The 144,179-nt window shown below is 41.6% G+C and overlaps 1 protein-coding gene and 1 long non-coding RNA gene across 5 annotated transcripts; both read right to left on the reverse strand.

Moving 5' to 3' along the window:
• Positions 1–27,264: 27,264 nt before the first annotated feature.
• LOC142657352 (uncharacterized) lies at positions 27,265–28,539 on the reverse strand. Its single transcript, XR_012849906.1, has 3 exons — positions 28,460–28,539; positions 28,139–28,246; positions 27,265–27,380 (listed from the first exon to the last, which is right to left on the reverse strand). It is a non-coding gene; the product is annotated as an uncharacterized LOC142657352 (long non-coding RNA).
• A 26,393-nt stretch (positions 28,540–54,932) lies between these two features.
• Positions 54,933–113,821, reverse strand: SUSD3 (sushi domain containing 3). Of its 4 annotated transcripts, XM_075833879.1 has the most exons (7): positions 113,495–113,821; positions 79,935–80,123; positions 75,468–75,615; positions 63,342–63,499; positions 59,487–59,902; positions 56,537–56,607; positions 54,933–55,315 (listed from the first exon to the last, which is right to left on the reverse strand). In XM_075833879.1, the coding sequence occupies exons 1-5, from the start codon at positions 113,577–113,579 to the stop codon at positions 59,685–59,687; spliced, it is 798 nt and encodes a 265-aa protein (XP_075689994.1). In that variant the 5' UTR covers positions 113,580–113,821; the 3' UTR covers positions 54,933–55,315; positions 56,537–56,607; positions 59,487–59,684. The 4 variants fall into 4 exon arrangements, with proteins under 4 accessions (XP_075689994.1, XP_075689993.1, XP_075689996.1 ...); XM_075833878.1 differs by having other exon boundaries at positions 54,933–56,607; XM_075833881.1 differs by having other exon boundaries at positions 54,933–56,607; positions 63,338–63,499.
• Positions 113,822–144,179: the final 30,358 nt, after the last annotated feature.

The following is a 144,179-nucleotide window of genomic DNA, read 5'->3' on the forward strand; positions in this document are numbered from 1 at the left end:
CCATGGCCATTCGGGTATCCTTGATGTGAAAGAAATTAATGCGGATTAATACATCCCCTGGCAATGTATCAGGAAGGTGGCTAGGGCAAGTTACTTTGTGAGCCCTATCAACCACAATGTCTTGGCTGGAGCATATCAGCATTAAAGCCATCAAAAGGCCTTGAATATATTGTTTGAGGCTGAATATCTTCCGATATGCCCCAGAATTTCACATTGTTCTGTCGGGAACGGTCTTCAAGGTCGATAACTTTGGCTTTTAAAATATCAATCTCTTCAGATATATCATTTTGAGCATCAGCCAGATAATTATGGGAATTAGCACCCATCTTGTTTTCCATATGATTCACTCTATTGCCCAGGTCTCATAGTGTAGCGTGTATAGGGGCTAAAAACGTGGTGATCTCTTTGTGCATATGTTATGTTGGGTGCGTCAACCCACTGGGCCGTACCGCCTAAACGGTATGGCAGCTGGCCAACAGGACACAGGTCAAAGTCTATAGTTCAAATAGGTGTACTTGTGGCAACTTCGGACAGCAGCAAGACAGGCTCGGATGAGACTTTGGCAGCAGTTAGACACCAGGCGTGGTGTAACAGGACATGCGTAGTACTTGGCGCAGCTCGACTCCAACTCTATACGGCACTTGATTCTGGATAGCACGGGACACAGGATACAGGTAGCAGGAACGGGAACACTGGGAACCAGGAAACACTAAGGGACCATTTGCAGAGACAAACATAGGTAAACGATAACAACGCTCAGGCAATACAGGAAGAGGCTGGGCCCCTCTTATAGTCCAGGGTGCTCATGGGCTAATTTGGTCTTGAATTCAGGTGCGCATGCTGGCCCTATAAGAGGGGGCACGAGCGTGCGCACGCACCCTAAGGGACACAGCAGAGTGAAGCGAAAGTGAGCAGTTGCGTCTCCGGAGGAGGAGATGGGGACCAGCGCCCACTGATCCATTGCTGTGGCGGTCAGGAGGTAAGTAAACCTGGGGGACCGCGGCCATGGGCATTACAGCATAGATAAACAGAATGCCATCAACATTTTTTTTAATAAAGTCCCTGAGGCTGGTTTGTCAGTAGTCGGTATATTGTCAAAAGCTGTTGCGACCGACGTTGGTATAGTGGGAACATCAAAGTCTCCTGCCTCCAGCTCCGGAAGATGTTGATTTTGCAAATGGAGCCTTTGCTTTGCCGGGCTCACTGATGGAGAAGATGGCGTAGACGACGCGATGTGTTTGGTGCCAGAAGTTTTTGGTGCAGACGACGCGATGTGTTTGGTGCAGATGAAGTACCTTGTTGAGAGGTAAAAGCGGTAGTAGGAGAAGGGGTTATGCTGGATATCTACTGTAGCTGCTGTGGTTCCGGAGCTCAAAGATTAAGCGGCCATTTCCCTCGGCTGTCAAGCCACGCCTCCTGGGGCCTTCTTTTTATTATATTATATTGTAGGCGCATGTCAGGTTTGAAGAGGTCTTGTTGGGCCAAAACTTAGAAAACACCCCCAGAAAGACACCATTTTGGAAACTACAGCCCCCAAGGAATTCATCTAGAGTACAGTGAGCATTTTGACCCCACAATTTATTTTACTGAAATCATTGGAATTAGGCTGTGAAAATGAAAATCTGCATTTTTTTCTCATTAGAGTGAGAAAAAGCACACTAACCTTTGCAAAGCAATTTTTACCGAGTACGGCACTGATTTAGGCAATTAACCCCTTGAATGCCGCAATCGATTGCAATTGCCGCATTTAAGTGGTTTATAGCATTTTGGCAGCACACACAATGCGATCATGGGGGGGTGACGATGGTCTTCATGGCAACCGGAGGCCGGACAATGGCCTCCGGGTCTGCCATGTACGGAAGCCTATCAGGACCAGCCTTCGCTTGGTCCTCATAGGCTTCCTATAACGTCACTGTCAGCGTCACACTGATAGTTAGAATACATTACACTATGTAGGAAAAGTGGGACGAAAAGAAAAGGAAAAAAGTTAATTAAAATGTTTTTTAAAAGTGTAAAAATACAATTTATCAGTTAAAAAATTAAAACATTAAAAAAAAGTACACACATTTGGTTTCACTGCGTTTGTAACGACCCAAATGGTAAAACTACAATGTTATTTTTCCCTCACGGCGAACACCACATAAAAAGTAAGTAAAAAACAATGCTAGAATTGCTATTTTTTTGGTCACAACCCCCCCAAAATATTAAATAAAAGGTGATCAAAAATTTGCATGTACCCCAAAATTGTACCAATAGTAGCAAAAAACCTATGGAGTCAAAATGCTAACTATACCCCTAGATAAATTGGGTGTAGTTTCCAAAATGGGGTCACTTTTGTGGGGTTTCCACTGTTTTAGCATCACAAGACCTCTTCAAACCGGACATGGTGCCTAAAATATATTCTAAAAAAGAAAACAGACCCTAGAATCCACTAGGTGCTTCTTTGCTACTGAGGTCTGTGCTTTGGTCCATTACCACACCAGGGCCACATATGAGATATTTGTAAAAGATGCAGAATCTGGTAAATAAATATTGAGTTGTGTTTCTCTGGTAAAACCTTCTGTGTTACAGATTTTTTTTTATTACAAATGAATTTTTGAAAAAAAAAAAAAAAAGTTTGTCAATTTCACCTCTACATTGCTTTATTTCCTGTTAAGAAGGGTTAAGAAACTTTCTGAATGCTGTTTTGAAACTTTGAGGGGTGCAGTTTTTGAAATGGGGTTATTTATGGGGACTTACTAATATATGCGTAAGGCCCTCTAAGCCACTTCAGATCTGAAATGGTCCCTACAAAAATCCTTTTGAAATTTTCTTGAAAATTTTAGAAATTGCTTCTAAAGTTCTAAGCCTTGTCATGTCTAACAAAAATAAAAGGACGTTCAAAAAATGATGCAAACTTCTGTAATTCTGTACTAATGATGTACCTCATTATCCTTTGGATTAAGGGTGTGAGGATTGTTGTAAACGCTCATGTTTTTTTTTTTTCTCTCAAAAAATAAAAACTTTAATTGGAAAAAAAAAATGATGCAAACATAAAGTAGATATATTGGAAATGTAAACTAGTAACTATTGCTATCTCTTTTACAAGCAGATACATATAAATTTAGAAAAATGCAAATTTTTGCAAAATTTTGTTTTTTTTCCAATTAAATATTAATTCTATCGACCACATTTTTTCACTAACATAAAGCACAGTATGTCACCAGAAACTAATCTCAGAATCACTTGGATAAGTAAAAGCATGACAAAATTATTACCACATAAAGTAACACATGTCAGATTTAAAAAAAGAGTCATGAAGGACATAACAGGCTGTGTCCTGGAGGGGTTAACTCAGGGGTGGCATCCGGCCGGTTTATTCCGGTTCTCCCGAACCGGTTGTTAAAATTACAGCCAGTTTGCAGAACCGGGGTGAATCAGGAAACTGGAATTGGTCCCCTGCACTCAATTTTATCTGCGTCCTTAGGACACGGATACAATTGAGTTGCCTAGAACTGCCTTGGCGAGGAACAGGATGCCTCACCATTCGGCGCTTTAGCGATGATGCAGTTGACGCGAGTTGTTTTTTTTCCTTTTACTGTGGGGGCCTTATCTATAGGGGACACTAACTACAGGGAACTATACAGGGGGCACTAACTACAGGGGACTATATAGGGGGTCCTAACTACAGGGGACTATATAGTGGGCACTATCTACAGGGAATGCCACAGGGGGCACTATCTACAGGGAACGGCACAGGGGGCACTATCTACAAGGAATGTCACTGCGGGCACTACCTACAGGGAATGCCACAGGGCGCCCTATCTACAGGGAAAGCCACAGGGGGCACTATCTACAGGGAACGCCACAGGGGGCACTATCTACAGGGAGTGAAACAGAGGGCCCTATCTACAGGGAATGCCACAGGGGAACCTATCTAGAGGGAATGCCACAGGGGTCCCTATCTACAGGGAATGTCACAGGGGGCCCTATCTACATGGAATGCCACAGGGGGCCCTATCTACGAGGAACGCTACAGGGGGCCCTATACAGGGAATGCTACAGGGTTCACTATATACAGGGAACACTACAGGGTACACTACCGGGAACGCCACAGGGGGCCCTATCTACAGAGAATGCTACAGGGGGCCCTATCTACAGGGGACGCTACAGGGGGCCCTATCTACAGGGGGACCTATCTACAGGAAATGCTACTATCTGCAGAGGGCTCCATTGGGAGTACTATCTACAGAGGGCTCTATGGAGAGCACTATCTACAGATCACTCTATGAGGGGCACTATCTGCAGGAGGCTCTATGAGGGGCACTATCTACAGGGGGCGCTTTGTGTGTATGGTGCATTACTTTACAGTGTTTAACACAATTTTATTCATGGGCACAGTGTATGGTACTATTATATTCAGGGGAACAGTGTATGGTACTATCATATTCAGGGGCACAGTGTGTAGCACTATTATATTCAGGGGTACAGTGTATGATACTATTATATTTAGGTGCATGAAGTGTGGCACTATGAGAATTTTATCTAAATTTATAGGTGTTGATATTTTGGAAAAGTGAGCTTCCAAAGCGTCAAACTCTGCAGAAATGGGTTGTGGCCAGGAGGCGTTATCATAGAGGTCTGGACCAGATGGAAAAGAAAAGAGAAAAAGAACGACTACAATCTGAGAAGACGTCACAGGTGAGTCACTAAATGGAAATGTTTATTCTCCCTGTGACTGCTCAGTGCAGTAGATCTGTATGATCTGCAGCGAGCTGATGGGTGTATCATGCTTTTTTGTGAAATAGCAACTCCTAACATATTCTTACAATCGTTCTGGCTTTACTGGGAGCTGTAGTTCTAGGCCTTATAAATGTATATGGCAGGGGTTAAACTGAATTTTCAAATAATCTCTGTACTGAGCTGTATTTGTGCTTGTGCTGTATTTATGTACTGAGCTTGGTTTTGGTGCTGTATATATATACTAAACTTTGTTCTGGTGCTGTATATATGTACTGTGCTGAGTTATGGTGCTGTATGTATATGCTGAGTTTGGTTCTGGAGTTGTATATATGTACTGAGCTTGATTCTGGTGTTGTATTTATGTACTGAGCTTTGTTCTGGCACTGTATATATGTACCGAGCTTTGTTCTGGTGCTGTATTTATGTACTGAGCTTGGTTCTGTTTCTGTATTTATGTACTGAGCTTTGTTCTGGCACTGTATATATGTACTGAGCGTGGTTCTGGTGCTGTATATATGTACTGAGCTTCGTTCCGGCACTGTATATATGTACTGAGCTTGGTTCTGGAGTTATATATATGTACTGAGCTTGGTTCTAGTGCTGTATATACGTACTGAGCTTGGTTCTGGTGTTGTATATATGTACTGAACTTGGTTCCGGCACTGTATTTATGTACTGAGCTTGTTCTGGTGCTGTATATATGTACTGAGCTTTGTTCTGGTGTTGCATTTATGTACTGAGCTTAGTTCTGGTGTTGTATATATGTATTGAACTTGGTTCTGGCACTGTATTTATGTACTGAGTTTTGTTCTGGTACTGTATATATGTACTGAGCTGTATTTGTACTCTTGCTGTGTTTATGTACTGACCTTGGTTTTGGTGCTGTATATATGTACTAAACTTTGTTCTGGTGCTATATATATGTACTGAGCTGAGTTATGGTGCTGTATTTATATGCTGAGCTTGGTTCTGGAGTTGTATATATGTACTGAGCTTGATTCTGGTGTTGTATTTATGTACTGAGCTTGGTTCTGGCACTATATATATGTACTGAGCTTGGTTCTGGTGCTATATTTATGTACTGAGCTTCGTTCTGTTGCTGTATTTATGTACTGAGCTTTGTTCTGGCACTGTATATATGTACTGAGCATTGTTCTGGTGCTGTATATATGTACTGAGCTTTGTTCCGGCACTGTATATATGTACTGAGCTTGGTTCTGGAGTTCTATATATGTACTGAGCTTGGTTCTAGTGCTGTATATATGTAATGAGCTTGGTTCTAGTGCTGTATATATGTACTGAGCTTGGTTCTGGTGTTGTATATATGTACTGAGCTTAGTTCTGGTGTTGTATATATGTACTAAACTTTGTTCCGGCACTGTATTCATGTACTGAGCTTTGTTCTGGTGCTGTATATATGTACTGAGCTTGGTTCTGGTGTTATATTCATGTACTGAGCTTAGCTCTGGTGTTGTATATATGTATTGAACTTGGTTCTGGCACTGTATTTATGTACTGAGTTTTGTTCTGGTAGTGTATATATGTACTGAGTGTGGTTCTGGTGCTGTATGTATGTACTGAGCTTTGTTCTGGTGTTGTATATATGTACTGAGCTTGGTTCCGGAGTTGTATATATGTACTGAGCTTGGTTTTGCAGTTGTATATACGTACTGAGCTTGGTTCTAGTGCTGTATATATGTACAGAGCTTGGTTCTGGAGTTGTTTATATGTACTGAGGTTTGTTCTGGTGTTGTATATATGTACTGAGCATGGTTCTGGTGCTGTATATATGTACTGAGCTTCATTCCGGCACTGTATATATGTACTGTGCTTGGTTCTGGAGTTGTATATATGTACTGAGCTTGGTTCTAGTGCTGTATATATGTACTGAGCTTGGTTCTGGTGTTGTATATATGTACTGAGCTTTGTTCTGGTGTTGTATATATGTGCTGAGTTTGTATCTGGTAGTGTATATATGTACTGAGCTTTGTTCTGGTGTTGTATATATGTACTGAGCTTAGTTCTGGTGTTGTATATATGTACTGAACTTGGTCTCGGCACTGTATTTATGTACTGAGCTTTGTTCCCGGTGCTGTATATATGTACCTAGCTTGGTTCTGGTGCTGTATATATGTATTGGGCTTTGTTCTGGTGGTGTATATATGTACTGAGTTTTGTTCTGGTATTGTATATATGTTCTGAGCTTTGTTCTGGTGCAGTATATATGTACTGAGCTTGGTTTTGGTGGTGTATACACGTACTGAGCTTTGTTCTGGCACTGCATATATGTACTGAGCTTGATTCTGGTGCTGTATTTATGTACTGAGCTTTCTTTTGGTGCTGTATATATATACTGAGCATTGTTCTGGTGCTGTATTTATGTACTGAGCTTTGTTCTGTTGCTGTATTTACGTACTCAGCTTGGTTATGTTGCTGTATTTATGTACTTAGCTTTGTTCTGTTGCCGTATATATGTACAGAGCTTGGTTCTGGTACTGTATTTATGTACTGAGCTTGGTTCTGCTGCTGTATTTATATACTGAGCTTTGTTCTGTTGCTGTATTTACGTACTCAGCTTGGTTATGTTGCTGTATATATGTACTGAGCTTGGTTCTGGAGTTGTATATATGTACTGAGCTTGATTCTGGTGTTGTATTTATGTACTGAGCTTGGTTCTGGCACTATATATATGTACTGAGCTTGGTTTTGTTGCTGTATTTATGTACTGAGCTTGGTTCTGGCACTGTATATATGTACTGAGCACGGTTCTGGTGCTGTATATATGTACTGAGCTTCATTCTGGCACTGTATATATGTACTGAGCTTGGTTTTGGAGTTGTATATATGTACTGAGCTTTGTTCTAGTGCTGTATATATGTACTGAGCTTTGTTCTAGTGCTGCATATATGTACTGAGCTTTGTTCTGGTGTTGTATATATGTACTGAGCTTAGTTCTGGTGTTGCATATATGTACTGAACTTTGTTCCGGCACTGTATTCATGTACTGAGCTTTGTTCTGGTGCTGTATATATGTAATGAGCTTGGTTCTGGTGTTGTATTCATGTACTGAGCTTAGCTCTGGTGTTGTATATATGTATTGAACTTGGTTCTGGCACTGTATTTATGTACTGAGTTTTGTTCTGGTAGTGTATATATGTACTGAGTGTGGTTCTGGTGCTGTATGTATGTACTGAGCTTTGTTCTGGTGTTGTATATATGTACTGAGCTTAGTTCTGGTGCTGTATATTGGCACTGAACTTGGTTCCGGCACTGTATTTATTTACTGAGCTTTGTTCTGGTGCTGTACATATGTACTGAGCTTTGTTCTGGTGGTGTATATATGTACTGAGTTTGGTTCTGGTATTGTATATATGTACTGAGCTTTGTTCTGGTGCAGTATATATCTACTGAGCACTTGGTTCTGGTGGTGTATATACGTACTGAGCTTTGTTCTGGCACTGTATATATGTACTGAGCTTTGTTCTGGTGTTGTATTTATGTACTGAGCTTTCTTCTGGTGCTGTATATATGTACTTAGTTTGGTTCAGGCACTGTATATATGTACTGAGCTTGGTTCCGGAGTTGTATATATGTACTGAACTTGGTTTTTCAGTTGTATATACGTACTGAGCTTTGTTCTAGTGCTGTATATATGTACTGAGCTTGGTTCTGGAGTTGTATATATGTACTGAGCTTTGTTCTGGTGTTGTATATATGTTCTGAGTTTGTATCTGGTAGTGTATATATGTACTGAGCTTTGTTCTGGTGTTGTATATATGTACTGAGCTTAGTTCTGGTGTTGTATATATGTACTGAACTTGGTCTCGGCACTGTATTTATGTACTGAGCTTGGTTCCCGGTGCTGTATATATGTACCGAGCTTGGTTCTGGTGCTGTATATATGTACCGGGCTTTGTTCTGGTGGTGTATATATGTACCGAGCTTTGTTCTGGTGCAGTATATATGTACCGAGCTTGGTTTTGGTGGTGTATACACGTACTGAGCTTGGTTTTGGTGGTGTATACACGTACTGAGCTTTGTTCTGGCACTGCATATATGTACTGAGCTTGATTCTGGTGCTGTATTTATGTACTGAGCTTTCTTTTGGTGCTGTATATATATACTGAGCATTGTTCTGGTGCTGTATTTATGTACTGAGCTTTGTTCTGTTGCTGTATTTACGTACTCAGCTTGGTTATGTTGCTGTATTTATGTACTTAGCTTTGTTCTGTTGCCGTATATATGTACAGAGCTTGGTTCTGGTACTGTATTTATATACTGACCTTGGTTCTGTTGCTGTATATATGTACTGAGCTTGGTTCTATTGCTGTATATATGTACTGAGCTTTGTTCTGGTGTTGTATTTATGTACTGAGCTTGGTTCTGGTGTTGTATATATGTGCTGAACTTGGTTGCTGGCACTATATTTATGTACTGAGCTTTGTTCTGGTGCTGTATATATGTACTGAGCATGGTTCTGGTGTTGTATTTATGTACTGAGCTTGGTTCTGGTGCAGTATATATGTACTAACTTTTGTTCTGGTACTGTATATATCTACTGAGCTTGGTTCTGGTGCTGTATTTATGTACTGAGCTTTGTTCTGGTGTTATAGTTATGCACTGAGCTTTGTTCTGGCACTGTATCCGTGAGATTTGACGCGGCTTACTGCCTACGCCGCACTGTCCTCCACATTTCTCACAGAGCGCAGTGTAACTAAATGAGCTGAGCATGCTTAGTATATTGAATATGCGCATCTAGGTCTTTATGTAATGGGTGAGTTTAATATAATGTGTGGGTAGGTAGGTATGTATGCTCATGCAATTATATACATCGTGTGGCAATCCAGTTAAACATTCTGGACAGAAAATACTTTAACATAGGGCGTATTTGGAATATCTTAATTGTTTTAATTTATTATTAGAATACATTTCCATGGTAACATAGCAAAACCCTGTGAGCCCCCCCCCCCCCACCTACAGCACTCTGTAACTTTACATGGTTTGCCACATCTCGGTTGAGTTGCTGTGCTTACTAAACTCTTCCAATTTACAATATTATCACTCACAGTTGATCGTGGAATATTCAGGAGGTATGACATTTTATGGACTGACTTGTTACAACGATGGCGTCCTATTCAAGTACTGCGCTGGAATTCAGTGAGCTCTTTATATCGACCCGTTCTTTCACAAATGTTTGTAAAGGCAACCTAGCGGAACGGAGGCAACCAACTGAAAGAATAAAATAACCATTGAAATCAATGGTGATGCAAACGGAAGCAATAGTTTCCGTTTAGCTTTCTGTTCATCTATTCCTCTGATGGAAAGGTTGAATGGAACAGATAAGTGGAAGCCAGCGCTGATGTGAACAGGCCCTAAAGTTATGTTCACATTTGCATTGTGACATTCCGTTGTTCTGCTTCGTCAGAGGAGCAGAGCAACGAAAATACCGGAAGCAACGGTTTCGTTGCGCGACAGACACGTGACTTTAATGGGTACCGTCAGCTTTCCGTCAGGGTGTCTGGTGTTTTAACGGAGACAAACAATATCGCAGCATACTGCGCTATTGTCTCCGGTAATCTCGGTCGAATCTGTGACAGAGGCCCCTAACAGAACCTTCGATGCAGATGTGAACGAGGCCTAACACTGACTAAATTTCTGATTTTTTTTTGGGCTGCCCTCCTCTTTTTAATGGTTTAAATGTTGCTGTGGTTGTTGACTGCGGCATCCAAATGGTTAAAACAGGTGGAATTGCAGTGATCTCCGAATCCGCCCATACAGCCAACACCCGCTCAGTGTGGAGCACGCTCGGCCTGTGAGCCCGCTTTATATTACCATTTGTCACATACATGTATGTTGTAATGGTGGGGGGGGGGGGTAGGGAAACGGACAAGTGAGCCCTAATCTACCCGCCACTCTGTCCCTGCCTACTTGCAACGACCCGCCCTAGACGACGGGGTACAACTGGGCGGCGGTCCCTGCGCTCAGTAAGTGCATGACAAACACGACAAACAAACAAGGGAACACAAGCAAGGGAAATGGGCAGTTGCTCGCGGAAACACCGTGAGCAACAGAGTAGTGAACGAGCCGAGTCAAGCCAGGAGAGTGCGAGGTACAAAGCGAAAAGCAGAAGAGTAGTCGGTAAGCCGGGGTCTGTATGGAGCAGGATCAAAAAGTAGCAGGAGCTGTAGCTGGGCCAGGAAACCTCAGGGAAAGAATTCACAAGCACAGATGGACAGGAAGAGCAGGCTTAAATAGACCGAGGGCGGGAGCTAGCTGAGTCTGGCCAGGTTGCGATAGGCTCTCCCACTCCTAAGCCTGCCAGCCTGAGTGGAGGAAGCTGGTGTCTGTCTCAGGGATGTACACTCAGGTGTTGACTGATTAATTCTGGGAGTTAACCCTGAAGCAGTGCCTGGCAGATCCTTTACATATGTGATATGTCACCAAGGGGTAAAAGACCTAGTAAGCCACCAGGGAAAAACAGGTCAACATAATACCCTTTACACATTTAAAATGCCTGTCTTTTAATGTGTAATACGGTATTTCTATGTTTCACTTTTACTTTGCTTCTTACATTGGAAATATGTTTTGTTACATATTTAAGAGAGTGGCGAGGAATGTGAACAAATACAGCAAAGTTATGCAGTGCACATTTTTGCACACTCCCGTATTTTACAATTCTGGATCAGCTATAGGGGCATTATACTGTATGGAGGGCAGCTATGGGGGCAATATACTGTATGGAGGGCAGCTATGGGGGTATTATACTGTATGGAGGGCAGCTATGGGGGCATTATTCTGTGGGGAAGGCACTATAGGGGCATTATACTGTGTGGGGCAGCTATAAGGGCATTATATTGTGAGGGGGCCACTAAGGGGTCATTATACTATGTGGGGGCACTAAGATGTCATTATACTATGTGGGCGGAGCTATGGGAGCATTAGTCTATGTTGGGGCAACCATAGGGGCATTATCCTGTGGGGGCAGCTATAGGGACATTATACTATGTAGGGGCCACTAAAGGGTCATTATACTGTGTGTGGGGCCCGCTAGGTTGGGGCCCACTCAGATTTGTTTCGCCCCCCTCCCATGCGCTAAACCCCTAGCTACGCCTCTGGTAAATAGGAAACCCAAAAGAAAATGGAGGAATCACAATTCTACCCAACATAAAAAATTTGAAGTGAAGGGACTTCTCCTGGAGCGGAAACACCGGCCACAGAGCGAGCGACTGAAGACGCGGCCATCACTCGGAACACATTCAAGTGATGCCCGTGTATTACCCAGCCCCATAGACTTCTATGGGAGCCGGCCGAAAATAGGGCCGAACCGTCAAAAAATTGGTCGTGTGAATAGCTCCATTAGGGGTCTATTGTTCCTACTGAGGACGTGTGATGGCCGTTTTTTGAACGGCCGTCACACGGCTTGGAAACCCTGTCGTGTGAATAGGGCCTTCGTTTATCGATGATTTCTTAGACTGGATACAATTGTAGTATATTCTCATCTGTGAGAAGTAATTGTTTTTTTAGTTCTTTTAATGCACTTACAGCAAAATGGTGAGAAGCAGAAAGGATATTTGAAAGTTGCATAGTATTTTTTATTTTACAGTGATAAAGGTTTATTTGAAGAAAAAACCTTTAACCTCTTAATGACCGGGCTGGTTTGTCAGTTAAAGGGAACCTGTCATCAAAATTTCACCTATTAAACCAGCAACACCTGGTGGTAGTGGGTGAAAAATAATTTCTATATAACCTATAATTGTCTTCTTAGTCGGCGTCTGTAGGTTTAGTATTCAGCTTTTTAGTGTTCCTACACCGTATGCTAATGAGCAGAAAAGAGTAAAATCTTCGTTTGAAAAGAGTCAAATCTTCGTTTAAAAAGAGTCATATCTTCATTCCTCAAGTCTTTCCGAGTTTACCCCGCCTCCTTACTTTTGATTGACAGCTCCTCGCCTTCCCCCAGCACACAAAATCCCGCGCATGTGCAATGATATCCTATTCTGGTGTGTGCACACAAAGGGACACCGGATTATTACGATAAAAGGCGCAAAATGTTTGCAGACCGTTATTTACAGTCGGAGGAGGAGTTTAGGAGAGGGGATAACGGCAATAGACTTTTGATAGCTGAGGCCAGTGAGGGATAAGTAAAGTTCAATAGGTGAAATGCTGGTGACAGGTTCCCTTTAATGACAAAGCCAGATTTTGAAAATCTGGTATGTCTGACTTTATCAGAGAATAACTCTGCAATAATTTTGCATGCCCAATTCTGACATAGTTTTTTCATCACAAGTTGTACTTTATTTTAGTGGTAAAAGTAAACTGATACGATTTGCGTAAATTAATAAAAAAAATAAAAAATGTATGACATTTTGTAAAAATTCAATTTTTTTCCTATTTTGAACTGCAATATTTTACATATGTACATACATACAATTTTTAAAAAAATAAATATATATTTCCATCTCTTTACTCTATTTTGGCAGCACTTTTGAAAAAACAACCATTTTTGAGCAATTTAGAAGACTTACAAATTTAATAATAATTTTATAAATTTTGAACTACATTTTGTTTTCCTGCACCAAGCCAAGTTTTCAGAGTCTCATAGGTGTCAGAATGATGGAAACCCCCATAAATGACCCCATTTTGAAAACGACTTCCCTTAAGGTATTTATTAAGGGGTGTTGTAAGTATTTGACCCTACGGTTTTTTTGTAAGAATTCATGCAATGTAGGTGTAGAAAAATATAATTTACATTTTTTCACAAATGTATAATTTTAAAGGCAGATTTCTTTGTAAAGCAAACATAAGAATGAAAAAACACACCTTAAAATCTATCCCCCTGTTTCTCCTGTGTTCAAAAATGCCCCCATTGTGGCCCTAATGCGCTGCCTGGACACACGGCAGGGCCCAAAAGGAAGGGAGCACCCTTTGGTTTTCAGGACACATGTTTTGTTTGAAAATGTTTTAGGACCCACTGCACATTTGGAGAGGCATTGAGCTGCCAGAATGATAGAAACTCCCCATAAATGACCTCATTTACACTACCGTTCAAAAGTTTGGGGTCACCCAGACAATTTTGTGTTTTCCATGAAAACTCACACTCATATTTATCAAATGAGTTGCAAAATGACTAGAAAATATAGTCAAGACATTGACAAGGTTAGAAATAATGATTTTTATTTGAAATAATAATTTTCTCCTTCAAACTTTGCTTTCGTCAAAGAATTCTCCATTTGCATCAATTACAGCATTGCAGACCTTTGGCATTCTAGCTGTTAATTTGCTGAGGAAATCGGCAGAAATTTCACCCCATGCTTCCAGAAGCCCCTCTCACAAGTTGGATTGACTTGATGGGCACTTCTTGCGTACCATACGGTCAAGCTGCTCCCACAACAGCTCTATGGGGTTGAGATCTGGTGACTGCGCTGGCCACTCCATTACAGATAGAATACCAGCTGCCTGCTTCTTCCCTAAATAGTTCTTGCATAATTTGGAGGTGTGCTTTGGGTCATTGTCCTGTTGTAGGATGAAATTGGCTCCAATCAAGCACTGTCTACAGGGTATGGCATGTGTGGTGGCCCGTGGGTGGCGGGGGATGCAGGAACCCAAAATGGTGGATACTGGGCTCTCTCTGTCTTGTGTCACGGTGGTATTTTGCCTTGCAGGCCTTCCCACCTCCCAGGGACACACACACAGTGATGAGGGGGCTGCACAAGATGATGATGATGACTGTTGTTTCCCCCGGGGCACTCCCTTGGTGGCTGACTCCTGTCTGGTGTTATTTGGGGTGCCCTTGGTGTAGAGTGCAAATAGAAGACAGGAGACGGTGGTGGCAGTTAATCAGGAGAGCTTGCATGCACACTTTTACTTTTCAAGATGGAGATTGTACAATACAAATATGTCATCCAAATTCAGCTCAATCAGTGTAGCCCAATGCTAAATGCAGGAGTGCTATTATCTCTCTACTCACAGTCTCTCTTTCTGGACTCTTCTGGCTCCTTGAGCTGTTATTCCAATAAATCTCTTTAGGCCTGTCTTTCTCTGTAATCCGAAAATGGCTGAACTCAGGAGCACCTTCACTGTTATTCCTGCTGCATCCACTCCTAGCTCACCACTCCCCTCACTCACTCTAACCACTCCCTAATTAACTCCTCCCAGCTTCTGTTACATTATAGAAAACCACTCCGCATAGGCTGAAACACAATGTCATAACATTTCTGGACCTGTAGATGGCAGCATAACACAACACATGAAGACAAACATAGTTTTCATAGTAGTGCTCCTGTGGGACACTACATACACCCCCTCTTTAAATAAAGCCGTCCTCGGCGTCCGACTCTCCAGGCGGCAGATTAACCTAAAACAAAGGTTAATCACAATTGCAATAATAAACTAAGAGTCCATACAGTCTCTGAGGAATGTGAGGATATAATGCTGAACAGGGAAAATGTCCAAGAGTCCTTGTCATATGAACTGGGGAAAATGAAGGGCTTGTTACCCAATTGGGATGCAAACAATACACTGTCTCTGGTGAAGGATAATCCAAAAATTAAGTCTCAGATTCAACAGTTCAATCTTGATATCGAGCTGGCATCTTACCTCGGGTAGCTCTATCAGATCTCCTCAGGGGCTCCTCTATAGCAATTTCAGGGTCCCTGGATTCCTCTGGACCAGGCCGGAACTCGGATGACGAGGTCACTTGGTCCTCGCCGGGATCAAGAACAGTTCTTGGAACAAAAATAGACAGCCAAGGTTGGAACAGCCAATCAAGAGGGGACATACTAGTTGTTGGCGGTAGCGGTTCAGCTGCAGGAGATTTCTCAGTTGTCTGTGGTTCTGCTGGTACCTCTTCCTTTAGGCAGAGCTTGAGACGATTACGGTGGACGACTTGGGAATCTCGGCCTTCGCGCACAATCTCATAGACATCAGTCCCAGGGTGCGGGATGGACTTAATTGTGTATGGTTCTTTCTGCCACTTGCTGTCCAACTTACTTGAACGATGGTTGTTTTTCAGCCACACACGGTCTCCAATTTGGAAGGGTTCTGCTTCGGCCTTTTGATCAAAACCTGCTTGTTGCCTTTGACGAGCATCTTCCATCCTTCTTTCCACAATCTCGTTGGCTTCAGCCAGGCGACGCTGGTGATCACTCACCCACTCTGTGTTTGGCAGGGGGTTGATAGTATCTGGAACTTCGACATCCATGGCCAAGTCCGAAGGCAATTTGCCCTGACGGCCAAACAGGAGATAGTAAGGAGTGTACCCTGTGGAGCAGTGCACAGTGTTGTTATACAGGTACACCAATTCTGGCAGGAGAGTCGGCCAATCAGCCCTCTTCTGGGCCGGAACAGTTCTTAACATCCCAATAAGAGTCTGGTTCATCTTTTCACATAAGCCATTACCTTGTGGATGATAAGCGGTAGTTCTCAGCTTCTGACAGCCATAGAGGGAACACAACTCGTGGAACAGTTGAGACTCAAATGCGGAACCACGATCAGTCAGGATCTTGTCCGGACAGCCATAGGGGAGTACGAAATTCTTCCAAAAGATGGCAGCGGTGGTCTTGGCAGTCAGGTCTTTCACTGGCATAGCTACCACGAACTTCGTATAGTGGTCAATTATAGTTATAGCATAAGTATACCCAGTGCGGCTTGGTTCAAACTTGACATGGTCAATGGCTACCAGTTCCAGCGGTCTATGACTGATGATGGGGTGAAGTGGGGCTCTCTGGTCATGACGCTCTCCTCGGCTCTGAGCACAGTTGGGACATTCTCGGCACCACTTCTCTATGTCGTCTCTCATGCCAATCCAGTAAAATCGTCGGCGTATGGTATCTTCCGTTTTATGAACCCCAAAGTGTCCCGATCTGTCATGGTAGGCTTCCAAGATGGATTTGGAATCTCGCCGGGGTACCACAATTTGATGTAGACGCTCACCCGTTACTGGATCCAGGGCAGTCCTCTGTAGTAGACCTCTGGACACGAAAAGTCGATTCCTCAGTCTCCATAGACAAATTAATTCCTGATCAGCTTGACCTCTACGTATTCGGTCCGGAGTCCTCTTCTGAAGAAGGGAAGTCTGCAATTCCTGTAGGTTTCTACTCTCCCGTTGGAATCTAGCCCACTGTCTGGAATCTTGGGAGCAGTCAGGAACATTTGGTTGCGGATGTTCGTTTCGCTTCCTCTGAGCGATCACCGAATTCTGGGTTGCAAACTGGGCATAGAATGTAGGCATCTCTACCTCTTCCCATTCATCATTACATCGGACCGGTTCTTCACCCACAGGCAAACGGGATAAGGCATCGGCATTCACGTTGGACGCACCAGTCCGGTACTTGATCACAAACTGATAATTCGCCAGTCTGGATGCCCATCGCTGTTCAAGAGCTCCCAGTCGCGCTGTATCCAAGTGGGCCAGCGGATTATTATCCGTGAAGACGATGAAGGGTGTTGCAGCCAGGTAATCTTTAAATTTTTCGGTCACTGCCCACACAAGGGCCAGGAATTCCAGCTTAAAGGAACTATAATTCTGGTCGTTCCGTTCAGCGCCTCGAAGACCTCTGCTGGCATAAGCGATGACTCTCTCTTTCTGGTCCTGTACCTGCGACAGGACGGCCCCCAATCCCTTCTGGCTGGCATCAGTATACAGCCTAAAGGGTTGGTTGTAGTCAGGATATCCCAGGATAGGTGGTTCGGTTAACAGCTGCTTCAGCTTCTGGAAAGCGGCTTCATGGGCTTCAGCCCACTCAATCGGGATCCTTCTCTTCATAGCTTCCTTGGAGTGACCTCTCAACAATCCCTGGAGGGGTTCTGCAATCTGGGCAAAGTGTGGGATGAACCGTCTATAATACCCTGCAAATCCCAAGAAACTTCTCACCTCCTTGACTGTGGTAGGGGCTGGCCAGCTCTTTACTGCTGCTACTTTGCCTGGATCAGGAACCACTCCTTCTGCACTCACGACATGGCCTAAGTAATGGACTTCCGGCTTCAGGAGATGACACTTGGAGGGTTTCACTTTCAGGCCATATTTGATGAGGGTTTTGAGGACTTCTGCCAGGTGCTGTAGGTGTTCCTCATAAGTCTTTGAGTAGATGATTACGTCGTCCAGGTACAAGAGGACGGTCTCGAAGTTTTGGTGACCCAGGCAGCGTTCCATCAGCCTCTGGAAGGTTCCTGGGGCATTGCATAGCCCAAAGGGCATACAATTAAACTCGAACAACCCCATGGGAGTAGTGAAAGCAGTCTTTTCCCTATCTTCGGGAGCCATAGGTACCTGCCAATACCCGCTGGTCAAATCCAGAGTTGAGAAGTAGGCAGCAGACCCCAAAGCAGTCAGGGATTCTTCAATGCGTGGCAGGGGATACGCATCCTTGTGAGTGATATTATTGATTTTGCGGTAGTCCACGCAGAATCTAATGTTGCCATCCTTCTTTTTCACCAGGACTAGGGGTGCAGCCCATGGACTGTAGCTCTCCCGAATCACATCTGCGTCCTTCATTTCCCGAATCATTTTCTTCACTGGCTGGTACATGGCTGGTGGAAGGGGACGGTACCTTTCTTTGATGGGTGGATGGACGCCTGTAGGGATGGTGTGCTCAATGATAGTAGCCTTCCCAAAATCCATAGGATGTTTACTGAAGGCTTGTTGATTGTCTTTGGCCACCATCAGGGCTCCTTCGATCTCCTCTTCGGTAGTATTAGCATCGCCAACATGGATCTCGGTCCACCAGGGTTTTGTTGTCATCTCAGGGGTAACTTGATTCTGGGTAGCTTGCTGGAACACTGTAGTCTCAGGGCTCCAGACATCTTGGAAGAAGACCTGTGAGAGCTTAGCAACTGGACGGTATTTACTCAGTACCACAGCCGTATCACCAATGTTCAGGAGGCGAATAGGTACCCTCCCATTAGAAACAGTCACTAGACTTCTGGCTGCTAGCACGGTCGGATGATCTTCCAGAAGAAGAGGTTCCACAAGGGCCTGGTAATCTTGACCTTGCAAACCTGGACGAGCTCGACACCACAGAATGGTTTCCGTCTCTCGTTCCAGAGTCACTGGTTGTGAGTCCATGATGCGGGCACGGCAGATCTCACCCTTTTCATTCGTGAACCTCTGTTGGGCATTCAAGAGACGGATAGCATGCTGAATTGCATTTTGATTGGAGACAGGGACTGTAGAAAGTGCTCGGTGTAGGGCATCTAGCATCTCTTCATAGCAATTCCTAAGAACATTCATGCCCAGCACCACTGGTGGAAAGTCATCATCCCAGACGTTCACTACAATTACGCCTTGCTGGGGCAGTTCAGTTTCTCCCATCTGGATCGTGGGTTCCCAGTAGCCCCGATGGGGTATCGATTGTCCATTACTGGCTACAATGTTAAGCCACGTGTCTGGGGGTTGTATCAGCTGGTCGAGGTCCCAGTACTTCTCAAACCAACTTCTCTGCAGAGTGGTGACTTGAGAGCCAGTGTCCAGTAAGGCCGACAGTGGGATCCCATTTAGGTGGATCGTAATCACTGGACACTGCCCAATGTACCGGGGAATCCATTCTGGTGTTGTGGGACCTATTGGTCTTCCTCCCGAGGGGCGGTCCTCTGCCTCGGGGGATTGTCGTTTAACTGACGACATTCTCTTTCAATATGGCCAGCTCTTTGACACCTACGACAAATGGGTCTTCCGGTGGTATCAAATCTGTCAGAAGAGCGTCTACCCCAATTCCGGTAACTTCCCCCTTCTGATCGGTTACTGAACCTGTTGCTGGAGTAGCGGCGGCTTTCGTTCTGGCGTTGCTCCATATCTTCCATTTTCTGGCACATTTTACTGAGGCTCTTGGTGAGGACAGCAATTTGGTCCCTCAGTTCACCAACTGGATCTTGAGCTTGCATGTGAGCACACTGAGCTAGTGCAACTTGACTTCCCGCTGCTGTAGGATGATCTACTTGCGACTCCGTAGGAGTCTCTATGGAATAGGGGAAAACTTTGGCTTGAACCGCTGCGGCTTCAGTCCCCAGGATTCTAATTGCGAGCTCTTTAAAGTCCAAGAAGATACAGCTTGGGTTCTGGGAGGCCAACATTCTGAGCTGACTTTTAAGAGCTTCAGATGCAGCTCCTTCAACAAACTGCTCCCTTAAGGCCTTGTCAGCCTCTGCAGCCTCTAAGGGTTCTACTTGCATAATTGCCCGCTGGGCCTCCTGCAGGGATAAAGCAAAGTCTCTCAATGACTCACCGGGCTGCTGCTTCTTTCCAAAGAACCTCATCTTGAGCTCTGCCACAGTCCTTACTTCAAATGTGGCACGCAATCGGTCCAGTATCTGTTCCACTGTTTTTTTCTCTGTTCTGGGCCAGGATTTCACTTCTCTTAATGCTGCGCCCTCTAGTTGTCCTATCAATATCTCAACCCTCTGGTCTGTTGAGACAGGATACAAACGGAACATGGACAGCATCTTCTCTTTGAATTCCCTCAGGGAATGAACTTCGCCTTTGTAGCGAGGAAACCATGGTGCTCCAAAGTAATAGGGCATAGTGAGTGGCATCACTTGTGCTGTTGGAGGTGACCCACTGGGGCTTGGAGAGCCGTTATCTCCGTCATCAGACATTTTCTGCAATAAGTCCTACAGTAACCCCTAGCAACGGGTGTTCAATTTCAGGCTATGCACTAAGCCTCTTTTCCGGATATCTTTTCCGGTGTCTCTACACTGTTAACTGCCACTTTTTACTTTAAATCTCATTTACTGGCCTATTCAGGCACTCACCAGCTTTCTCTTAGCTGCTCCGCTGTTTTCGCGGGTTCTGTTGCGCAGTTCCTTGCCACTTCCAATATGGCGGCGACTTGGCGGGAAACTTTTATTACGGCTGTAGCGAAATGTCTGTAACTCTGCTCCGGCTGTGGCGCATCAGCGCTGACTTAGTTCATAAGGCACAGAGGCCATAGAGATCCTGTTCGTGACGCCAAAATTATATGTGGTGGCCCGTGGGTGGCGGGGGATGCAGGAACCCAAAATGGTGGATACTGGGCTCTCTCTGTCTTGTGTCACGGTGGTATTTTGCCTTGCAGGCCTTCCCACCTCCCAGGGACACACACACAGTGATGAGGGGGCTGCACAAGATGATGATGATGACTGTTGTTTCCCCCGGGGCACTCCCTTGGTGGCTGACTCCTGTCTGGTGTTATTTGGGGTGCCCTTGGTGTAGAGTGCAAATAGAAGACAGGAGACGGTGGTGGCAGTTAATCAGGAGAGCTTGCATGCACACTTTTACTTTTCAAGATGGAGATTGTACAATACAAATATGTCATCCAAATTCAGCTCAATCAGTGTAGCCCAATGCTAAATGCAGGAGTGCTATTATCTCTCTACTCACAGTCTCTCTTTCTGGACTCTTCTGGCTCCTTGAGCTGTTATTCCAATAAATCTCTTTAGGCCTGTCTTTCTCTGTAATCCGAAAATGGCTGAACTCAGGAGCACCTTCACTGTGCTTCCTGCTGCATCCACTCCTAGCTCACCACTCCCCTCACTCACTCTAACCACTCCCTAATTAACTCCTCCCAGCTTCTGTTACATTATAGAAAACCACTCCGCATAGGCTGAAACACAATGTCATAACATTTCTGGACCTGTAGATGGCAGCATAACACAACACATGAAGACAAACATAGTTTTCATAGTAGTGCTCCTGTGGGACACTACACATGGCGTTGCAAAATGGAGTGATAGCCTTCCTTATTCAAAATCCCTTTTACCTTGTACAAATCTCCCACTTTAACAACACCAAAGCAACCCCAGACCATCACATTACCACCACCATGCTTGACAGATGGCGTCAGGCACTCTTCCAGCATCTTTTCAGTTGTCGTGCGTCTCACAAATGTTCTTCTGTGTGAACCAAACACCTCAAACTTCGATTCGTCTGTCCATAACACTTTTTTCCAATCTTCCTCTGTCCAATGTCTTTGTGCTTTTGCCCATATTAATCTTTTCCTTTTATTAGCCAGTCTCAGATATGGCTTTTTCTTTGCCACTCTGCCCTGAAGGCCAGCATCCCGGAGTCCTCTTCACTGTAGACGTTGACACTGGCATTTTGTGGGTACTATTTAATGAAGCTGCCAGTTGAGGAACTGTGAGGCGTCTATTTTTCAAACTAGAGACTCTAATGTACTTGTCTTGTTGCTCAGTTGTGCAGCGGGGCCTCCCACTTCTCTTTCTACTCTGGTTAGAGCCTGTTTGTGCTGTCCTCTGAAGGGAGTAGTACACACCGTTGTAGGAAATCTTCAGTTTCTTCACAATTTCTCGCAAGGAATAGCCTTCATTTCTAAGAACAAGAATAGACTGTCGAGTTTCACATGAAAGCTCTCTTTTTCTAGCCATTTGGAGAGTTTAATCGAACCCACAAATGTAATGCTCCAGATTCTCAAATAGCTCAAAGGAAGGTCAGTTTTATAGCGCCTCTAAACAGCAAAACTGTTTACAGCGGTGCTAACATAATTGCACAAGGGTTTTCAAGTGTTTTCTAATCATCCATTAGCCTTCTAACACAGTTAGCAAACACAATGTACCATTAGAACACTGGAGTGATGGTTGCTGGAAATGGGCCTCTATACACCTATGTAGATATTGCATTAAAAACCAGACGTTTGCAGCTAGAATAGTCGTTTACCACATTAGCAATGTATAGAGTGTATTTCTGATTAATTTAATGTTATCTTCATTGAAAAAAATTTCTTTCAAAAATAAGGACATTTCTAAGTGACCCTAAAGTTTTGAACGGCAGTGTAGATATCTAGACCCCTTAAGGTAATAATCTAGGTGTGTAGTGAGTATTTTGACTCCACAGATTTTTGCTGAATTTAATGCAAAGCGGTTGAAAAAAAAATCCACTTTTTCCACAAATGTATAATTTTAAAGACAGATTTCTTTGTAAAGCGAACATGAGTGTCACGTTGGGTTCATGGACACACTGGGCCATACTATCTTGGCGGTATGGCAGCTGGCCAACAGGGCGCAGGTCTAGGTCTACAGTTTGTATAGGGTACCTGTGGCAGCTCGGACATTAGCAAGGCAGGCTTGGCTGGGACTAGGCAGCGGGTAGACGTCAGGCGTGGGGTAGCAGGATAGGCATAGAATACAGCACAGCACAACTACAGCACAGCACGGCACTTGACCAGGATAGCACGGGATACAGGATACAGGAAACACTGGGAACTGGAAAACATTGGGAGATCATTTGTATAGACAAACTAGGAAATGACAAACAACGCTCAGGCATTGAAGCAAGGGGTTGGGCCCCTCTTATAGTCCAGGCCACTCATGGGCTGATTAAAACATTAAAGTCCGGTGCGCGCGCTGCCCCTTTAAGAGCGGGCACGAGTGTGCGCGCGCTCCCTACGGGACCTGGCCGCGGTGAGTGCTGGCGTCTCCTGAGGAGGAGACTGGGGCCAGCGATCACAGACCCATGGCTGCGGCCATCAGGGGGAGAGTGAACCTGACGGCCCGTAGCCACGGACATGACAGTATCCCCCCTCTTACGCCCCCTTTTCTTGGGGCCAGAAGGATAGGTGCATTGAGGTTCTCCTCTGGCTCCCAGGACCTCTCTTTAGGACCAAACCCCCTCCAATCCACCAAATTAAAAGTCTTTCCTCTCACTCTCTTGGTGTCTAAGATCTCCTTAACTTTGAAGGTGTCTGAAGGGCCGCTGGAGGCAACCGCAGGGCTAGGAGTCTTGGTAAAGTAGTTCAGAAGCACTGGTTTCAGGAGAGAGACATGTAAGGAGCTGGGGATCCTGAGGGTAGGAGGCAGCTGAAGCTTGTAGGCGACAGGGTTGACCTGCTGCAGGATCTCGAAGGGTCCAAGTAACCTGGGGGCACCCTCAGTCGAATATTCTTGGAGGACAGCCAGACCTTTGTGCCAGGAAGAAACTGAGGAGGTTCTCTTCTCCTTGTGCCCGCCTTCTGTTTTATGAGGTCGACCGCCAGCAGGATGGAGGATCGAGTCTGCTACCAGATCTGCAGAAAATTCCTAAAAGCCATGTCAGCAGCTGGTACCTCGGACGTATCAGACACCGGGAGAGGAATTTGTGGGTGTTGGCCGTAGACAATGTAGAACGGTGTCTTCTGTGTGGACTCGCTGGTGGGATTGTTGTATGACAATTCAGCCCACGGAAGCAACTGCACCCAGTCATCATGCTGCTTGGAGATGAAGTGGCGTAAGTAGTTCTCCAAGATCTTATTGATCCTCTCAACCTGGCCATTGGACTCAGGATGGTAGGCCGAAGAAAAGTCCAACTTTACACCGAGTCCGCAGAGGGCTCTCCAGAACTTCGAGGTGAACTGAACTCCCCGATCAGACACAGTATGCTGCGGCAAGCCGTACAGGCGTAAGATGTGTTGGATGAACAGCTTGGCCAGTAGAGGAGCAGAAGGAAGACCGGTCAGAGGAACGAAGTCCACACCACCCAGACAGCACTGCATCCAGCAGAGAGAGGCAGGTCAGTAAATAAAGGTCATAGGGCACAGGCAATGGCTGGAGCAGGCCAGCAGGTCTGGAGTGAGCAACCTTGTTATCTGGACATACTGAGCAGAAAGAAACAAAGTCCAAAATGTCCTTGGGCGGCGTGGGCCACCAGAAATGACGGGCAATCAGATCTCGGGTCTTACGGGTCCCCGCGTGACCTGCCAGTCTAGAGGAGTGTCCCCAGTGAAGGATTGTCCCTTGGTCAGCCAGGGTAGACGGCAGGTCTCGAGCCGCAAGTTCATCTTTAATTTTTAGCAGACAGTCCATGCCAGAATGTAGCCACCAGGGCCACATAATTCCACAACAGTTCTCCCGCCAGGGTGCGGAAGTGGATGGCGTACTCGCCCACAGAGATATCTCCTTGGCGTTGGTTCAGCAAGGAAGCCGCTGCAGAGGAGACTCATCCAGGCTCCTTAAAAACCATGCGAAATGTCCGGAGGAACCCCTGGAAGTCACGGACTGGGGAGGAGACTGGGGCCAGCGCTCGCAGACCCATGGCTGCAGCCATCAGGGGGAGAGTGAACCTGACGGCCCGCAGCCACGGACATGACAATGAGAATGAAGAAACACACCCCAAAATCTATCACCCTGTTTCTCCTGTGTTCAAAAATGCCCCCACTTAGGACGTAATCCATTGCCTGGCTGCATGGTGGGGCACTAAATGACGGGAACCACCTCTATGGTTTTCAGGACATGGTTTTAGCTTGAATGACTCATAGGCCCCACTCCTTCTTTACAAAGGATTTGAGCTGGCAGAACGATGTAACACCCCCAAAAGTGACCCAATTTTGAAAACTACATTCCCTAAGGTATTCATCTAGGGGTGTAGTGAGAATTTTTTTTGGTGGGGGATCTTTCCCTAATGGTATTCATCTAGGGGTATAGTGCAAATTAATTTTTTGTGATTTTGGCGTTTTTCTTGCCTTCCAATTTATATGTGGGCTATAGTATAATAAAAAGTGAAGTGAAAAAAAATCGATGGATTGGATAATAAAATGGTAACGAAAATGAATAAAAGGGCTAAAAATTTTTTTTAAAATCTAATTATTAATTTAGGGATGTATGGTACACACGGAAACATTCCCTAGCACATGCGCAACATTTCTTTTCGGATCAGCTTTTTTTTGGCAGTAGGGGGCACTTCGGATGGGAAATGTTGTCCTGGAACAATTCTGCTGGCTTGACTAGATGTTGCCATCCCTCCCCTCCCCTGGGTCTGGTCTCCAAATATAAGATTTTGAATCACTTTTTCTTGGTAAGTAATATAGGATCCCTGGTTTCCTGCCTTTCTAAAAATGACAAACGAGTTATATAGGGACACTTGGATGAGGTGAACGGACAGTTTTTGTACCCTATCCGGGATTTCCGGACAGCATTGCTGGGCTGCAGCATTTGGTCTGCAAGGTCCACCCCACCCATGAATTTATTGTAGTCCTGTATGCAAACAGGCTTACAGACGGTACGTCTTGTCCTGCTGCTGTCTGGGTGAATCTATATAGTTTTTTTTGCAGACAGGCACCTGAGAGGGGTACGCTAATGTAGAAATTAGCCACATACAAAATGTACCCCTTATTCAAAGGAGGGTGCAAAAGGTCCCAGACAATTTTTCCACTGCTGTTAAGTGAAGGAGGGCATTCTGGAGGGACAATTTGGGAGTCTTTCCCTTCATACACTCTGAATTTGTGAGTGTAACCTGAGTCACTTTCACACAGCTTATAAATTTTTAACCCAAATCAGGCCCTCTTGTTTGGCCAAAATGATTGCCTGAATGGTATACGGCCTTTGAAAAGGACCAGAGACTACACGGCAATATTTTTTTCTGGGGTATATGTCTCCGCAAACTTCCCATTTACAAAATGTAAAAGTGGCCTAATTTTAAAAAGCTGGTCATGGCTGGGGTCACTGCAGGTAGGGCAAATAGTTCATATAGTTAATTCATATAATCACCAAGAGATGAAACCAACACAAGTGTAGTTCAAGTCCAAGAGCACAATGACATCTTTTCTATGGAGATGCAGCATGTTTCCTGTGATGAGCTGGTAGGAGATCTGTGGGGATTGTATCACCATAGTGGCTTCCCTGCTTAATGTGATTGTCACCGCTTAGAAAGAGAGTCCAACATTACATTTTAGGGAACTGAAGTTTAAGCAACTATCAAATATATCAATGTTTTACATGTCCTGTCACTTTTTTCCAACACAGGATCTAATCCAGTACATATGGCGGCACGTTCCTTACACTCTGTATTGTGTACATATTATACAATGTCCTGTCACCTACCACTGGATTAAACGCGATGTCACACAAATAGCGCTGTGAAGGGTCGGATAAGTGAATTGTATACACTGTGGTAAGTTGCAGCCACGCACTGAACACACTAATAAATACCAGTCACACTTATGGATTGATGTTAAAGATTTATTTATGGTTTTTGTGGATCAAAATATATGATGGTAAAGATGATGTTATACAAGATCCAGCAAAAACAATGGAAGATGTCACAGTATATACTGTAGTATCAGTAAGTGGTGGGAAATCTGTATTCTAGAGACACAGGAAGAGATGACATGTTCTTCTGTTCTGAGCCTGGTCTTCTGGGTGACATTGATGCCCTGGTGACCACATTGATGTCTCTTCTGTGACCGATGTTGTAGAAATGTTAAGTCTCGCCATTGTAATACTTGTAAAATGGCGGAATCTGCCCTTGGTTGTTATTGGCATTGATGTTGATGTTCTGTTGATATCTGCTGACTTGTTCTGGGGGAGAAGCACACAACCCTAAGAAATATTCATCATTCAGGCTGCTTACCAAATATAGAGGGGACACGTCTAGAGGAACTTACCTTTCTATCAGCAACGATGGCGTCTCCTCCGGTCACACGGAGCACAGTTCTCGCCAGATATATTGCGGAATTTATGTTTATGCTGCAAGAGAAATATTTGCTATTAATGCTCTACTAATGTGTTTCTTGGCAGGCACAAAATATAGAAGATGTTTTATTGTGGATTTTCCTATTTGATCCTGGCGGTTACACTACAAACCTTGAAGATGGTTGATCCAAGCGGTGGGTTTGATCTAAAGCTTCGCTGTTCAGGATGTTACAGGAACTTTCTGATGTTCTAAAGTTTTATACACCTGAGATGGTAAATGTTCCTTAGGAGTCCTGCAAGATGCCAAGTAATGTCTTACATCAATAACAATGTTCCTTGTATCTATCATGTTTGCTTAGAAGCTAATGCACCATAAAATATTTTTGCCATCTATATTTCTATCCAGGTGGCAGGTTCCTTTAAGAAACTACTATTGGGACAATTTATTAACTTTTCTATGCCAGTTTTTTAGCGTAGGAAAGTTACAAACAGCACAAAAGTCACAAATTGCAGTAAAAATTGGGACTTTTGCCGTTTCTACTGCTCACGGCACTTTTCTAAATAACTAAGCAGCACGTAGGAAAGGGGGAGAGCCACCAGTGGCCTGAGAAATTGATCAAAATTTATGGCAGAAACTGGCGTAAAATATGATGCAAATCTATGCATCTCATAACTACCGTAGAGTTCTCTTTCTTGCGCACAGACGATCAGAGTTGCGCCTAATTTATTAAGGAGTGCGCTTGTTAATTAATTAAGCACATTTGACTCCAATTTTGTATTCTATTAAGACTGGTGTATGAAACACCAGTCTAAATAAATTCCCCCCAATCTATTTTACTATGTACATTCATACAGCCTTCACCTAAAACCCACAACCTTCATTCAGAAATGAAAAAAGTGTCTGAATACAAGTTGATTGAAGTAGAATTAAATTACTTATTTACACATTATTTATGTTAGTTGATAAAATAAATTACAGATTCAGAGAAAAACTTAAGAGATGGAAGAACATTCTCACAGCAAACATAATAGACAAGTACAATGCTCTCACCTTATGTGCTGTAAGGACATGAACAGACGCAGCTACTTTTTTTGTCCTTTCCTACAAATGCCCTTCAAATAGATCTTGCGGTCAAAGGGTCCACCAGCCAATGGGATGCTGGAATGAGAAATATATTGATGTAAGACATATGATAATGTTAGCAGGTAACCGCACAATAATTGTTTTGTTTCACATCCTAGATTACTCCAGTACTGTCACCCAGGTATACAGCCACCTACCCCAAAGTGTGAGCTCTGGCTATAAGGCCCATATAGTAATGGCGGCTACTGAAAGGATCATACCAACAACATGGAGGAAATCATGACTTACTTATCTGAACCAGGTCTGAGCTTTACTTCAAAGATGCCAAAAACGGGTCGGTGGTCTGTGGTCTTCAAAACAGGTCAAGAATTGTATCTCAGGACTGGCACATCTCCCTCGTATTGGCTTTTAAACAACACCCTGTCCTGTAGAGGTCATAAAAATAACAAATATCATCAGTGAAATCCTATTATAATTTATTTATAAACTGGACAGCATCATAGACTGAAATATTGGTCCTCTTTTTGTAAAATTCCCAAATATTGATACTTCCTTGCAAAGATTCAATAAACTAAATATCCTTGAGCTATGCTGGTCGAGGACATATTACACTGGGACATTGTGATGACAAACTCACTACATGAAAGTAAAATGGACTGGATGCGTTTTTCATAAGAAATTACTCTTCCATCTATAATAACAATTCATTACATTGAGGGGGAGGGGTCATTATATGATGGGTTAATGATGGGTTGCTGCTGTATTGTCCTTTCAGACAGAATTTTCCTTGCACTGGATCAACGCAACTACAATTCACAGAACCTGACTCTACTCCATGGAATCTATTGTTTCTTTAGCTCTGTAGACCTGGAAATAAGATATCTTACTGTATATGATGGAATTCTCTGCTTTTCTGATGTATCGTAAGTGTCTGTGCCAATGTCGAACTTATATGTAGGAAGGAATTCAATGGTGTGCTTTTTAAACCCTAGAAATATGGACCCTTAAGTTGAAAGAAAATAAATTGTCAGTATTAAAAACATGTGCAAGAGATGTACACTACCGTTCAAAAGTTTGGGGTCACCCAGACAATTTTGTGTTTTCCATGAAAACTCACACTTATATTTATCAAATGAGTTGCAAAATGACTAGAAAATATAGTCAAGACATTGACAAGGTTAGAAATAATGATTTTTATTTGAAATAATAATTTTCTCCTTCAAACTTTGCTTTCGTCAAAGAATGCTCCATTTGCAGCAATTACAGCATTGCAGACATTTGGCATTCTAGCTGTTAATTTGCTGAGGAAATCGGCAGAAATTTCACCCCATGCTTCCAGAAGTCCCTCCCACAAGTTGGATTGGCTTGATGGGCACTTCTTGCGTACCATACGGTCAAGCTGCTCCCACAACAGCTCTATGGGGTTGAGATCTGGTGACTGCGCTGGCCACTCCATTACAGATAGAATACCAGCTGCCTGCTTCTTCCCTAAATAGTTCTTGCATAATTTGGAGGTGTGCTTTGGGTCATTGTCCTGTTGTAGGATGAAATTGGCTCCAATCAAGCGCTGTCCACAGGGTATGGCATGGCATTGCAAAATGGAGTGATAGCCTTCCTTATTCAAAATCCCTTTTACCTTCTACAAATCTCCCACTTTACCAGCACCAAAGCAACCCCAGACCATCACATTACCTCCACCATGCTTGACAGATGGCGTCAGGCACTCTTCCAGCATCTTTTCAGTTGTTCTGCCTCTCACAAATGTTCTTCTGTGTGATCCAAACACCTCAAACTTCGATTCGTCTGTCCATAACACTTTTTTCCAATCTTCCTCTGTCCAATGTCTGTGTGTTTTTGCCCATATTAATCTTTTCCTTTTATTAGCCAGTCTCAGATATGGCTTTTTCTTTGCCACTCTGCCCTGAAGGCCAGCATCCCGGAGTCGCCTCTTCACTGTAGACGTTGACACTGGCGTTTTGCGGGTACTATTTAATGAAGCTGCCAGTTGAGGGCCTGTGAGGCATCTATTTCTCAAACTAGAGAGAGATATGTGGTACCAGAAATGCACCATATACCATGGCGGTCACAGCGGTCACAACACATATGATCACTGGGCTGCCTCCTCTGCTGCCTGACACAGCGTGGTGTGCGGCAGCATGTGTATCCTAACTTGGACTCCTCTCCTGTCTCCTCTCTGGCGCCTCAGAGTGCAGCATACATAAAGATCCAGAGCCGGTGTCTGGAAAACAAATAAGATGTTTAGGTGCCATTATGCACTCCGCAATGGCTCAGGACTCCACGGTGATAATACTGTCATTATTGCATCTAATATAAAGACAAAAAATTATGAAATTGACCAAAATAACAGCAAACATGTGGAGGAGTCTCAGGAGTGATGAGTTATAATCTGTCCATAAATTGAAATCTGAAATGGATTTATGAGATATCGATGCAGCTGTTCAAACAACAGGAGCAGGAATACAGGGAATTTAATGATGTTTCTGCAGCATAAGAGGCAGCTCTATTAGTTGGCCGTGTAGAGGAGCAATGATATATTATGCTAATTGAATAATTATGTAATCATACCAGACATCATATAAATGAATATTGTAAAACGCTGCATCATGTTCTATGGTGACATGTCTCCTCACAAGCAGTTTGCTATTGCAATGGGATTCGTAAGCCTCAGGTTACCACAATGTACTCGCCTCTTGAAAAGTGATAGTATTGGTATTGTTTTGTTTTTTTTGTTTTTTTTTTGCAGGTTCGTCGTGGCAGCAGTGCAACAGGATGGCATGCAATGTTAACATGAAAATATGACGCATTGACAGTGCAGTCATGATTTTTGTTTCTTTGGTCTATTTCAATATTTAAAAAGTTTTTTTTAAAGTGGTCATAAAGTTATGACATATCATTAAGATATGCCATCACTTTCGTATCAGTGGAGGTCCAACTGTCAGGATCACAAAAAATTAAGGTGCAGCAGTGCTGGTGAAGCACTGTGGCCTCTTCACTTTTTTTCCTTCACAGCTGGTGGCTAAGAGCGCTGCCGTACAGAGAAAACTTTAAAGGGTACATAGCGCTGCAGCCCCTTCATTGTTAGGTCAGGATTGGTGGGGGTCCTGGCAGTCAGTCAGCTTCCAACCGTTCAGAAAGTAATGGCATTTCCTTGTGATATTCCATTACTTTATGAGATGGAAAAACCACTTTCAGGACAACCCCAGCAATGTGCTAACTACAGGGGGGCCTTCTGTCGAGCTTCCCCCACAATCAGTGGTTTTCAATGGGGAAATCAGATGGCAAATGGGCCATCCGTATAAGGCACCAACATGACAAGTCCTCCAATGGGAAAGTCACTCCAATGGGAAAGTCACTCCTTAAAGTGGGTCTCTGTTCTGGCAAATTGAGGGATCTAGTAAAGGGGTTGTCTAAAAGTCTATTCACACTGCATTTGCAGTGTACATTCGGCATATGCACAGGTAAATGCTCACGTCACATACCCAAAACTTGTCTATAAGCCCCTATGGACCAACGGACTGCTATATGTTGGTATACTTTTTTTTTTTGCTTTATAAGAAAGCACAGCATCTACAGCCGGCACCGCAAAAACTATACCACATGGTATACATTGAATTTTTTACAATGGCAGTCTATGTGCGCCATATTCAACTCTATGACCTACAGTTGCATATAATGGTAGCAACCGTTGGGGCGGAACTGAAATATTAAACACAACCCATGGACACGTTTCTGGAAAAAAGGTAACTTTAAAAAAAAAAATCCGGGACAATCCCTTAAAATATTCTGCTACATTTGAAAAAAGAAGATAATGGCTCCATAAGGTTCCATGTCTTTGGAGTTTGGTGATTGACGGGGGTTCAGGGTTCATTAGTTATATCTCAGTCATGTGACCAGGGTGAGATTGCAGACATTGCTGGATGTAAGAGTGAACAAGTTGTAAGGTAAGATATAGTGTTCAACATGAAGCTTTCAGGGAAGGATGATGCTGAATTGTATCTGTAGTTTAATAACATAATAATATGGTAATTAGATAAATTTCATTCAGTTCACACTTGATCATCTTAATGAATTCCTAAATGACATTATTCTATTTCCTCAGAAGTATTTCATTTCCTGGCTTTTCGGGATTATTCATAATATTATGTATATTTTGTAAGACTGTAAAACTATGCTCAATTTATTATTCGAGGTCTCACCTATTATCACATTTGGTTATTAATCCGCAGTCTTATATTTCATATTTTATTAGTGTGAAGTTTCAATAATAAGTTCTAGTTAATTAGACCGTTTCACAAGACTCATAATTAATATAGATATTTATGTCTTATTATCTTCTTAATGAACTTATTAAGAGTACTAATTCACTCACAATATGCTATAGTGAGACAGAGCTCTTCACAGCGTGATATAGCTGGATATTTGTTGCACCCTCATGCTACAAGCAATTGAAATAGTGCTACATGTTGTAGCTTAATGTTACAGTAGATCTTCAGTCATTGCTATGTAGCTTCATATGAAGACGTCCACCAGAATACCATATTGAAACGTTATGGTTATCTAAGAAAGAACTGCTATAGGACAGGCAGTGCATTGATTTTTAGAGGAGAGGGGAAGGAAAGGTGAGAGTAGGGTGCATGATCTTTTAAAAACTATGATGATCAGTGACTTCGTGACCAGTGGCGTAGCTATAGGGGTTGCAGCGGTCGCAGTTGCGACCGGGCCCCCGTTGCCATACAGCATGCTTGTTAAATACATTTTCTGTGCCGTGAAGCCGGCACTTCCTGGTTACGGTCACATGGTACTCTTAGTGTACCATGTGACCGTGTTGTCACGTGACACGTCTTCCAGCCAGTGCAGTGGAAGAGTCAGTGCGGAGGACTCCAGCTGAGCTGCAGGGTCTGTATTGTATTGTACTGTGTTGTGTTGTATTGTGTCGTCTTGTAATGTAATGTATTGTAATGTAATGTATTGTGTTGCCTTGTAAGGTATTGTGTAGTGTTGCCTTGTAATGTGTTGTATTGTGTTGTTTGCGGAGGAGAGGGGGGCCCGTTAAATTACAGCCCCCCCTCCTCTCTCCACCGCAAACTGCACAATACAACACAATACATTACAAACTGTGGGTCGCGTCCCCCTGGGGGGTCGTGTGGTGTGAAGACCTCCGGGGGGTCACGAGTCACTCACCGAGGTCCCGGTTCCATTCAATGCTGAAGCAAGGAGCTGACGTTTCCCTGCTCCAGCATTCACTGTGCCCTGAGCGGCTCGACGCAGGCAGGTTGGATGTAGCGACATCATCGCGCTTGTCTGCGCCGAGTCACTCATAGCACACACTGGAGGAGGCAAAGGAACGGGGATAGGTAAGTAATTATGCTATTTTTCTATTATGCACATATGGGGGCATTATACTGCATGGGGGGCTGATATGGCATGGGGGCTGATAAGATGGGGGGGCATTATACTGCATGGGGGCTGATATGGGGGAATTATACTGTATGTGGGGGCTGATATGGGGGCATTATACTGTATGGGGAGCTCATATGGGGGGCATTATACTGTATGGGGAGCTCGTATGGTGGGCATTATATTGTATGGGAAGCTGGTATGGGGGGTATTTTACTGTATAGGGGCAGCTATGAGGGGCATTATACTGTGGGGGCTATGGGGAGCATTATGCGGTATGGGGCTGTTATGGGGGGCAATATACTGTATGGGGCATTATACTGTATGGGGGCAGCTATGGGAGCATTATACTGTGTGGGGGCATTATACTATGGGGGCTGTTGGGCAAGGCGTCTGGGCATAGGCGCGCGCAGGGGTCTGATTATGGTGGTGTTGGGGAGGGTTAGGGGGGCCCAAGCTGAATTCTTGCACCCTGGCCCATGAGCCTTTAGCTACGTCCCTGCCCGTGACACAATTATTGCTCCATAGCTGCTAAACATGACTGTTGTAATTTAGCTTCTTCTTGGACCCTACAAGAGGTCAGGATTTTAGCTGGCTGACAGAGGAAGAAAGCACAGCACACATTGGTAGATCAGGAAGGATTTTAAGTACACATTTCTGTCGGCTCTACTCTGCTTCTTATAGGCGGCAGCATGGTTGATCGTTCACTATATCAGCCTACCATGTTTCCATCCAGAAAAAGCAGAAGTGGCACCGCTAGCACTGCTACCACTTTAATCTAGTGATTGAGAACAGAGGTTGGACCCCCACCGATTGGACATATGTCTTTCAATGTCTATGATGAGACAACATTTTTAATGCTTTCCTAGCTGGAAGACAGGTAACATAATAAAAAAAGAGTGGGAGAAGAGAGAACCTCCCAAAAATGTAGGGACAGTTTGGGGGTGCAATGACGTAGCTTGCAGAGATGCTTACACAAAGCTAATTAAACTGGGCTTCCTTCTGGTGTTGTTTCACGCCACAAAGCCTCTCCATCCTGAGACAGCACATTCACCTTCCTATCCCAGAGCAATGTGATCCTCTGGCTGGTACTTTATGGCCGGTACTTTGTTTGTAAAATTGTAGTTAGAGATAAGCAAATCTAAACAATCTGACCATTATTAGTATACATGAATTTGCTTTGAGTGACTCCACTTAAGGAAACGCCCAACCTTTGTTTTTTCATTTTTTGCGATTATGCCATTTTTTTGGGGGGGTTTTGTTTTCATGCCATCCATCAGGCGGTAAAAACTACATGTTCACCTTATTCTACGGGTGTATACGACTACGGCGATACCAAATTTCGATGGTTTTTTTTGTTTTACCATTTTTTTATTATTTTTTTAAATACTTGTTAAAAAAAATTGTTTTCTGTTGCCATACTCTGAAAGCCATAACTTTTACATTTTTCCGTTGATTCAGCAATGTGAGGGCTTATTTTTTACTATATTTGTGACCCTATGGGACTTAAACCAGCGGTTGACCGCGGCATTTAAGAGGTTAAATGGGCAGAATTAAAGTGATCTTTGATTCCGCTTGTTACGGTGAGGTGTCGTCTGTATAACACAGCCGTCACACGCTAAGTTTGGAGTGAGCTCAGCCGTGAGCCCGCTCCATACTTCCTCTTAACGATATGCCACGTAAATGTACGTGGCAGATCGTTAAGGGGTTAATCCACTGTATTTATTATATTCTGTTCATAGTATTTATCTATTCTGCTTATTGCAGTGACATTAAATGGGGCCAACAAGAGCCTCCTTCCAGGGACCCTTAGCAACTGTTGACTGTATGGAACATACACCGTTCAGCCATAACATTTAAAGAGGCTCTGTCACCAGATTTTGCAACCCCTATCTGCTATTGCAGCAGATCGGCGCTGCAATGTAGATTACAGTAACGTTTTTATTTTTAAAAAACGAGCATTTTTGGCCAAGTTATGACCATTTTTGTAATTATGCAAATGAGGCTTGCAAAAGTCCAAGTGGGTGTGTTTAAAAGTAAAAGTCCAAGTGGGTGTGTATTATGTGTGTACATCGGGGCGTTTTTAATACTTTTACTAGCTGGGCGCTGTGAAGAGAAGTAACATCCTCTTCTCTTCAGAACGCCCAGCTTGTGACAGTGCAGATCTGTGACGTCACTCACAGGTCCTGCATCGTGACGGCCACATCGGCACCAGAGGCTACAGTTGATTCTGCAGCAGCATCAGCGTTTGCAGGTAAGATCGACTTACCTGCAAACGCTGATGCTGCTGCAGAATCAACTGTAGCCTCTGGTGCCGATGTGGCCGTCACGATGCAGGACCTGTGAGTGACGTCACAGATCTGCACTGTCACAAGCTGGGCGTTCTGAAGAGAAGAGGATGTTACTTCTCTTCAGAGCGCCCAGCTAGTAAAAGTATTAAAAACGCCCCGATGTACGCACATAATACACGCCCACTTGGACTTTTACTTTTAAACACACCCACTTGGACTTTTGCAAGCCTCATTTGCATAACTACAAAAATGGTCATAACTTGGCCAAAAATGCTCGTTTTTTTAAAATAAAAACGTTACTGTAATCTACATTGCAGCGCCGATCTGCTGCAATAGCAGATAGGGGTTGCAAAATCTGGTGACAGAGCCTCTTTAAACCACTGGTAGGTGAAGTGAATAACATTAATTGTCCCGTTACAATGGCGCCTGTCAAGGAGTGGGATATTGGAGTTGATGTGTTAAAAGCAGAAAAAATGCACAAGCGTGAGGATCTGAGCGACTTTGACAAGGGATACATTTTGATGGCTAGACGACTGTGTCAGAGCATCTCCAATATAGTAGCACTTGTGGGGTGTTGCTGTTATGCAGTGGTTAGTACCTACAATACCAAAAGTGGTCCAAGAAAGTACAATTGTTGAACTAGCGACAGGGTCATGGGCGCCCAAGACATTCATGTACGTAGGGAGCGAAGGCTAGCCCATCTGCTTCAATCCAATATTAGAGCTACTGTAGCACAAATGACCCCAAAAAATTACTGCTGCTATGATAGAAAGGTGATAGAACATGCAGTGCATTGCAGCTGTCTGTGTTTGGGGCTGCAAATTCTGTTTCATCCTTTCCCTTTTTCCCATCGCTTGGTTGAACTTGATGGACATGTGTCTTTTTTCAACCGTACTATGTAACTATGTAACTGCAGACTGGTCAGAGTGCGCATACTGACCCCTGTCCACTGCTGAATGCGCCTACAATGGGCGCGTAAGCATGAAAACTGGACCATAGAGCAATGGAAGAATGTACCCTGGTCTGATGAATAATTTTTTCTGTCACATCATGTGGAGAGCTGGGTGCGTGTGCGTCACTTACCTGGGGAAGAGATGGCACCAGGATGCACTAGGGGAAGAAGACAAGTCGGCGGAGGCAGTGTGAAGCTCTGGGCAATGTTCTTGTTGGAAACTATCGATCCTGGCATTCTTGTATATGTTAATTTGACACATACCACCTACCGAAACATTGCTGCAGACCAAGTACACCCCTTCATGGCAACGGTATTCTATAATGGCAGTGACCTCTTTCAGCAGCATAATGTGCCCTGCCACACTGCAAAAATTGTTCAGGAATGGGTTGAAAAACATGACAAAGAGTTCAAGCTGTTGACTCGAATGCCCATGCAATCTCCAATGCGTAGGACAGGCGAGCCAGTCACTGAGAATCAAAATTTATAAGAATATGTTAAACAAGGATATGGGGTACATTAATGGGGTTATGTGGGGACAGAAAAGTATTAGCAGTGTAGTCACTGCAGTATGTGAGTACACTCGCTAATATACATTCCGGACCCCCGTCGCGCTGATTATGAGATTTTAATCCATTTTTACAGCGCTGCCGGGGGACCGGAAGTCTAGTGGCACAGTCTTCTTTGATGATGACACGACTCGTCATGTGACCGGCCCCGCTGTAATCTATGTCATCGCTGTACTACTGCTACAGCGATTACTTTTTAGACCCCACATAACCCCTTTACACATCCAGACATTTTGCTACAACCCACAATTGACTGCATTTTTAATCACCTCTATAGAGCACATTGCAGCAAGCTCTCTTAATAGATTTCTGAGAATTGAGCAAAGAGAGAAGTGTTGGGTATACAAATGCTCTTGCTTACAGTCCAATAGTTTAAATTACATTATTGAGTCTTCACTTGATTAAGAACAATACCGTGAATCTTTTATCTTACGTGGCATCCCTTTGTATAATTACATATCCTACATAACGCCCATGTTTCTGAGAAACTATTACTATGTTATATATTTATTTTTTACTACAAATGTATCTTTACTGCAGCGTCCCTGCTGTTATGACAACACATGGGCGGATTAGTGGAACTTTTTAGATCTTTCAGCTTCTGTAGCCCCGCTGCAGCGTCCCTTTGTAATAACAACTGGGTAACACTGATTTTATGGATACTTTCTATGACATTTTTTTTAAATTATTAATATTATTATTGTAATTGTTGTGATTGCCTTTATTTGGTAGAAATCTCTTTTCCCTTTCTGTTTTATCGCCCTCTTTGACTTATATAGACTAAATTGTGTGTCTTTTATTCCTGTCAGTTTTGTATTTTCTCATTTTCATATATTCTTTTATACTACTAAACTTTAGTTATTTTCTTATGTTTTATACCACATACATCATTGACATATACGTTGCTGCTGAATTTTCATGCTGCATATTCGTAAGTGCCGGTGTATTATTATAACATGTATCTCTTTCCATTATTGGTTTATAATGTATTAATTAGGTCTTACTAGTATTTATTTCGCTTTTACATAAATATTACATTTTTAATAGCTTGCTTGTATTTGTTGTCACAATAAAGCGATGTACCGCACCTGTAAGTAATTTTTTCCAGTATGACATTTGAAAATGTCTGTCAATCACAACGTTTTGACCAATGTGACGTCATTCCACCACTCAATTTTGCGTTTTTTTAAGTATATTTGTACCCACTTGTATTGTCTGTGTATTAATGACCTGATGAAGACACAGGTATGGCATTAAAACGCGTAGCCAATTACAATAAATAAGTGTTTGCTTTACCATGGTTTCACCTATTGATGTCAGCAGCGCTGAGGATCTTCCAACATTTTGTCTCCAAGTACCCTATGTGAAGCTTAGGTAGTGTTCGGACTGTCCGGTCTGGGAAAGCTTTAGCTTACTGTTAAATTTAATTCAGAATACAGTACAGCAGTAAATCATTGTTTAGCGTAGTTATGTATCATGTTAGCTGCATTTAGGTAATTTCCATAGACAATAATGGAGAGAGCAGTCAGTTCTCTATTTTACTTTCTTTCTTGGTTACCATTAGCCACTTTTCTTGACATAATGGAGGTCACAGGACACTTATTCTCCAGATAGATTGGAACCAACATCTTTCAGACCTTTTTGACATATCTATTGCCGAAATTCCCTTTAACATGATGATCAATCACATATTCCAGCACTTATCTATAGTATTATCGACTAATCCAAGAAAAAAGAATGTCCCCCTTCAACTCTGCCACTTTTATACTAGTAAAGTAAACCTCACATACAGCACCAGTGAATTGTGCACCCAAGATTAGTTATGTTACATTTACAAAGTGTTTTCACTTCTTATCTTTCACTGTAATGTGTTACATACTTATAATAACAACGTTAAAGAGGTATTACCAACTGAAACATTTATGGCATATCCATGGGATATGCCATAAATGTCTGAAAGATGTGGGACCCAGCACTTGGACCTGCACCTACCTCCAGAATGGAGGTCACCCAGCCCCTGTTCCACCTGGTGAGAAGGCCACCGGCTGCTGCATACAGGTAAAGAATGAATGGAGAGGTCCCCTAGATAGGTTGTTTCCATGTTTCCCATAGGAATGAATGGAGAGAACTGTGCAGCCACCTCTCCATTCTTTTTCCGTCTGGATATACAGTGGGTTACCCCTGCTATAGAGATAGGTGTTGGTCCCAGATATGAGACCCGCATCTATCAGAAATTTAAGTGTTTCAGTTTAGAGTACCCTCTTTAAGCTGTATTTACATGGTGCACAATATGACTGCAAATATGTGAATACACCCTTACAATTACTTAGCAACTTTATAGTCCAAGCTACATGGAAACAGATTGTCACCTATAGAGAAGGCAGCATGTAATGTCAATCCACCTCTTTATTCAGGTTTTCTGGGGTTCACATCACAGCATTTTTTCAGCATTTAGTTTCAACCATGAAAGTGGTACTAGAAAATACTTTGTTGAATAATTACATTTTTAGACAATCTAAGAAACAATTAAATTCTTCTTGCTTTAGTTCTTTGAAATGGTTTTGATAATGTGTCATTCCTACCAGTCACATTATAATTGGAAGTGCAGACTGTTTTGATTCAATCAGATATAATGCGTGTGTTTTCCACAGGGTGATCTGTGATTAACGAAGAGTGATGTTATTGAAATGCAAATGATTAATTTGTAAAGAGATGCAAAACAAGAGCCAGTTATCTCCTCTGAATTTACGTCGCTTGTCATTTCTGCATTCTGATTGTAAAAATCCTGTTCTAATTGCATGTTATGCTCCTCCACATCCAAACCAGCTGTCACCCAGGTAATGAAATACACCAGATATACATAATATAAACCTGTGTTCCACCAGTCTCCTGGTCCCCTCCCTCAGGAGTTAGCTTGAATGTATCCATAGTAATATGATTAAGTACAAAATGTATTTTATAGCTTGGATCATTCCAGCAACACAAAGACCTAATGCAATAAATGGGTTAATGTAATGTAATGTATTATTTTTTTAATTACCAAGTATCAAGAAGAAAGTAATTCTGAAACTTAAAGGAATTTCTGGTTTAGACTATTAGGGGATTCTGAGTTAATAGAAAGGGGTCCTCATTTTATGCTCCTCCTCTATTACTTAATGTGGAGAACGGCTACAAAGGGTCTCACTCTGGAGGACCTGGCATTTCTGTACATTACATGGACAGCCCATTGATTTCAATTGGAACTGTGTAATGCCTTATTTCCCCTGTGGTGGTGCTGCAGGGAAATGAAACACTTTCTGTTGGGTTCCCGTACATATTACAGCTGAACACTTGAGGTGTCAGCAGCAGGACAACCTGTAGTCAGCTTATCGTTTAGGGACCACTTCATCAAAAAGGGATTCTCCTAAGAGACAAGCCCTTTAAGTGTTACTAGGAAATATAACAGAGGTAATCGTAACTATCATGTTTTGTACTATTCAAGACATCGAGGTTCTCAGCACCTCAGTTCTCAGTAATGATGCCTATATACGGACTGGCGCCCGTAGAATTCAATGAAGCAGCCTCTATGGTACCCATAGACACCTTTTACAGGTAACATAAATCCTAACACTGTGTTATGTCTTTATAATACTCAAAAAACGAAAAAAATTAATACAGTAATTATGTAATCACTGTTGATAAAATGCTCTCTTTAATAGTAAAGGGCAGAAATTGCTAATTAGGGCAATATATTGGCAAATATTGCCACATTATCAAATGGCAGGGAAATAAAGGTATGGGATAGTCTAGTCTAATAGAACAGTTATTCCAGAGTAAACATCATGTACTTATTATAAAGACACTATGGCTATTGGTATGGGGGCACTGACCAAGAATTACAGGGCATGTTAAGAGTATATTAGGGCAGTTATGTATATGTAACTCTGGAGTAATCTCTTAAAAGTATGGATTATGGCTGATTAACCAAGAATCTTAAATCTTTTTCCCTGTTTTGAGATCTGTAGGAGAAGTTGCATGATATCTGTCATGGCACCAGGGTCGGATTTACTTAAAGACACAGTATTTGTGTGCATTCAGATGTGAATTAAATATAAATCGTGTCACAGAAGTGAAAACACCCATAGACCACCATTACAACTCAATTTGCTGCTCCTCCATTTCCTGGTATATTGCTTATTGTGCTCTCTCTTGAATGGCTTTGTGAGTCTGTTTGTATCATCTGTAGAGCTGCGTACAGGCCTATTATATTTCCATAGGGAGGAAACACAGGGTTTACAACTCCTGCACTGCCTGACAACACGTGTTTCAAGAAATGCAGGTCACTGGCAGATGTTAGTGGTTGATTAAGCAGATGAAGGAAGTTGATTTCTCCTGCAGCAACAGACTTCTCATTTTCATTATAGTTTTAGCTATATAGCATGCAGATCGACGGGGATTCTTTTTAAATACATAAAAATGCTACTATTTAATTTAAAATCCTATACTTCACATATCAATGGAGTTTTAATGGCATTACTGAAATAATAATTTCTCTGAATGTCTATACAATATTATTTTATGTGTCAAAAATAACATTTCAATTCTGTAGAGCATATGACACATTGAATTACGTTTAGATGAATTTGGATTAATAGGAAACATACATTTTCTGTAATTCATTCTCAATAGGATCCTTCAATACTGTAAATTTCAGTGTTTATTAATGTATCATTATTGTAATAGAATTGGGAATGCAGTCACAGTGGCCATGGGGACACAAACAAAGATAGGTGACATTATTGTTCATGAAAGTTTCAGTCTCAAAACTCTCTGCTGAGACAATTACAAACATATCGGATAAAAAGACCATGTTACAGAGGCTCGGTGGGTTTTCTGACCTTCAGTCTCTTGACTGATCCGTTTAAGGTCCTGGCTCCATGCTGACAAATTTCAAAAGCTTTGAAATTGTGAATATTTTATCATTTCAGATTCTGTTGAGAGCTAAGAAACCTAATGTAACCGGGCAAACTGACATTTAAAATAATCGAGGTTAATTCAATATTTAGAGCCATGAGCTCCACCTCACACTGTGTTACCGTTACTTTGATAACATTGAGTTCAATAAAAGGATTGGTACAGTAGGCAGTGAACAGACCCTATGACTACTCATTACCAAACCCAGAGGGGAACAGATACAGTGGGTACAAGCCTGGCGATGATACATATATGTGACCTGTGCTAACACACACACAGAGTGTGCTGAAATAAAGACACCATTAAAACGTACTTTTCTTTCAAACCATGACTGTCAAAAGTCATTACATTTTGTGATCAGGGAAAGTTTGACTTGGGTGAAGGAGCGATGACCCCACAATGCTTGTGATGTGTAGATGAGGATCACCGCAGAGAGAAGGCAAGAGATTCGTTCACTGCATACATTTAATAGTGAAAAATTTCTTCTGTGGTCATTTCATAGCAAGACAGTGACATAGAGGTAAATGTAGAAGGAGTGATATTCATACAGTAGGACAGCAGGACAGTGACAAGGAGGTAAAGGTAGCAGGAGTGATGTAGATATAGCAGGACAGTAGAATAGAGGTTAATGGACCAGCAATTGCCGCTATCTATAATAATGGCCTTAAGGCTCAGAGCCCATTTTTCAAATCTGACATATTTCACTTTATGTGGTAATAACGTCGGAATGCTTAAACCTACCCAAGCGATTCTGAGATTGTTTTCTCGTGACACATTGGGCTTCATGTTCATGGTAAAATTTGGTCGATATATTCAGTGTTTATTGGTGAAAATGTGCAAAATTTTGAGAACATTTTGAAAAAAATAGCATTTTTCTGAATCTAAATGCATCTGCTTGTAAAACAGACGGTTATACCACCCAAAATAGTTACTAGTTCACATTTCCCATAGGTCTACTTTAGATTGGCATCGTTTTTTGAACATTCTTTTATTTTTCTTGGACGTTACAAGGCTTAGAACATAAACAGCAATTTCTCATATTTTTAAGAAAATTGCAAAAGCTTTTTTTTTAAGGTACCTCTTGAGTTCTGAAGTGGCTTTGAGGGGCCTATGTATTAGAAACCCTGATAAAACACCCCATTTTAAAAACTAGACCCCTCAAAGTATTCAAAACAGCATTTAGAAAGTTTTTTTTAACCCTTCAGGCATTTCACAGGAATTAAAGCAAAGTGGAGGTGAAATTTGCAAATGTCATTTTTCTTGCTGAATTTCAATTTTATTCAATTTTTTTTCTGTAACACAGAAGGTTTTACAAGAGAAACACTACTAAATATGTATTGTCCAGATTCTGCAGTTTTTAGAAATGTCCCACAGTCTCTACTGCGCTCGTGGAATAAAACACAAGCCCTAGAAGCAAAGAAGCACCTAGTGCATTTTGAGGCCTCTTTTTTATTAGAATATATTTTAGGCAGCATGCCAGGTTTGAAGAGGTGTTGAGGTGCCAAAACAGTAGGAATCCCCCAATATTGACCCCATTTTGGAAACTACACCCCTCAAGGAATTCATTTATGGTTGTTGTTACCATTTTGACCACACAGTTTTTTCACAGCACGTATTTGAATTGGGCTGTGAAATGAAAAAAATTTCATTTTTTCCAATAAAATTTCATTGGTGATCAAAATTTCTTATTTTCACAGGGAACAAAATACCCCATTTTGTTGCCCAATTAGTCCTTAGTGTGGCAATACCCCATTTGTGGTGCTAAACTGCCGTTTGGGCCCATGGGAGGGCTCAGAAGGAAAGGAGCGCTGTGTGTTCTTTGGAGTCCAGATTTTGCTGGATTGGTTTTCGAGTGCCATGTCGCATTTGCAGAGCCTCAGAGGTATCAAAGCAATGGAAACCCACCAGAAGTGACCCCATTTTGGAAACTACACCCCTCACGGAATTCAAATATGGTTGTTGTTACAATTTTGACCACACAGTTTTTTCACAGCACCTATTTGAATTGGGCTGTGAAATGAAAAAAATGTAAGTTTTTCCAATAAGATGTCATTTTTTATCAAAATTTCTTATTTTCACAGGGAACAAAATACCCCATTTTGTTGCCCAATTTCTCCTGAGTGCAGCTATACTCGATTTGTGGCGATAAATTGCCGTTTGGGCCTATGGGAGGCCTCAGAAGGGAAGGAGCGCTGTGTGTTCTTTGGAGTGCAGATTTTGCTGGTTTGGTTTTCGGGTGCCATGTCGCATTTGCAGAGCCCCAGAGGTATCAAAGCAATGGAAACCTACCAGAAGTGACCCCATTTTGGAAACTACACCCCTCATGGAATTCATTTATGGGTAATGTGACCATTTAGACCCCATAGTTTCTTCACAGAACTTATTTGAATTGGGCTGGGAATTTAAAAAAATATATTTTTTCCAATAATATGTCGTTTTAGCTCAAAAATTCTTATTTTCACAAGAAATAAAATACCCCATTTTGTTGCCCAATTTGTCCTGGGTGCGGCAATACCCCATTTGTGGTGATGAACTGCCGTTTGGGCCCATGGGAGGGCTCAGAAGGAAAGGACCACCATTTGGCCTACTGGGGATATTCTAGTGCGAAGTCATGTATGCAGAAGCCCCTGAGGTACCAGTACAGTTGAAACCCGCAAGAAGTGACCCCGTTTTAAAAACTACACCCTTAAGGCATTCATCTAGAGGTGTAGTGAGCATTTTGACCGGAGACCTACACCCCATAAACTGTAATGTGGGTTCTCCCGGGTACGGCAATACCCTACATGTGGCTGTTATCAGTTGCCTGGGCACACAGCAGGGCCCAGAGGGGAAAGACGAGGGGGGATAAGCTGTGCGGAGTGCATCAGGGTAAGCAAAATTGGGGTAAATTATAAACCAAGGGATGTATGATAAATTTTAAAACACTCTTTCATACAGAGCTCTGGTTATTCGGGACACGTGTCACATTGATATATTGTGTCATCCCTTATCGCCCTCTTATAGCAGACTTTGTACCTCTTTTGACTTTTTCCCTTCTTGCCAGTTTGGGGAACTTCTCCTGGAAAGTGTTGCCCTGGTACGAGGCGTGTGGCCCCGCTTCCAGATGTACTGGGTGCCCCCCCTTCTTGGTCCCTAAAGATTAGGTTCTTGATAATCACATTTTGAAATTCCAGGAAAGTTCCCCTCTGGCCTGCACATCGATGTAGCACATACGCATTGTACAATGCCATCTGTATGATGTGCCCGGCCAGCTTCTTATACCTCACAGCATGGCGCTGTAGGGCTTCAGGATTTGATCTGAAAAGTCCATCCCTCCCATGTACCTATTGTAGCCCAGGATGCAGTCTGGTTTGGGGGTGGCCTTTCCTTCATATATCCTAAACCTGTAGGTATACCCTGATGCACTCTCACAGCTTATACATCTTCACGCCATACCTTGCCCTCTTACCCGGCAGGTACTCACGGAATTGAAACCTCCCTTTAAAATGTACCAGGGACTCATAAATAGAAATACACTTCTCGGGGGTGAATGCTTGGGAAAACCGGGCACTGAAAGGTCTAATAGGGGTCTCCGTTTATACAAACGGTCAAAACTGGGGTCATCTCGGGGTGGGCACGGCTCATTATAAGTATAATGTAAGAAGCGAAGTATTGCCTCATTTATTTATTTTTTTAGGTTCCATTTCAGTTCTGAAGTTGTTTTGAGGGGCCCATATATTAGAAACCCCTATCAAACACCCCATTTTAGAAACTAGACCCCTCAAAGTATTCACAACAGCATTTAGAAAGTTTATGAACCCTTTAGGTGTTTCACAGAAATTTAGAGCAAAGTAGAGGTGAAATGTACATTTTTTTTTGTCAGAAAATCCTTTTTATACCATTTTTTTTATAACACAAAAGGATTTATCAGAGAAACGCAACTTAATATTTATTGCCCAGATTCTTCAGTCTTGAGAAATATCCCACATGTGGCCCTAGTGCGGTAATGGACTGAAGCACCGGCCTCCGAAGCAAAGGAGCACCTGGTGGATTTTGAGGCCTCTTTTATATTAGGCACCATGTCCGGTTTGAAGAGGTCTTGTGGTGCCAAAACATTGGAAACCCCCCAAAAGTGACCCCAATTTGGAAACTAGACCCCTTGAGGAATCCATTGTAGTTTTCTTGGGGTGCATGCAGCTTTTTGATCAGTTTTTATTCTATTTTTAGGTGGCGCGGTGACTAAAAAACAGCAATTCTACTATTGTTTTTTTATTCTATTTTTTTACAGCGTTCACCGTGCGCTATAAATGACATATTCACTTTATTCTGCGGGGCGATCAGATTACGGTGATACCCTATGTTTATAGTTTTTTTTTATGTCTTATGGCATTTGCACAATAAAATACGTTTTGTAAAAAATCATTAACTTTTTGTGTAACTTTAGTGCCAGAACTTTTTTATTTTTCCATCAATAAAGCCGTGAGAGGACTTATTTTTTGCGTAACGAACTGCAGTTTCGATCAGTACCATTTTTCGGTACATGCAACCTTTTGATCTCTTTTTATTTCATTTTTTGGGAGGTGAAGTGACCAAACAATTGTGATTGTGGTACGGTTTATTGTTATTTTCTTTTACGGCGTTCACCGCGCGGGATAAATAACAAAATAATTTTGTAGTTCAGGCCGATACGGACGGGGCGATACCAATTATGTATAGTTTATTTGTTTGTTTATATATTTTTATTAATAATAAATGACTGATAAGGGAAAAAGGGGGATTTTTACCTTTAATACTTATAAAACTTTTATTTTCTTATTTTGACACATCTTTTTTTTACTTTTTTTTAACTTTATTACTTTGTCCCACTAGGGGACTTGAGGGCAGGAGGCCCTGATGGCTATTCTAATACACTGCACTATATGCGTAGTGCAGTGTATTAGAACTGTCAGCTACTCACTGACAGCAAGCATAGTGGGTTCTGACGTTGTCAGGACCCACTAGGCTTTCGTCTATGGCATAGCCGGACGCCATTGTTTGGTGTCCGGTTGCCATAGTCACCATCGCCGGCCGCTATCGTGTAGCAGGCCGGCGATGGCAGCTTAACCCCTAAAAAGCCGCGATCTCTATAGAACGCGAATTTTAAGGGGTTAATCAGCGGGGACACAGCGATCGGTCCCCGCTGTAGGAGCTGTGACAGATGCTGTACAAGACAGCAGATGTCACATCTCCTGTATGTGTCGGGAGGACGGCCGAAACGGCCGTTACTCCCGAGACGTACTATTAGGTCATGGAGCGCGAACGATACAGCTGCCATGACCTAATAGTACGTCCAGGAGCGGGAAGGGGTTAAAGTACTAAAATAACTATTGTAGTTCTCCCTGCTGTCATCACATATGCTGTTGCGGGACAAGTGCACTTTGTCACGGGTTTCAGAATGGTGCACACTCTGTCCCTTGAGGTCAGCATGATATCTGTTGGTTGGTATATTGTTTATTCAGTTGATTCCATTCCCCTTGCTCACAAATTCCTAGCGTAATTATTTATAATACATACATACATACATATAATACATACTCTGCACATGGAAAGTTCCCAATGGAGGTATGGGTGGCCACCCTATTCACATGGCTGTGGTACCCACATATCTGTACTAGTACTAGCTACTCCCCTGTTTCAAGTCCTGAGCTCCCTTATATATGTATATATATATATATATATATATATATATATACACACTACCGTTCAAAAGTTTGGGGTCACCCAGACAATTTAGTGTTTTCCATGAAAACTCACACTTATATTTATCAAATGAGTTGCAAAATGACTAGAAAATATAGTCAAGACATTGACAGAGAATGCTCCATTTGCAGCAGTTACAGCATTGCAGACCTTTGGCATTCTAGCTGTTAATTTGCTGAGGTAATCGGGAGAAATTTCACCCCATGATTCCAGAAGCCCCTCCCACAAGTTGGATTGGCTTGATGGGCACTTCTTGCGTACCATACGGTCAAGCTGCTCCCACAACAGCTCTATGGGGTTGAGATTGGGTGACTGCGCTGGCCACTCCATTACAGATAGAATACCAGCTCCCTAAATAGTTCTTGCATAATTTGGAGGTGTGCTTTGGGTCATTGTCCTGTTGTAGGATGAAATTGGCTCCAATCAAGCGCTGTCTACAGGGTATGGCATGGCGTTGCAAAATGGAGTGATAGCCTTCCTTATTCAAAATCCCTTTTACCTTGTACAAATCTCCCACTTTACCAGCACCAAAGCAATCCCAGACCATCACATTACCTCCACCATGCTTGACAGATGGCGTCAGGCACTCTTCCAGCATCTTTTCAGTTGTTCTGCATCTCACAAATGTTCTTCTGTGTGATCCAAACACCTCAAACTTCTATTCGTCTGTCCATAACACTTTTTCCAATCTTCCTCTGTCCAATGTCTGTGTGCTTTTGCCCATATTAATCTTTTCCTTTTATTAGCCAGTTTCAGATATGGCTTTTTCTTTGCCACTCTGCCCTGAAGGCCAGCATCCCGGAGTCGCCTCTTCACTGTAGACGTTGACACTGGCGTTTTGCGGGTACTATTTAATGAAGTTGCCAGTTGAGGACCTGTGAGGCGTCTATTTCTCAAACTAGAGACTCTAATGTACTTGTCTTGTTGCTCAGTTGTGCAGCGGGGCCTCCCACTTCTCTTTCTACTCTGGTTAGAGCCTGTTTGTGCTGTCCTCTGAAGCGAGTAGTACACACCGTTGTAGGAAATCTTCAGTTTCTTGGCAATTTCTCGCGTGGAATAGCCTTCATTTCTAAGAACAAGAATAGACTGTCGAGTTTCACATGAAAGCTCTCTTTTTCTAGCCATTTTGAGAGTTTAATCGAACCCACAAATGTAATGCTCCAGATTCTCAACTAGCTCAAAGGAAGGTTAGTTTTATAGCTCCTCTAAACAGCAAAACTGTTTACAGCGGTGCTAACATAATTGCACAACTGTTTTCAAGTGTTTTCTAATCATCCATTAGCCTCCTAACACAGTTAGCAAACACAATGTACCATTAGAACACTGGAGTGATGGTTGCTGGAAATGGGCCTCTATACACCTATGTAGATATTGCATTAAAAAACAGACGTTTGCAGCTAGAATAGTCATTTAGCACATTAACAATGTATAGAGTGTATTTCTGATTAATTTAATGTTATCTTCATTGAAAAAAACTGTGCTTTTCTTGCAAAAATAAGGAAATTTCTAAGTGACCCTAAACTTTTGAACGGTAGTATATATATATATATATATATATATATATATATATATATATATATATATATATATATATACTGCCACACTCACTCTCTTCAATCAGCCGCTTAGCTCTATTGGGAGGAGTAGTTACAGTGGGAAACTGTCAGACAGTGAACAAGCCCCGGAAAACCCAGGTAGCACTGCTATAACGTATGTTCCGAGAATTTTCCTTGAACTAAGTACTTAGGACTGAATTCAGATTAGCATTGCGTCCAACAGACTGGAAACTCATTATAAGTTTCTATTTGCCTTTATTCTGTACTCTAGTGTTATTAAAGCTTTGCCATAAGACAAATAAATTGTTATGTCCCCATCTGTCTCTATAAAGGTCTGTTGGATTCAACTGTGAAGATCTATTCTGTCCCTATCTCACATTAATAAGAGCATTTATCAACATTGAAAAGGTCATTTACATGAAAATTGTGACTTTGTGTGAATGCACGTCACATAAAATATTAAATAAAATAGTGGCGTGGCCTATTAATACAAAATTAAAGTCAGTCTCTTGTGTGTTGGCAGAAACTCAGTAAATCCTGCATACGAATTATTGTGATTTTTCTGACTTTTTCTGATTTTAACTCTTTTTTTTTTTCTTTATATCAAATGGGAAGAAACTGATGTGGCATTCTTGAGCTGGGTCATAGGGTGTATCATAGTCTTGGCCCAAGCTAGTGGATACTTCATTAATACTAGTTGCATATAGAAATTTGCTGGAATATAATTTAGACATCTTAGATACAAAAGGTATTTTGTTCCTCATTGCAGTTTTTTTTATAAAGTCACACGTTACATTATTACTTGATATATTACAGTAAAACTCCACTAATCTTGCACCTGTTGGCCCAGAAATCTAATTTATTAACTTAAAAAAACCCTGTTAATTCAACAATTGCACAGTTTGTGGGTGGCAGGTAGTGGGTTCTTGGTGGTAGAACGCAGGCTCAGCGTGGCAGGATGTGGGTCCTGAGCGGCAGGTTGAGTTGTAGACCCAGGTCATGTGGCATGGAAATAAAGAGCATTACAGCTTTATCCATTTCAATGGGACTAGGGGGTAAAACGGCAAAGCATATATGGCAGCATAAACATTACAGTGAGTAGTTGTCCGCCCCAGCCCGAAAGAAATGGATAAAGATATTGACAATCTTTGCCCTTATTGCCAGATGTGCGAACAGGACTGGCATCCTACTGTTGATGCTGATAATAAAATTTTCAAAAATTTGCGGCTTCAACAGTCCCAAGGGTGCTTGATTATCAGCATCATTTTACTGTATCTCTTGTTGAACATATGTGGAACACCATGGGGAGAATTTTTCAACCTTTCTAAACCAGGGTAGAAAAGTCACAAACCGCCCAAGAGTCTTAAATTTGTGTTAAAATCTGGGACTTTTGGGGATTTTACTAAAAGATGCGGGCTTACTAAAATATCATGGGGCCACAGCAGCCGACAAATTTATAATAATTTACACCACAAAACGACAGTTTCTAGCTGGTGTGAGTTTCATTCTGTGGGGCGTAGCATGGTAGAGGCTTATGCTGGGCACCACACCTTGCCCCTACCGATCAGACTCCCCCTTTCATCACACAGTTAAAAAAAAACTATATATGTAAACTTACCTCACCGCTCCGCTTTTCCCCTCCAGGTCCCCTCAGGCTCTCTCAGCATGCTGCAGCTCAAGCAATGTACTGACGCCGGGAAGCGTCGGGACGTTGTATGTGATGCAGCAGTCAGAACGTAGAGTACTGCATTGCATACAAGGTCCTGATGTGCTTGGCGCCTGTATCTTGTATGACACTTGGCAATCTGAGGGTGCCTGAGGGGACATGGAGGTAAAAAGTGAAGAGGAGCAGTGAGGTGAATATACATATTTTTTTAATAGGAAACATTTGCCTCTTAAAGGCAGTACAAGGCTAGTACATGGCTAGCTGAAAGATGCAACACATTTAATAGGAAACATTTGCCTCTTAAAGGCTATGTAAACCTTTGAAAGTGATTTTGTTTTTTTTTATAAAAATGGGTATCAGTGTGTTTGGTGCAACATTCAAATTATTATTTATTTTTTTAAATATTTTTACTTTTTCAGATACAGCTGCACTGTATCTTGTATACAGAGCAGCTGTATTGTGCGCTGAAACCTGTATCAGTCAGGTCAGCAGCACTGACGGGTTCAGGGACAGCGGGTCCTGCATATCTCTGACATGCAGGATCAAGATGTCAACGATTACAAATAAGTTCATAACATAGATGTGATAGATCATAGGTGGATCCTGCGTGACACGCAGGACATGATGACATTGAACCCGTTAGTCCCGCGGAGCTGATGGATTCAGGTCACAGGATACAGAGCAGTTGTATCTCAAAAAGCAAAACCTTTTTTTAATAAAAACTAATTTAAAAGTTGCACCAAACATGCTGAAATTAATTTTTCTTTTTCAAAAAATCACTTTCGAAGGTGTACATAGCCTTTAATAAATGTGTTGCATCTTACTCAAACCGTTTATTTAAGGGGTTGTCCCACAAAACACATGTATCCCCTATTCACAGTATAGGGGATACATGTGCTGGGGGTCCGACCGCTGGGACCCCAGGCGATAAGGAGAACGGGGGACTGAAAGTCCCCCCGAAGTGCTCCATGAAACGAATGATGCGCCGGTCGTGCTTGTGCGCGAATGCGTGACCGGTGCTCCATTAATTGCTATAGAGCTGAAGGACACAGACCCTGGAAGTCCCAAGCTTCTCATGGAGCACTTCAGGGGATTTTCGGTTCCCCGTTCCCCTTATCGATGGGGGTGCTAGCGGTCGGACCCCCAGCGATCACACATTTAGTCTTGATAAATCTCCCCCTTTATATTTTTGGACTTATTATTTAGAATAGTATTTCACTAATCACTTTACCTGTAATAACAGGTTGTACTTGATGGGCCTGTGTCTTTTTTCAACCTTTGTAACATAAGAATGATATATTTTCTATATTATAACATAAAATTAGTAATTAAAGAGGTTATACGAGATTAAAAAAAGGTATAATTTTTTCCAGAAATAGTGCCACGTTCTGTCCACAGGCTATGCCTGGTATTGCAGCATTCACTTGAATGGGGCTAAGGTGCAATACAAGACGCAGCCCATGGACAAAGAGTGGCACTGTTTCCAGTAAAACAGCAGATCCTTTTTACTAATCTCGTAAAAAGTACACTACTAGGTTATAATGAAATTAGTGCTATTGTTAATGTGCATTTGTGGGTCTAACATAGGGAATTATATAGAAAGCTCTACTGGGAACAGGGAGAAATGAGAATAGATTCTCTGTACATACATGGGAGATGGTGATACTACATAAAAATTAGATACTACCAATATTTTATTAAAATAAGATTATAAGGAATATTGACAATATGAAGTATTGTGGGTACACTAAAGAGTATTTGGTGAGATTAACGGCTTCTTGCATTATTGGGAAACCTGGTGCCAATGCCTTTTTTAATACAAGCTATTTTATTTGGAGTTGGCTTGTAGCCAAGGGATAGAGTACGATTACCACTAATCTATTTGTGTTAATAAAAATTTGATAATTGTCCAGAAATGATGGAGATACAAGCAAGAACATCTGAGTCAGTAATATACATTTCATGGCAAAGATGAAGGGCTGGACGCTCATAGAAGTACGATCATCTGTCTCTTCTGATCTTACTGAATATGATTTTACACATAATAAGAAACAATTTGAACATCCTGATATAATTATTAAGGAGACTTACAAACTAATGAAAAAGATAAAGCAGAACACTTAAAATCAATGTAAGCTAAATGTTGTGCTTTATTTATAGACAGATCTTCAAACCAACACGTAACAGAACGCAAGAGAATGGACGCAAAATTTGCCATGATACCCAAAACCAAGAGGATCACAATTGAAAGAGTTTGAGATGAGATTAGAAAAAGCATCTGCGTTTCTTTTTTTTTTTTTTTTTTTAAAGTGCCACTCTTGTCAAAATGAATGGTGCAATACTAGAGATAGCCTATTGACAATGTCTATGGAAAAAAAAGATTACTCTTTCTAACTATGGACAACTTCTTTAAGATGCCTTGTCTCCGGTTGGTGGGCAGCTTGCGGTATAAGAAACCTTCCACCAAGGATCTGTCTGCAATAGGGACCAGTCAAAGTTAAGTTCCATCCCTTAGGTAAGTCTTAGTCAGCCCGTAGCAGAAGATGGATGGGACCAGGTGTAGAAGTGCCCCTTCTTTATACAGCAGACATTCAACAGCTTGCACCAATGTATTTATATTCCCAGGTCCTACATAAAAGACCATTTCTGTAAAATCATAATGCCATAGCCTCATATGAAAAAATGAGATGGAGAACTGCTCGTAAACATGATAAATTTGTGAATATTTGAGAACATTGGACACAGTTCCTTAATACTGCTGACTGGGACTCATTGTATTAAAGCAATGGAGAGTTGTTGCAAATTGTTCATAAACTACATGGCAACTTGACTCGATTTATCAGCAGAGACTTGTACTTGTTGCTACATTTATTAAAACTCATTGCTTCCTTTAACCATTCCCCATTCCCTCTCTCCCTTACATTAAAATGAGAATAAAGAATTTACAAAAAAAAACAAAAACAACCTGTAAAACCTATCTGCAAGCCTGAGTGTAGGTGTAAATGACTGACATCATCAGGGGAAAATACTGAAAGTCCTGTTGACTCACTTTTAGGACATGATTTAGGAATGGTTTAGCATGGAAGCTGTCCATACCCAACCATAGAAGGGCAGAATTTTCCATCTCCATAGTCATTTCTACATCCTTCCTGTAAATATGGGCATATTTGTACAAAATTGGAGCATAGTGTCATAACCTGAGCATTCATTTTATGATATTTCACAGAAGACTTTTTTTGAGAAGCACATTACGAATGCATTAATACTATCACAATCTATCATAGCCAAGCTGTGAGGTGGGTGTGTGTGCCGACTGGGGAGGACCTGGATCTATCAGGATCTTGCAAAAGTAGACAAATATTTGCTTAAACATGAAAATGCAGAATAGAAAAAAAAAATGATAACAATAAATATGTGAAAAAGTCAAATATTTTAGTCCAGCAGATGGAGTGATGTTCTAGAAGTGCAGCGGGTGTCCTGTTTTACAGAACAGCTGCTGCACTATATAGCCCACTCACACCACCTAGAAGCAGAAGTAGCATTATGTTATAAAGTGAATTCTAAAATATAATACACCCATTAAAGACAACAGACATTGTATCTCATAAAAAATATTTATTATTATTTCCCATTAAACATGTGGAAAAATAGGTTTTACTCAATATAGAAAAGGTATCTGGAACTTTAACATTCTCATACTGTACATAACTTTATCAAATGAGGAAACTGTACCAGCAATTAATATATGAAATGTATATATAGGATTTCCTTAAACCAGTGTATAGACCAAGCAACATGGAAATTATTGTATACATACAAATTCTGTCAGGTTGTAGCTTATATCTGAATATAATAAATTGATCCTCTTTACAATATGATAAAATAGAAAAAACAGTATTGGCCATTCCTTGAATTTATTAGCCTTATTTAGACATGATGCAATCTTCTGGTGGTTCTTCATTATGCGGTGCTCTGCAGTCAATTTAATACCAGGAATATATGGAAACATTTTATTGCATTTCTGTGAAAAAAAAAATGTTTTTGCGTTCTCTCAAAATAAAGCCTCAACTTTGTAACCATTTTAATGAGCAAAATGTATAAATACCAATTCCCTAAGATAAATATATTACACAAATCACTTTATCTAGACAGAGGAGTGTTAAAGAAACACTACGTGCAAAACAAGTACACTGTATTATACCTAGTGCAGGGATTACGGGGTTAGTGTGTGACAAGGATTCTCATAGGTGTTCCTGGAATCTCTGTGTCATGCCCCTCCCCTCAGGTCTTGCACATGGCATAGCATAATCTGCCCAGAGTATTCCTTTAAATAAAAACTGCTGCGATGCGATAAGGGCCGATCAGCAGTTCTAAAAGTCAGGTTTGCCTATTGGAGCAGAGAATTAAAAATATATCTGACACCTTGCAATATTTTATCGTAGCACTCCAGTGATTAACAAGAGAAGTTCTGATATTTTGTGGAATAGCTATTTATGCAATTCTTTACGATGTTCTTAAAGTTGTAACTTCAACAGTGTTCACACGCTGTAGATTTGTTGCGGAAATATTTGCGACTGTCCCATTCACCCTAAAATGTAATAAACTAATTTTCAGGTGCAGAAATTGCTGCAGCAAATCTGTTGTGTGTGAACATACTCATAAGCTGGCCATAAACGATACATTTTGGATGGCTAAAAGACAACAATTTAGACCATTTTCGGCTAATCAGTGTCTCGTGCAACAGACATCGACCAACAAAAAATATCTGTTGAAAAGTTGGTTTGCCATGTTGAATTATTTTTTTAGGTCATTGTCTTGTACAGTCTTGTAAAGTCGTTCATGCCAAACAACAGATTTGCACCCCATCAATAGAGGCCCAGATCGGCGACAGTCAAGCTTTAGGGCCTGTTGACATCAGCGTTGTCTTTCCGTTGAGGGGTTCCGTCGGAGCAGTCGACTGCGCTATTGATTCCGTCAAAAAAACGGAACCCTTTCACAACGGTGACAAATGGAAACCATTAGCAAAGTATCCGTCACCATTGAGATCAATGGTGATGCAAACTGAAGCTATGGTTTCCGTTTGCCTTTCCATTGAGGGGTTCCCCCAATGGAAAACTCCGATGGAACCCCTCAACGGAAAGACAACGCTGATGTCAACACAGCCTTAGTCAAGTTCATACAGAAGACTACTGTTTTTATTGTATAAAAAGTGTGTATATAGTATATAAATCATTATTTTTACCTTTATTGTAGCCTCCTGTTCCTGTGCTAGTACAAGTTTCTTCCACAGACAAACTGCAATGAACTGAAATACTGTAGATGCAGAAGACAAATGCCTTAGGGTATGTGCACACACAAAATCAAAAACGTCTGAAAATACGGAGCTGTTTTCAAGGGAATACTTAACCAAAAATGCTTGTTTTTGAAAAAAAAAAACACGTTACTGTTATCTACATTGCAGCGCCGATCACCTGCAATAGGGATTTGAAAATCTGGTCACAGAGCCTCTTTAAGCACAACCACATCATATATTGTTTGCTTGTACACAATTCGACTTGAAGATGGCTGGTGAAATGGTTAAGGGTCTATTCACACCACTTTTGATAAGTCTGTTCAGCGTGTGTGCAGGGAAATACTCCCAGTGCCTACATTGAATAAGTTCATAGAACCCCATAGGCCCGACGGAGGCCAAAAGAATGTCTTTTATCCTATATACGATAGTGAAGTCTCCCAGCACCATCATCCTATTTTGTTGTTCAATGCCTAATCCCTGTTTGTTGGATATAGTCGACCATGTTTCTAGCAGTATTTCTATCCAGTGCACAGGCCTTCTTTATTAAAGGGGCTATCCAGGATTTTAAAATTGATGGCCTATCCTTGGGATAGGCCATCAATATTAGATTGGTGGGGATCCTCTCAGAAACCCCGCCGATCAGCTGTTTGAAGGGGTCGCGGAGCTCGTACTTCATTGTTTACATGGATGTCATTTCTGTTCGTACTTGTAAACGCCATTGTTTTTGTAGCGGCTGTGCAAGGTATTGCAGCATTGTCCCATTCAAGTAAATGGGACGATGCTGCAATACCTTGCACAGCCGCTACACATGTAATGGCATGTGCAAGTACGAATAACAATATATGGTAATACATGCTTTAGAGTTGCACATTGCTAGAGGGTCTGTGAAGGGATGGTCGGAGGGGACTTGCCATCTTCTAAGCTCTCACTGCTAATTCTGGAAATGGCACTTTGTGGAAGGCTGACTCAGCACAGGGACCTAATGCAGATTTTATAAAACTGCTAGGGCAATGTAACAGTGCAAAGTCCTCTTAGAGTGGAGAAGAATGGGGGAGTAAGGTAGCAGCAAAGAAGGAAGGGGGGTCATTTTGAATTCTGCATGTGGGGCCCCACTTCTTTGTCAATTAACTACTGTAACCGAAGTGCATTGACCTGCCAATGCTCAATTGAACTTATAGAATTGCATGTATTTTTCCTCTTGCCTCCATGTCCTTTTTTTATATAATCTTGGCATTATCTCAGTCATATGTAGCCTTGCTCTCACCAACATAATCACATTAATGGGCAGGTCACTGCTCCCATGACAGGATCAGTATTTGCTGTTGTGTTTTAATTATATGATTGGTTAAAGACCATCCTATGCCCCTCACCACATCCATCCAGATACAACAGATGGCAGATTGCAGTTAAAGAATAAAAATACTGTGCTTTCAAGTGAATGGGGCTGAGTTGCATTACGTGCACAGCTGTGGCCGTCCAGGTGCTGTGCAGGTATTGCAACTGAGCCCCATTCACTGCAATGCACAGTGCATGGACGAGAGCAAAACTGTGCAGAAAAAAAATGCTAAGGAAACCTTGGCCTCTTTGCTATCATGATCGGTGGAGCTATAAATCTGCTACCTCAGCAACATAAACACTATTGTTGTTGCCAACAGTTTTCTTTTCTCTTTGTGCCCACCACATTGTCAAATTTAGGGGAGTGCAATAGGTTATTTATTGTACTGCTTGGTAGAACATTTTCACATAATTTTATTGAAGGAAATGCAAATCTGATTGAAGAAAAAGGTGCTAACTGTACAATGATGACAAATGTTACCTGTCAAAGGCACTAAAAGTGCATTACATCAACTTTGACAACTTGCTTTGTATAATCAGTTAGGCTTCGTTCACATCTGCGCTAGGACTCTGTTCCGACATTCCGTCGGAACGAAGCCCTTACAGACACAAACGGAAACCATAGGTTTCCGTTTCCATCACCATTGATTTCAATGGTGACGGATCCGATAACAATGGTTTCTGTTTGTCTCAGTTGTGGTGACGGATCTGGTGTCAGGGCTCCGTTCCGACGGAGCTTTCCGTTGGAACGGAGCCCTGACTGACACAAACTGAAACCAAAGGTTTCCGTTTCCATGACCATTGATTTCAAAGGTTTCTGTTTCTCTCAGTTGTGCAAGGGTTCCATCGTTTTGATTGAATCAATAGCGTAGTCGACTCATCAGAAAACCTGATACAAACAGATTACAATCCGTTTGTATCAGTTTTACATTGAATGTTAAAAATAACTGATCAGTTAGACATCTGTTTTTTTGAACGGAGAAAAAGTCCTGCACTTTTACGTATATCCTTTAAAAAACGGATGACTAACATAACGGAAGCAAACAGATGCTAACGGATGCAATTAGAAATCCCATTGATTTCAATGGGATTTTAAACAGATCCATTTTTATCAGTTATTTTAATATAATAACGGATCAGAGTAACGGATTATACAACGCAAGTGTGAACTTAGCCTTAGAAAAATGTATAATCACAAAAATTCTGTCTTTAGAACATTTCATGTGTCAGCACACAAAAGATCAGGGAAGGAGCAGAGTTTGTACATTGGAAACAGATCTACAGCTTGGCTTCTCAAGGCTGGAGCAGAAGATTTTGGCTAAGAACAATGAGTTATAACTTTAGTTCTGGTGGTACTCCCATGGGTATAATTAAATAAAAGCAAATCATAGAGTAATATACGACATTGATGCTGTCGCATTAAATGCTGATGATCGTTCGTTAACTAAATCTTATAACACTGTATAAATCTAGAAAATACATTCCTGTATTGAAAACATTGTATCTTACATTAATTCATTTATCATTACACATATGTACAGTAGCAGATCACTATTTAATGCACCTGGTTTGGCAGTTGAGGATATCCTAGGGTTGGGATCTTCTCATGTCTCTGAAGTGAGGGACAAGTTCCTCTACATCTTAGATCATGTGAAATCAGGCAAGTCCTCCAGGAATTTTGCGCTAATGTTTTAATGTCAATAGTCCATTTATTTGTAAGGCACATAGTTATAGCAAATAGTAGTCCTTGATTGTTAGTCCTCTACATGTTGTTATTCAGGTACATGAGGTTCAAGTCTCCTGTGAGTATCTTTTTCATGTCCATATATTTCAACAACGTGCATTCCGCTAATAGTTTGTATTGCAACACTGGAATTAGGGACAATAGCTCTGCTTGAGTGGTCTTTACTGTGACAATATCCACAATGCCCTTCTCTAGTATTATGAGCCACATGATCATTACTCCAAATATCTTGGCATCTGTAAACAAAACAAATATTATGTCATGTAATTGAACCTTTGAGAGAGATAAATGTAAAAGGGTATGTCGACCCGTGAACACCATTTTGCAGTATTTTACATACATAGTTTATATATAAAAGTTGAGTAACTTTGTAAATACATTGTATTACTTATCTTGTACTGATCCTTGAGTAATAGCCTGTAGTATAGTCCAGAGCTGCATTCACAATTCTGCTGGTTGTCATTGGAAAATGTCAGCAAGCTGGTTGTTAGATTCATCATTAATAGCTTTACACAGGATTAGTTCGTTTTTCCTGCATTAGATTTCTGTACAGAGCTTGGTGTAAGGACTACACTTCACAGAATACAAATCACCAGCGCAGGAATGCTGTAAGATTTCAGCTCTGAAGCCTGCAGAATTATAAATGCAACTTTGGACTAAAATACAAACTGTAACTTGGTATACATATAAGCTAAGTAATACAATGTATTCATAAAGCTACTGAATTTTTTTTGGAGATTAATTCTATATATACATAGTAAAGTAGTGTTCAAATGTGGATATACACTTTAACCTTTTCACTGACAAGGACATATGTAATACATCATGACTTTAAACACTAGAATATAAGGGCTAGAGCTTAGATCTTGGTATCATATTAAAGCCCAGAATATTAGCTTTCAAATGCTCCCTTGGACACCAGTCATATTATCATGATACGGATTATGACATAGTGTACAGTGAAGAAAATAAGTATTTGATCCCTTGCTGATTTTGTAAGTTTGCCCACTGTCAAAGACATGAACAGTCTAGATTTTTTAGGCTAGGTTAATTTTACCAGTGAGAGATAGATTATATAAAAAAAAAAAAAAAGAAAATCACATAGTCAAAATTATATATATTTATTTGCATTGTGCACAGAGAAATAAGTATTTGATCCCCTACCAACCATTAAGAGTTCAGCCTCCTCCAGACCAGGTACACGCTCCAAATCAACTTGGTGCCTGCATTAAAGACAGCTCTTACATGGTCACCTGTATAAAAGACTCCTGTCCACAGACTCAATTAATCAGTCTGACTCTAACCTCTACAACATGGACAAGACCAAAGAGCTTTCTAAGGATGTCAGGGACAAGATCATAGACCTGCACAAGGCTGGAATGGGCTCCAAAACCATAAGTAAGACGCTGGGTGAGAAGGAGACAACTGTTGGTGCAATAGTAAGAAAATGGAAGACATACAAAATGACTGTCAATTGACATTGATCTGGGGCTCCATGCAAAATCTCACCTCGTGGCTTATCCTTGATCCTGAGGAAGGTGAGAGCTCAGCCGAAAACTACACGGGGGGAACTTGTTAATGATCTCAAGGCAGCTGGGACCACAGTCACCAAGAAAACCATTGGTAACACATTACGCCGTAATTGATTAAAATCCTGCAGTGCCCGCAAGGTCCCCCTGCTCAAGAAGGCACATGTACAGGCCCGTCTGAAGTTTGCAAATGAACATCTGGATGATTCTGAGAGTGATTGGGAGAAGGTGCTGTGGTCAGATGAGACTAAAATTGAGCTCTTTGGCATTAACTCAACTCGCCGTGTTTGGAGGAAGAGAAATGCTGCCTATGACCCAAAGAACACCGTCCCCACTGTCAAGCATGGAGGTGGAAACATTATGTTTTGGGGGTGTTTCTCTACTAAGGGCACTGTACTACTTCACCGCATCAATGGGAGAATGGATGGAGCCATGTACCGTCAAATCCTGAGTGACAACCTCCTTCCCTCCACCAGGACATTAAAAATGGCTTGTGGCTGGGTCTTCCAGCACGACAATGACCCGAAACATACAGCCAAGGCAACAAAGGAGTGGCTCAAAAAGAAGTACATTAAGGTCATAGAGTGGCCTAGCCAGTCTCCAGTCCTTAATCCCATCAAAAACTTATGGAGGGAGCTGAAGATCCGAGTTGCCAAGCGACAGCCTCGAAATCTTAATGATTTACAGATGATCTGCAAAGAGGAGTGGGCCAAAATTCCATCTAACAAGTGTGCAAACCTCATCATCAACTCCAAAAAACGTCTGACTGCTGTGCTTGCCAACAAGGGTTTTGCCCCCAAGTATTAAGTCTTGTTTGCCAAAGGGATCAAATACTTATTTCTCTGTGCACAATGCAAATAAATATATATAATTTTGACAATGTAATTTTCTTTTTTTTTTTTTATATAATCTATCTCTCACTGGTAAAATTAACCTAGCCTAAAAATTCTAGACTGTTCATGTCTTTGACAGTGGGCAAACTTACAAAATCAGCAAGGGATCAAATACTTATTTCCTTCACTGTATATCTCAGTATTTCTGTATTAAACATAATAGACACAGTATCTTAACAGTATAGAATAGGCCACAAATTTAAAATGCCGACAACAGGTTGGTTTCCTAACATTACTATCTGATTGGCGAGGGTTCAACCTCTGGTACTCCAACTGATCCCTAGAATGAAGGAGCTGTGGCCGGTTCAGATTTTTGCTTGAAACAGTGTTATGGCACTGTTTAGGGACTGAAGCTCAACTGCTTTAGGTGAATAGGGCTGTTTTATAGTTCTCTATACAGTGCCCAGTTGGTAGAGAAGCTGCGCAAAGCAAATTCTGATGGGGCCACAGCTTCTTTATTCTATAATTGTGCAGGACATGGAGGTCAAAGCCCCAATGAACATACACCGGTGGTATATCCTAGCAATACTTACCATAGTGGGATAACCCCTTTATAGGGGTTCTATAACATCTTACTTGGTTTTTTTAAGTGTAGAAAGAGCAATTGGACCATTGAAATTACTACTAATATATAACCCTGTATCACTCCATACTGGGTGTAAACTCTAATCATACAGACAGTTGGTGCCAATGGCACATTGCAGAGGCTGGGACTTGGAAGCCACTGACCTGTGTAATTCACTTGAATAAGGGACAGAAAAACTGTCAATCATCAACTTCCTTCATTGGATGTAGGGAAAATGCCAAGTGAGGGATATAGCTTCTCATATATGAAGGGCGACAGCCATCATGTTGGTAAGTTACTCGAAGTATGACTTGGATGATGAGCACAGTCTCCAGACAACAAAAAATTTATAAAAACAATAATATCCATTTTTTTTTTCAAACGTCCATTTAGTGCAGCCATACAGCCTACAAATGGCCTTGCCATGGAGTTTGTATGTTCTCCCCATGTTTACGTGAGTTTTCTCTGGGTATTTCAGTTTGCTCCCATACTCCATAAGTCTTCCTATGAAATTGTCCATATTGTGTATGTGTGTCTGACATACGGAAACCCCTTTTGATTGTGAGCCCCCTTAGGGACAGGGAATGATTACAGTAGGGGTAAGTCCAGTAAATGCTTATGTAGATGCTACATGTGATACAATCAATTTAGGAAATACTATAATTATTTTGATTTAAGACTTACCTACAAAATCCCTGGTTCTCATAAGCCATATTGATCCAGTCGTCAATTCTCGGCCGATTCCCTGGCTTGTTGTTATTGTTATTTCTCCCTTTTATTGCAAAGTACGCAGCCTGCATGTTCTCCAGGTCCTCACATTCTAATTGATGCCACATGACCTTGTCTCTGCACAATGCGAGATGACAAAAGATGATATGAATGCAGGAGACAATTCATCACAATACGCATATTCTCAATCTACTTTCTTTCAGTGCTACATCTAACAGCGGAGATTTCAGTCTCATGCCACAATTGGATACATTTTGCTGAATGTTACATTTTGTTTGTCTTCAATTCACAGTTGAGATTATTAACATGAATTCATTTTGATCACGTACAACCTTCACAGCTTCACAGATTCATTGTTAGGGAAGCTGCTTATCCTGCTATGCATTTTATGGAAAAACAGCAGAGCGGCAGGTTCTAAAGTACAAGTATACATGGGAATATTCTGTACATTCTCCATAAATAAAAAAAAAAGAGGTTGATGGCTCAATCACCCCTCAATCTGACAAAGAAAACATTTTTTTTTTCACTTTTAGATAACTATGTATCACTTTTAAGCATATGTACCCCTATAGGGATGTGTCTGCCAACAAGCTGGTCAACTGTTGCCAACGGTGACCAGAATTATGAGTGCAGCTCCCAACTTTAATACAGTCTGCAACAATGCAATGTATTTATAAGATTATATCTATATATAAATATATTGAAATTTGTATTTAAAGCTGAACATATCCTTTGGAGTGCACTTGTGACCAGGCCTTACACGTTAAATTAAGGACACACAAAGGATGTCTTGAAACAGTTGAATCATTGGACCCCAAATTGCATAACAGGGGGCAAGGTCATGCATTTGGCAACTCCAGATGCTGGTCATATGGGAGATGCAATCATTTACTTACAAGTCTCTTTTCTCCCAGCAGGTCTCCTTTAAGTCCCCCTAATATTCCTTATTCACAAATGCTAATTTTTATTTATTTATTTTATTCAAGATATTCTGAAGCACTTATACGATACATTAATGAATACAATCTACAACTCACAGCAAGGAGATGGAATACAAGTCTGACTACTTAAAGGGGGGGGGGGGGGTCTCAGCCCCTTTCAGTCTGGAGCCGCTGCTTCCAACCACTGCTTCAGTCTGGGGCCCTTACTTCCAACAATTGGTTAAAAGGGTTGTGTCATGAACACAACGCCTGTCCATATGCCCTATTAGTGTATATGTAGAACATAGAAGGGGTCCCCTACTCAGGACCCCCCTCTGTAAATTAATAGATTGTATTAGCTGATCAGTTTTAGATGAATGGCTGCCCATGTAATACATGAACAGTCTTACATAGTTGATCTCCATTCTAGCTTACAGACAGGGTTCCCTAATAAGACATATTGACAGCGGTTGTCTTCATGAGACAACTCCTTTAGCCATTTGCTGGAAGTAAGGGGCAGCCCCTGATCTATAGCCTGAAAGTTTGAACCATTAGGGACCCTTCTTTTAGGCAGTGAAGCTCCTGCGGACAATCATTTGTATGGGTGCTATGTAATATTACATTTCCCCTTTAGCAGCTAATGCAGGGAATATGTGTGGCAGGCCACAGCTGTCTGCCAGAGGTTTCAGGAACCCGAACCATTGCAATTAGATAAATGCAGGGGCGGCTTCTTCTCACAAAGGGGTTGTCTAATGGACAACCCTTTCAAGACTCATTTATTTACTAGTCCTTCTCAATGAATTAGAATATCAAAAGTTAATTTAGTTCAGTAATTCTATTCAAAAAGTCAGAAACTCATATTATATAGATTCATTACACACAGAGTGACCTATTTCCAGCATTTTTTTTCTTTTAATGTTGATTTTGGCTAACAGTTAATGATAACCCAAAATGTAGTCTCTCAGACAATTTTAATATTGGGTAAAAGTTGAAGATTGTAGACTCATGATGTCACGCTCTAATCAGCGAATCAACACAAAACTCCTGCAAAGGTTTCCTAAGCCTTTAAATGGACTGGTCTGTTGCTCATTGGTCCAAAGTCCTGTTTTCAGATGAAAGTCAATTTTGCATTTCATTTGGAAATCAGGGTCCCAGAGTCTGGAGGAAGAGTGGAGAGGCACCAATCCAAGTTGCTTGCGGTCCAGTGTGAAGTTTCCACAGTTAGTGATGGTTTGGGGAGCCATGTCATCTGCAGTGTTGGTCCACTGTGTTATATCAAGTCCAGAGTGAACGCAGCCGTCTACAAGAAAACTTTCAAGCACTTCATATTTCCCTCTGCTGACAAGCTTTATGGAGATGCTGATTTCATTTTCCAGCAGGACTTGGCACCTGCCCACACTGCCAAAAGTACCAATACCTGGTTTAATACCCACACTATCACTGCGCTTGATTGGCCAGCAAACTCGCCTGACCTAAACCCCATAGAGAAACTATGGGGTATTGTCAAGAGGACGATGAGAGACACCAGACCCAACAATGCAGACAAGCTGAAGGCCGCTATCAAAGCAACTTGGGCTTCCATAACACCGCAGCAGTGCCACAGGCTTATCGCCTCCATGCCACGCCGCCGCATTGGTAACACCTCAGCAGTGCCACAGGCTGATCGCCTCCATGCCACGCCGCATTGATGCAGTAATTCATGCAGAGTCGGAGCCCCGACCAAGTATTGAGGGCAGATACTGGACATACTTTTCAGTAGGCCAACATTTCGGTATTAAAATAATTTTTAAAATTGGGCTTATATAATATTCAAATTTTCTGAAATACTAAATTTTGGGTTTTCATTAAATGTTAGACATAAACATCAACATTAAAAGAAAAAAATTATGGAAATAGTCACTCTGTGTGTAATGAATCTATATAATATATGAGTTTCACTTTTTGAATTGAACTGCTGAAATAAATAACATTTTTGATAATATTCTAATTCATTGAGAAGGACACACACACACACATATATATATATATATATATATATATATATATATATATATATATATATATATATATATATATACATATACACACACAGGAGTCATTTGCTGTTTAATAGGATATAGGAAATCGCAGACAGCACCCCTCTCACTAATCTCATTTCTCACAATTCCACCTTTTCAAGGATTTCCTGTCTTCTGAAAATGCCAGAGCTTCTACAAAAACTGCAGTGTCTCAAATTTATTAACAATATTTATTTCTGAACATAAATTTCAATGGACCCTCTATCATGTGTTAATTACTCGGCAGTGACATTTTGGTGACAAAGACCTTGACTCTGAGTTTATTTTTACCACATAATTAGTTTAATCTGTCACCGTCTGTGAGTCCCAGTTGTTATTCACATGGTTGTGAGCTATTTAATCAAGGCTGGGCAAGTAAACATGTTGAGTGTTTTGTTTGCAGACAGTGATACTGGCAGACAACTTGTCCAGGCGACTATAGACTGCCAGAGCCATGGTCCATACCTTTGGTTAGATGACAGTAATATGTTCGTACATAAATATATAATCAATCTGAATACAATACAAAAATTTGGTGGCTAAAGACCATTATAAAAATGTCACTGAATTTCAAGTGATAAATCAGGATGTGGTGCCTTCTGGTTCTACATATAAGGCATTGAATTGTTTGATCCATAATGACGAACTAATTAGCAAACCTGCCAACAAGGGAGGAGCAGTCGTGGTTATGGATCCCACATCATATTTACAGGAAATATATTGGCAACTTAATGATAATTGTGTATATAAGAAATTACTCTCAAATCCAAGACAACGCATATGCCACAGATGTTATTGATAAAGATCTTCATGTGTTCTTGATACCCAAACATCCTATTGTCCCAATGTTATATTGTTTTCCTAAGATTCATAAAAGCAGGACATGTCCACCCGCCAGACCGATTGTTTCGGGGAGGGATTAACTTTTGAGCCCCATGGCGATTTTTCTGGACAAAATGCTTAGGATATTTGCAACCTCGGCAAAATTATCCATTAGGGACACGTCAGATTTTCTATAAAAAATTTGTGAGGTCACTGTGCCGCCTAACTCAACACTCGTGTCTTTTGATGTAACAAGCTTGCATAACTATTAATCATGAGAGGGGTCTTATGAGTGTAAGGAAAGCATTGTATTATTCTGATCCCTCAGGGGAACGTAAGGAATTTCTGAGACAATGGCCTCCAGGTTGCCATGTATGGAAGCCTAGGATGAGCAGCCGGAGGCTGGTCCTCCTAGGCTTCCTGTCAGAGTGACTGTCACGTCACAATAGAATACATTACACTACCTAGGTAGTCAGAGCTGCAAGTTTTCAAATCCCCTAGTGGGACAAAAAAAAAAGTTAAAAAAAAGTTAAGAAAAATGTAAAAATAAAAGTTATGTTAAAAAAACAAGAACTGCTTTTTTTCCTATAATAAGGCTCTATTCACACGACAGGGTCCGAGTGTCGGCCAATAAAAACGGCCGTTTTGGACCGTTTTTCCTGGCCGCTTTGCATCCCCTCCAATTTTTTTTCCCTGTCCGTTTTAAAATCGGATAAATTTCATTTGTAAATTTTTTGCCACATACTTCCCTCTGTAGATAATGCCACACACTTCCCTCTGTAGATACTGCCACAGCCCCCCTGTCGCTAGTGCCACACAGCCCCCTGTAGGTAGTGCCACACAGCCCCCCGGAGGTAATGCCAGACAGCCCCCTGGAGGTAATGCCACACAGCCCCTGTAGGTAATGCCACACAGCCCATGTAGGTAATTCCACACAGCCCTGTGTAGGTAGTGCCACACAGCCCCCTGTAGGTAGTGCCACAGAGCCCCCTGTAGGTAATGCCACATAGCCCCCTGTATGTAGTTCTACACAGCACCCCCAAATAGATGGCACCCCCCCTTCCTGTCTGTAGATAGCGCCACCGTTCCAGGAGAAGTCCCTGACTTCACTGTCCATATATGGACAGTGAAGTCAGGGACTTCTCCTGGAGCGGAAACACCGGCCACAGGGTCGGGGATTCTGCTTCAGAAGTGTCTGACGTCACTGTGTCTATATATGGACACAGTAAAGTCAGGGACTTCTCCTGGAGGGGAAACACACCGGCCACAGGGTCGTGGATACCGCTTCAGAAGTTCCTGTGTCACTGTGTCCATATATGGACACAGTGATGTCAGGCACTTCTGATGCGGAATCTCCAATCCCCGGCCACAGCGTTGCCGAAGCTGTGGCCGGGGATTCCGCTCCTACAGGGAGCAAAAAAATACCCTCCTCCTCCTCCTCACATGCACTTTGCACTGTGAGGAGAAGCGACGGAAGACACGGCCGTCACTCGGGACATATTCCGGTGATTGCCGAGTATTACCCGGCCCCATAGACTTCTATGGGAGCCGGGCGGCTGGAAGAACGGCCGAAAATAGGGCATGTCCCATTTTTTGACGGCCGGATTTCCCGAGCCGTCAAAAAATCGGTCGTGTGAATAGCCCCATTTGGGGTCTATTGTTCCTACTGCGGCCGTGTGACAGCCGTTTTTGAACGACCATCACACGGCCGGCAAACCCTGTCGTGTGAATAGGGCCTAAGTCTTTTATTATAGGAAAAAAATTAAACTGTTAAAAAAAGTACACATATTGGGTATCACCGCGTTCGTAACGACCCAAACTATAAAACTATAATGTTATTTTTCCCACACAGTGAACACCGCAAAAAAAAAATAATCAATAAAAAACTATGCCAGAATTGCTATTTTTTGGTCACCACCCCTCACAAAATACAGAATAAAAAGTGATCATAAAGTCGCATATACCCCAAAATAGTACCAATAAAAACTACAACCTGTCCTGCAAAAAACAAACCCTTACACAGCTTTTTTTACTGAAAAATAAAAAGTTATGGCTCTCAGAATATGGTGGCACAAAAAATAAATTATTTTATATAAAAAAAGTGATGTTATTGTGCAAACGCTGAAAAACATATAAAAACCGATATACATATGGTATCGCCGTAATCGTACCAACCCGCAGAATAAAGTAAAATTGTCAGTTATAGCGCCCGGTGAACACTGTAAAAAAAATAAACTAAAAAACATTATCAGAATTGCTTGTTTTTGGTTACCTGGCTTGCAAAAAAATTTAATAAAAACTGATCAAAAAATCACATGTACCCCAAAATGGTACCAATGAAAACTACAGATTGTCCTGCAACAAATAAGCCCTCACACCGCTCTGGTGAATAAAAAATAAAAAAGTTCTGGCTCTCAGAATATGGCAATGCAAAATGTGCAGGGTGTTCCAAAATCGGTTAAGATCGGGCGCCATTTATCAGTGCGACACTGGCCACATATCTATGAATTATTATTTATTTACCGCATTATTATACCCTCTTATTATGCCCTGATGTTCTCCACACAGATTACATATGCCCCCACATTATAAAACTGAAATACCAGTAAAACCCCAAAAAACTACTACCAAGCAAAATCTGCGCTCCAAAAGCAAAATTGCGCTCCCTCCCTTCTGAGCCCTTCAGCGTGCCCAAACAACAGTTTGCAGCCACATATATGGCATCGACATACCCAGGAGAACCCACTTAAAGTTTTTTTGTCACCATAGCTCTCAAAAAAACATGTAATACAACTTTTTGTTCACTTCTTATGTACCAAAAAATGGTACCAATAAAAACTACAGCTCGTCGCGCAAAAAATAAGCCGTAATACCACTCAATCGACCGAAAAAAAAAAAAGTTTACGGCTCTCAGAATGTGGTGAAACAAAACAATTTTTTATTTTAACAAATAGATTTTTCTTTGTAAAAGTAGTAAAATATATAAAAAACGATATAAATTTGGTATCACCGTAATTGTATTGAGCCGCAGAATAAAGTAAAGTTTTCGTTTTTACCGCATGGCGAAAGCCGTAAAAACGAAACCCCCAAAAAATAAAGGAATCACAGTTTTTTCAAATTTCAGCCTGCAAAGATTTTTTTTTCAGTTTTTTCAGTACATTTTATGGTACTTTAAATGGTGTCAATAGAAACTACAACTCCTCCCGAAAGAAATAAGCCCTCACACCAGTCTATTGACGGAAAAAGAAAAAAGTTATGGCTCTTGGAATGCGGGGAGTGAAAAACGAAAAAAAGAAAGCAAAAAAATGGATCAGTCCTGAAAGGGTTAATTCATTTCTAATGAAAAAAATGTATAACCACATGTGGAGTATTTCCGTACTCGGGAGAAATTGCTTTACAAACGTTGGGGTGTTTTTTCTCCGTTATCACTTGTGCAAATGAAAAAAATTCAACATTTTATTAGAAAAAAAAGAAAACCGAAAACCATTCCAGCAAAATCTGTGCTCCAAAATGCAAATGGCGCTCTTTCCCTTCTGAGCGTTGCCATGGTTCAATCAGCAGTTTATTACCACATATGGGGTATTGCCATAATAAGGAGAAATTGCTTTACAAATGTTGCGGTTCCTTTTTTCCTTGTAAAAATTAAAAATGTCCACGTTTTTTCGGAAAGAAAGTAGATTTTCCTTTTCACGGCCTAATTCCACAAATTTCTGCAAAAAACCTGTGGGGTCAAAATGCTAACTTTACCCCTAGAATAATTCCTTGAGGGTGTAGTTTGCAAAATGGGGTCACCTTCCAGCATCTTTTCAGTTGTTCTGCATCTCACAAATGTTCTTCTGTGTGATCCAAACACCTCAAACTTCGATTCGTCTGTCCATAACACTTTTTTCCAATCTTCCTCTGTCCAATGTCTGTGTGCTTTTGCCCATATTAATCTTTTCCTTTTATTAGCCAGTCTCAGATATGGATTTTTCTTTGCCACTCTGCCCTGAAGGCCAGCATCCCGGAGTCGCCTCTTCACTGTAGACGTTGACACTGGCATTTTGCGGGTACTATTTAATGAAGCTGCCAGTTGAGGACCTGTGAGGCATTTATTTCTCAAACTAGAGACTCTAATGTACTTGTCTTGTTGCTCAGTTGTGCAGCGGGGCCTCCCACTTCTCTTTCTACTCTGGTTAGAGCCTGTTTGTGCTGTCCTCTGAAGGGAGTAGTACACACCATTGTAGGAAATCTTCAGTTTCTTGGCAATTTCTCGCATGGAATAGCCTTCATTTCTAAGAACAAGAATAGACTGTCGATTTTCACATGAAAGCTCTCTTTTTCTAGCCATTTTGAGAGTTTAATCGAACCCACAAATGTAATGCTCCAGATTCTGAACTAGCTCAAAGGAAGGTCAGTTTTATAGCTCCTCTAAACAGCAAAACTGTTTACAGCTGTGCTAACATAATTGCACAAGGGTTTTCAAGTGTTTTCTAATCATCCATTAGCCTTCTAACACAGTTAGCAAACACAATGTACTATTAGAACACTGGAGTGATGGTTGCTGGAAATGGGCCTCTATACACCTATGTAGATATTGCATTAAAAACCAGACGTTTGCAGCTAGAATAGTCATTTAGCACATTAACAATGTATAGAGTGTATTTCTGATTAATTTAATGTTATCTACATTGAAAAAAACTGTGCTTTTCTTGCAAAAATAAGGACATTTCTAAGTGACCCTAAGCTTTTGAACTGTAGTGTACATGCATTCTGTTAACTAAAAATGCACATTCCTCTTAGGCCCCATGCACACGAACATATTTTTTCCTGTCTGTAAATACTGGCGTAAATACTGGCGTAAATACGGGTCCTTGGTCACACGTATTCGACCTGTATTCCACCAGTATTTACGGACCAGAGCCCGTAAATACAGGTCCGGTGTCACCAGTATTCCACCGGTATTTACGGACCCGTTTTCTGTGCACTAATCGGCAGCCCCTTCTCCCTATGAGGATAGAGAGAAGTGGCAGCCCTTTCGGGCAGAGTTTCCGCAGCGTTTAAAAGTAAAAAAAGTTCATACGTACCCCGGCCGTTGTCTTGGTGACGCGTCCCTCTTCTGACATCCAGTCCAACCTCACTGGATGACGCGGAAGTCCATGTGACCGCTGCAGCCTGTGATTGGCTGCAGCGGTCACATGGGATGAAACGTCATCCCGGGAGGCCGGACTGTAGGAGGAAGAAGAAAAAGAAGAGTTCTTGGTAAGTTAACTTTTAATACTATTAACTCCAGTGGTAGTCACTGTCCCGGCTGCTGAAGGAGTTACTGCCGATCAACACCCTGGACAGTGACTATCCCCTTACGTCGCCTAGCAATGCTCCCGTAATTACGGGTGCACACACGTAGCCACCCGTAATTACGGGAGCCCCATACACTTCTATGGGCCTGCCCGTGCCAAAATTACGGCCTGAAATAGGACATGTTCTATATTTTTCAACGGCACGGGTACCTTCCTGTAAGCATACGGGAAGGTACCCGTAGCCAATAGAAGTCTATGAGCACGTAATTACGGGCTGTAATTACGGCTTGTAATTATGGGCGTTTTTACGGTCGTGTGCATGGGGCCTTAGGCTGGGTGCCCAAGTAGCGTAAACGCTGCAGAATTTCTGCAATGGAATTCTGTGCGGAAATTCTGCTGCATTTACAGTAGCAGTCTCAGGCACACAATGCGGAAAAAAAAACGCAGAAGTGTTGTGCGAAAAGTGTTCTGTGGTGCAACTTTCAATACCGCAGCTTGTCAATTTATGCTGCTATTTCTGTGTGGAGATGCTGCATGTTTGGCCCATAAACTTCAATGGAGAGCAGAAATTCCGCAACAGATGAGTTTTGTTGCGGTTTGTACAGATTTTATGCAGCAGAAATGCAGTAAATGCACAGATGCACATATACTTTGATATCAACAATGCTTGACACTAAATTCGCAGGTAAAACCGCTGCGTTTCCACAGCAGCATGCGCAGCAAAAACGCATTACATGCTGCGGATTTTTGTATCTGAATTTCTTGAACTTTTTTTTAGATTTTGCTGCAGATTTTCTGTTGCAAAAATTCTACAGTGTATCCTGTTTGCGGGAACACTCAGGTGCGATTCATTTCAGTCAGGCATTTACTGTAAGACATGCATTATTTTGTTTGAATAACTATTTTCAGGGTGTCATTTATTAAAGCTTCATAGAGATCAATCCAGAGGTCAGCTTAGATTTCTTAAACGGCAAAATCAAAGGTGCCTCATGATTTGGTTGCAATCAACAACAAGGCCAGATCTTCTGTTAGACATGGGCCTCATTTATCACTGTAAAACTGTCTCTGTTGCCCATAGCAACCAATCAGAGCTCAGCTTTCATTTTTCCAGAGCTGTTTAAGAAATGAAAGCAGAGTTCTGATTGGTTGCTATGGGCAGCAAGGACAGTTTTACTGTTAGACAGTTTTGCTAAATAAGTCATGTCTATAGGCCCTATAGTGTTTTATGACTAAATATTGAGGCAAATTATATATTATATATTATATATTATATTATAGCTGTACATGTGCTTTAATGTTCATGAGCACCATAAAACTCCCACAGGGGGTTTTCAGAGCTTTCCCAGACTTCTGAATGGCAAATCTGCCAAGTTGTACAGCGATAATTTCTCCACACCACTATCTCTGCATACTTAGGTAAATTTCTCATTCTAGGCTTTACGAAATATGCATGAGAACCTGCCATGGTTAGCATATTATTTGTCCCCCAGTCTTTCCAAAAATATATTGTTTCTTTAGAAGTTATAAAAACCTGACAGAAAAGGACATATAGTTACTGGCGCTGTGTTGATTTTAGGGGAAAATGCTCTACAGAACATTTAGGCAATTGTGCTGACATCCAGGAAATGTAAAATATATAAGCACACAAAATAGAAAAAATATATCTATTTACAATATGTTCGAAGTACCCGAAATTGCCATAGCAATAGTTAATTTATGGTGTTAGGTTTATTTTATAATGAGAGTACCCATACTAGCGGTAACCAGGGAGATAATAGAAACTATTGAGTCAGCACAAAAACGGATCCGGTGCAGACGTTTCCTATATGAAATATATAAACTCCAAATATTCAGCTTTATTTCATTATTACGTGATTCATACAAATACAACTGTACATTTACTACAACTGTATTTATATCCAGCAGAGAAGGCACGGCCTCCTACATTATGATTTAGTCTGGATGTGCCCCCTGTAACATTTTATTAGAGACATTTATTTCTCTTTATAGATTTATTCTTGGTTTATTACCCATAATTGTTTCCACTCTCCTGGGATATCACACAAAGCTGTTGTGTGGATATATACAGGAGAGCGGTATCATATCCGGCAACAAAACATTTGCCTAATGATACAAACAGATGGCCGGAAAGCTCAGAAATGAGCTTAAAATAAAACATAATGGGGGAGATTCATCAAAATTAGTGAAGAGGAAAAGTGGAGCAGTTTTATGTAGCAACCAATCAGGTCAGTGCTCTCATTTTCCAAAGTAACCCAATGTAAATTCTAGCCAATCAGCATGCACTTCTCTTTTAGCTACCTTGGCAGATCTTCCAAGTTATGCAAGGACCCAACCAAATTAGGACGGAGCTGAAAGAGACCCTTATAAATCAGATTAAATTCGCTTAAAGGGATAAATATTAATTTTCAAAAATTAAATGGTATTCCTCTGTAATGTTTAATGATAAACTTACCAATATACAATGTATCCTTCTTTATTATGCCCTCTCACTTTCATCTGAAAGTCTTCTCCCGTGCTGCACCCATTTTATGGAACTCACTGCCCCATACCATTAGATTTGCTCTAAACATTCCCAGTTTTCAGCATGCCTTAAAAAGTAATTTCTTCAAGTAGGCCGGAGGTTACATTACTTTATTTTGATCATAACCATACCCAATTGCTCACACACATGCCCTCATCTTGCTACCCTTGTCGCATGCACTTTATATCCGTATGGGCTCGTTGAGTGGCTGGTAATACAGATGACAAACCAGAGGCTGTTTTCAGTGGCCACTGTCTGAAGCCTCCTCTGAACTCTGCTGAACATGAGAAAAGGAAAAAGGACAGCAATGGAAAATGTAGTAGGTCAATGGGAACTGTACCATTTCTGGAGGCCCCTTTGATAGGTCTTATTCCATGGCACTGAAAATTACCATTTAAAGTATTGGGCATAATTAAAACTGTGATAAAAAAAAAAAGCTAAATAAAACAAAACTTTCCATCTTACCTTTCTGATCGCCTCCTCTCACTCTTCTTCACACAGTTTACAAGGCAGCACACCAAAAAAGCCATTGACATCAATAGGATGATGGCGCAGCTCACGATGGAGGCAATAACGGCTACTTTAAATCCAAATGTCTCGTATTTTGATAAGGCTGTAAAGTGAGATAAATTATGGATAAGTACACCAAATGAAAGAGCCATTTAATTATTACGCCAATGGTTAAATCCTGTGTTATTGCAGAGTCGTTGATCAGTCTCTGCATGAAACAATTATGTCCAATTTTGGATGTCATTCAAACTACATAGTGTCTTTTTGTGCTCACGCTGCCTCCCAGCCACTTACTGATTACATGGTCGGGAGTTACGGAAACAGCATAACTCGCTGAGCTACGCTGTTTCCGTAACACCCATAGAACTGAACAGTCGTTACGGAAACAGCGTAGCTCGCATGCTATGCTGCTCCCGTAACTGCCATTCCCTACTATGGGAGTTACGGAAACAGCGTAGCTCAGTGAGTTAATCATGTAATCAGGAAGTGGCCGGGAGTCAGCGTGAGCACAAAGAGCTAGAACAGGGATTGGGGGGCTCCGTTCTTATATCCTATCCTGTGGATATGTCACCAAAAGTAATGGAATAAAACAGAGGAAAGTCAATTGAGCTCACCTCTTGGTGTTGTGCTAGCACAGGCACAACGCTGTTGTAGACTTATAATGAAATATGTATCATTAGACGGCTGCAGCCAGGTCCCATCCGGTAACTGGAGGTGGTTACCTGTGTAAAGTATTTGCTGGAAGCAAAAAATTGGTGGACCATAAACGGCGCTGCTGTTGAAACGCGTAGTCTTTTACAATAAATTATTTATTTTTGTATTTCAAAACACTTGAACTGCTTCTACTTCTATTACCAGCAGCGCCGTTTATGGTCCACAGATTTTTTTTCTTCCTGCAGATATGTCATAAAAGTCCTACATGGGACAACCCCTTTAAGATTCCATAGAAATGAATTACGGTATATATTGCTTAATGATATTACAATTACTGGTATTCATAGCAATAAGTATGTTTAGGAATAGCTATAACATACATATATATATATATATATATATGTATATATATATATATATATATATATATATATATATATATATATATATATATATATATATATATAAAATATAAATATATATAGGCGCATAGCTATAGAGGGTGCAGAGGTAGCAGTCACAGTCAGGCCATGGTGCCTGTCAACGATAATAAGATACCAGTATTATAACGGTAGTTGGGGAGCCCTGTTACAGCATTGGAGCCCAAGAGCTTCAAGTTACCTCGCTGTATGTATATAAATATGTATATATATCCTTCTGTGTTAATCTTAAAAACAGAGCTTTAGGGAAAAAGGCATAAACACTATGGACCAGTCAAAATGTACTAATGCTACATAGCAAAAAAAATAAGACAGGGCCTCCCTACTTGAGCTGGTTCATCGTCCTTACCTTTCCTTTAAGGAGGTGAAGGTTGATGTGAACTTCAGCGCTGTTCCCCCTCACCCTTATTTATCACTGCTGTGGTGCTTGAAAAGCATTTGGACCCTGAAAATCAGGGTCAGAGAGACCCACTGGAGTACCTGAGGATCCTGTGGGCCTAGGATCTAACACAACAATGGACAGTTTATGCAACAGGGCCCCAAAGGTCCTACGGAAGACAACCTGATTTGGAGCTGACTTTAGAGCTAATCCCTACCCACTAGAGTCTATTTATATAGATCCACAAATAACGTATTAAACCCTCATTGTCCTGTGCGTACAACCATAACAAAGATTACAATTAGATTTAAAGTGGATGTACAGATGTTCTATATGGATGGACGCTTAGGGTAACTTTATCTGTTGGGCACAAGGATGTCCAGTCCGATACTACTGAAAATGGTGGTCAAAGATTTCCTCCTAATCCCCCATTGGAAATATTTCTATTGGATGTTGGATGAGCAAGAATTTATATCTATACCAAGAACCATGCAGCCAGTGACCACACATATGCTGTTAAAGTCTATGTTTAATTGTCCATGTGCATGCTAATGCTGTACCATGTATACGTGATAATTATCCCTATCAAAGTGACAGGTTTCTTATGGACAATTTTGTATAGTATTTTCTCATATTTTCGGTATTACTATGTTGTTGTAATTTTTATGATTCCCAAATGTTTCACTGATCTACATTTAACCTTCCTGCGTCGTGTACTACAGTCAGCAGTGACAGATGGGGAGAGAACCGTTGAGTCAGCGCTATAGAATAAACATCTTTCCTTTATTAACCTTATGTCTTTATAAACTGCTCCATAAACAACAACATGTTTATTTAAAGGGGTTTTCTCTACACATACATTAAAAGGGTTGTGTCACCACAGACATTCATGGCATATGCACAGACTATGCAATAAATGGGACCTCTGAGATTCGCACCTATCTTCCGACGGGGTCATCAAACCCTGTCCCGCCTGGTGAGTCGGATGCTAGCCGCTGCATCCAGGTGGTGCACAGCAGGACGGGACGTGAGCTATACTGTTTCTGGGAGTTATGCTAACAGCGTAGCACAGTGAGCTACGCTGTTTCCGCAGCTTGCTGTACAGGAGATAGGTGCGGGTCTTAGACATTTATGGCATATCCTGTGGATTTGCCATGAATATCTTTGGTGACACAACCCATTTAAAGGGTTTGTGCAGTTGTGCCCCTTTGTCTTGTAAAAATTATTTTAGTTATTGAGTGCATAAAGAAATAAGATATTTCCAGACATTACTGTACATTTAGTACATATAAAACACCAAAGTATATACATTTGAATGAAAGAGAGGGTGTGAAAAACATAGGACGCAGTGTTGAATCCCAAGCTATGTTTTAATATTGTTAAAGCGATTTAAGAAAATGAATCTAATTGTAATATTTTTACGTTTATATGGATATATGATCTAGATTATAAACTTAAAAAACAAGTAGCTAAAGTAGGGAGATTTTAGAGTCAAGGTAATTGGGAGTAGGGGGGAGGTTGGGGTAATAGATCTTGAGCAGCATCTTCAGGTCTATGTATATGTAAATTAGGATTTAATTAGCAATACTCTAATGTAATGTGTTGGAGGCCAATGTTGTAAATAGAGGGGAGGTACACCAAGCCTTCCATGTATTCCCGATACTTTGAAATATTGTATAAGAGCGGCTCGATATTGCTGGTCTACCTAGTTTATCTCGTGGGGATACAGAAATGATGTTTGTTTATTGATAGTGCAGAGGAAATAGTCGTTTTGCCCCCGCTAGATTGTATAATAATAATAATACATTAGCTTTCTTGGGTAATGATTGCGCAGGAAGGTTTAGAAATATTGTTGATAAGGGGAGACGGCCTGATAATTTGCAGATCTATATGATGAGGGCTATGACTGGATCTCAGAATTGTCTGAATTTAGAGCACAGTCACCATATATGTAGGTTCCTGTTTCTTGGTTACACCTCCAGCAAACATTTGGGGTTGATGGGTACCATTTATGTGTTTTGATAGGTGTTGTGAACCAGTTTGAGAGAATTGTAAATTAACTTTCTTGTACTCTCAAAAAATGAGAGGGTTTATGTGAGTTCCTACTGTATATATTTTCTTTTTTGTCATAATTTGAGGGAGTCAGTTTTATGTCTCTTTCCGAAAGAGCTTTATAGAATCTTTTCAATGGTGTTTTTCTGCACAATATTAATTGGTATATGCTATAAAAGATTTATTTTTTAGGGGGTTTGTCTGCGCTAGACACATCTCATATTTGGTTAAAGCTCTGTCTAGAGGACCTCCTGATATATATTTAGACATTTACTGTTTTCAGTGTAGTATAATAGAGAAAATGACATTTGGGACGAGTGGGATCTTTATGCCTGTATGCCATGTTACTACGGCGCTATCTGGTAATACGGACTCTAGTGTTACGTGCATTTTTGTTGAAGGGTTGATTATCTGGTCTTTTCGGTATCCCTTCTAGAGATCTATTACGTCAGCAACTTGTAAAAGAGGACAAGGTCTTGAAAAAGTGCGGAAACAATAGCACAGTCGACTACGCTATTGATTCCGTCAAAAAAACGGAAGCCTTACGGATCGGAGACAAACGGAAACCATTGAAATCGATGGTAATGCAAGCGGAAGCTATAGTTTAAGTTTGCCTTTCCTTTGATGGGTTCCTCCGACAGAAAGGTCTGACAGAACCCATCAACGGAAACCAAACGCCGATGTGAAGACACACACGCATGCAGGATTACATGCTATAGAATACACACCCTGCAGTCGAGCTGTATACACATAACGGTACAACATTATTATATATATGATATTTAAAGCTGGATTTTAAATTGTGTTATCAGCGTTAGGTCTGTTAATGTAAAAACAACCAAAAAATTACTTTGATTAAACAAACAGGAAAAGGAAACCAAACAAAAAATCCCTTACGTTTGCAAGAAGGAGCCCCGGCTGTCCACAAGGTGCTGTTTCCTTTCCAGACACAGGTCGTTAAGCCTTCTCCAACCAACTGATATGAAGAGGAGCACTGAAACATAATAACTGTCCCAACTGAAGAGCCATTTCCGTGCACAATGTGGAACGAGCCAGACTCCGGCGGCACAATCTTTTTACACTGACCTACAAACAAGCACAGAGAAAAGCTGCAATGATTGCTAGGATTTCAGATAATCAATAAACAGGAGGCTGAGCGTGTAGACCATAAATACAAGGTCATCTCTAAGTACTGTAGTTTCATGCTACACTAAGCGGAAAGTTTCTATAAAGCCATCTAAAATGTTCCTGGCCATTTTTCTTGATGGAAAAACGCGCTGTACATCGTGACCTGCATGTCTGTATCTTTACCACATTGTTACTGTGCTTCCTTGTATGTGAAAGCAGGAGGTTTCAAAAAAATACGGAGTTTATAGGACCCAAGAGATGAATGTTCAGCAAATTATTTTTTGCTTAATATAATAACAGTTCATGCACTTGGATTTATTTGTTGCGATGACCTCTGGAACCTCTACCAATATGATTCAATGCCACTGGAAATACTAATGGCTGAAATACCACTTTTAGGCCAGAATCACACACAGTTTTGATGCAGTTTTTCGTAGGCAGTGTGAAGCAGCATTCTCTTGTATGGTTTGTATGTTTTCTGGTGCATTTTCTGGTGGGTCCCACTGTCACGGGCCCAGAGTGTATTCCAGAATACAGAAAGTAGGACAGCACGCAGCACACAACTTGTGCAAATTTATTGTAGCTTTAATTATATATCAATAACCGGTCCTTTATCAAACGATGGGGATGATGCGGGATACACGGTTGTCGATGAAGCTCCATCGGCGACAGTTTGTCCTGCTGTATCATCCCCATCATTTGATAAAGGACCTGTCAGCTCTGAAATGTTGCCTTCCTTTGTTTATATCATTTGAGCTACATTAAATTTGTACACAATATTGCATTTAACTGATTTGGTGCAGTTTTTGACTCAGTCTTTTGAGTCAAAGCCAGAAGTGACTCTAAAAAGAAGGAAATGTACTAAGAAAAGACTGATGCATCAAAAACTGCAGCAAAAACCGTAACAGAACAGCGTGTGTGATGCTGGCCTAAGGCTGGAATGACACTTGGCGTTTTCGTGTTTCAGTTTTTAATGCAGTTTTTTTTTAGCCAAACACAGGAGTGGATACAAAAGAGAAGAGAAGTATTAGGGCCAAAGCCCATAATGTGTATTATGTAGGATTTGCCGCGCGTATTTGCGTATGGCAAAACCGCAGTGTAATACAGCACCAGCATAGACAATGATATTCCAGGTAATCTCATGTCCACGCTGCGGTATTTTCCAGGACGTAAACTGACCCGCAGAAAAATCGCGGCATGTGAATTTATCCCACAATTTCGCTTTCGAATTCTATCCCTGTAGTACTACAGAAGTACGCAGCAAAACCCGCAGCATGAAAAAACAGCGATTTACACAGCAAAACTTAAAAACTGCACTGAAAAACGCATCAAAAACCACACCTTCAGGTGCGGTTTTTTTCCTGCAAATTTCTTGCAGTTTTCTGCGTATTTTCCGCAGCAAAATTTAACGTGTGCATGTAGCCTTAGTCTTTCCATTATATGTTTCCTTCTTTTTTGATCCATTCCTAGCTGTAGCACAAAAAACTGCATCAAAACTGTGTGTGTGATTCTGGTCTAACAGCCTTTACAGTGCCCATAGGTGTTGTCACCCAGCTTTCCACAGCTCATGAATGGCATATAACTCTACATTGTAGCATTAATTTTACATGCAGAAGCTTAGCATGAACAGTGTTATAATTCCTGTTGGGAGTAGGGAGTGCTGCATTGCATTGTTGGAGGATACAGAAACAAAAGGGAAACTCTGACATATTTTTTTCTAAATACTTGCATTCAACATGAATTAACAATTCTAGAGAATATTTTCTTAGAAATGCATTGTGCAATTCCTCTGTTATCCATCCTGGAAATATATGATTAAATTAACAACTGGCTGTTACCATTCCCCTTGCCCCCTACACAGACTGATACTGTCCAATCAGTGCTGACATTGTGAAACTGTTTGGTATACACCCTCTGGCAAGGAAAATGTTAATGCCCAGTTTTCAATTTTGGTGGCCCTGCTCTATGAGTTTGCGTTATCTATTGCTTCATGGCTGAGCTATCGTACGCTTGGTTTTCTTCACTTCACAATAAAAACACTTACAGTTGACCGGGGTAGAGCTAGCAGATAACAAATTCGACGGACTGAGGTTGCCGCCTTTGCCAGTGCCACGTCTAAAGTCACTGAGCATGTCAGTACAACCCATACTACTAGCAATGTTTGTCTATGGAGATTGCATGGCGATGTGCTTTATTTTCTGTATTTGTTTGCAAATTGTGTGGCTGAAACACATAAGGCCTCATTCACACGAGTGTATCACATTCACGCGTGTGAAAAATGTGCGTGAATCTGGTCTGTGTGTGTGTTGCATTATGCATCAGTGTGCTTTGCGGGTGGCATGCGTTATTCACGCACTGGCAAAGCACATATTTTTTTTATTTTCAATTGAATTGATGCGCAAATCACATAGCCCATAGACTTCAATGGGTGCAAAGGTGCGTGAAAACGCACCTATATAGGACATGCAGTGAGTTTCACGCAGCGGACTCTCACTGCGTGAAAGCTCATGCATGTGTGAACGGCCACATTGAAATCAATGGGTCCGTGTGCTGCACGTGATTTCCATGCGCAGCACACGGACGTTATTCACGTTCGTGTGAATGGGGCCTTAACCTGAATAATTAGGTGGGGGTGTCCACATACTTTTTGCCATATAGTGTACTTACACCCTCATATAACAGTAATGTATCCACCACTTGTAAAAGTTTTCTAGAAAAGTAAAACAAACTCACATGTAATTTCAAGAATTCAATGCATGCTCAAAAACCGGAGAGGAGCGCTCAAAGCACAGATGTCTCTAAGATAACGTCTCTACAAGACATACTATGAATGACCTTATGCTACATATTTGGATGGATTTACTCCATGTTTAGTAAAAAAAACAAAACATGCACCTTCACTTAAAAGCAGAAATGAAGGGCACGAGAAATATGCAATAACTAACAAATATATATGAGCAGGGCTGATTTTAGAGGGGGGTAAAAAATTTGCTTGTGCCGAGGGCCATATTTTATATACAACCTGCCTTGTACCAGTTACTGTAAAAGATTAGAATATTAACAGCACCAAGGAGTTCCGTGGCACAAAGCCACAGGTCGAGTGCATTTATACAGGTCACGATGCTCAAAGATGACTCCAAATATTCTTATAATTTATAGTAGGTGGCATATTATTCCTTATAATACAGACCTCAACTGATGCACAACCTCTTTTGAAGTATGAGGCAATGATTCTTCTCCACCATTGATTGTCTGATATAAAACATACTCGTCTCTTCTGTGCAGATGGGGAACATATTGTAACTGTAATATGCAAACTGCTGAAGAACCTCTTTTTTAAATAGAGAGGGAGCCCTAAGCATCAATCAGTGACTGGCACAGGAGAAGGAAGCGATCTACGACACACTCCTTCTGCGTAAAGAGATAAGTAGTGTTTATGTGGTGCCATTCATCGCTGTATAATCTACAGGTTCTGACATCAGAATATGATGTTAAATGGGTTTTCCCATAATCCTTATTTATCACCTATCCTCAGGATAGGTGATAAATATCTGATTGGTGACCCCTACTTAGCACGAGAATTGGCTTACCTTGCCGTTCCTGGGAGCCCCATAGGAATAGATCGGTAGTGCGCATGCTCGGCCACTGCTCCATTCATTTCTATGGGGCTGCCAAAGATCGCGCTTAGCAGCCCTGTAGAAATGAATGGAGCGGTGGTCGAGAATGCGCACTAGCACTCCATTTCTATGGGGCTCCCAGGAATGGCAAAGTAAGCCCGTTCTCCAGATCGTGGGATGTGAAACTGGAAATGCAGAATTAGTAAACAAACCAAAATTACAGCATGGATCAAAGAAACCCTGAACATGAAATACCAAAATAAATATATATAATATATGCGAGCTGATCCTGGGGTACAATCCCAATAGAATCATAAATGCATAATCTAAACCTATAAAGGAAAGATGCCATGAAAACCAAAAATTTATGAAAAAGTAGAAAAAAATCATTATTGAGTTACATAATAAAAACAAAAATGCATAGGATAAAAAATCCAACAACCAACAGGATAAGAAAGACAATATGCTGTGTAGCTTCAATGTATGGACAGATAATAAAATGTGTCGCAAGATAAGCTCCATATAAGTGTATATAGACCAATGCAGTGAATAAGTGTAAATGCAGTAATTATTAAATGCGTACAACAAATGCAGTAATGGTTAATAACATATGCCAGGTCAACATAAACATGGAGGTAACATTGGTAGCAAAAAGTGATAGTAGTCACTATCAAAGATAACACATACCCATGATAAGTGTTGGAGACCATGCACAGCAAACGTCCGCGCGTTTCGGCGCTAATACCTTCGTCTGGGGGCGGCGCTGAATACTAAACACACCATATTTGAATGAACACTGACCAATCAGAGAGAACAAATATCCAGGTGAGGAGTACCACTTAGACTTAAAATACTTACTGCTCGTCTGCAGGTTGTGTCATGCTGGTAGACAGGGAGAGCGCCCTCCGGAAACGTCGACCACGAGTGGTCGGAAACACGTGAGCGCGTCAGCTGACACGGTCACGTAAGTCCAGAGCCCGGCGCGTCATGGGCGAGGGACTGGAGGCTGGTCGTCAGCCACCAATGAAGAAGCGACACAGTAAGTAAACCGTGTGGGACAAAGCAAAAGTCAAAAATATGCATATTCAACACATCCCAAACTAAGGGGCCACATCAAAGAGCTCCTGCCAGGATGTCATAACAAGAAGTATGGCAGAATAGTTAATGGCATTACACATATAATGATTATAACCTTGTGCATGTATATTAGATGTGAAAACAACAATATATAAAAAGTGAAGAGATGATACTAGAAGTATACATTCACCCTGAGAAAACTCATGGTATCGATATAGAATCACTCAGACCAATATCTTGAGCATGTAAATATAATTAATGTGAAAAAAAGGGGGGATAACAAAAATGTGTGCAAAATGGTCATAATAAATGGTGCACAATGGAAAAATGTACGTACATAAATATAAAATATAATAATGTATAGTACATATTAAATTGACAAAAAATACATGTACCGTATTTTTCGGACTATAAGACGCACCCAGGCTTTAGACAACATAAAATAGGAAAATAATTCATATTTTACTACTTTTACTAAGAAAAAACTATTGGTTAAAAAAAATTACTTGTTTGGTTTCACCACATTCTGAGAGCCATAACTTTTATTTTTTTGATCGTTTGAGTGGTGTGTGGGCTTATTTTTTGCGGGACGAGCTGTCGTTTTTATTAGCACCATTTTTTTGGTACATACCATTTTTTTATCACTTTTTATTGAATTCTTTTTAGCGCTATGGTGACGATAAACAACGATCCAGAGTCAAATAATGCTATATTGTAATAGTTTCTGACTTTTACGGACAAAGCGATACCAATTTTTTTATTTTTACATTGTGCTTGGGAAAAAATATGGGAAAAGGGTTTTTTTTTTTACTTTTTTTTTTTTTTTACACTCCTGAAAATGTATCTTAAAATTTAACATTTTATTAGTTCCCCTAGGGGACTTGAACCAGCGATCATTAGATCGCTGTTACAATACACTGCAATACATGGATGTGTTACGGAAACAGCGTAACTCGCTGAGCTACGCTGTTTCCGTAACTCCCATAGTAGTGAATGGCAGTTCTATGGGAGTTACGGAAACAGTGTAGCTCAGCGAATACTCGGCTGTTTCTGTAACTCGATCATGTAACCAGAAAGTGGCCGGGAGACAGCGGAGCCGGGTAACATAGAACGGGGTTTAGGAGGCCCCATTCTAGAGATCAGTGCGGGTCCTATTTAAATGTCCTTCGTGGGAAGACCCCTATAAATGCCCGCTCCGCTCCAAACATCATCCCCTCCCCATGATGTACCGGCACATTACGGGTCGGGAAGTCGTTAAGTAAGAAGCGGTCAGGGGTCCCTTGACTGCCAACTATAAGACGCAGGGACTTTTTAGCAAGATTTATTCTTGCTAAAAACTGCGTCTTATAGTCCCAAAAATACGGTATATGGATGTGAATGTGTGTAAAAATATATAAAATAGGTGCAAAATAAAAAAGACAATGAAAATGTAATGAACACAACAGTGAATGAAGATACATCATATATTCAAAAAAGTACATATATAATTACACAAGCATTTTGCTTTTAATTCTTGTTTGTCCTCACTTATTCAGTTGATATCTAAATTGCAGTGATGTTACTCAAAGAAAATGAAGGAATCCATCAGTGTGGAGCCAAAGTACAGTTTCCTGCTGTAAAAATAGAAACATGGAATATATATCTAATCTGTATGAAAAGAAATATATAAATTAAAATCATATTGTGAAACGGGAAATCCAGAATGTTGCGGACAAATCATTAGACCACCACTGGCCCATTTTATTTTAACATTCCCAATTTTTGTGGTCCAAAATGTGTGAATCACACAGCATATGGGATCTATTGGCCTTTAAAGCTCTGTCTTATTTTTCCTGAGTCTCCTGGAGCAAAAGGCAGATGAACAGCTGTTTATAACCTGGTGTCTGTTCCTTCACCTGCCTCCCACACTCCCCAAAACGTCTTCATGTAGCAGATGTTTGCCTAAGCAGAAAAAATTCAAATCATTTTCTCGGAGTAATCCACTTAAATGATAACCTGACTTACGTATAATTTTGTACAACAGCCTTGAAGTCAGACGAGTACCAGCGTATACAGTGCAACCAGGCTGAACATTTATGTATAATTCATGAACCTGAAAAAAAAAAAAGGCTATCCGTGAATAACCACAGGTGAGTCACAATTACGACTCTCTGCTGTTCTTGCATGTGTGGATTCATCGCTTTCTGAATTTCCATCATCTCATATGTGTGAAAGGTTCTATTTTACCCAACTAGCGTTTCAATTATTTGACTACATTAAAATTACAGGTTTCTATGGTAACCAGCATTGTAGAAATAATAACATTTGTTGCTCCTAGCAACCTGTTGAAAGATTAATCACTGAATGATTTCGGCTTCTAGAGTTCTGAGTATCCCCTGAGCTGCAATCAGGTATTTCAGTATAATATATTTATTATGAGATGGAATAACAGAATATGCAACTCAAAGGTGGTTGTCAAGAAATGCAACTCAAGGAAAATTCCCGAATAGAAGAAGTAAAAAATTAGCTCATGGGTACCCTCATATCTTCTATTAGTAGAGTATGGTCTACGGATGAAGAGGTACTTTAAAGAGGCTCTGTCACCAGATTTTGCAACCCCTATCTGCTATTGCAGCAGATCGGCGCTGCAATGTAGAGTACAGTAACGTTTTTATTTTTAAAAAACAAGCATTTTTGGCCAAGTTATGACCATTTTTGTAGTTATGCAAATGAGGCTTGCAAAAGTCCAAGTGGGTGTGTTTAAAAGTAAAAGTCCAAGTGGGCGTGTATTATGTGCGTACATCGGGGCGTTTTTAATACTTTTACTAGCTGGGCGCTCTGAAGAGAAGTATCATCCACTTCTCTTCAGAACGCCCAGCTTCTGGCAGTGCAGATCTGTGACGTCACTCACAGGTCCTGCATCGTGTCGGCACCAGAGGCTACAGTTGAATCTGCAGCAGCATCAGCGTTTGCAGGTAAGTAGCTACATCGACTTACCTGCAAACGCCGATGCTGCTGCAGAATCAACTGTAGGCTCTGGTGCTGATGTGGCCGACACGATGCAGGACCTGTGAGTGACGTCACAGATCTGCACTGCCAGAAGCTGGGCGTTCTGAAGAGAAGTGGATGATACTTCTATACACAACGCCCAGCTAGTAAAAGTAGTAAACACGCCCCGATGTACGCACATAATACACGCCCACTTGGACTTTTACTTTTAAACACACCCACTTGGACTTTTGCAAGCCTCATTTGCATAACTACAAAAATGGTCATAACTTGGCCAAAAATGCTCGTTTTTTAAAAATAAAAACGTTACTGTAATCTACATTGCAGCGCCGATCTGCTGCAATAGCAGATAGGGGTTGCAAAATCTGGTGACAGAGCCTCTTTAAGGTGACATTCAACAAATCATGTTAATGAGTAGCCACACCTTATGGTTTTCTGCTACTAGAGACTCAGATATTTCCACTAATGGTGCAAAATTTTAAGGAAAGATCTCATTATTGAACCATTATTATTCTGGCCACACCACCAAAACCAACCCTGGTCATGATCTCTAGACAATACGGTTTTATCTTAGTCCTAGGTTCCTAACCTGAGGTGTGTTTCCCAGGTGGAACAAGATATGTCTCGGGGTGCTACTCGCACTGACCTCATGCACTTGTAAATTCAGAGTCAGGTGTGGGGAAGGCGAGGGGTTGAATGGTTACTCCCCCTCAGAGAAACGGTGCAGAAAAAAGGGTAATTAACCAGGGAGTAACCAGCAACAAAAACTTGACTCACAAAGAGTTTGATTTTTGGCCGTTTTACATAAAAAATCTTTTGTTACACTCAAACTTAGTGGTTGGCCTGGGTTGGCTCAGTTGAGTGGCGGCAGATTCTCTCTCTCCTCTCAACAGCAATATGCTGGAGATGGACGTCCCTTCGAACTCTTCCAGTTTCCCTCCTCAATGCTCAACAGTGATACGTTGGAGTCGGCTATATGTAGCTTGTTCCTGACTTGAACAAGCATGGTCGCACAAACCTGCACCACTTAACAACCAACCCAGGAGACAGTAAATTACTTCATTATATAGACCACATAAACTCCACGACGCTCTGGTTTAACAACAGCACCGAAGCATCCTACATCACTTTAGTCCCAGTCATGAGGACCTTGCTTGATGACCCTAACAACAGGATTACCTCACCCCGCCGCAATGTTGCAACACTAACAAACAACCGACGCCAACCTGACCACAGTCAGATAACTTAACATTTTTATATACATGTTAACATATTCTACCTAACTTAAAGTTACTTAAAAGTGGGGGCGTGGCCTGGAAGAGCATGTAGATGGGCACACGTTTTAGAGCTCCTGCCCAAAATCCCGAGATTTATCTGGAAACTTTCACTCACTTGAGCCAGCACGCTATTTCTACCTGTCTCCTGCTGCACCGGTTGAACCCAGAGAGTTCAGGAATGACCAGAAACAAAGCAAGGTTCTCAAAGGGCCGCCGAGCAGGACACCCAAAAATGGCGCCGATGACGAGGAGCCCGAACTCACTAAGCTACCGTTGGAGCCTGTAATCACAGTAGCTGCCAGGCTGGAACGATTTGCACGCACTCCTGGTGTGCATCAACCAGCGACTCTGGACTTACATATCTCGGATTCCAGGGCTTTGGATGAGGAGATGGTGGACGTCGAGTTTTTCCGCCATACTGAGAATCCTGTTGCTGCAGCACAGGAAGGGCCATCCGCCATAGGGCCACATCACTCCCCTACGGGTGAGAGCCGGGGAGAACCCACGCTGCGAGATGTTTTCTCGGCTATTACATATTGTAAGTCTACTCTGTCTACCATGAATATGGAAGTTGGTGCTATGAAAGAAGATATAGCCATTATACGACATGACATGCAAAAAGTTAACAAACAGATGTGTGTGGTGGAGGGATGGGTCTTGGACCTAGAAGACCAAATGCTATCTACTGTAAAGGAGTAAAAAAAAAAAAAAAGAATTGACTCAGGATATTGTGGCCTTACTTAATAAAACGGACGACCTAGAGAATAGGTTACGTTGTAAAAATTTGAGATTGGTTGGATTACCGAAAAAATAGGAAGGCCCCAATTGCACAGAATATGTGAAAAAATGGTTACGCACTTCTTTTGGTGAGGATACTTTCACTCCATTGTTTGCTATCGAAAGGGCCCATCGAGTCCCTACCCGCCCTTTGCCACCTGGACATCCATCGAGACCTATATTAGCCAATTTACTGCATTATCGAGATCAAGATCTAATTCTTATTGTTGGAGAAAAGGTATCCATCTTCCCGGACGTTGCCAAGATGTCAAACTACGGCTAAAAAATATACAGGTGCCATGTTCCATGTAATATCGAGATAAGCTTTGTGTTGCAACTCTGGGAGGAGCTCATTTTTTTGACAACCCGAAAGAGGCACTACAGTGGCTTGACAACCATGCAAGGCAGTTGAAAGCCTTGGTGGACTGAACTATAACCCACATACCTATCCTCAAGCAACAATTTATGTACATTAAGTTTCGCTAAGTATTGCATACATAGTGAGTATATAAGCTGGCTTGTTATCTTTATTTGTTTCTCAGGCTTTATTGCAGGGCTCGTTACCTAACAAGTATACTGTAGTACTGCAGAAGCAGGACGTGTGTTATACTTGTGTACAATGGAATACTATCAAAAACCTTTTTGTAGTCTTCGACACTGCACTTTTTGGAATCTAGACGGCCACTCTCCCAGTGGGAGAGGATGGACAAATTTACGTATGTTTTCTTTTCGTTGTTCAGAGGTTACAGTTGGCACATTTTCTGCAAATATACTTATATGTGAGTGGTATATACATATTTTGGGAAGGGTTAAATATTCGATCAAACAATGTATAGTTTTAGGGTATGGCTAATTCAGTTCGAATTGTTAGTTGGAATATCAGAGGTATGGCTAATATTACAAAAAACGTCATGCTGTCTTTCAATACCTAAGCAAGTTTCACCCTGCGATTGTGTGTCTGTAGGAGACACATTTGATTTATGATAGATTACAAGAAATGCAGAGGAGCTGGGTGGGATATGGTTACCACTCGACATTTTCTGTGTATTCTATGGGAGACAGCATATTGGTTCACAGACAGATTCCCTTTCAGTGTTTGGAAACGGAGATAAAGAGCGTATGTCTGTTATGCACTATATATTCATAGTTGTTTATTCTCATATCCATATATATATACCACCCCCCTTCTCCAAATGGGTGTTACTCAAAGTTATGGACTTTGTGATTATTAAACCTGGAATACTTTAGATTTTTCTTGGAGATTTTAATAATGTACCAGACTCCAATTGGGATAGGTGCAGTGATGACGCTGGAGATGGCAGAGTGGTTCAAACACCTTTTGGTGTTCTTCTGCAGGAACTTGTTTTATCTGACATGTGGAGATTGCAGCATCCCACTGATAGAACATTCTGCATGTACATACACTTCTTTATCTACAATCGATTTAGCCTTGGGGAATGACAATGTGTTGCCTCTAGTAATACGGGTTGAATATCTCCCAAGATCTTTGTCTGAATGGTTTTCCCATCTTGGACAATTATGGCATATTCACAGGATTTGCCATAAAAGTCCAATAGATGCGGGTCCCACCTCTGGGACCCACACCTATCTCTAGAACGTGGCACCCTAAACCCCGTTCTAGCTTACTCGGCTCTCGCTGCCTCCCGACCACTTCCTGGTTAGGTGGTCGGGAGTTACGGAAACAGCTGAGCTCACTGAGCTACACTGTTTCCATAACTCCCATAGAAGTGAACGGCGTTACGGAAACAACGTAGCACGGCGAGCTACGCTGTTTCCGTAGCTACCAAGTTCTGCAAACAGCGCAGCTCGCCGTGCTACGCTGTTTTAGTAACTCCCATTCACTTCTGTGGGAGTTACGGAAACAGCATAGCTCAGCGAGTACTTGGCTGTTCCCATAACACCCAATCACCTAACCAGGAAGTGGCGGGGTAGCAACGGAGCCGAGTAAGCTAGATTGGGGTTTAGGGGGCCCCATTCTAAAGATAGGTGTGGGTCCCAGAGATGGGACCCACATCTATCTGACTTTTATGGCATATCCTGTGGATATGCCATAAATGTCCAAGATGGGAAAACCCCTTTGAAGTCTCCATTGACTTTCATGCTGCAGATGTGGAAGGAATACTTTGAAGATAACTGTGGCTCTCCATCCGTACCTTATGTATGGGATGCGATGACAGCATGCCTACGTGGTTTGTTTATACATGCAATTAATAGACACAAAAACAAGACTAGATATTTAGATAGAACTTTACATTAAGAACTCCGTAAATCCGAGGAGGCCTTTATTTCAAGTCCTGTTGTGGAACATCAGTCTAAGTTAAAGAATACAAAAGAGGCATTAAATCAGCATCTCCTGGTGGTTGCTGGCAGGAAACGGCAGTTCCTTACACAAAATAATTTTGAGGAGCGGGAGAAGGCTGGTCATATGCTAGCTATGGTAGCAAAGGCACAACAGGGGATTTCCCATATAGGGGCACTGAAAACGATGCATGGTGATATAATGACTGAGACATCGGATATTTTGAATGTATTAGAGACATTTTACACTGATCTTTATACTTCCAGGGTGCACCCCTCTGAAAATGATATCTGTACATTCCTATCTAGAGAACATCTAGATAGAGATTTTTTTAGATGCCCCTTTTATGCTGGAGGAGCTGGAAGTGTGTAAGAGGGGTGAACATAGCTGGGATAAATTATTAGAGTCTGTGTAACCTGTATTCTGCTGTACTATGCATATGCTATAACTGTAGTTTGTTATTACTGTTATCTGTCTGGTTATATTTGTAGAAGGAATATTTTTACTAATGAATAATTTGACAGATTGTACTGAGCATGCCCAGAAAGGAAGAGGGGCAGCAGGAGGAGGAGCTCTGTGCTAGAGGAGCAGGAGGCAGAGCTCTGTGCTAGAGGAGCAGGAGGCGGAGCTTTGTGCTAGAGGAGCAGGAGGTGGAGCTCTGTGCTAGAGGAGCAGACAAGAGACTGCAGAGAAACTCATGAGAGGAGAGTATAAAGAGAGACTACAGAGAGACCCCGGAATGGAAAGTCTGGAAAGAGAGCAGAATTTAGAGAAAATTGTGGAGACTGAGACAGCTACAGGAGTGGCTGAGAACTGCAGGGACTGTTCTCACGCATGTGGCAGGTGGGAGCTGAGGAGAAGCCGGTGACTGTGATATGCGGATATTTGCAGAGACTGATATAGAGTCACTGTATAACCCACAGATACTCATTTCATTTCTGAAGTAAAGTTGTGTAAAATCTGCCACCTGTCTGGTTCCTGTGCTCATATATTGCACTGGAGGTGCCACCCTTACAAGTGGCTGTCAAACAAGTGGCTAATGATCTACCTGCAGAAATTTATAAAAGCAATCACACAAAATTGTTACCTAAACTACCGGAAGTATTCCAATATTCCTTGACACATGGATCTTTGCCAACTTCTATGCAAGATGCCATCATAGTGGTTCTCCCAAATCGGGGAAAGACCCACAATTAGCTAAATCATATCGCCCTATATCACTGCTTTCGGCAAATGTTAAGATTCTAGCAAAAGTTCTGGCCTGACGTTTAAACAGCTTTATATCTACAATGACACACCCTGACCAAACTGGCTTCTTGGCCGGCAAAATCCACTGCTATCAATTTGAGACGTTTGTTTCTAAATATTCAGCTAAAGGCGGATGATATAGGGGAAAGAGCTATCCTATCACTAGACGCCGCCAAGGCGTTTGATAGCGTGGAATGGCAATATCTTTGGTGCACCTTGGAAGCTATGGGATTTGGCTCTTCTTTTGTTTCGTGGGTTAAGGTACTGTACTCTAGCCCTAAATCTCGTATTAGGGTGAATAGGGGACTATCAGGCCAGTTCACCCTTGAATGGGAACTCGGCAGGGATGGCCCACTATCACCCTTATTGTTCACCATTGCAGTTGAGCAGCTGGCGGCAAATATACATGGCAGGAAAATGTGGCACTATATGCCGTGATATGATTCTCTCTTTGGGGGACGTCAGTGGTTCGGTAGCAGCAGCAATGTCCCTTATTGAACATTTTGGTACGCTATCAGGGTTTAAAATCATTTGGGACAAATCCAACTTCCTCACTGTTGATCCACTGTATAAGACTCCAAGGATGCGGGGTGAATTCATACTGTGCGTGCAAAAAATTAAGTATCTGGGGATTGAGGTTTCAGCCTCCCCATTAGATTACATAAATTTACAACCCCTCTTGGTTAAATTCAAGATGAAAATAGAGGCGTGGTGTAAGCTATATTTGTCAATAGTGGGTACAGCCAACCTCATCAAGATGATACTTATGCTGCAGTTACTGTATATTCTGCATAATGCTCGTGTGGATTCCTCTGCATCATTTTTATCTTATTAATGCACTATTTTGAGACTTAATATGGCGAAAGGGCCATCCTAGACTTAAACTGGAAAATTATAGAGACCAAAGCATGGGGGTGGTCTAGCTATACCTAATCCCTGGCTGTTTTTTCTTGCATCCCAATGTCAACATTTCAAGGGTTGGGGGGAGAATATACCAACAAATTCAAATGGTTCTATTTTACAATTGCAATTTGGTTCATATGTCATGCTTTCAGTGGAGGTTGGTAGAGCTCTGCTTTTCGGTAGGAACATGCCCACTTTTACTTTAATGCAGAAGGTCTGGGGAAAGGCAAGATCTATTAGGAATATGGGAATGTGTACAGATTTTACACTATCTGGGGCAATCGGGCACTGCAGGAGTTCCTCTCTCTTGAGGGTTTCGAGGGGTGGGTTTCCGTTGGCATTTCTCAATTGTCTCAGCTATTACAGGATGGTACATTCAAAACATATCAACAGATCCAGGATAAATTTGGCCTCTCTAATGGTTATTTCTACCAATAACTACAGATAAGACATGCATATGACGCTCAACATAAACTCACTGACATGATCATACATTCAGATGGTCTGATCTATATATTACGGACTGGGAATGATACCTCTGGTATTATATCTTCCCTTTTCCAGTTATTGTTAGAAAAATTCCTAGATAAACATCCCATGCTTAACTCTTAAATGGGAACGTGATTTGGACACCATTACTGGTGACCAATGGTCTGATATTCTGGAGGCTGTTCCGCACGTCTCTCTTAGTGAGGCTAGGCGCCTCTCCCAAATACATATAATTCATAGAATATAATAGACGCCTATATTTCTTTTCAATATTGGGGTGCGTGGTGACTCTACCTGCCCAAGATGTTTGGAAGAAGGAGCTGATCATTTTCACATGTTGTGGTCCTGCATACGCCTAACATCATATTGGTCTAGACTCTAGTGCGATAAAATTGATTAATGACACATATGCGACCACACTGCATGGGAGACCGTTAGAATGCATGCTGGGTTGTGTTACCCACGTACCGATACCTGACATGGGCAGGTAGGCAATAGCACGACTATTTTATTTTATATAGCGAGAAAATGTATTGCACTGGATTGGATAAAGGGCGCCCCGCCGAGTAGGAGAGAGTGCATTGCTAATGTAAATAAAATGACTGTATTGGAAAGGCCTGTGTATGTCACACGAAATGCCCTTAATAAATTTCAATCCATATAGAGAGCATGGTTAAGTGTACCAGAACTGGCACCGATGATGCAAGTGAGAAACTTAATGTGGGAAATCTTCCTGTTAAATTGTCGTATATAGCGGAGTCAAAACTGATGGATATACATGTATATGGTTTGTACTGCTCCGAAACTTTGAGAATGTACTGAATACCCGCTGCTGTAAGTTACTCTCCTTGTATTTAACAAATGTATCACTCATATTTGTTATGGGGGGGTGGTTTCTTTTCTGTATGTTTTGTTGTGTTTCTTTTTTTGTATTATTTAATCTATTTTTCATATTCTTTTCTGCTTATAAAAAAATCGGCATAAAAAGAAATGATAGAGACAATGAGGCAGGAGTGGCTCTGCTTGCAAAACAGAACAAGGCCACAGCTCGTAGATTCTCACCTCAGCCCAACTTTTAGCCCTGCAAAGGATACAAACATAATAACATTCCCCTTAGAGAGGTAGCAACTTATGTAAAGCAAATGTATGGGTGCACACTCAACACACTGCTTTTAAAGGAGTTGTTTTATTATGACATGACTGAAGCGCCTCGGCAATCAACTGATCATTGCGGCTCCGGCTTCCAGCTCTGGCTGGCCATACATTTCCCCTGCAACCGGTGATATAGTACATGGATTTGCCAGGTCTGCAAGGTCAAGAGCTGCTGTTTGCTCAAGCTCATAGAGGACCCCATAGCAGGGGACCCCATATATTGTGCCTATATGCCCTAATAGGATATAATGACACAACTCTTTTAGTAGGTGAAGAACAATGTGATGGTCTTTGCCCTGTGATCTTTTATTTTTGGGATCCCATCTATATTATTGTTCTAGGCCGGGACACCAGGTGCAATTTAATCTATTGTTCTACTAGGTCCCCAGCCAATTCATCATTACTCTGGAAAAAAGTTAGTGGTCCAGCACACGATATGATCTTGTATTTTTTCTATTCACTGTATATAGTTCTGGAGCGATCGTATATCATAGTTCTGGAATGTCAGCTGAGGTTTATGATCAAAAGTGTCAATGTGCTATTGTTCTTGATACAAGTGTCAATGAAACTTTTCGGGGTTCCTACAATGCACTATTTTTTGGGTTCTCACATGCCAATGTAGCATTGTTCTGAGACCCAATGTATGTGCAATTGTTTTAGCAATAGAAGTGTCAATTTATCACAGTTCTTCCATGTCGGCTGTAAAGTCGTCCATGATCAAAGTTTCAATGTATCAGTGTTTAAGCAAAGACCGAAATTATATTAATGCTCATTGCACCCCAAGTATGAATGTATCATTATGTTTGGACCCCAAAAGCCAATACTCTGGGTCTCCGTATGTATATGTACCAGTGTTTTAAGATCCTAAGTGTCAATGAACTATTCTGGGAACATCCAGATATCATTGATATTTTCTTCTAGGAACCCAAATGTTAACGTAACATTATTCTAGAACCTTCAGTGTCTAAAAAGTGAGGACCCTTTAAGCGGATTCTGCGGCTCCAAATGGGATTAGGACTCATCTGACAAAATCGTTCTAGAATAGTTGTATGAGATTTTTCAAGAAGTTGCTCAGTAGTAACTACAGTAAAGTTACTTTGGGCTATATGAAGCCCCGTCCGTGGTTCCTATGGTAACCATCAGTGAACTCTCTCAGGTAGAATGCGGTGACATATTTTTGTCAGTTGATTCATTACTAGTCTGAAACAATAGCTGATACACTGACCAAAGGAACATATAAAAAGGCAAAAAAACAATAGTATTTTGCTTTCCAAACTCTGTAGATATAGAGCGATCTTCTTTCTAAATGTGAAATGTAAAGAAGGATGAAATATGTTATGCTTCTGAAAATAATTGAAGTGAATATACCAGCGGCACTGAATATAAAAGAACAGCATTTTTAAGTAAATAGAGTGCTCTGCAAACTAATCAGAAGCACTCAACGTGACAATTGAAGCAGAAATGAAATAAAAATAAGATACAGAAAAAATACAGTTGATTTGTAACGATGACAGTTCCAGAATTGGAAGAGATGAAGCTGAATGGTTTAAAGGAAAGTAAAACAAAAGAAAAACCTCGTTACTGTTTTAGAATGAAATTGAGTGCTGGGACAAACCTGTGCTGGAACAAGAGAGACATGCTCTAAAGGGGGTAGCTTTAGGGGTGCAGAGATAGCTATCGCACCTGAGCCCTGGTGTCTGCCACTTAAGATTGGGTGCCCAGGGGCTTCAAGTTACACCTCTACAGACAGGGATGTCGCAGTGCGGGGTATCTGTGGTGGTACATGTGTCTACAAGTCACTCTGCCTTTATCAGGGCAATTAGATATAGGGCCAGCACAGCGATCTAAATCTTTGCCCCGGTTAAAAGAAGGTCTAGCTGCACCTCTGCATATAGAGTATCTGTAAATGTTATTTAAAGAGGCTCTGTCACCACATTATAAGTGCCCTATCTTGTACATGATGTGATCGGCGCTGTAATGTAGATTACAGCAGTGTTATTTATTTAGAAAAACGATCATTTTTTACAGAGTTATGACCTATATTAGCTTTATGCTAATGAGTTTCTCAATGGATAACTGGGCGTGTTTTACTTTTTTGGCCAAGTGGGCGTTGTACAGAGGAGTGTATGACGCTGACCAATCAGCGTCATACACTTCTCCCCATTCATTTACACTGCACATAGCTATGTGCAGCCACATAAACACACTATAACATTACTGCAGTGTCCTGACACTGACTATACATTACCTCCAGCTGGGACGTGATGTGTATTCAGAATCCTGACCACTTCTGTCAGGATTGTGAATACACATCGCGTCCTGGCTGGAGGTAATGTATATTCATTGTCAGGACACTGCAGTAGCGTTATAGTGTGTTTATGTGGCTGCACATAGCGATATAGCTATATCGCTATGTGCTGCGTAAATGAATGGGGAGAAGTGTATGACGCTGATTGGTCAGCGTCATACACTCCTCTGTACAATGCCCACTTGGCCAAAAAGTAAAACACGCCCAGTTGTTCATTAAGAAACTCATTAGCATAAAGCTAATATAGGTCATAACTCCGTCAAAAATGATCGTCTTTCTAAATAAATAACACTGCTGTAATCTACATTACAGCGCCGATCACATCATGTACAAGATAGGCCACTTATAATGTGGTGACAGAGCCTCTTTAAGTATTTATCACCCAATAAACTAGATATTATATAGCGGTATATACAAATAGCAGCAAGAACGGCAAATAGCCAAACAATTATCTTCACTCAGAATAAAAAACAAAATTGGAGAAGTTGGGTGAATGGAACAAAGTTGTCAAGTATTACTTTTCCTGTACCTCAAACCACTCTCATGGGACTTTAAAGAGAAATAGATATTTTTGTTAATTCTCATATCCTTTAACTATAAATAATATATTGTCAGTTTCATTGCAACTCTCCCATTATCCAATGATGATAGAAATTGCGAGCTGTGGCAACCTCATTCATTTTCATGAAACTAAGGAGTCACTTGTCAGAATGCTTATACCAGAGAGGTTGTTCCATGTGGTCGGGGCCCAGCATTGGCAACCCTGTCCTGGGATATTAACCCCCATTTTTTTTTCTACCCACAGAAACAGATAGGTGTAAAGTACCATCATTATGGCATAATGAGAATGGCTTACATCCTACCCAGAAATGACCCTGCCTTATTGGATTTCCTACGCTTTAAAGTTGGCCATAGACTTGCAATTTTAATTGGTGGGAACTGCCAACAATCTCATGTCTATGGTGACTGAAAGACCATCCTCGAGGATCAAAACATTGCATTTTAATCCTTCTGATCCTATGGTTTCCCTCAAGATAAATTGTGCAAAAGTGTATAGCATCTGCTAATCCTGCTCTCACCATAGACACACCATACTTGTTTGGCAAACTCAAACTGGAATATTTATGGTGGAGGTAGCTGTGTGCGTTCAATTGTTTTGCCAACAGTGATCTCATGTCTATTGTCATATTGAAAATAAAAGAATTCATATGACAACCCATAATTCATTTATGATGTGCTGTTGAATTTAGGATTCAAGGAAGCACCAAATTATTTGTGTGTGTGTATATTATATTTATCTCTCACTACAGGGTGGGCCATTTATATGGATACACCTAAATAAAATGGGAATGGTTGGTGATATTAACTTCCTGTTAGTATATGGGAGGGGGGAAACTTTTCAAACTGGGTGTTGACCATGGCGGCCATTTTGAAGTCGGCCATTTTGTATCCAACTTTAGTTTTTTCAATGGGAAGAGGGTCATGTGACACATCAAACTTATCGAGAATTTCACAAGAAAAACAATGGCGTGCTTGGTTTTAACGTTACTTTATTCTTTCATGAGTTATTTACAAGCTTCTCTTTGTTTACAGCCATTGACATGTCGCAGAGGTTAACACGTGAGGAGCGGATAGAAATTGTGTTGATGTCTGGTGAACGCAGTACCCGGGTCATTGCAGCAGATTTCAATGCAAGACACCCTACGAGACCACCCATCTCCCATGCTACAGTTTGCAAACTGCTTGCCAAGTTTTGTGAAACTGGTTCAGTGTTGGATTTGCCCAAATGTGGACGCATGAAAACTGTCACTAATGAAGAAACATCAGTGGCTGTCCTAGCTTCATTCAGCAAGAGCCCACAGCGTAGACCTGACACCCATAATGTGGTGGTGCACCATCTTGCTGGAAAAACTTTAGGGAACTCCCTTTTACACAGGCTGATTGTATAGTTTCAAATGCCGAAAATATTATCGTAGTCAGAAGAAGCACATCTCCCTGTAAACAGGGAGACGTGCTGCCGACATGATAATAATGTACGGAGACGAGCGATCGTAGTAACGAGCGCTCGTCTCCATACTAGCTCCTTGTGAAAGGAGCAAACGAGTGCCGATCAACGAGCTGTCTCGTTGATGGGCGCACGTTTACATGGCCCAACAGACAGTATAAGACCACCTTAAGGCTCTGTTCACACAGAGTTTTTTTGACATGTCCGAAAATGGACGAAAATGGACGAAAATGCCTCCCATTGATTTCAATGGGAGGCGGAGGTGATTTTTTCCTGTGAGCGGAAAAGCCATCTCGCGGGAAAAAGAAGCGACCCGCCCTATCTTCGGGCGTTTACGTCTCTGACCTCCCATTGACATCAATGGGAGGCAGAGAAAGCGTATTTCGCTGCATTTTTGCCCACGGTGCTCAATGGCCGAGGGCGAAAATCGCGGCAAACAGCGTGCACACAGATCAAAATCTGCCTCAAAATTCCAGACGGAAGTGTATTCTCTGTACACCGCTGTAGAATATGGCAGCACTATATAAATAATACAAGATAGAAGGTTGCCTTTAAAATAAATTAAATTCCAATAATGTGTAACAAATGTTTCTTTCCAAAGCTGGCTGCAGACCACAGTAAAAAGCTAATTCAGCTTGCATTCCATCTCAAGGTAAATTAAGTTACCGCCTAGAATACCCATCAGAAACACAAGGGGGACATTCCGTAAAGTAAACGCCCCTGCATGTGAAATCTGCCACTCTTAGAATGTTCTGCACCAGATGCTACATACTTTTAGTTCCTTGGCTTCATGACTTGGCATTACCTTGCAACAGAGTAAGTGAGATAGAGCGAGAATATACAGATGTAACAGGGCTGAATGTGTCATTTCATTCTTTGGGGCTGCATTATGATGTAATGTAGTAGGCTTATGTAGTCGTGCATGATGACAAACTCAACTCTGATGCATTCAATTTAATTTCATGTTTAGCTTTGTTGTTAAAATAAAGCGTACAATTGCTTTTAGTTTATAGTGACACAATGACATAATGTCACTCCCTACAGGGAATAATTGCATCTCATCAGAGTTTTTTTTCGTAGCCACGCTTGGCAAGTTTGGTAGAATTGAAATGATTCCCACTAATTCTTGCAATTACTCCTTGGAAAGCCACAAACTCTGTGAAATCGGAATGGGATTTGACTAATGACTTTATTGCCCAGAGCAATTCCTCTGTCTGCTAGAGCTGACTGTGTCAATAATAAAATCCAACAAGTCTGCGGCAGCTGACGATCCATAGATGTACACACTTAGGTGACATCTGCTCCCTGTTTTGTGGCAACTTGTTACAGGACAATTAGAGGCCACACACAGGAAGGCAAAAAAGTGACTTGTCGAAATAAAGTCTAAATAACAAAAACATTGTTTAATTGATACAAATGTACCTCTAAAATTGTCCGGATACATCAGTACTTACTACCACTATTATTAATCCTTCCAAAACATGTTTCCCATTGTCTTGTCTAATAACTATCCTTCATGCGTCCTTGGTAACAATAACTTGGTCATGTCACGTGGGTGTATTATGTACTATAATAATTAGATAATCCCTCATATGTCATTTAACAGGTAATGTTTGTCAAAGACAGAACGATTGAAAATATCTACTAAGGGGCGCTGCCTTCTTTAAGGTGTGAAGAATTCCGTGAAGCTTCAAACAGTTTAAAAGAAGTGTTTTTATTGACGATGTGTTTCGGGGTCGTACAGACTCCTTCATCAGATCTGATACATGTATCAATCAGTAAGACATTTATATACAATGTGGTTCCTTTGACCCGGAAGCAATTAAAAGGTTCAGAGATTAGATAAAAGAGCATAAATATAAATACTAAAAATGTTCATATTTTATATATAAGTCTTAAGAATTAAAAAAACAAATAAGTATACCATCCTTAAAACAGCATCGTATATTTAGTACTGTTTTCAGCACTGGTGATCGGCAGTCGAAATGACCTTAAAGTCATTGTGTGTAGCCAGCTCCATGAAATTCATTACAACAAAATAGCAATTATTTGGTGTTGGATATATGTCAGCATTCAAAAACATTAATGTGAGTTTGGAAACAATATTGTAAGGTCAGTGTCAATGTTGTCATGGGAATAGTTTTTCTAGAGCCGCAGTGAACCAAGGGATGTTTTAGGGTTCGACTCTATCAATGTCATAGGAAGAGTTTTACTACGGAAGCCATAGTGGTTCAAAAACTGGCAGCGTTCACCTTATCAATGTTAGCATCGGTGTGGTCATGGAAACGCCTATTCTAGGAAGACCACAGAAGTTCAAGATTGTCTTGTGTTCAAAACTGGGTGTTATTGTAATGATCTATTTCTCATGAGGGATATGGAGATAAGAATCCTACACACCGGGCTTGTGCATTGGATCTTACGTAAGTTTGAAGATGTAACACAGTCCTCTCAAGTTTAAGGTTGGTATGACAACCGGCATAACTATGGCGTCCCGTGACCTGAGAAATCAGATCGAGCAACAATACTTAACTAAGACCAGAGTTGTGCCTAATAACACTACATTACAGTACATTACCTATATTTTCTATCTACACTACATATTTGTCGGGTTTCACCCTATGGTGCCCTTGTGTGTGCCCTTTTTTTTTTTACTGTACATTTAACAAGATGACCATCAAAGACATGGCTGCCCACTCCTGATCATTGAGTATGTTTAGTGACTTTGTCTTCTGTCTACTTCCCGTTACCACTGCCGTTATGACCTTTGGTCCGACCCCTGGATATGCATCAACTGTGCCTTTGCCTTAAGATTTCGGTTGTGTAGTTACCATCAATTAGAGACTATCTTGGGAACCACAACCTGGCGAGCACCCTGCAGCAAGGAGCCAAGGACCATACCTCAATGAGGAGGTTACGAGTGAAGACAAGGGTTCCCTTAGACTCTGAACGGCAGGTTATCCTGTGCCGATCTGCTAGACCTTACAGAGGGTCCACTACCTGTCCATATTCCCGCTCACTATGCACAGACATGTTCTGCCTGTAAAGACAAGATCTGGTTTTGTTTGCGGTATACAGTAGTAGACTAAAATAGATTATTAGGCTTGATATTGCCGTGGGAATGGGCTGGAAACAATTGTAGTAAATGTAATAAGAATATTATTGCATTTAGCTATATTTATCGGTTTTGGTCCCCAGGGAAATTTGTGAAATGTCCATCCATATATGTGGTTGATTCCATTCCTTGATGTTTGGGTCTGATGGCCACTTGTAAACTTCCCAGCTATATAAACTAATATAAATAATATTAGGGTTTTTCTGCACGATGTAAAGTTATGGCCAATCTTTATTCTACCCAAACTTTACCCATGGGCTGTAAAGCAGAGTTCTCCTGGCTCGCTTCTCCCAGATACAAAGCTTGCCTTGAACGTGTCATGACCCACCTTGTCCAGTGTACGAAGAAATACTTTCCTGTATACTCCCGCTACTCCATTGGAAGCAGGTCAGGAGAACTTCTGCGAGCTTTGTATTGTTGGACCCCTGGTTAGGACCCATTCACATTACATTTTTGGCCTACGTTTAGCGTATACATCAGGAAAGCTCACTACATACACGCACAACATGTCCATAGGGCTCAATTGGCCCGACAGAGATCAAAAGAGTGTCCTTTTGGATTTTTAAGTATGGTGTAGAATAGTTGACTACGCTATTCCATACAGTATATATATTTTTTTAACATGGGAACCTATAGTTGACGTATGCCACTGTATGACAAATGTACACTTCATAGCTTTTCAATAGCTTCTCATGACATACACGTTAAACAGACACCAAAATAGTCTATCGGTGAAGGATGAAAGTGGCATCCTTCTCCCACAGGCTATAATGGAATTTGTTTAATGTATACTTCATGAAAAGGGTCATAAAGTATACGTTTAACGTATCCCATAAGTGTCTATGGTTGACAGATGCCACTGTTAGGAAATCCGTTGCAGCCTACACTTAACATATACATCAGGAGCTTCTTCAGGGGCATACGCTAAACGTAGACCAAAAAACGTAATGTGGACATAGCCAAGTGGACAAGTAAGGTTTTGGAGGTAGGGTTGGTACATTTTGTTTTCATCCTTACTACAAAATATTATCTGGCCTCATTCTTGCTATACATGTAGGAGTTAAAAGCAAGAGTTCTGTCATACAAGATGCATCACCAACATTGAAAACAAGACATGACTAAGCAAATGAAAGCACTGTTGGAAACTGATAAATGTTACAATTATCCATCCTACAGAAGTGTTCTCCAGCAGACTTATGATTTTTTTCTACCAGGGCCTGACAAATATAAATTATTTAAGGCTTTTAACTAATCACGGATACTATGTCGTCTCCTCGAACTGCATAAACAAGTTTTCTAGATGATTTTATTCAATCAGCTGAGCCGCGTTTTTTCTAAAAGTTTTTTTCATGCTCGGTCTGCTGAGTTCCCATCTTCCCACCACAGTCCATCACTAACTACATTATCTGATAGTAAATGAAAAGGACTATACTTAATTTTTTATCCGTAAGGTAAAATGTTTGTGTATCAAGTTAAAATGTATCTGTTTTTTGCAAAACTGATATAGTGTATTATGCTTAGAGCAGGTCCTAAGGAGGTGGAGCATGACACAGGTATGCAAATGAAGAATCTTAGGTCATGCACCGCCATCTCCGACCCTGCACTAGGCATAACACATAGTATTGTGTCTGGAGTGTTCCCTTAAAGAGTCTCTGTCACCAGATTATAAGTGCCCTATCTCCTACCTAATCTGATCGGCGCTGTAATGTAGATAACAACAGTTGTTTTTATTTTAAAAAGTGATCATTTTTTAGCAAGCTATGAACAATTTTAGATTTATGCTAATTAGTTCTTAATGAAAAAGTGGGCATTTTTTAACAAGTGGGCGTTGTAAAGAGAAGTGTATGACGCTGACCAATCAGCGTCATACACTTCTCTTCATTCATGCCCAGCTTGTTTCGCACCACATTGTGTGATCTCGCGAGATCACGCTGGGACGGGACTTCCTCCCACAGGTTCTCTATCGGAGCCATGGAAGACTGAACATACATCGCCTCCAGCCGCTGCAGATTTGGATAAACGTCGTGGCACGGCTGCAGGCGATGTCTGTTGACTCTTCCATCGCTCCGGTGAAGGACCAGTGGGAGAAAGTCCAGTCACAGCATGATCTCGCGAGATCACGCTGTGCAGTGAAACAAGCTGGGCATGAATAAAGAGAAGTGTATGATGCTGATTGGTCACTGATTTGTCAGCGTCATACACTCCTCTTTACAATGCCCACTCGGTAAAAACTTAAAAAACGCCCAGCTGGCCATTAAGAACTAATTAGCAGAAATCTAAAATTGTTCATAAGTTGCTCAAAAATGATTGTTTTTCAAAATAAAAACCAATGTTGTTATCTACATTACAGCGCCGATCAGATTAGGTAGGAGATAGGGCACTTATAAACTGGTGACAGAGCCTCTTTAAAATTAGTTAACCAGCGTGATTAAAAAGCCTTATATTTTTATATTGATGCCATTGGATATGACAATATTCTGATCTCGGGAACTTATTAGGTAAACTCATGCTAGAGCTAGGGAATTGTACATAATGCTGCCTCCTATATTTCTGTATAATACACCTATTAGATTCCTTTATGTAACAGCTCCCTATAGTATACAGTGCTTCTCAAACTGTTAAGTGGGCCTCACTGATAAGGTGCCCCCCAGATGTTGATAAGGCACAGCTGGGAAAGCAACTTTCCTAGAAGTGATTAGAAGTTGAAGGCTCTTGCTGCAAGGGCCTTTATATGTCTGTGCCAATCTCTGATTTAAGAACACAATTGACTCCTTTTAAGCTAATATTATTATTATGCTTGGTTCAGGAGACAAATTAAAGATAAATTTAGCAACATTTTTATTTTTGGCAAGGACTTCGATTACTGGTGAAGCCCAGACATCACCATATTCTGGCTTGTGACACCACAGTAGAAAACGTTTGAGAAGTCCTGTTGTAGTATACACTGAATCGTCACTTTATTTGAGACACCCCCTCTTTTCGCTTGCAGAACTACAGCAATTAGTCGTGGCATGGATTCCACTAGGTGTTGAAATTGTTCTGCAGGAATATTTGCCCATGAGGACATTATAACTTCTCACAGTTGCCGCTAAAGTGTCCTTCTGCCGTGGGGTAAACAGTGGCCATGAAGGATGAACTTGGTCGGCCGCAATGCTTTGGTAAGCCCTACTGTTCAAACATCCATCCAAAGGTATCAGAGGATCCAGTGTGTGCCAAGAAAACACTGCCCACAACATTACTTCACCTCCACCAGCCTGAACTGTTGACACCTGATATGAAGAGTTCACCGATTCACAGGACCTCTTTCGCCAGGACAAAACCCCACAAGGTTGGCAGTTTTTGAAATACTAGCCCCAGCTAATCAAACCTGACCATGCCTCGTTCAAAGTAGCTCAGAACGATCAATTTTCCAATTCTAATGTGAATTCACACTCAAACTGATCCACGGAAAAATTTGCTCACTTGATTTTGTGCTGCAATCCAGGATCACGCGTCTGAGATCCCTACAGAAAAACTCTAATTGGGAAAGGGCGGGTGTCTCTAATAAAGTGGCCATACAGTGTATACCCCCATGTCTTATTTTTCTATGTACCTCAAAATCATAGCTCCCTACTCTCCACCAAACTTATATCCCTATGTACTTCCATGACCGATCTTCTAGTTATATCCACAGCTCATTACCATATGTGCCTTCAAGGTCTCGATCCCTATCGATCTCAGAGCTTCCGACTTATATCCCATTGTATGCCCAAAGTCCTTTTGTAATGTACTCCTGTTACTCCAATAATGTAGAGTCGATTGTTATACCTTGACACTGATAAACATTGATGTTGGCTGCCTTTCACCACATCACCACTGTCTACTTATTTACTTTTTACCACAAAAGATTACCATAAATTCTAGAAAAGCAATGCATATGTCCAGTTATAAAGCCACAGTATAGTTAAGAACAATATGAGGGATCTTTACTATCTCTTGAAAAACGGCTCCCGGACAAAAGGAACAGGTTAAAAGGAAATAATAGGAGCAGCAGCGTGCAGACAGGTAGTCGAAGAGGAGACAGGAATCACAAAACAATTTCACGACCGATTAACGGCAATTCAATGGCAAGTGACTCTGCTAACCCTTTAAATGCTGAAAGTATTCTCCAGCTTTTATTATAACGTCCCTCAGTATGATCCGAAGAAAAAGCCATAACTGAAGCAATAAATTGGAATAAAATCGTTCATGCACGCCACCTAAAAAGGTCAATTTTAGCATAATAAAATTACCAATGCAATGTCTCACCAGCTTATTCCCTCGCTGACCTAACTCCAACAATGAATATTTCTGAGATAACATAATATCGGCATAAATAGCCTGATATGATAAGACAGCAGCACTTAATGAATATTAGATTAAAACCTCAAGCATGAGAGTGACAAAAGCATCTTCTGCTGGTGAAAAATTTAACCGACATCATAAGGCCACTCGGCGCCGCAGCTATTTCATGCGCTCAGTATATTGTCAGGCTTAACTCGTTTCACACTATTTCCTCTGGTCTGGTGCCAGCACCAATCGATCTACACAAAACTTAAGTAGAAATTGGCAGTAAAATGTCAACACAGAAATAAGGGATGGCTGAGGTTGATTTTGCCAAAGATAAAATCCTGGATATGACCCTAATAACTTGAAGCTCCTGGGCCACAATGTTAAATCTACAAGGACCCCCACCAACTATTTATCATTTATAATACTGGTGTTTTCTAATGTGGTAGAAGGACCTTTGGATTCCCTCAGTCATCAGGGCCTAGGTGTTACTGCTACCTCTGCAGCCCTTATTTCCCCACTGTAGCACTTTGGAAGTTGATGAACCACTAGCGCACCGCAAAAACCTTGGTAAAACCATATTTGCCAACGCATATAGTAGTTCTAAAAAGTGTTCCTAGGGCGAAACGGGCTGAAAGGTGGGCCCCTTACCATCCACTATAGCCGTGATACTCTTATCACATACGTTTCTTATTTTTTGCAGGCCTGAATGGACTAACTGATCAAGGGGATGAAGATTACCTCTGGATATGGGACCTCGGTCACTGCCCAAATGCTCAGTCAACCCCTGAATGGCTTCTATGGAAAAATATTCCCAATAAAGCAGTTGTAATCCACATCACATTGTTCTGATTTCTTCCAAATAAAGTCCATAAACCGAGCAGTATGCCTTAAAACAGGACTGGTTCCTAACTGCATATTGTTAATGCAACTTTCTAAAATCCCATCATTACTGTGAATTATCTTTGCAGTTTTTCAGCATTAGTCAACTTAAACTTAACTCCTCAAATGTAATGTATACTAAAGACAAAAAAACTTGAGACAATTAGCACATGGGTATAACAGAGTATATATAGCACAGTGGCAGCCCATGTGATTTTATATGGGAGAAAGGGGACCCTGGTATAGGTTGGGACAATCTAACTTCTTAGTGGACAGAATGGGAGTTGAGCAAATGGAGGGAGTTGACTGTCGCTGCCATCAAAGTCTTTTTGTAGACTGGGCGGATGCAGTGACATGAACTAGCAACACTAGAAATTTAGATTTTTGCTATTTGGCCCCCCATACATGGATGTCCTTGGGTAAATATGTAAATTGCAACAAACTGTTTTGTACCAGAATATAAAATGTACCGGTACTTCCGCAAAAAAATATATTAATAATAATTCAGAGAGCGCTTGACTCTGCAATTGTAAGAGGGCTAACAGGTAAAATAAAAATAAAAATCTAGGCTAGATACTTATTATTATTAAAACATGTATGTGATCTATACTCAGTAAATGAAAATGGGTTGTTCAGCTTGGGCTACCACATTTGAGATGGTCAGAAAGAAGCTGACGGACACAGGTTTTTTTTGGTAGTCTGTTACCATAAAGATACATAGAATTGCATAGGAGCTGAAGTGTTGCTAAAATGTGTATAGCATATATATTACAAACCATTATTGGATAAAAGGGATAATGAATTTATTTTACAAATTATTTTTTACACATGAGGTAAAATCTTGACAAAAAATAGCAACAAGTCTCAAAATGCCTTAGAAAAATGGGAGTGATTTTTCGCTATTTGTCTAAAATCTGTCAACATTTTTATATATGCAGCCGAGTATATCGGAAATACGGTATTAAAAACATTTTTTCTTGTTCACTGGTTGCCTCAGTACAGGTTAATGAAAAGTGTTATTTTTTTACAATGAGTGACAAAAAGTTAAAATAAGCTGGAACCGAGTGATACAATTGGTTTAACACTTGTAATACATAATCGGATACATGAAGTCTTTCATTGTTACACAACTTAAAGTTAAACAATTCACTTGTTTCTGGTACAAAATGCTTGTGTATACCAGTAGTAGTCCCTGGCTCCCCATAAATGTTGTTCTATAAACGGCACTCCAGCCATCAAGGATTTCAATGTCCTTACACTATTTAAAAGGGGCTGCCAACCTCTGTCCATATGCTCTATTAGGAGAAATGTTCATCACAGGGGGGGATCCACTGCTTGGAACTCCCCCTATTAGCCGGATCACACTCTGGTGGACTCAATGTAGACATGTATTACATGGAAGCCCATTCATTTGAATGGGAACTATGTAATCCTACAATGCGTTGTCACATGCTGCTTCCTCTAGCCATACCAGCTGAGTCCATGGGGTTTCAGCAGCTAGACTAAGGGTAGGCCCCAAAAAGTTGCATTGACGTGGCTGACAGCCACCCCCACTCCGTTTGGCGTAGTTGTCAAATTGCTCGCAATTTAACAACCGCAACGAACAAGAGCCAGCGCACCTGGCAGATGCATTAATGCTGCCCCGTTGGGCCTTACCCTAAGGGCAATCATATAGAAAACCAATTTATTGCAGGTGCATACACTCAACAGCATCAATGTGGCCTTAAATTTTGCTGTTCTAATCAACATGCAATAAAAACTGCATTTATCTACATGCCGTTTTGCCCCGGTGAAGTAATGGTGCAATTAATGCCACATTATTATTATCATCCCGTGTTAATGTATCCTGTCATCAGTAAAACCTTAAAGGGGTTGTCCGGTGAAATAAAATTGATGGTCGACTCAAAATCTGATCCATACTGTACAACGCTGACACATTCGTACTGCATATTTCTCCCGTTCACTCGAATGGGAAGAAACGAATACTGTGCTTTGCCGCTACGAATGTTTTGGTGCGGTACAGTATGAAGCTGTGTAAGAAATTAATGGAAAATCAGCGCTCACTGCTGCCCTTTCAAACAGCTAAATGGCGGGGTGTGCTGAGAGTCGGACATCCACCGATCAGATGTAGATGGCCTATCCTGAGGAAAGGCCATCAATTTTATTTCACAATGACAACCGCTTTAACGAGCTATTCATGGATGATAATCACAATTTCTAAACAAAAACATATAAAAAAAAAAGCATTAATTTTTTCAATTGAAATTAACTTTTTCTAGCTAAACTCACACAATTTTATAGTACAATTCTACAGTACCGGGACCTGTGACATTGTTCATACTGATCGGCCTCAATCATGACTAGAAGGACAGAACTACAACGATACCCTGTGCAGGTGGTGACAGAAAATGGGGTAGGGTCTGACCGGCGCATAGGTTTACCAGAGGAACCTCTAATGGGCCTAGGTTCTGATTCTATAGAGAGCCACAAAATTTACCAAGAACCCATCTCTAGTGGATCACTTGCTGCCGGAGTTTATAGCTTTTTTTTTTGCCTTTTGAATTGTATGTGCAATGGTACCAGACGGCTTCACTATGCAACTAAAAGCTAGAGGGTGGACCCACAAAAATCTTTTTCTCTGGTGTGTCCATAGTAGCTCACAGTGGTGGTGGTAGTGGTGTGGGGAAGGGGGGGGGGGGGGTTTAACGGCAAAACAATATGGATTTACATGCCATTCAGGGTCTATAGCAAAAACAATGGGAAGGGAAAATGGGGAAACAAAAAAAAACAGGCGCTCCTCTAAAGTAAATATCGTCGGAATATGTACAGATGTAAAGACATAAGTATGTGAGGGAGTTATTTTGGTCAACTCACCTATTTAAGTTGTGCAGGATAATCGGCACAACTCAATTTTCATGCGTGTATTAATATATCTCTGTGCTTGGAAAATCCACAGTATGCAAAGCCTCCGGAGTTGGCATCTAATGTTGGTCAAAAAACAGACTTCTTCTGCCTGACGAAGACCCTGGTTCAGAGTTGAAATGCGTTGCAGTTCTCTTATTTTTAACCTAACCCTTTTTACATGGGGTTTTAATAAATCCTCATTCTACGAAACTCGACTTGCCTTTATCAATATAGGCCACTGTGCCACCACTACGGACACAGGAGCGACTCTACCGAGAGTTTATATCCTTTTCCATGTTTTCCCTAACTATTCAGGGTCTATAAAAAGTTGGATGACAACCCCACTTGGCAACGTAATACCATTTGTTAGCTTTGTAAAAGATAGAATCTTAACAGACAGGACAACTCAGGGTGTTGTATATGTAGGTATCTCACATGTTGTGTATATCACCATGGATGTCAGTGCCTCTTTATAGCTAGATAGGTATAGTAGGTTACTGTGAAGATGGGTCTTTTGGAAAGATAATGGGTCAATTTAACAATAACACACTTCACGTCACAGCCAGGTCATCTCATGTGGATGAAATATCCAAATTGTTCTATACAAATTATACAGCAGCAGATTAACCTCAGTTCTGCAAAGCCTGGCTTTATTACCAGCGGAGTGTATCCGTTACTTGTCCTCATTGTATTGTTATTTAAAAGACTGGAACTGAGCTGTCAGAATGGCCCATAAAATAGATCATATCAAACCCACAGGGGAAATAGATCACTTTCCCTGTTTCAAACTCTTCTCTAACAAGGCTCCTGGAGTGTAGACTTCTGGGACTGCACTATTTTCTACAGAAAAAAAGGATTTAAATTACTCAGAAGAATGGGAATTCCTGAATCGTTTTAGACTTTAACCTACCAAGTAAATGTATTCAGTTCAAGTAACGGAGAAACTGGTGTGGCATTAAAAGCTTATGGGCTAATTATATTAACACCTCATGTACAGTCAGACCCCGTTAATAGGTGATTACAGCTGCAATGTGACGCCACCTATACATATAAAACATTGTGAAAAACATTCAACTTATCTGAATAGGTTCATATAAACCTAGTATCTTATAAACTAAATGATTACTCAACAATTCGGACATGATCCTCCGAAGAAATATTACAACCAATGGGAGTCGTGTATAAAAAATAAAAAAAGAGTCCAAACTATAAACTGGCATGCTGGAAAATTGTGAAAAATTCAGAGAAGTATATACATTTTTTTGCATTAATTCTAGCACCAGCAGCAATTTTGCTCGAATTAGATTCAATATGCAAAGTCAACGTGATGGACATGTATGACCGGTAATAGCTCTTCTTGACATACATATCACATGTGCGACATTTTCCAAATTCAAAAATGAATGCCCCTCCCCCGCAATTTGGTTCAACTGTAAATTGTCAGATCATCAAATACATGTCATGATTCCAATTAAAGGGGGTGTCCATTTTGGATCACCTAAGCTCACCCTGCAGGTCACCTAGAGTTAAGCAGATCTCATTATTATTCTAGGTCACCCATTGAAATCAATCATTGTTTTTAATGGACACCTACGAAAACCACACTGGACGCGGCTCATCATAAAGTAATATGGGGCTTCTTATTGAGGGACCCTCTTTAAACGCTTTCTGCTGTAGTAGTGTGAATGAAAAGAGGTTGTCTAAAGCAAAACATCTACATTTTTTAAATAATTTAAATTTTCAGAACAATTTCCAGGATTTCTGATCATTTAGGACCACAGATAATCATATTGGTAAAATAAAAAGGTTACGTCAATTCATTACTGTCAACAGTATATTATTCCACTATCTATCCTATATACTAGGGCTTAACTGTACTCTACCATATGGTGCTGTATACATATGTACAGTATATAGATTAACCCCCAGAGGATATTGAGTAGACAGACACATGATCCTTACCTGTGCTGTTATACAAGTTATTCTTCTCCTCTGTGATCAGGACAGTCCTTGAGAGATCCAGGACTGAGGCTGTGGCTGACTGCATGCTTTCTGCTCTGTCCTCATTCAATAGCAGGAGCAGCTAGGAAGGAAACCTCTGAGGCAGGTGAGAATATTGGAGATCCCTGTAAGAGGTTTAATGAGGCATCAATCTTGCTGCACACATAATGACTGCAGGGACGGGCTGGCCCAGATCACGTCCTGCTTTCTCATTAATCTCTAATCTGAAATGGACAGAAACAGTTGAGGAGTGAAATATTTGCTTAAGTCTGTGCGTCTGTAAGCAGCACTGAGTGTGCACTGTATTATATGTGCTGCAGGAAGAGAATGCTCGCAGGCGCCCTCTACAGGCCACTGTGGCTAACTACACCTCTCCTCAGAGACTCAAGTGTGGAAATCAAACATTCTTCACCTAAGGAAGGAGATTCTGAGTTCACAGATGGAGATGCCACTTCTTCTTCTCCTCTCATTACACATGAGGAAAGGGCATCATTTATCAAACTATATAGGCAGCCTGAACAATAAATGGTTAAGCTGTCAGTTCTAGACTCAGTTTTTGCTTTGTTGGTAATAGTATTCAGTTTATCACCAGTTAGACTGCGCTTTACAGGTTAAACGAAGATGGGCAGGAGAGACAAGCTGCTATGAGTTTCGTGCCCTCATGATAAAAAGGAAATTTGTAACTGAGACCTGCTGGTTTGATAAAATTGAAATATACTGATATGTCCACCCTTACCTTTGCTTGAATTTGTTTACGAACTCCAATTTCTCACTAAACAAATTCAATATACTATCACGACATGCTAGCAAAAGCCTTGACAGGCTGCAATTCATACCACAGCCACTGAATGGACACACATAGCATAGATATCTCGTGAGTCATCTCGCGCCACAAATCTCAGGATATGCTGAAATATGAGGAGAGGTCAGGAAGGACACATCATATATGAATGTATATAGCCAACACATGGACTACGCTGTTTATTGTAAAATTATGGGATGGGCAATTAGAGGAGTCAGTGATCCAGGAAGTTTTAAAACCGCCTTGTATGATCTTTTTATTTGCCTGCTTCTAACCAATTTTGTATCATAATAGATTGAAATTGATGGACTTTTTTTTTACTATAATTGACTGCTTTGGAGACTCCATAATCCTGTGCCCAACACGCATGGCTTGTTCTAAGTTACTTTGTAGTGGTTTGTTTAAAATATGCTTGTATAGCAGCATTATTTGTGCACTATATGGCACTCATGTGCAAGCTGTGCTATTATTTAGGTACTGTGTAGCGGCTTTATTTGTTCCACTATATGGCACTTTTTTATGGCTACTGTATGGCACGGTTATGGAGATACCGTAATGTACTGATATATGGCACTGTGTGTTGCCATATTTAGGCTCAGTATAAAAACATTGTTAAAGAGACTCTGTCACCACATTATAAGTGCCCTATCTCCTACATAAGGAGATGGGCGCTGTAATGTAGGTAACAGTAATGCTTTTTATTTAAAAAACCGATCTTTTTTCACAAAGTTAGGAGCGATTTAAGTTTATGCTAATGAGCTTTCTTAATGCCCAAGTGGGCGTACTTTTACTTTCGACCAAGTGGGCGTTGTACAGAGGAGTGCATGACGCTGACCAATCGGCATCATGCACTCCTCTCCATTCATTTACACTGCGCTAGCGATATAGTTATATCGCTATGTGCAGCCTCATACACAAGCCCTAACATTACTACAGTGTCCTGATAATGAATACACATGACCATCCAGCCTGGACGTCATGTGTACTCAGAATCCTGACACTTCTGACTCTTTTTTTGTGAGATTCCGGCAAGTGAAACCAAATCTCGTTTAGCTCCGAGATCTCGCGAGATTTCGTATCCGTTGCTGGAATCTCACAAAAAAGAGTCAGAAGTGTCAGGATTCTGAGTACACATGACGTCCAGGCAGGTTCATGTGTATTCATTATCAGGACACTGTAGTAATGTTAGGGCTTGTGTATGTAGCTGCACATAGTGATATAACTATATCGCTAGTGCAGTGTAAATGAATGGAGAGGAGTGCATGATGTCGTTTGGTCAGCGTCATGCACTCCTCTGTACAACGCCCACTTGGTCGAAAGTAAAAGTACGCCCACTTGGGCATTAAGAAAGCTCATTAGCATAAACTTAAATCGCTCCTAACTTTGTGAAAAAAGATCGTTTTTTTAAAATAAAAAGCATTACTGTCACCTACATTACAGCGTCGATCTCCTTATGTAGGAGATAGGACACTTATAATGTGGTGACAGAGTCTCTTTAAGGATGTATTATCAGAGAATTAACCACTATTTTCCACATCAGACAAAAAGAAAAAAAAAAAGAAGACTTGGCCTCCACCAATGGTTTTGTGCTGTGACCTCCATAGACCTTGGTGCAGCCCAGTATAATTAAATAGCTGATAAAAATGAGCAATCCCAGATAAAATATACTATACGCTACATAAGTAATGGTGATATATAAGATAAATATGTCATTGTCTATAAGGAACAATTCACTCCTTGGAATTAATTCTCACAGGTATTTGGTGAACCTTTGAGAGAATTTTGGGGAATTACTAAAATAACAATTACCTCCCATTATTTTATTATTTGTATCATTCCCTTTAACATGCAGCGAATTTCAAATTGTATATGGATTCATAGATAATTCTCAGCCATAACATAGTGTTTCTAGTTTTTTCCGATTGTTGGCCATTAATTGATCAGATTCTTGCGTCTAGCAGACTCAGTGCTGACAGACGATCTGTTAAAAAAAATAAAAAATGATGCAGTGTTGGATTTTTTGTCTCTTAGTCAGTTCTAAATAAAAAATTCCCTTTTCCTATTTCTCCTCTGAAGTAATGTAAAAAATAAAAAAAAATATACAAAATTGGAATCGCTGCGTCCGTAAAAGTCCGAACTATTTAAATATAGCATTATTTAACGCATGAGGTGACCGCTGTAAAAAGGAAAAATATAAAAGGCCAGAATCGCTGGTTTTTGGTTACTTCATATCCCACAAAAGATTAAATAAAAAGGGATCAAAAAGTCTCATGTAGCTTAAAATGGTATCAATAGAAAGAAACTACATCTCGCCTCGCAGAAAATAAGCCCTCATACAGCTCAATCGATAAAAAAATAAAAAGTTATGGCTCTCAGAATGTGGCGACAAAACACAAATTTTATTTTTAACAATTAGTTTCTTTGTAAAAGTAGTAAAAAAACTATATAAATTTCATATCACCGTAATTGTATTGATCGGTAGAATGAAGTTAACATGTCGGTGAAAGCCGTAGAAACAAAACCCCTCACAAAAATGCAGTTTTTTTCTTATTACACCCCACAAAGAATTATTTCCCAGTATCCCAATACATTATATGGTATAATAAATGGTGCCGTAAAAATCTACAACTCGTCCTGCAAAAAACAAGCCCTCGTATGACTTTACCGACAGAAAAATAAAAAAGTTATAGCTTTTGGAAGGTGGGGAGAAAAAAAATGAAAATGAAAATCCCACAAATTGCTGTGACGGGAAAGGGTTAAACAGATGCCTGTGACATATGCCATAGAGTGGCATATGTCACCCACCGGCTCGAATGTCAAAAAAAATGATACAGCATGGTATGCATTTTTTTTTCGGGATCCCATTGCATGTAATAGCGTGGTCTACTATGCTATTTCATACCTTACAAAAATGGTACTGTGTGCTGACATATACCAGCCTGACGGAGGCGAAAAGGACAATTATTTGTCCGGTATCGGGGTAATGGACCCCTATAGACATGTTTAGCGTGCACGTCGGGAGCTTTTCCGCAAAGTCTAAAAGTGACTTCTGCTCTGACAGGTCTTGTATTACATGGTTTGGTTTGTAATACTACACCTCCCCTGTAGTGGCCACTTCCCACGGGGATAACAGGGGTTCTAGGAGCACGGCTTGTATTGTAAACCTGGTGATCCTTTAATTTCCAGGCTAACTGTGGACTCCAGTTCTGTACATTATATATTCACAACTCTAGCAGAACGTTGTTTGAACAAAGCGTCTCAATATAACATGGCTTCCTCCGGTGATTTATGCTCTTATGTTCTGCAGCAAACTGTACAGTAATATCGCTCTCATAAATCCCTCACAACAAACGTTAATAATGGAATCAAATTTTTATTTTTCTGAAAGCCAGCAGACAAAAATGTCTTTATTCATATGAAACAGACCATGTTTCCATGACAATGGCTGATCCTTGCAAAATTGGCTGTTTATAATGAAAGGCATTTTAAAGTATCTGTCACCATTCAGGTATTTTCCTATTATCCTGTTTATTTTTACGTTGCTCTCGACCTTTTGAGTAGGAGAGAATAGAAGTTTTGGCCAAATCATATTAATAAAAAAGAGCAATGTCATGACTTGTACAAACCAAGGACACTCCCTGGACAAAGCCAGAATGAGCAAGACAGGTGTAAGGGTGAGAGCGGCTAATTCATGCTGTCACGTGGATCTATACGATTACATTCATGACATGATTGATAAAAAGGCAACATCCGGATGTCTTCCATTTATGCTCGGAATATAGACTGGGTAAATATCCCGTCGTGTGCCAACAGTAAATGCCCGATGTATGCCATACAGTTGCATACATCACCCATAGGCTCCTATTTTAACAAACGTATACCCCATGGTATATGCTTTTTTTGTGGTAGCTCACTCAGTGTACAGGAATGCTCAGCAGACTACAGTTTCCTATATAGTAAAAATAAAAAAAAGGTATAGCGACGTATACCTAGGGGCGTAGCTATGGGGGCAGGCGTGGCATGTGCCCCGGGCGCAACTGAGAGGGAAGGTGGGGTGCACCAGGAAACCAGCCGCCGCCACCCCCTCCTGCACTATAGGCGATGAATGGCCGGGTGCATTCCATGCCCGGCCATTCAGCGCCTTTTAATGATTCAAGCGGCGCGATTACTTCTTTGCGACGCTTGCGTCGTTGAAAGGCACTGATTGACAGGGCAAGTGAAAGTGCCCTTCCAATAAGCACCTTTCATAGACGCAAGCGGTGCGATGACGTTCAACCCCAGCAGACCTGCTCAGAAAATAAGTAGGTCACTATCTAGAGGCTGCAGGGTGTGTGTGGGACACAGTGTATGGTGCTATTATATTTAGGGGCACAGTGTCTGACACCATGAGAACTTTCTTTGTTTATAGGTGCAGAAATGTTTGAAAAGTGAGAAGCTGAAGACATGTGAGTTGCAAACTGCAGAAATGGGCTGTGGCTATGGAGAAGTCATCATAGAGGCCTGGACCGGATGGAGAAGTAAAGAGAAAAAGAACAACTCGAATCTGACGTCACCTGTGAGTCACTTAATGTAAATGTTTATTCTGCCTCTAATCAGTATAGTAGTCACTGTAAGATCTGCAGCGAGATGATGGGTGGTATGTTTTGTTTTTTGGTGAAACAGCATCTCACAGCATATCCTGACCATTGTTTGGGCCATGCTGGGAGCTATATACAATTTAGTGCAAACCTATATGGCAGGGGTTGCACTAAATTGAGCTGTATTTGTGCTGGTGTTGTACTTATGTACTGAGCTTTATTCTGGTGCTGTATATATGTACTGAGCTTGGTTCTGGTACTGTATATATGTACAGATCTTGGTCCTGGCACTGTATATATGTACTGGGCTTTGCTCTGGCACTGTATATATGTACTGAGTTTGGTTGGTTCTGGCACTGTATATTTGTAGTGAGCTTTGTTTTGGCACTGTATATATGTACTAAGCTTGGTTCTGGCACTGTAAATATGTACTGATCTTGGTTCTGCTGCTGGATATATGCACTGAGCTTGGTTCTGGTGCTGTATGTATGTACTGAGCTTGGTTCTGCTGCTGTATATATGTAGTGAGCATGGTTCTGGTGCTGTATATATGTTATGAGCTTTGTTTTGGTGCTGTATATATGTAATGAGCTTTGTTCTGGTGCTGTATATATGTAATGAGCTTGGTTCTGGTGTTGTATGTATGTATGTACGTACGGAGCTTTGTTCTGGTGCTGTATATATGTAAGGAGCATGGTTCTGGTACAACATATATGTACTGAGCTTTGTTCTGGTGCTGTATATATGTATGAGCTTGGTTCTGGTGCTGTATATATGTACTGAACTTTGTTCTGGTGCTGTATATATGTACTGAGATTTGTTCTGATGCTGTATATATGTAATGAGCTTGGTTCTGGTGTTGTATATATAACCATATTGCTTGTAAAATGTACAAATGGTTTTACGCTCAAATCTTTTCCCGGGTGCTGGAGAACCTAGCTACACCTCTAGCTATACCTGCCCGGCAGATGCCAAAAGGGCACTCTTTTGGCATCTGTCAGGTTCTTAGGGCACATATGGTTAAGTTTAGCGTACACTACCGTTCAAAAGTTTGGGGTCTCCCAGACAATTTTGTGTTTTCCATGAAAACGTACACTTCTATTTATCAAATGAGTTGCAAAATGACTAGAAAATATAGTCAAGATATTGACAAGGTTAGAAATAATGATTTTTATTTCAAATAATAATTTTCTCCTTCAAACTTTGCTTACGTCAAAGAATGCTCCAGTTGCAGCAATTACAGCATTGCAGACCTTTGGCATTCTAGCTGTTAATTTGCTGAGGTAATCGGGAGAAATTTCACCCCATGCTTCCAGAAGCCCCTCCCACAAGTTGGATTGGCTTGATGGGCACTTCTTGCGTACCATACGGTCAAGCTGCTCCCACAACAGCTCTATGGGGTTGTGATCTGGTGACTGCGCTGGCCACTCCATTACAGATAGAATACCAGCTGCCTGCTTCTTCCCTAAATAGTTCTTGCATAATTTAGAGGTGTGCTTTGGGTCATTGTCCTGTTGTAGGATGAAATTGGCTCCAATCAAGCGCTGTCCACAGGGTATGGCATGGCGTTGCAAAATGGAGTGATAGCCTTCCTTATTCAAAATCCCTTTTACCTTTTACAAATCTCCCACTTTACCAGCACCAAAGCAACCCCAGACCATCACATTACCTCCACCATGCTTGACAGATAGCGTCAGGCACTCTTCCAGCATCTTTTCAGTTGTTCTGCGTCTCACAAATGTTCTTCTGTGTGATCCAAACACCTCAAACTTCGATTCGTCTGTCCATAACACTTTTTTCCAATCTTCCTCTGTCCAATGTCTGTGTGCTTTTGCCCATATTAATCTTTTCCTTTTATTAACCAGTCTCAAATATGGCTTTTTCTTTGCCACTCTGCCCTGAAGGCCAGCATCCCGGAGTCACCTCTTCACCGTAGATGTTGACACTGGCGTTTTGCGGGTACTATTTAATGAAGCTGCCAGTTGAGGACCTGTGAGGCGTCTATTTTTCAAACTAGAGACTCTAATGTACTTGTCTTGTTGCTCAGTTGTGCAGCGGGGCCTCCCACTTCTCTTTCTACTCTGGTTAGAGCCTGTTTGTGCTGTCCTCTGAAGGGAGTAGTACACACCGTTGTAGGAAATCTTCAGTTTCTTGACAATTTCTCGCATGGAATAGCCTTCATTTCTAAGAACAAGAATAGACTGTCGAGTTTCACATGAAAGCTCTCTTTTTCTAGCCATTTTGAGAGTTTAATCTAACCCACAAATGTAATGCTCCAGATTCTCAACTAGCTCAAAGGAAGGTCAGTTTTATAGCTCCTCTAAACAGCAAAACTGTTTACAGCGGTGCTAACATAATTGCACAAGGGTTTTCAAGTGTTTTCTAATCATCCATGAGCCTTCTAACACAGTTAGCAAACACAATGTATCATTAGAACACTGGAGTGATGGTTGCTGGAAATGGGCCTCTATACACCTATGTAGATATTGCATTAAAAAACAGATGTTTGCAGCTAGAATAGTCATTTAGTACATTAACAATGTATAGAGTGTATTTCTGATTAATTTAATGTTATCTTCATTGAAAAAAACTGTGCTTTTCTTGCAAAAATAAGGAAATTTCTAAGTGACCCTAACTTTTGAACGGTAGTGTTAAAGGCATGGTGTCGCCCCAAAAACATGTTTTTTTTTTAAAATTTAAACATTTAGTGTGTGGGTGATTAAACATTGTTCAAATTTTTTTTATTTTTTTCGCGAGTCAGGAAATATTATAAATTTTTTCAAATTTATAATACTACCCATTTTTGGTCACTAGATGGAGCTGTTTGGAGCTAGTTCCCAAAATTGCAGCATTGCAACATTGGGTTAAAAGCTATCGCTCTAGTGAACTCTCAGCATCCCCCCCTCCTTTATCCTGGCTAGTGCCGGGATAAACGAGGGGTTTGAAAGGTTTAACCTCCTACACTGTGTGTCGCCATTTTTTGAGGTAACCCACAGTGTAGTAGGTTTACATGCAGTAGTAAACACACACAAACACTAACATACATTGAAATCGCTTACCTGCTCCTGCCGCCGCGGCCCGTCCGCTCCCTTTGCTGCCGCTGTTCCATGTGCACTTGTCCGGAAGCCGCGACCGGAAGTAGTAATATTACTGTCCAGCCGCGACTTCCGGTCCACAGGAAAATGGCGCCGGACGGCGCCAATTTCGAAAAGGACTGTGTGGGAGCGGCGCATGCGCAGTTCCCACACAGACGCCGTACACGGCAGTCAATGGGACGGGAGCCGTTCGCAGTCCCTATGGGACTGTGGCTGCCGTATTCCATGTCTGTGTGTGTCGTTAATCGACACACACAGAAATGGAACAAAAAATGGCAGCCCCCATAGGGAAGAAAAAGTGTGAAAATAAGAAACAGTAAAACACAAACACACAAATGTAAATAAACGTTTATATTAAGGCACTAACATCTTTAACATATAAAAAAATTATTTGTGATGACACTGTTCCTTTAAGGATCTGCCAGGCACAGTTTCTGTATCCACGCCCATAGGTAATCAGTCTGCACCTGCTTCTATGTCTGTGAGACTGACTCCATCTTCCACCACTCAGGATGGCAGGCTTAGGAGTGGGAGAGCCTATCTCAGCCTGGCCAGACGGAGCTAGCTCCCGCCCTCTGTCTATTTATACCTGCCTTTCCTGTTCCTCCTTGCTTGTGATTCTTCTCTGTTGGTTTCCTGGCCCTGCTGCAGCTTCTTGAACTACTTGTCCCTGCTTCGTATTGACCCTGGCTTACTGACTACTCTTCTGCTCTGCGTTTGGTACCTCGTACACTCCTGGTTTGACTCGGCTTGTTCACTACTCTCCTGCTCTGCGTTTGGCACCTCGTACTCTCCTGGTTTGACTCAGCTCGTTTACTACTCTTGTTGCTCACGGTGTTGCCGTGGGCAACTGCCCCGTTTCCCTTTGTTCTGTGTTTCCTTGTCTGGTTGTCTGTCGTGCACTTACTGAGTGTAGGGACCGTCGCCCAGTTGTACCCCGTCGCCTAGGGCGGGTCGTTGCAAGTAGGCAGGGACTGAGTGGCGCGTAGATTAGGGCTCACTTGTCTGTTTCCCTATCCCTGTCATTACAGGTAGTGTATGTGGTAGTAGAATGTAAACACCAGACATGGTGTAAACAGGTATACCACTATATATATATATATATATATATATATATATATATATATATATATATATATATTTATTGTGAGACAGTGACAGGTAAAGTCATTGAGGGAAGGTACATTTCCCCTAGAATCCTGTCATATGTATCCTAGGCTCCAGGGAATGAGTAGTTCTTGCAATAGAAAGCTCTAGCTTTCCAAACTCGGCTTAAGGAAAAGCCGGAAAAAGGGCCTGGAGTTGGATTGGAGAAGAGCAGGGCGTGTTCCCCAATCCCTAGTCCATCTCTGTTTGTAGGACAAGGCTGCTGCACAATTAGCTTCACCTGTAGCCTGTGTATAAAAGGGTGCAGACACAGTGTGTGTGAGTCTCACCCCTGACTCAGACTGGAAACTACTAAGGCTGGAGTAGCCTGTATTCTATGTGAGTAAAGACCTGTGTTACTTTGTGTCCAGTGCCTGGTAGGAAGGCACTCGGTATAGTTAGATAATATCTTGTTTAGTTAGTGCTCAGACGAGCAGGATTTATTTTGTATTTTGCCTTGTTGTACAAGAGGCTGTTTCTTTGACAAGAATAAAAACACAGGCAAAGCCCTGTTATGACTTTTAATGCACGGTGTCCCTGTCTCTGGCTACAAAGAAACCGCTGTACCAACCTCTCCTGATGCTAAACCCTCACAATATATTTATATATATATATATATACTGTATAGGAAAGTGTAGTTTGCTGTGCTTTCCTATATAGTGGGCCACCGCAAAAACAAACGTATGCCGCACATGGGGGCTTATTCATGACATTGTCACAAAGTGCATATTTCGGGCTTGTATGTTCAGCACATACGTCTGAAGGTTTCCCTGGCATGTGCGCCAAATGTAAAGGGAAAACGTCATGTGATCAGAGTCTTCATTCACATCTGCGTCCGGGCTCCGTTCAGTGGTTGGTTTATTGGTTTATAATACAAGACAATGGAAATTTCAACTACTGTTAATAATATTTGGACTTCAAAAGAAAGTACAAGCCTTGTGGCGAAAGTGGGCTCCTCACATATCTCTACTTTTTACATCATTGTTCAGCTGCATTTGTTTTTTGCCTGTTTTCCTATTTTATCCCGCCATTGCGCTGTTAGGGTATGTTCACACGGCCTATTTTCAGACGTAATTCGGGCGTTTTACACCTCGAATTACGCCTCAAAAGACGGCTTCATTACGCCTGAAAACATCTGCCCATTGCTTGCAATGGGTTTTACGATGCTCTGTTCAGACGAGGTGTAATTTTACGCGTCGCTGTCAAAAGACGGCGCGTAAAAAGACGCCCGCATCAAAGAAGTGCATGTCACTTCTTTGGACGTTTTTGGAGCCGTTTTTCATTGACTCCATTGAAAAACAGCTCAAATTACGTCCGTAATGGACGCCACGAAAAACGCCAATACTTGCAATAACATCTGAAATTCAGGAGCTGTTTTCACCTGAAAACAGCTCCGTAATTTCAGACGTAATTTGTTAAGACGTGTGAACATACCCTAAGGCAGGGGTCTCAAGCACGCGTCCCGCATGCGGCCCCTGGGGCTGTCATCTGCGGCCTGCGGGACACAGAGCCGCTAGTATCGGCTCTGATCCGAGACTCTGGAATTCCCTGACATCGCTGTCCACATATGAACAGCGATGTCTGGGGCTTCCCCAGAGCCGGAGTCCCGTGCAGAGTGCTAGTATCGGCTCTGCTCCGGGACTCTGTGGAATTCCCTGACATCGCTGTCCATATATGGACAGCGTGTCAGGGTCTTCCCAAGAGCAGAGTCCCGAGCAGAGTGCTAGTATCGGCTCTGCTCTGGGACTCTGTGGAATTCCCTGACATCACTGTCCATATATGGACAGTGTGTCAGGGTCTTCCCCAGAGCGGAGAAACGGGCAGAGCGCTAGTATCTATATCATATCTAGTATCTATATCATATATGGACAGTGATGTCAGGAACAGAGCTGGAATCCCAGGCAGAGTGCTAGAAGCGGCTCTGCTCCGGGACTCCAGCTCTGGGCAAGCCCCTGACATCACTGTGGCAGCATCTGCGGAGGGCACTGTGGCAGCATCTGCGGAGGGCACTGTGGCAGCATCTGCGGAGGGCACTGTGGCAGCTTCTGCGGAGGGCACTGTAGCAGCATCTACGGAGGGCACTAAGGCAGGGGTCTCAAGCACGTGGCCCGCATGCGGCCCCTGGGGCTGTCATCTGCGGCCCGTGGGACACAGAGCCGCTAGTATCGGCTCTGATACGGGACTCTGGAATTCCCTGACATCGCTGTCCACATATGAACAGCGATGTCTGGGGCTTCCCCAGAGCCGGAGTCCCGTGCAGAGCGCTAGTATCGGCTCTGCTCCGGGACTCTGTGGAATTCCCTGACATCGCTGTCCATATATGGACAGCGTGTCAGGGTCTTCCCAAGAGCAGAGACCCGAGCAGAGTGCTAGTATTGTCAGGGATCATTACTATGTATATTGTCTGAAAAATATTATCCTCACACATATGTATATAGATTTCAGTTCTTTGTGTAATATACTGATATATATAACAAGTTCTTTGTTCATGTCGGACACACCTATGGAAGACACCGCCCCCTGGAATGCAAAGAGGAGTGTGCAGAAGAATGTATAGGAAGACTTACAGCAGAAGAGCCAATGGAATTCAAGCAAGTCCCACATCTATAGGGAGGGGCATGTGTCTTCTCTGTGTGTGTTTCTTTGTTCTGAATAAAGTTCAGTTCCTCCTGGCTGACATTGAAGCTGTACCTCAGACATTTGTGTGGTGTACTTCTCTCCAGGCATGCCTTCAGCTTTCAATTTACAGAGGTGGTTATTCGGTGTGAAATACGGACCTGACAGTATCGGCTCTGCTCTGGGACTCTGTGGAATTCCCTGACATCGCTGTCCATATATGGACAGTGTGTCAGGGTCTTCCCCAGAGCGGAGAAACGGGCAGAGCGCTAGTATCTATATCATATCTAGTATCTATATCATATATGGACAGTGATGTCAGGAACAGAGCTGGAATCCCAGGCAGAGTGCTTGAAGCGGCTCTGCTCCGGGACTCCAGCTCTGGGCAAGCCCCTGACATCAATGTGGCAGCATCTGCGGAGGGCACTGTGGCAGCATCTGCGGAGGGCACTGTGGCAGCATCTGCGGAGGGCACTGTGGCAGCATCTACGGAGGGCACTAAGGCAGGGGTCTCAAGCACGTGGCCCGCATGCGGCCCCTGGGGCTGTCATCTGCGGCCCGCGTGACACAGAGCCGCTAGTATCGGCTCTGATACGAGACTCTGGAATTCCCTGACATCGCTGTCCACATATGAACAGCGATGTCTGGGGCTTCCCCAGAGCCGGAGTCCCGTGCAGAGCGCTAGTATCGGCTCTGCTCCGGGACTCTGTGGAATTCCCTGACATCGCTGTCCATATATGGACAGTGTGTCAGGGTCTTCCCCAGAGCAGAGTCCCGAGCAGAGCGCTAGTATCGGCTCTGCTCCGGGACTCTGTGGAATTCCCTGACATCGCTGTCCATATATGGACAGTGTGTCAGGGTCTTCCCCAGAGCGGAGAAACGGGCAGAGCGCTAGTATCTATATCATATCTAGTATCTATATCATATATGGACAGTGATGTCAGGAACAGAGCTGGAATCCCAGGCAGAGTGCTAGAAGCACTAGAGGCACTGTGGCAGCATCTGCGGAGGGCACTGTGGCAGCATCTATGGAGGGCACTGTGGCAGCATCTACGGAGGGCACTGTGGCAGCATCTACTGAGGGAACTGTGGCAGCATCTACAGAGGACACTGTGGCAGCATCAACAGAGGGCACTGTGGCAGCATCAACAGAGGGCACTGTGGCAGCATCTACAGAGGGAACTGTGGCAGCAACTACAGATGACACTGTGGCAGCATCTACAGAGGGCACTGTGGCAGCATCTACAGAGGGCACTGTGGCAGCATCTACAGAGGGCACTGTGGCAGCATGTACAGAGGACACTGTGGCAGTATGTGCAGAGGACACTGTGGCAATATCTAGGGGTGTGTTGCATTATCTACAGAGGGCACTGTGGCATTATCTAGGCGTGTGTTGCATTATCTACAGAGGACACTGTGGCAGCATCCACAGAGGGCACTGCGGCAGCGTCCACAGAGGGCTCTGCGGCAGCGTCCACAGAGGACTCTGCGGCAGCGTCCACAGAGGGCACTGCGGCAGCGTCCACAGAGGGCACTGCGGCAGGGTCCACAGAGGGCACAGCGGCAGCGTCCACAGAGGGCACAGCGGCAGCGTCCACAGAGGGCACAGCGGCAGCGTCACTTCTTGGGACGTTTTTGGAGCCGTTTTTCATTGACTCGAGCAAAAAAAGCTCCAAAAACGGCTGTAAAAAAAAGCAGCGAAAAACGCTGCGAAAATCGCGAGTGGCTTAAAAAACTTCCGAAAATCAGGAGCTGTTTTTCCTTGAAAACAGCTCCGTATTTTGAGACGTTTTTGCTCACTGCGTGTGAACATACCCTAATATTGTACCTCTACTCTGTTGGTCAAACTGGTTTTGTCCTCATACATGCTTCCTGGCATACTCTTGGAGAGTATTTACAATGTATCAAATTTATGATATAGGTGACATTGCCAGTAGCTCACTCAGTTATTTCTGATCTGTGTGGACTTCTTTTTTATGTACTTTCTGTATTTTTAACATGTGCCTCAATAAAATCATGTTTTTATATGATTCAATTGTCTTGGTCGCTTAACACTACTTTCTTTTGGTGTCTAAATATGAGTTTTGGTGTAGACCTCTTACCCCTAGGGCTCTTGACTCGGTGTTTGTTAATAATATTTGTTTAAACATCATATTCTGATGATTAAACAGAAATGAGCGGCAATACATAGACGCTGCTTATCTCTTCCTGGAGAAGCAGTCTACCCCTGATCGCTTTTGTAGCAAGTTCCTTCTCCTATGTCCTAGAACCAGCTCTAGAACCTTATCGCTAACAAAAACCACAACCAAGATCGTGGCAAAATTACGTGTAGAACTTCCACTCCATTACCAGGACAGGGTTTTAAAGGGGGTTTCCAGCTTTATGTTAAGAAAATTTAAGCAAAATATAAAATGAAAAGCTCTTCTATATTTTTTCTAATGTACCTTGTATTTCAATTCCTCACCATTTTTAAAATCACTTTATGCGGTCATTGAATGGGAACATACTGAAAACAATAGTTCTCACAGCTGAAAATCTTTCCAATTGTATCCTGTCCTGACTTTGTGAGCCAGATGCATCAAAAGTCCAATTCTCTCTCGTCCTGATAGTTTGCTTCAATGGGGCAGATTTACTATAGGTGTTGCGGAAGAATTCTGGCCAAAGTTGCACCTTCATTTTGTCCGAAATCATTTTAGACAAAATCATCAAATGCGACAAAAAGAACAGATTAGTGACTCACCTGACAAGAGGGGGTGGCTTAACGGGAAAGAGGGCATGGCTTAAGATGTACCAAAATTGTGCCAAAATTTTGGGGAAAAAAAGTGGTCTGAAGTAAGCCAACCAAGAGGTATAAAGTTAGACAAAAGTACTAAAGATGCCCAAAATTTATCATCCAGCATGAGGCACTGTGATAACTTTGGCACATCTAGTCTAATACTAAGCTGTCTAAATTTAAGACAGTGGGGCACATTCACTAATACTGTCTAAGTTTAAAGAGTGCAAACTTACAGTAGAAAAGACAGTCAGAAGATGCGCTAAATTTATCACAGTAGTGCATGCTGTATGATAAATTTGGGGCAACTAGATATACATGTTAGACACTTTTCTCTTCCTTATACCTCTCTTGGTTGGCCTAGTTTACACCAGTTTTTGTTCCAAAATTTTTTTCTGCTAGACCGTGCCCTTTTCCCACTAAGGTACACCCGTTGTCGCGCTAGCACCAAAGTGTCTAAAACAGTCAATAAATGTAACGCAAGGCATATATGCCAGGATTCTGGCTCAATTCAAAGGCTACAAAAACTTTGATGCTGTTTCTTTATCTAATGTATGTGATTTTGCATACTAATCATTTTTCTAATATAGTTTTAGTAAAACTTTAATTTAGTATTAACACTGCAGCTTCTATGTATTTACAATACATAGAATCCTCATAACACCGCAGTAAGCAGAATCTGTCAGTCACTTGGACTGATGGCTTTGCTGACAGCGGCTCCTATGTGCCTCTGACACAATCTATCCCGAAGGCTGGGTTCACACGTAGATACTGCGGATTTTCTGCAATGTATTTAATTACGAAAAATCTGCAACATAATACAGTAGCAGCAGAGTGGATGACATTTGAACGAATCTCATCCACACCCTGCGTAAAAATCAGTCAAAAAAAGTTTATAAATTGACCTGCGGTGCGGTTTTTAATCCGCGGCATAGATTGACATGCTGCTGATTAAAAAAACGCTGCTTTTCTGTTGTGGGTTTTCCTCATTGAATTCAATGGGAGGTAAAACCTGAAACATAGCAGATGTTGCGATTTTTTCGGTGAAAAAACTGTGATTCCGCTGCAAAGATCCCAACTCAGAGGAAAAAAAAAAAGATTATACTTACCTAGATCTCTCTGCTTCAGCTTCCAGCGCGGCCTCTAGAGATGACGTTTCATCCCACGTGACTGCTGCAGCGGTCACATGGAATTAAACGTCATCTCAGGAGGCCGGACTGCAGGACGCCAGAGTGATGCGTGGTCATGGCTACAATTAAGTATAGACTTTTTTTTTTACGTGTTGTTCTCCACAGTGGACATTTTTGTTGTGTTGTTCTCCACAATTTGGTGCATTTTTGTTGGCGTAAACGCGTGTGAACATACCCTAAAACTGATCAAATATAAGGCAGATTTGATCAATATTCAGGTCAGATTGTGTGTCAGAGCCAGCTGACTGACTGATTGGGCTTACAGCGGTGTTATGCAGCCTCTATGTATAGTGGATACATAGAAGCTGCAGTTCTAAAACTAAATTACATTTTTAATTAAATTATATTATTGAAATGATTAGTATGAATAGTAAGGCCAGGGCTACATCTAGACTTTTTGTAGCACTATGATTAATTTTAACTACTGAGTTACAGCTGCAGTCCCTAGAAATACCTTGAGTTGCATGAAATCTTGTGGACTGCAGCTGTCACTCAATAGTTAAAATAAATCAGTAGCATTACAAAAAGTCTAGGCATAGCCCTGGCCTAAATCACAATGTATCAGTGTAGACAAAATGTGTCAAACTGAAGTCCAGCCTTGTTCTGCACAGAGGATTGCGTCGACTGGATACTATTGCAGCAAATCGTGCAGTTTGAAAAGGATTAGTTAGTTCTGTACTTAAGGCCTCATGCCCACTTCAGTTTTTTCTTTCACGGTGCTATCCGTTTTTGGCACTGATAGCACCCTGAACCCATTCATTTCAATGTGCTCATGCACACTTCCGTTATTTTGACGGATCCGTTGTTCCGTTCCATCAAAAGTAGAGCATGTCCTACTTTGGCCAGTGATTCTGTGACCGTGGGGCCCATAAAAGTCAATGGGTCCGTCAAAAAAACGGACGGCACACGGAAAGCTTCCGTGTGCCGTCCGTTTTGACGGATCCGTTGCCCTAGCAACGACACGGCGTGCCCAATTTCACGGAATGGGACATGTGACAAGTTCAAATAAAGTTCAATACCTTCCGTTTTTTTAACGGAAACACGGAAACCAAACGGAAGCACAACGTCTGTTTGAAACAGGAACACGGAACGGACATGGAGTACACATGGAAACCACACGGATACCATAACGAACACACGGATCCGTGAGAAACGGCTGTTAAAATGGTGATGGAAGTGTGCATGAGGCCTAAGAAGAATACACAAAGTATATTAGAATGTTACATAACTTTTCATTATACCATGATTAAAGAGAACCTTTCACCTCCCCATACATGTGCAGCTGAGTGCAGCATGTAATGGGCAGGGCTGCACAAACCCTGGGGCATTTAAAAAAAAAATTCTACTCTCCTCCGTTATTTAGATATCGGTGCCGTTATATTTGGCGCCCGATATTTAAATAACCCCCTGAACTGTCAATGGGGCATGTACTGGCAAGGGGGCGTGTTACTATGGCTGTGACACTATCCAATCAGATATGGACAGTGTTACAGCAAAAGTGAGTATAAAGGAGAGAGTGTGCGCGCACGCTCTCACTCTTCAGCTTTCAAGATCAGTCTTCTGCCGAAATGGCAAGGGGAGCGTGTCACGGCTACGGACAGTGTAAGAGCTGTGGAGAGGAGAGCGCGCATGCGCGCTCTCATCTCTTCCGATAGATCAGTCTTGTACTTTGTCTGCCGAACTGGCAAGGGGGCGTGTATACCCTACGGACAGTGCAAGCGTTCCCCAGCTATTACACTGTCCGTAGCAGACGACTGATCTTGAAAGCTGAATCTATCGGAAGAGATGAGAGCACGCATGCGCGCTCTCCTCTCCACATCTCTTACACTGTCTGTAGCCGTGACACTCCCCCTTGCCAGTTCGGCAGAAGACTGATCTTGAAAGCTGAAGAGTGAGGGCGTGCGCGCGCACCCTCTCTCCTCTATCCTTGCTCTTGCTGTAGCACTGTCCATATCGGATTGGACAGTGTCACAGCCATAGTAATACGCCCCCTTGCCAGTACACGCCCCATTGACAGTTCAGGGGATTATTTAAATATCGGGCGCCAAATATAATGGCACTGATATCTAAATAACGGAGGAGGGTAGAAAAATATGTAAAGTGCCCCAGGATTTGTGCAGCCCTGCCCATTACATGCTGCACTCAATTGCACATGTATGGGGAGGTGAAAGGTTCTCTTTAAGCTTTATTAACATAAAATCAGAACACTCCTTTATACCACAGCCTTGTAGACAGAAGAAAATGGAAATGTGCAGAGCAATTTTACTGGAGCATCAAGTGCAGCCAAAAACAGTTTGCCAGTTTATGCAGTAGTAGATATATATATATTGTATTACACCTAGATTAGACTTAGGCAGATTTAGGCTTATCTCGCAGCAGGAGAGAACTGGGTCACTACTGGTAATATAGTAGCAATAAATATATTGTGATTATTGTGAACTTTTCTTTTTAAGCCAAAATCAAATATATATATCTAGCTGCATTATCAGCCTGAAAATGTATTTCCCCCTGTGGCAGAAAATACCTGTAGATCATCGAGGTTTACACTAAAAAAATGCCTCATTAACATTTTACACACAGCATTCACATTGCTTTATTCAGACACAGGCGTGCTGACTTAAAATACTTTCTTAATATCCACAGTACAAATCTTTTGGGCCTGTCTTGATTTATTGAATATATTAATTCACAAGGATTAATTTCCTGACAAACATGCAGGTTAAAGTCATAATTTCTGGTAGGCTTAAACCATGAAGGGTTAAATTTATCCTTATCGGACTGTGTCTAGGGATAGCTACATTTCATTCCTGATGCAAGATATCCTAGTCAGAGACAATGTATCAAGTCAATATATTGTGCCTGACACATTTTCAGGGGGATATTAATTAAAATGCATAATTCTGATTGTAATTTATACCACATACAGGCATCTTGCGCCACTGCAATTGTGTCATACTGTAAATTATTAATTCCACTCATTAATTACACATCTGCTTTTGTTTTAAAGGGGAGGGGTACTGAGTTATGTAAATAAATGCAAATTATTATATATATGTATAATGAAAAGTTATGCTACTTTCTAATACATTTCTCACCATTTTAAAGAGCTCTGTTTCCTGTCAGTGAATGGGAATATATCTGGAGGCTTAAAAAAGGATCAGAATGAATACCTCTTACAGCTGAGGTCTTGGTACAATTCAGTGGCGGATTATCATATGGGCGATTCGGGTGGCCGCCCGGGGCCCGAGGCTCCCAGGGGGCCCATGGCAGCCCGAACCGCACATCATCTTGCAAAGGTACCTATTCAGCGCGCTAGCGCTGCTAACTAACGAAGATGAGGAGGGGAGGAGCAGGGAAATGGCCGGGAAAGGGGTAGGACACGCCTCCCTGACAAGTGCGGGCCGCCGCCATTGAGTAACAGAACAGCGACGGACGGCTGTTCTGTTACTCCGAATCTGCAAGACAAGAGCCGGGCTGTCGGTCACTGGCGCTGAGGTCAGTACAGCAGGCTTATCCTCCTGCCCAACTGGTTCCCGACCGCTGGCTGTATTTTTACGGCCAGCGGTCAGGGACGGGTCCTTAAAACCCGAACCATAGACTTTCTACGGCTCGGGTTTTAACTTGCTGCCCGCGCGATCGGGCAGCTGAATGTCGCTGCTTCTGTCTTCTCCGATGTCTTCTTACACAGCGTTCAATGAACGCTGTGTATAGGAATAGAGACAGCAGCAGCGGCGCTGTCTCTATTCCTCCCGGTGATCATGTGACTGGTCACATGATCGCCGGGTGCCGTTAGTGGCAGGCTGCTGCTGGGTCTTACTAGACCCAGCACAGCCCTATTAGTGACAATCGTCACTATGAGAGGGCTGATTTCCCCTGTAACTGGGGCTGCTGTGCAGCTCCAGTTACAGGGGAAAAACATGGTGTAAAAGAAAGAAAAAATATATATAAAGTTCCCCAAATGTCTTTTTTGACCTTTGAGGAACAGACCACAGTAATAAAAAAATAGGAAAGTAAAGTGCAAAAAAAAAATGAAATAATAAATACACATAAAATACCCACCCCAATAAAAACCGTCGTCCCCCCCCCGCCAATCATTGTTGTAACGCTAGCGCTGACCCAATTACCCTAATATAGACATGTAATATATTAACATTTACGGTAAACAATGACGATTACAAATAAAAGGTCTATTTTAGGGTAAAACTATGTTATTACCAAAAAAATAGCTGAAACTTAAAAAAGCTTATTTTTTTACTATTATTTTCAAACTTTATGAATAAAAATTCTAAAATAGCAAAAAAGGTGTGTATAAAAACGATTAAAAAAAAAGAAACCTGCATTGTCTACGGAAAAAACGTTGCAAAAATCACGTCGTTTTTATTTATTTTTTTATAAAAATGTGTGTTTGGTGCAACTTTGTAATTACGTTTTATTAAAAAATATTTTCACTTTTTGAGATACAGCTGCTTTGTATCCTGTATCCGTCAGGTCAGCAGGACTGACGGGATCAGTGAAACGGGCCCTGCGCTAAATTATAATCTTAGATGTGATAGATTTGAGGTGGATCCTGCGTGTCACTGATCCTGTTAGTCCTGCTGACCTGACGGATACAGGATACAAAGCAGCTGTATCTCAAAAAGTAAAAATATTTTTTAATAAAACGTAATTACAAAGTTGCACCAAACACACATTTTTATAAAAAATAAATAAAAACGACGTGATTTTTGCGACGTTTTTTCCGTAGACAATGCAGGTTTCGTTTTTTATCGTTTTTATACACACCTTTTTTGCTATTTTACAATTTTTATTCATAAAGTTTGAAAATAATAGTAAACAAATAAGCTTTTTTACGTTTCAGCTATTTTTTTTGGTAATAACATAGTTTTACCCTAAAATAGACCTTTTATTTGTAATCGTCATTGTTTACCGTAAATTGTAATATATTACATGTCTATATTAGGGTAGTTGGGTAATATATATATATATATATATAGCAAACAAGAAAGCAGCAGCACTCACACGGAATCAATCGATCAGGTGCCCAGCAAAACGTCCCGATCCTCGGACGTGTATTGGTATATAAAGAAAGAAGATTTGCAGCACTCCAATGTGAAAAAAGTGGTGGTTTATTCAATCCAAGAACAACAGCAACGTTTCAATCCTACAATAGGATCTTTATCAAGCTTGATAAAGATCCTATTGTAGGATTGAAACGTTGCTGTTGTTCTTGGATTGAATAAACCACCACTTTTTTCACATTGGAGTGCTGCAAATCTTCTTTCTTTATATATATATATATATATATATATATATATATATATAAAAAATTATGATATAAAGTTTTTAAATGTGTACATAACCTTGTGGCACTATATACAAGGGGGAGCGCTGTGTGCCACTATATACAAGGGGGAGCGCTGTGTGCCACTATATACAAGGGGGAGCGCTGTGTGCCACTATATACAAGGGGGAGCGCTGTGTGCCACTATATACAAGGGGGAGCGCTGTGTGGCACTATATACAAGGGGGAGCGCTGTGTGCCACTATATACAAGGGGGAGCGCTGTGTGCCACTATATACAAGGGGAGCGCTGTGTGGCACTATATACAAGGGGAACGCTGTGTGGCACTATATACAAGGGGGAGCGCTGTGTGGCACTATATACAAGGGGGGCTGTGTAGTGCTATCCACAGTGGTATGTGTGTGGCGCTCTTTATAGGGGGGGCTTTTTGGTGCTATTTACAAGAGGGGGAGGGCTGTGTGGCGCTCTCTACAGGGGGTTGTAAGGCACTATCTATATGGGGCTGTGTGTAACGCTCTCTACGGGGGGGATGTGTGATATATAGAGGGGGCTGTGTATGGCGATATCTATGGGGGTGTGTAATATCTACAGGGGCTGTGTGGGGCACTATGTACAGGGGGCTGTGTGTATGTGGTGTTTTACAGTGTGTGGTATTATTATATTCAGGCACGCAGTGTTTGGTGCTATTATATTTAGGGGCACAGTATGTGGCACCATGATAACTTTATTTTCGTTTATAGGTGTGGAAATGTTGGAAAAGTGAGGAGACGTCTGAGTGGCAAATTCTGCAGAAATGAGTCATGGCCGGGAGAAGTCGTCATGAGCGCTGGACCAGATGGAGAAGAAAAGAGGAAAAAAACTACTAGAATCTGAGACGTCGTCACCTGTGAGTCACTAGATTTATAGAGAATCTGTCACCTCTCCTGACATGTTTATTATAGGAATCCTTGTATTTCACAAAAAGTCTTTCTGCAGTCCAGGACTGATAGACAATTCCCCTTGTCAGGAGGTTGTGTCCCTGCACAGTGTGATACTCTCAGTATGTAGGGACACAGCCCTGTGACAAGGGAAACCGTAACACTGTTAATGCTTTCCCAAAAAAGTAGTGTCAAAAATAGTTACGGCGCGGCAGGGCGGCGGTGAGGAAGGGGGGCCCAAGTTTGGGTAACAGCCCAGGGCCCATGGTCTACTTAATCCGCCACTGGTACAATTGTATCCTGTCTAGGCAATCCACTGTGTACTAAATACATCAGCCCAAGGGCTTACAACCACCCTCTCTGCTACTGGGTGGCGAGAACTTGCCTCTCCATAGAAATTGCATTGTTAGCAAGTAAGGGTGTTGAGGGGAAAACAAACACCAGGCAAAACTGCATTATAATGGGGGGCCTATTTTGATCTTTTCTATGGGGCCCTCTCCCTTCTATGTACACCACTGCATCAGCACATATCTCTCTCCTGCCCTGATCGTTTGCTACAATGTATTAGTGTAGGTAAAATATATCAGCTTAGAGACCAGGTTATGGAAATATAGCAAACTTATAGCAGTTGACTTCAGTGGGACGAAATAAAAACCGGATGTTAAAACCGCCTATGCCATACCAGAATCTTGGTTTTAAATAGAGGCATTTGTAGAAACATTTCTAAGAACAGATTCTTTAAAGAATTATGTTCAATTTACAAACATTTTAACTGCTCTAGTAAATTCAAAATTAACCAATTTTGATTAAATTCCTGCTCAAAAATATCCTACTGTTTTGTGCATACAGTGTAACACCGGCGCCCTGCGCTCGTTGGCGTACCATCTCTCCCAGCAAGCACAGCTGCCAGCTTACCATTGGTACAAGCTGTACGGTTCCTGGATATTCACACAGTCATGCATGTGCGCTTACTTGTGTTGCTGGGACTGCTGGGTCTGCGTGCACCCAAATCCTACCCCCACCTATCCCTGTCAGTCACAGGTATATTCGTCTGCTTCACTGGACACACCCTGCCTGAGCAATATTGGAACAACCTAGTGTTATCCAGTAAAGGAACCTGTATTCTTTCTGCTTTTGCAATCAGTTATCAGCCTGTATCCAGTTGTTCGTTACTAGACTGTATCCAGTCTGCTATTGCTACCAGTTATTATCCTCTATCCAGTTATTCATTACCAGCCTGTATCCAATCTGTGGTCAGCCAATCTGCTGTTCCTGCCTGTGTCCAGCTGCCCACCTGTGACCTGTGATCCACAATCAAGCTTACGTCCGTCAAGGTACCAGCTGCCTGTGGCTGTCTTAAAGAGGCTCTGTAACCACATTATAAGTGCCCTATCTCCTATATAAGGAGATCGGCGCTATAATGTAGGTGACAATGATGCTTTTTATTTAGAAAAAGATCTATTTTAAACCACTTTATTAGCGATTTTTAGCTTTATGCTAATGAGTTTCTTAATGCCCAAGTGGGCGTTTTTACTTTCGACCAAGTGGGCGTTGTACAGAGGAGTGTATGACGCTGACCAATCAGTGACCAATCAGCATCATGCACTCCTCTCATTCATTTACACTGCAGCATCGCGTTCTTACTAGAACACGATGTGCAGCCACATACACAGATATTAACGTTAATCAAGTGTCCTGATAATGAATATACATGACCTCCAGCCTGGACGTCATGTGTATTCAGAATCCTGACACTTCTGAATCTTTTCTGTGAGATTTCCAGCAAGGGAAAACGAAATCTCGTTTACATCGTAATCTCACGAGATTACACGTGGCTTGCTGGAATCTCACAGAAAAGATTCAGAAGTGTCAGGATTCTGAATACACATGACGTCCAGGCTGGAGGTAATGTATATTCATTATCAGGACACTTGATTAACGTTAATGTGTGTGTATGTGGCTGCACATCGTGTTCTAGTAAGAAAGCGATGCTGCTGTGTAAATTAATGGAGAGGAGTGTATGACGCTGATTGGTCACTGATTGGTCAGCGACATACACTCCTCTGTACAACGCCCACTTGGTCGAAAGTAAAAACACACCCAGTTGGGCATTTAGAAACTCATTAGCATAAAGCTAAAAATCGCTAATAAAGTGGTTTAAAATAGATCGTTTTTCTAAATAAAAAGCCTTACTGTCACCTACATTATAGCGCCCATCTCCTTATGTAGGAGATAGGGCACTTATAATGTGGTGACAGAGCCTCTAAGTCTGTTTGGCCAGTAATCACTCTGCTGGGACCACTTCAAGATGTAGCAACCTGGTAGCCTCCCCGCAGCGAAGACCAGACTACCGCTGTAGCAGCCATAGCGGCTGCTATGGGGCACGCGGCATGAGGTGGCCCGCCGGCATGGCTTCCCCATGGCCAGAGGCTCTGGTAGCAGCCGGTACGGCTGCTACAGCGGTAGCGACGCCACTGAACACTACGGCAGAGCAAGGAGGTATTTCCCCGCTCTGCCATTAAAGGGGTTGTCCCACAAAACACATGTATCCCCTATCCACAGGATAGGGGATACATGTGTGATAGCTGGGGGTCCGACCGCTGGGACCCCCAGCGATAAGGAGAACGGGGGACCGAAAGTCCCCCGAAGTACTTCATGAGAAACCTTGGACTTCCGGGGTCTGTGTCCGGCAGCTCCGTAGAAATGAATGGAGCGCCGGTCGGCTTGTGCAGTCTGACGTGGTCTAATCCTCAGAAAAAGCATGGTTGAACAGCAGCACACGTCTCCCAAGTTTGAATCAATATGTTCTTTTATTGCTCAAACATCCAGTAAAAAGTGGCAACGTTTCGACCCGTGACAAGTGGAGGGTTTGGGAAAGACTGCCATTTTTTACTGGATGTTTGACCAATAAAAGAACATATTGATTGAAACTTGGGACACGTGTGCTGCTGTTCAACCATGCTTTTTCTGAGGATATCCACAGGATATGTCATAAATGTCAGATAGATGCGGGTCCCACCTCTGGGTAGAACGGAGTTTAGGTGCCCCGTTCTAGAGATAGGTGCGGGTCCCAGAGGTGGGACCCGCATCTATCTGACATTTATGACATATCTCCTGTGGATATGTCATAGATGTCCCTCGTGGGAAAACACCTTTAATGATCGCTGATATATACAACTAAGGGGATTAGAAAAAAAAGGCTTGTTTTTTTTTTCTCCTGCAACAGCTCCACACTTGTTCATGGCCTATGTCTGGTACTGCAGCTCAGTTCCCTTCAAGTGAACTGCAATACCAGACACATCCCATGGATAACAGTGACTTTATTTCTGGGGGAAGAAAAAGCATAATTTTTTTTTTCTAACATCATTGAATCTTCTTAGGGTACATTATTCTTCAGTACTTTAGAATCTCGGATGCATCGGCAATCGAGCCCGGAGCAGGCAGCTGTCAGGCAGCCGAACAACCACCGTATTTTTTAGTTTCTGCCTTCTTGGTTTCATACACAGCGCTCAAATGAGGCAGCGGCTTTGCAACGTTTGCACAGAATAAGTTTTTTGTTTATTTTCCTATAAGACAACATATGTCTGTAAAACTGGACATTCCTTCTTGCCATCATACTGGACTTTCCTGTACTAACAAGCTCCATTTCAGTGTTTTGTGTGCCCGGTTTAGGCATGTGCAGAGCACAATCACATAATGACATCTCCCTTAATCCTCATCTTTTCTGTCGAAAACAATCTCACTTCCTCCAAATCCTTGAGAGTTGTGTTTTCCAGTCCACTGCCGATCCAACAACTTTTTTATTCTTTCTATTTTCCACTGCTCTCTGTTAGTCTCCGACATCTCACTGTGTTGACATTCCATAAACGAACATTTGGGTTATTTGTGCATTTTTGGATTTGTAAAGCATTAGCAAATTAATTAAACAGAATACTCTCTAACCAATAACACGCTCGATCTGACCAGCAGGTTATTCAGTAGGGGAAACATGAGCCGATTTGGGAAGAATTCATATCCTGTGTTAAATTGGTGATCAAAGACCCCTTTGTATTGCTGATTTTCTGTCTGCACTCCATGTGTCTCTTCCAGACTGAGATACCAAGCTCATTCTTCTCTAGCTCAGGTAAATCCAGGGCATCTCATTTTACGCCAGTCCAAGAAATGCATGTATAGCCAAAGTTCCAGGGCAGTCTTTTATCCCCTAATACTCTGAGCTAGCAAAAGTAGGACAGGCTCAATGAATTTATCACATCTGGGAATGTATCTCCCTGGCTCCGCTCACCCCTTAGCAGTGATAACCTGCTTCATAAACCAGCACAAAGTAATAATGAATTTCTTGCCAATAAAGGATATAGTCTAATAGTTATGAATGGTTCACTAGTTGTAGTGTATATCCAGCTGAAAACTTGGAAACGAGGTTTATTTCATTTAATGGTAAAAAGTTTGTACAGATTAAAGTCATTGTTGGGCAAAAAATACAGTTTTGTTTTGATTTTTGTTCCCCCATCCCAAATTCTTCTTTATTGTGGAGCCCCTTTTCTCCCCTTCCTACCAGACATTTAGGGCATATCCTAATATGCTATAAGTATTAATGGGCACCACTGTTTATTGGCAGTCGGCACTGTCATAATGAGAAAGAGAGAAATAAGGCCAAGGGAATGAAGAGCCGTTTGACCAATATGTTTATAAGATGTAAGGGGTGGAAGGGTTCATATTCAGAAAGGAGGGTTGTTTACCAATGTTTAATTTGTGTATCTCGTAAATATTCAGAGGGTGAACCAAAGATTTGTCTCTCAATACCTTAAAGAAAAGAAGGCCTGAGGAAGAGAAAAGTTGGTGGAACATACCAAGAGAAAAGAGAGTTATCTAAACCCAGAGGGGAGGCACAATTATTCCAAATGGATTGTAGGGAGAGGTTCCATAAGCTTACCAGAAAACTTGACTGCATCCCACATTTGTAAAGAGAGGCGCATCAGTGGGCTAAGGAGTGATGGCCGATGTGCTGGAGGGACGTATAGAAGAGAGGCAATGGGTAAGGGGGATTGGGGTTTCCAAGAAGACCCATAGAGGCATCTCTTTTGTAGAACGTAGCAACATACACTACCGTTCAAAAGTTTGGGGTCACCCAGACAATTTTGTGTTTTCCATGAAAACTCACACTTATATTTATCAAATGAGTTGCAAAATGACTAGAAAATATAGTCAAGACATTGACAAGGTTAGAAATAATGATTTTTATTTCAAATAATAATTTTCTCCTTCAAACTTTGCTTACGTCAAAGAATGTTCCATTTGCAGCAATTACAGCATTGCAGACCTTTGGCATTCTAGCTGTTAATTTGCTGAGGTAATCGGGAGAAATTTCACCCCATACTTCCAGAAGCCCCTCCCACAAGTTGGATTGGCTTGATGGGCACTTCTTGCGTGCCATACGGTCAAGCTGCTCCCACAACAGCTCTATGGGGTTGAGATCTGGTGACTGCGCTGGCCACTCCATTACAGATAGAATACCAGCTGCCTGCGTCTTCCCTAAATAGTTCTTGCATAATTTGGAGGTGTGCTTTGGGTCATTGTCCTGTTGTAGGATGAAATTGGCTCCAATTAAGCGCTGTCCACAGGGTATGGCATGGCGTTGCAAAATGGAGTGATAGCCTTCCTTATTCAAAATCCCTTTTACCTTGTACAAATCTCCCACTTTACCAGCACCAAAGCAACCCCAGACCATCACATTACCTCCACCATGCTTGACAGATGGCGTCAGGCACTCTTCCAGCATCTTTTCAGTTGTTCTGCGTCTCACAGATGTTCTTCTGTGTGATCCAAACACCTCAAACTTCGATTCGTCTGTCCATAACACTTTTTTCCAATCTTCCTCTGTCCAATGTCTGTGTGCTTTTGCCCATATTAATCTTTTCCTTTTATTAGCCAGTCTCAGATATGGCTTTTTCTTTGCCACTCTGCCCTGAAGACCAGCATCCCGGAGTCGCCTCTTCACTGTAGACGTTGACACTGGCGTTTTGCGGGTACTATTTAATGAAGCTGCCAGTTGAGGACCTGTGAGGCGTCTATTTCTCAAACTAGAGACTCTAATGTACTTGTCTTGTTGCTCAGTTGTGCAGCGGGGCTTCCCACTTCTCTTTCTACTCTGGTTAGAGTCTGTTTGTGCTGTCCTCTGAAGGGAGTAGTACACACCGTTGTAGGAAATCTTCAGTTTCTTGGCAATTTCTCGCATGGAATAGCCTTCATTTCTAAGAACAAGAATAGACTGTCGAGTTTCACATGAAAGCTCTCTTTTTCTAGCCATTTTGAGAGTTTAATCGAACCCACAAATGTAATGCTCCAGATTCTCAACTAGCTCAAAGGAAGGTCAGTTTTATAGCTCCTCTAAACAGCAAAACTGTTTACAGCGGTGCTAACATAATTGCACAAGGATTTTCAAGTGTTTTCTAATCATCCATTAGCCTTCTAACACAGTTAGCAAACACAATATACCATTAGAACACTGGAGTGATGGTTGCTGGAAATGGGCCTCTATACACCTATGTAGATATTGCATTAAAAACCAGACGTTTGCCACTAGAATAGTCATTTAGCACATTAACAATGTATAGAGTGTATTTCTGATTAATTTAATGTTATCTTCATTGAAAAAAACTGTGCTTTTCTTGCAAAAATAAGGAAATTTCTGAGTCACCCTAAACTTTTGAACGGTAGTGTACGTTGCGCTATAATGCCCACTTTATAGCATAACAAGACCTTATGTACCCCCGGGCCACCATTTCATTCATGGGCAGTCAAAGTGTGGTGCACAATATCAGATAGATGAAAGGAGGTGTTTCTGGAGAAGGTGTCAATAATATGAAGGGACTAGGATGGGAAGGGATAAAGTAGTTTGGGAAGAATGGTCTTTTTAGTAGCATAAACTCTACCCAACCAAGTGACAGTTAAACGGGACCAGCTAGACATGATAGTGAGGGAGTTTAACTTTAAAGGTAATGTCTAAATTAATTCATTAGATATAATAATCTTTGTTATTTTTTTTTACCTAGTATCTATTTTATATTCAATTATTAAACTTTTTTTTCCCTGGGGTGGGTATTTTGGAGACACAATTCCTTCCTGTATGGTCTATATAGACGTGTGTGTGCTTTATGGCAGTTTACATGAATAGGTGTCAATTAACAGAAAAATGTCATAGATTACAGCCTTCAGGAAGTGATGAAGTACAGCCCCCCTCCCCCAGAGAACAGGGAGTGACAGGGGAGATGCGCACAAATCCATATCTGTGTGTATAGTGTGACTATCTTCTAATGTCAATGAGATTACGCTGCTCGTTCAATCCCAGTCTATACAGCAAAGCTGACAAGTGAACTGCAGAAAACAGTAAGGCTACATTCAAACGAGCGTGTGCAACTTCAGACATGAAAAACTGAAGTTCTTCACGTCTGAAGTGCACCAGTGCAGGACGCATTATCCCGGATCTCCGATACACTAAAGTCTATGGCGGGATACGTGAGAATGCAAGAAAATAGGACATGTCCTATTTTTCCACAGACCCTTTTACACGCTTAGTTGAAACAACAGCTGTGTGAACAGCCCCACTGAAATACAAGTGTCCGTGTGACGGGCGTTGTTTTAACAGCCGTCACGGAAGAGTTACACGCTCATCTGAATGAACCCTCAGAATCAGCTGATTTGTGGATAGTCAAATAAAAAAATAAAACACCCAATTTTTTTTATTAACGAAGTCTATAAAAAATGATATAATTAATATATATTTTTTTTTTTAACTTACAACATATTTATGTTTGCCATTATGTTGTTGAAATCTATAATACCAAGGAGTAGGTGAAGAAACGTAATGGGAATTACGATCAAACCGTATTATATACATACACCCAATCATTAGGTAAAAACCAATAAACCCTATGCGGCTGCCTTAGGCTGGATTCACATGAGCGCGGCGTTTTTGCGCACGCAAAAACGTGGCGTTTTGCCTGCGCAAAAGGCACTTAAAAGCTCCGTGTGGCCTCAGCATATGATGCGCGGCTGCGTGCTTTTCGCGCAGCCGCCATCAGTATGACACTCCATTTGGATGTTCGTAAACATAAAAGCACGTGGTGCTTTTCTGTTTTCATTCATCTTTTTGACAGCTGTTGCGCGAATCACGTTGGTTGCACGGAAGTGCTTCCGTGTAACATGCGTGGTTTTCACGCACCCATTGACTT

This window comes from Rhinoderma darwinii, chromosome 7 (assembly GCF_050947455.1).
Source record: "Rhinoderma darwinii isolate aRhiDar2 chromosome 7, aRhiDar2.hap1, whole genome shotgun sequence".
Taxonomy (NCBI): domain Eukaryota; kingdom Metazoa; phylum Chordata; class Amphibia; order Anura; family Rhinodermatidae; genus Rhinoderma; species Rhinoderma darwinii.

Bases quoted from the DNA above. Each gene is read 5' to 3' on its own strand.
- SUSD3 (XM_075833879.1), bottom strand. From the start codon at position 113,579: ATGCAGTCAGCCACAGCCTCAGTCCTGGATCTCTCAAGGACTGTCCTG. The intron at 80,124-113,494 runs GTAAGGATCATG...GCTTGTTTGTAG, and splicing joins TAACTTGTATAACAGCACAG to GTCAGTGTAAAAAGATTGTG. The intron at 59,903-63,341 runs GTAGGTAAGTCT...TTTTGTTTACAG, and splicing joins TTATGAGAACCAGGGATTTT to ATGCCAAGATATTTGGAGTA.